The sequence below is a fragment of the Nyctereutes procyonoides genome, unplaced genomic scaffold (genome assembly GCF_905146905.1).
Source record: "Nyctereutes procyonoides isolate TBG_1078 unplaced genomic scaffold, NYPRO_anot_genome, whole genome shotgun sequence".
Taxonomy (NCBI): Eukaryota; Metazoa; Chordata; class Mammalia; order Carnivora; family Canidae; genus Nyctereutes; species Nyctereutes procyonoides.
The window spans coordinates 5,368,916-5,499,794 of NW_026575037.1; the positions used below are offsets into that span (position 1 = coordinate 5,368,916).

General features: G+C 43.9%; 1 protein-coding gene across 5 annotated transcripts; it reads right to left on the reverse strand.

Annotated features, from left to right (window-relative positions):
• Window positions 1-58,590: 58,590 nt before the first annotated feature.
• Window positions 58,591-99,086, reverse strand: SEC16B (SEC16 homolog B, endoplasmic reticulum export factor). 5 transcript variants are annotated; one of them, XM_055319448.1, is made up of 27 exons: window positions 99,000-99,086; window positions 96,666-97,019; window positions 94,582-94,694; window positions 93,752-93,842; window positions 92,924-93,032; window positions 91,080-91,224; window positions 90,267-90,418; window positions 89,838-89,899; window positions 88,231-88,366; window positions 87,530-87,760; window positions 83,001-83,098; window positions 81,031-81,112; window positions 76,722-76,839; window positions 75,405-75,516; window positions 73,500-73,605; window positions 72,070-72,192; window positions 71,134-71,274; window positions 69,298-69,411; window positions 68,212-68,284; window positions 66,246-66,530; window positions 65,356-65,423; window positions 62,444-62,596; window positions 62,165-62,260; window positions 61,711-61,819; window positions 61,496-61,575; window positions 60,303-60,401; window positions 58,591-59,659 (listed from the first exon to the last, which is right to left on the reverse strand). In XM_055319448.1, exons 2-27 carry the CDS (start codon window positions 96,959-96,961, stop codon window positions 59,591-59,593), a joined length of 3,261 nt encoding a protein of 1,086 aa, XP_055175423.1. In that variant the 5' UTR covers window positions 96,962-97,019; window positions 99,000-99,086; the 3' UTR covers window positions 58,591-59,590. The 5 variants fall into 5 exon arrangements, with proteins under 5 accessions (XP_055175423.1, XP_055175421.1, XP_055175422.1 ...); XM_055319446.1 differs by lacking the exon at window positions 99,000-99,086 and adding an exon at window positions 98,882-98,990; XM_055319447.1 differs by lacking the exon at window positions 99,000-99,086 and adding an exon at window positions 98,863-98,988.
• Between the last annotated feature and the right edge of the window lie 31,793 nt (window positions 99,087-130,879).

Here is a 130,879-nt window from a genome sequence, read left to right on the forward strand (position 1 = left end):
TACAGTGAAGTCAATAAATAGAACCTGAAATAGATGAGAGGTGCCTATTTTAAGAGCACAGAGGGGCAGAGGCTCTGACCATGAGGATCAGAAGCCTGGAGCAGTAGGGCCTCTGCACATAGTAGTAATCTCTGCCAGCTGTGCCCTGAGAGTTGCAGAGACTAAAACAATGGCGAGAGCCTCCATGGAGAGCCTGGTGTTGCAGGAAGGTAAGGATAGAAGAGTTAAGTAATTTAGTTCATACAAAATATATCTGATCTGCTTCTCTTTCCTTATCATGTGAAGCTGGGCTGTTTATTGACCCTGCTGGGCCTCAGTGTCTTCATAAGATAGTGTCAATGCCCGAAAATCACTAAATAGTGTTCAGTACATAGAAAGTGCTCAAGAAACACCAACAGTTCCTGATACATAGTTACTGCTTGATAAATGGTAGCTGTCTTGCAGGTGTGTCTGCCTGAAAAGAGTAGAAAAGGGAACTACTCCCTATCCTGGGTTCACAGTGAGCATAGATGAACATCTCTCACTATCATTATAACCCCCATAAAATGCTGCGTGCTATTATGGGTTGAATTGTGTCCCTCAAAAACAATGTGTTGAAGTCTTAACCCCCAGAAAGCGCCTCAGTATGTGATTTTATTTGGAAATAGGATTATGGTAGATATAATAAGTTAAGATAAACTCATACTGTAACAGAGTCCCTAATCCAATATGATTGGGGTGCTTACAAAAAAGGGGAAAATTTGGACACAGACATAGTCATGCATAGAGGGAAGACAATATGAAGAAAATATGAAGACACTGGAAGAAGATAGCCATCAACAAGCCACGGAAAGGAGACTGGAACAGATTCTTCCTTACAGCTCTCAGAAGGAATCAGTCCTCCCAACCACTTGATTTCAGAGTTTTAGCCTCCAGAACTAGGAGGCAATAAATTTCACCCAAGTTATGATACTTTGTTAGGGAAGCCCTAGCAAAATAAATACACATTCCTTAAGAGTAAGAAGTATATATTCCCACCTAGGAATAAATTTAACCAAGGAGGTGAAAGACTTGTACTCTGAAAACTATAAAACACTGGTGAAAGAAATTGAAGATGACACAAACAAATGGAAAGATATTCCACGTTCACAGATTGAAAGAATCAGTATTGTTAACATGTCCATACTACCCAAAGAAATCCACAGAATTAATGCAATCCCTATCAAAATACCAACAACATTTTTCAAAGAACTAGAAGAGATAATCCTAAAATTTGTATGGAACCACAAAAGACCCCTAATAGCCAAAGCAATCTTGAGAAAAAACAAAGCTGGAGATATCACAATCCTAGATTTTTGTAGATCTACTACAAAACTGTAGTAATCAAAATAATATGTTACTGGCACAAAAATAGACACATAGACCAATGGAACAGAACAGACAGCCCAAAAATAAACCTACACCTATATGGCCAATTAATCTATGACAAATAAGGCAAGATTATACAATGGGGAAAAGATAGTCTCTTCAACAAATGGTGCTGGGAAAACTGGACAGCTGCATGCAAAAGAATGAAACTGGGCCATTTTCTTACACCATACAAAAATAAATTCAAAATGGGTTAAGGGCCAAAATATGAGACCTAAAACCATATAACCTCTAAAAGAAAATATAGACAGTAATTTCTTTGACATCAGCCATAGAAACATTTTTCTAGATATATCTCCTCAGGCAAGGGAAACAAAAGCAAAATTAAACTATTGGGAGTACACCAAAGTAAAATACTTTTGCACAGCAAAGGAAACCATCAATAAAATGAAAAAGCAATCTACAGAATGGGAGAAGATATTTGCAAATGATATGTCTGATAAGGGGTTAGTATCCAAAATATACAAAGAACTTCTACAACTCAACACCAGATAATCAAACAATCTGATTTAAAAATGGTCAGAGGAGGGCAGCCCAGGTGGCTCAGTGGTTTAGCACCACCTTCAGCCCAGGGCGTGATCCTGGAGACCCAGGATAGAGTCCCACGTCGGGCTCCCTGCATGGAGCCTACTTCTCCCTCTGTCTCTGCCTCTGCCTCTCTCTCTCTCTCTCTCTCTCTCTCTAATAAATAAATAAAATCTTTAAAAACAAAAGGTCAGAGGACCTGAATAGACATTTTGCCAAAGAAGACATCCAGATGGCAAACAGACACATGAAAAGATGCTCAACATCAGTTATCGTCAGGAAAATGCAAATCAAAACCACAATGAGATATCACGTTACACCTGTTAGAATGGCTAGAATGAAAAAGACAAGAGATAACTATTCTTAGTGAGCATGTGAAGAAAAAGGAACCCTTGTACACTGTTAGTAGAAATGCAAATTGGTGCAGCCACTGTGGAAAACAGTATGGAGTTTTCTCAAAAACTTAAAAATAGAATTACCATATGCAGTATTTCTGCTACTGAATACTCCAAAAGTGAAAACACTAATTTGAAAATATGCATGAACCCCCTATGTTTACAGCAGCATTATTTACAATAACCAAAGCATGGAAGCAACTTAGGTGTCTATCAATAGATGAATGGGTAAACAAGTGGTATATCTATACAACAGTATATTACTCCACCATAAAAAAGAATGAGACCTTGCCATTTGCAACAAGGTGGATGGAGCTAGAGGGTATAATGCTAAGTGAAATAAGTCAGTCAGAGAAAGACAAATACCATATGATTTCACTTCTATGTGGAATTTAAGAAACAAAACAAGTGAACAACAAAGAAAAAAGAGGGATCCCTGGGTGGCACAGCAGTTTGGCGCCTGCCTTTGGCCCAGGGCGCGATCCTGGAGACCCGGGATCGAATCCCACGTCGGGCTCCCAGTGCATGGAGCCTGCTTCTCCCTCTGCCTATGTCTCTGCCTCTCTCTCTCCCTGTGTGACTATCATAAATAAATAAAAATTAAAAAAAAAAACAAGCCCCACGATGGGCATAGATCCTTAAAAAAAAAAAAGAAGAAGATGGGGCTGACAGGGCTGACACCTACATATGGGGATCTGCCACATATGAGACTGGCCATTATCAATCAAGAGGCAGACTTGATGTTGTGATGAATCTTGGAAGCCTCAAACTGTCAGGGAGGCACAGACATGCAGAAAAGGCCTGTGGCCATATCTGTGAGGTGTGCCTAGGAGCAGGTGCTCTCGTCACAATGCGCTAGAATCAAGTACCAGGCCCTGTGAAGGAGGCTGGCAAGAATAAGCAGCATCCTTGTGGGAAGAAAGAGGCCAAGGAGCCAACAGGGTGTGCAAAGACAATCGCAGAATGAGGAAAAGTCTAGAACCCCAGGCCCACAGTCTGAGAGGCCACTGGGGATGTGGGCTCCTACCTGGGAAATGAGGTGACAGTTCAGGGGTCAGCCTGACCCATGGGGGTGCTCAATTCTGAGCCCACTCTCTCAGGGGGAGTACAAATGTGAGGCCTCTTCCAGAAAGGACTGGGAAAGGAAGGGGGATGAGGCAGGCAAAGGAGCCACAGCCATCAGATGGAGAGTGTTCTGGAGTCAGAGGCAGAAGGATAAGATGGAGTAGCAAGAGTTAAGGGTGATAATTCTACAGAGCCAAAGAAGAAGGGAGAAAAAAGGATTTTTGTAATTGAACTATTCTAATTGACTGCTGACTCTACACTGTTCAGATTCACCAGGTAATTGTTCAATCCCCCATTTCATTTCGTCTGTGGTGCTAGAGCGGCAGCCGCTGGTCGGAGGGGGGAGGGCGGCTTTAAGAACTGATTAGGGGAAATCACTCCTTGCAGGCCTTAGGTTATTCTTGTTAAAAATGATGCCAGGAAAATCATAATTAAAATGGGAACATGGTGAATAACAAGTGCCTCTTTCCTTGAATGTGAAATAAATTTTAACAGCTACCTTAGCTAAAGAACCCAACACATTCGACCTTCCAATAAGGGTAAGCAGAGTTTTCTATCAGAGTGAAATAGAAACTATAAATCAAACGTTTCATATCTAAAATCCAAGCTGGCTCCAGTGAGTAAAATTCCACTCTCCAATAGTCTTACACTTTTTTTTTTCTTTCTTTCTTTCTCTCTCTCTCTCTCTCTCTTTTTTTTTTTTTTTCTTTGCACTGGCTGGCTTCTTGACTCAGGAACTATACGGATACTGTTTCTTCATCTTAAATCTGTGAAAGTACCTTCAAGAGCTATAGTCTTGACTACTTGTGACATACTATCCAAGAAAAAAAGGCTGGTCAATAATAAATGCGCCCGTGTGCAAGATTCTATCAAGTGCATATGGTTGAGATGAAATCATCCTCCTCAGGAGGAGAGGGGGAGAGAGAGAATGGGATGGGAATGGAGATGGTTGCAAAAAAGATTCCAGAGAAGGAGGCAGGCAGCAAGAAGCACAGTGTTGGCTCAAAGGCAGTTTAGAGAAGGGTTTGTGTTGATGATCTAATTCTCCTGCTCTGAGTACAATGAAAATTTTCCTTCCCTGAGCTTATGACTTCCCTGGTCTCCTCAAACTCAATAAAGGACTCCAAAGCATCCTACATTGCGGGAGCGTTTACATCCATCAGGAGACGGGCTGCCTGTAGAAACTTCTCGTAGTTTTTCCAGGATGCTGTTTGCAAACCTGAAGAGCGCTCAGAGCTGTGTGACTACTGCTATCTTCGTCCTGTTGAAAATATAAGTGAATCATCCCTCAGCAGTTTGGTTCAGTGCAAGAAGAAATATGCTCCCATGGTCACAGTCACACTCTACAAACTCTTCAGAGGCTCTCACAGCTCTCCAGTGACTCTTTGATCATCCTAATGGGCTTGACAGTGAGAGTCCCAGGGTGCGGTGCAGCTGCTAAGGGGAGCCAGATCTCAGGAGAAATTTGCTGCCTTTGCAAGAGGGAGTGGAGCCTTCTGCTGACCCAGCCCAGCGCCTTCAATGGGACCAGGTCTAGGGCTCCAGATACGTCTGTGCCCCTTCCCCTTCCTTATATCTCCTCCATACCCATACTCCCTCCCCATCCCCATCAGGTACCTAGCCTTAGGCTATGGGAGATCTCAAAAGTTAAAGCAATGAAGTAGTTGAAACTTCAGTGCCTATTCCAATTACTAAAGCTTCCTCCTTCTCTGCAGCCATCCTTGCAGCTCCCTCCCTGCCCCTGTGCTGGGCTGTCTTCAATCCAAGCTCAAAAAGGTCTCTTGGAAATAATCCTAGAAGCCTAAAGGGTAGCCAACACACTTCCACCCTCATGCAGGGAGACCTGAGGTTTACCTCTGGCCCACTGCAGACCAAGGCTTCTGGCAGATGCCACCAGCCTTCCCATCTACAGATGCCTTGCCCAGCGCTTTGCACCCCCAGATCCCATTATAAATGCCTAGGTAGTCTCTGAAAAGAAAAATGCCAACACCCAGGCCCTGCCCCCAGAGATTTTGATTTGATGGTCTGGAATGAGGTCCAGCCTGGCACCCGTGTATTTCAAAAGCTCCCCCAAGTGATTCTAAGCTGCACCCTGGGTGGGCTACCAGATACCACCCCCACCCCTCCTCAAGTCCTCTGGGTCATTCTCTGCAAGCATAGGTGAGTGCTATAAGGGAACTTCTGACAAAGGTGGTCTCGCTTCTTGCTTGTTTTCCTGAATAAATTCTCGGAGGGTAAACAAAGCCAGAATCTGCAGCTCCTGGAGGTCATCCTCAACATACGGACGAGGATATAAACCATCTATTTATTCAGAGTGAGCAAATATTTGTTGAATGCCTGCTACACACTGGACAGACGCACTGCTGGGAGTTGAGGCATGGGCCTATACATCAGTTTCTCCACTTGTTAACCTCTCCTCCTGCCCCTTTGTGTTCGGAAGCCTAGCCTTCTGCTTTGAATTCCTTCTCTCCTTCAACTTACATATATGACACATCAACATAGACACATCTACTACTTATAAATCTTACTGTTCATGCTCACCAATAAAGAGCTAAATCTCCAACATATTTCTGAGGTTCCATGTAATTAGATTATGAGAACCACTACCACCACCACCACCACCCCGCAAAGAGTATGAACACACCTCACACACTGTCCTTTCACAACTTCATCTCCTGATCAAGTTTCTATTACATAGCCTAAGGAGCTAACCAATGTTTAAATACTCAAGAAGCCCTAATAAAAGACTTCTTCTACTCTCTCTGTCCTGTCCTTTCAAGTGTTAAAGTTTTATCAAGCTGTCAGGAAAAACACAATCATGAAACTCCCAACCAGATTTCATAATTCTTGTATATGTGTGAAACCTGAGGGAGAGAAAAGAAAATCTTGCTGCTATAAACACTCTCCTACCTGAGCCTAAGAGACCAAAGATCTAGGACCACAAGAGTGAATGGCCCTCATTACTCACAAGTCACTCTGCCTCCATGCTTCAGCTCTACCTCCCACCTGCTTTCACCATTGTTTCTCATTTCGGTATGTCTACATCTGTCTTCTCCCCTAGACTTCAGCTGACCCACAAGCTGTGACTTATTTTTTACTGTACTACCCGCCCCAAGCGAAGGCATATTACAACAGTTCTCGTGTTTTGCACACTCATGATCTGCCAGGCACTGCCCCACATGCTTTTTGCATGTTACTTAATCTTCAACTCTGTGAGTTTCCTACTTTCTCAATGGCGCACAGAGTTTAAACAGCTTGCTCTCATTTATGCAGGACCCAGGAGACAGAATTCTGATTCAAGCCGAGGCCACTACCTGTAGATCAAACTCTCTTAGCAATTACTATACAACGCCTGGACTTAGACAAAAACAAACAGAACAAAACACCAAAACAGTTATTTCCAAGGTTTTTATGACCTTGAGAAAATTATTAAGCCTCTCTAAGTCTCAGTGTCCTCTTCTAGAAAATGAGAGTAAGAGTAACTCTGAGCTCATGGGGGTTACATGATAATTAAATCAGATGATGCATGTAAAGTGCTTCACACAGTGCCAGGCATCTAGTAAGTACTTGAAAGCTAGATGTGACTGCTGTTATTTGGCACATGGGTTTCTATCCTCAGGAACATCTGGGATTACTCCCCAATCTAAGCAGCATTGCTTCACTGTACAAGCAGTGAACAGTAGTCACGAATTTTCTTAGACCTCTTTGGGATGTAATTCACACACCATGCCATGCACCCATTTAAAGTATACAATGGAGTGGTTTTTAGTATATTCACAGGATTGTACAACCATCATCGCAATCGACTTTAAGACCAATTCTTTTTTAGAACCAATTTAGAACCAAACTTAGAATCACTTCTGGGGGACTCTTCATCACTCAAAATGAAGCTCTGTAACCATTAGCAATTACTCTGTTTTTCCACACTATCTCCCCACCATCCCCTGACAACCATTAATCTATTTTCTCCATATTCTGCATATTTCATGTAAATGAGCTCATGCAATATGTGATATGTGGCCCTTTATGACTGACTTATTTTACTTAACACAATGTTTTCAAGGTTCACCCAAGCTTAGCATGGATCAATACTTCGTTTCTTTTCACCACAAATAATGTTCCACTGTGTCAGTAGACCTCACCTTATTTATCTCTTCATTAACTGATGGATATTGGGGTCACCCCTACTTTTTGGCTATGATGAATGATGCTACTATGAACAACAGTGTACAAGTGTTTGTATGGACGAATGTTTTCATTTCTTGTGAGTATACACTTAGGAGTCAAATTTCTGGGTCAAGAGTTTATCAGAGACACCTGCTCTGTCTACTGTCTTTTAGGGCTCAGGTAGGTGTCCACTTTTGCCATCTTTCACTATGTCAGAAAGGACTTTTCTCTATCCAGACTCTTTAGGGTGAATCTGTCCATGTGTCCCATGGCTGTTCATGGTTCAGGACCGAAGTGCTGTATCTACACAGATACCTCGTAAATCAGGACCAAGTCCAGAGCAGTGACCTACCTCATGAATACAGTTCCCTTTCTGTATAGAACTCAGGATTTTTCCTTGTATATCATTCCATGCTTGTTAAAAATGCAATAGTGTACCTCCCACACTTGAAAATATTTGTTCAAACCTCATTTTCTGTGAAAACTTTAGGTAGGAACTTTGCTTTTTGATTGCTCTTTAATCAGAATTCACCATTTTATTCATCCCCCACTAACAAAAGAGTTGAATAATAAAAAAAAATTTCTGGGCCATGTGGTAAATCTATGTTTAACCTTTGGAGGAACTGCTAGACAATTTTCGAAAGTGAATAGCCACTAATCCTGCTTCCCTTTGAGGTAACTTGGACCAAACCACCAACCTCAACAAGCCTCGATTTTTTCATCTGCAAAATGAGGATATTAACTACCAGATGAGCTATTCTAAGTACAATGCTATCTATTGCCTGATACACCATCAGGTGCTTAACAAAGGGCGAGCACTCCGTTGCCGTGGCAAATGGCTCCCTGCCTGTTCCTCCCTCTCTATTTTGGATTCAAATTGGAAGGCCTGTACCATGCAAGGCTTGAGTACAGCCTGATAGAGGTGTTAGGTAGAGAAAATCAGAGTACAAAGTCACATTACCTTCCTGGACCATGTCACCCATCTCTAAAATAAAGAAAATAAAGAAAGAAAGGAATGACTCTCCATTCAAGTGTGTGTATGTTCTCTTTGCTTCTGGAAACTGGACTTCTGCCCAGAAACCACAACAAGTAAAGAAGAAATCAATAATCCAAGTTTTATATGCTAATGTAATTTGGTGAAAAATGTACTACAATGAGTTCAGTTAAAACAACATTCTCCCGATTGCCAAAATTTCTACAGACCACATCTCCAGAAGGACCTACAAAAACAAGATTCAGCAAAACTGTTGTCCACGTGGGCTTAAGCAAAGCATGGAAGTGTGAGTCCCCAGTCCCATCATGCTGACGGCCTGATTAGCATTTCTGTTTCTGGCAGAAAAGACTGACAGTCCATCAGTCCCAAATAACAATAAGAGAGCTCTGCAAAAAAAGAAGCTCTTCAGTTCTTAGGGGAGTTAGTGTTTTTTCAGGGTAAAAAATATCCCTTGGGCAGATTCACTTCACTGCAGAAGTTGGTTTCAGTTACTTTGCAAAACCTGGGGGGGAAAGAAAAAAAAGAAAAGCAGAAAAAATTGCACGTGCAATATTTCATGTTGTGAGGAATCTTTTTGCTTTGGGGACAATAGACAGGACATTTGGAGAGACTTCTCCTAGCATATGGGAAAATAGAAGGAATTTTATCTTTAGCTGCAAAGATAGTAACAGGACAGACTTGAAGATTCAAGGCAAGTGAGGCTGCCCTATTAACGGGTGTGGGGGTCACACATGAGCTGAATCCGTTGTCCTAGGCTTGCTTCCATGGGTTCCAGCTTCTATCTTCTTCTGCAGTAATGCTAATTATGGGGTGAGAAAAATTAATCTTTTCTTTTTCTAAAGACATTAATCAAACCTATCAAAGAAGCACAAAAAAAATATAAAGCCTTCAGCTGGAGATTGCAAGGAAAGATTTAAGAGAAAAAAAAAATATATAGAATTTGCTTACTATTAGCCATGTGAAAGTTAAGGGGAAACATGATAATTGAGTAAAAGCCACCTAGGATGTTCTTTATGTGTTTTATATACACACACCAAAAAAAAAAAAAAAAAACATGTAAAGCTGAGTATCATAGCCTACTTCTGAGCTCTCAGTTGTCACTGGGTAAAATATATGCCAGATAAATACACTGACAGCTCCTGCAGGTGGTATTACTGTTTTGAGGCTAAATTCTATATGAAGCAGGTGTGGCATAGAGCCCATCAGTTACTGAAGGACTAACCCATCTCATTAGGTGTTGGTGCCTGAGAGCCTGAAAACACTACCAGTGTGAGTGGTGGTGGGGGAAGGAGATGGAATGTCTGATCTTAGAGCCAGAGAATCAGTATAGTGGCCTTGAATGAAATTGAGGTATGGTGGTGGGGGGAGGGGTAGATTTTTTTTTTCCAGGGATATTGCAGCTCAGGATCAAAAGAAGACTTCAGTCTCTAAATCAAAAATGTTCTCTGTGGTCTCCAGGGCTTTGTTTAGGTGGTTCCTTCTGCCCTGCCCCATGCTAGTCTACTCATCTTTGTTCTCTGCACAGACACCACATCCTGTAGCCCAAGTTCCCCGGCTCCCCAAGGCTGAGTTATGTGACACCACCATGTACTTACCCAGCTCCCTATAATCACATCGTAATAGAAACTGCTTACTTCTTCATCTCCCCCACTGGACTGCAAATTCCTAGAAGAAACAGAAAAGGCATATCTTGTTCATGGCATATCCTTAGCACCAGTGCAACATGTATTTAACGGGCCCAATAACCTTGCTGATTTCACTGAAGTCTCTAGCTGAGTGGGAAAAACAGTGCATCTGAACCCAGGAGAGGTTTCAGCTCAACAGCCAAGGTAAACTGGGTCAAGTATTAGGGGACAGACAGGTTCTGGAGAGATGGTTCTAGAGAAAAACATCCCAAGACTTTTACCCTTGTCAATCAATATCCATTGGAGCTTCTTTTTAAGAATCTGTGGCTCCTGAAAGAATGGGTTCAAATTAAGTGATCATCAACTTCATTTAGGCTAATAATACAAAACTAATGGTAACCACAAATGAAAAACCAACGATACATGTGCAAAGGATTAGGAGAGAAGAATCTAAGTATATTACTAAAGAAAACCAGGAAACCATGAAAGAGAGCAAGAGAAGAAAGGATCAGAGAAACACTACAGAAACAACCTCAAAGCAAGTAACAAAATGGTGACAAATATCTATCTATCAATAATTGCTTTGAATGTAAATGGACTCAATGCTCCAGTCAAAAGACATAGGATGACAGAATGGATTAAAAAAAAAAAAAAACAAAGCCCATCTATATGCTGCCTACAGGAGACTCATGTCAGATCTAAAGACACCTGCAGATTAAAAGTAAGGGAATGGAGAAACATTTATCATGCAAATGGAGTCAAAAAACAGCCAGAGTCACCATACTTGTAACAGACAAAATAGACTTTAAAACAAAGACTGTAACAAGAGACAAAGAAAGACACTATATAATAATATAAAGGGGTCTATTCAACAAGAAGATCTAACAATTGTAAATATCTGTGTACCCAGCATGGGAGCACCCAAATACATAAAACAGTTAATAACAAACATAAAGGAACTACTCAGTAGTAACACAATAATAGTAGGGGATTTTAACACCCCACTTACATCAATGAACAGATTATCCAAACAGAAAATCAACAAGGAATGAGTGGTTTTGAATGGCACACTAAACCAAATGGATTTAACAGATACATTCAGAACATTTCATCCTGAAACAGCAGAATACATATTCTTTTCAAATGCACATGCAACATTCTTTAGAATAGATCACAAAACTACTTTTTAGGCCACAAAACAAGTTTCAACAAGTTAAAAAGATCAAAGTCATACCATGCATCTTTTCTGACCACAATGCTGTGAAACTACAAATCAGCCACAAGAAAAAATATGGAAAGAGCACAAATACATGGAGGTTAAATAACATGCTATTAAGCAATGAATGGGTCAACCAGGAAATCCAAGAAGAAATCAAAAGTTACATGGAAACAAATTAAAATGAAAACACAATGATCCGAAACTTTGAGATGCAACAAAAGCAGTCATAAGAGGGAAATACATAGCAATATAGGCCTTACTCAAGAAGAAAAAGTGCAAATCAACAACCTAACTATACCCCAAAATGAGCCAGAAAAGGAAGAACAAACTCCAAACCTGCAGAAGGAAGGAAATATTAAAGATTAGAGTAGAAATAAATGATATGGAAACTAAAAAAAAAAAAAAAATAGAACAGACCAATGAAATCAGGAGCTGGTTCTTTGAAAAAAATCAACAAAATTGATAAATCTCTAGCCAGATCCATCAAGAAAAAAAAAGAAAAAAAGAAAAAAAGAGATAGGACCCAAGAAAAAACAAAATCATAAATGAGAGAACAGAAATAACAACCAATACCACAAAAATACAAACAACTGTAAAAGAACACTATGAAAAATTATATGCCAACAAATTGTACAACCTAGAAGAAATGGATAGGTTCCTAGAAACATATAACCTACCAAAACTTAAACAAGAAGAAATGGAAAATTTGAACAGACTGATTACCAGCAGGGAAATTGAAAAACTACCCCAAACAAAAGTTCAAGACCAGACAGATTCACAGAGGAATCCTACCAAACATTTAAAGAAGAGTTAATACCTATTCTACTCAAACTTTTTCAAAAACCAGAAGAGAAAGGAAAACTTCTAAATTCATTCTATGAGGCCAGCATTACCCTGATACCAAAACCAGATAGACACCACTAAAAAAGAGAACCACAGCCAATATCTCTTTTATCATATCTATGATAACCATAGATGCAAAAATCCTCAACAAAATATTAGCAAACCAAATCCAACAATATGTTAAAAAAATTATTCACCATGATCAAGTGAGATGTATTCCTGGAATGCAAGGGTGGTGCATTATTCACAAATCAATCAGTGTAATGCATCACATCAGTAATAGGAAGATTAAAAATAACATATGATCATTTCAATAGATGCAGAAAAAACATTTGACAAAGTACAACATCCATTCATGATAAAAAAAATAGGTTTAGAGGGAACATACCTCAACATAATAAAAGCCATATATAAAAAACCCACAGTGAACATCATCCTCAGTGGAGAAAAACTGAGAGCTTTTCCCGTAAAGTCAGGAACAAAAGAAGTATTGTTAAAATTGGCACTCTTGCCACTTTTATTCAACATAGTACTGGAAGTCCTATGTCACAGCAATCAGACAACGACAAAAAGCATTCAAACTGGTAAGGAAGAAGCAAAACTCTCTATTTGCAGCTGACATGATACTCTGTATAGAAAACCCTAAAGACTCCACCAAAAGAATACTTACTGATAAATGAATTCAGTAAAGTCACAGGATACAAAATCAATGTACATAAATTGTTTGTATTTCTATATACTAATAATGAAGCAGCAGAAAGAGAAATTAAGAAAACAATCCCATTTACAATTGCACCAAAAATAATAAAATATCTAGGAATAAACTTAACCATAGAAGTGAAAGACCTGTACTCTGAAAACTATAAAATACTGATGAAATAAACTAAAGAAGACACAAAGAAATGGAAAGTCATTCCATGCTCATGATTAGAAGAACAAATATTGTTAAAATGTCTAGACTACCCAAAAATCATCCACAGATTTAACGCAATCTCTACCAAAACACCAACTCCATTTTTCACGGAACTGGAACAATCCTAAAATTTTTCTGAAACCACAGAAGACCCCGAATAGCCAAAGCAATCTTAAAAAAGAAAAATAAAACCAGAAGCATCACAATTTCAGACTTCAAGTGATATTACAGAGCTGTAGTAATCAAAATAGTATGGTCCTGTCACAAAAATAGACACAAAGATCAATAGAACAAAACAGACCCCCAAGAAATAAACCCACAATTAAATGGTCAATTAATCTATGACAAAGGAGGCAAGATTATACAATGGGGAAAAGATAGTCTCTTCAACAAATGATGCTGTGAAAACTGGACAGCTTCATGCAAAAGAATGAAACTGGACCACTTTCTTACACCATACACAAAAATAAACTCAAAATAAATTAAAGATCTAAATGTGAGACATGAAACCATATAATGCCTTGAAGAGAGCACAGGCAGAAAAGTCTCTGACCTTGGTCATAGCAACATTTTTCTAGATATGCCTCCTGAAGAAAGGGAAATGAAAGCAAAATTTTAAATTATTAGGAGTAAATCAAAATAAAAAACTACAGAGGGGCACCTAGGTGGCACAGCCCACTGAGCATTGGACTCTTGGTTTTGGCTCAGGTCGTGATCTCAGAGTTGTGAGATGGAGCCTCACATTTGGTTCCATGCTCAGTGTGGAATCAGCTTGGGATTCTCTGTCCCTCTCTCTTTGCCTCTCCCCACCATGCTCTCTCTCTCAAATAAATAAATAAATCTTAAAAAAAAAAAAAAAAAGCTTCTGCACAGTGAAGTAAACAACAAAACTAAAAGGTAACCTACAGAATGGAAGAAGTCATTTGCAAATAACATCTGTGACAAAAGGTTAGTATCCAAAAAAGACAAAGAACTGATACAACTCTATGAGTACTCGGTATTGTATGGAATTGTTGAATCACTGTATTGTCCACCTAAAACTAAAATAACACTGCATGTTAACTATACTGGAATTAAAACTTAGAAAAAATAACTCAACACCCAAAACACAAATAATCCAATTAAAAATGGGCAGAAGACATGAATGGACATTTTGCCAAAGAAGACATCCAGATGGTCAACAGACACATGAGAAGATGCCATCATCACTCATCATCAGGGAAATGCAAATCAAAACTACAATGAGATATCTATCACCTCACACCTGTCAACATTGGCTAAAATCAACAACACAAAAAACAGCAAGTGTTGGCAAGGATATGGAGAAAGGGGAACCCTCTTGCCCGGTTGGTCAGAATGTAAACTGGCACAGCCACTGTGGAAAACAGTATGGAGGCTCCTCAAAAAAGCTAAAAATAGAAATACCTTACAATCCAGTAACCACACTACTGGGTATTTATGCAAAAAAAACAAAAAAAAACAAAAACACTACTTCAAAGGGATACACGCACACCTATGTTTATTGCAGTATTATTTACAATAGGATGATATGGAAGCAGTCCAAGTGTCCATTGATAGATGAATGGATAGAGAAGATGTGGTACACACACACACACACACACACACACACTGACACACACCACACACTGGAATATTTTTCATCCTTAAAAAGAATGAAATCTTGGCATTTGCAATGACATGGATGGAGCCAGAGTATTATGCTAAGCGAAATAAGCCAGTCAGAAAAAGACAAATACCATGTGGTTTCATTCATATGTGGAATTTAAGAAACAAAACAAATAAGCATGGGGGGGGGAGTGAGATAGAGAGAGAGAGAGAGAGAGAGAGAGAGAGAGAAGTCAAGAACCAGACTCTTAACTATAGAGAACACACTCATGGTTACCAGAGAGGAGGGGATTGGGGGATGGATGAAATAGGTGATGGGGATTAAGGAGGGCACTTATTGAGATGAGCACTGAGTAATGTATAGCTGTTGAATCACTATAGTGTGTACAGCTGAAACTAATATAACACTGTATAATAACCACACTGAAGTTAAAATAAAAACTTAAAATAAGAAAAGAATCTGTCTCTTTCTTCCTCTTAGAGCAAAGAAGCCTCTTAGTTCTTACCTTTAAAAAGTCAAAAGCTCTTTGCAATTGTGAAATGTTAGTAAATAAGACCTTAGAGGGGTGCCTGGGGCCCTTAGAGGGGTGCTTAGAAGGTTAAACATCAGCCTTCAGCTCAGTCATGCTCTCAGGGTCCTGGGATGGAGCTCTGTGTCGGGCTCCCTAATCAGCAGGGAACGTCCTTCTCCTTCTCCCACTGCCATTCCCCCTACTTGTGTGCCAGCTCTCACTCTCTCTCTCAAATAAATAAAATTTTAAAATAAGTAAATAGGAGCTTAGATCCTGAATACAGAGTAGAAGAATGGAGGTAAATAGACCGGAGTTTAAATCCTGATTTTGCTTAATATCTCAGTGCTTTCTTATTGTAGTATAGTTGACACACACAATGTTACATAGTTTCAGTGTGCCTCAGTTTTCTTACCTGCAACATAATGATGATAATAGTAATTTCATCACAGAATTCTTACAATGATTAGATTAAGTGGTGCAAGACAAGTTGGTCACTCCATTCAATGATATTTCTTGGTGATGGATGTGTATGTATGAAGATGTGTTTCAACAACAGGTAAGGGTATGATTCTGACATGTTTACTAAATTCCTATTATGTCAAGCACTATAAAGAGAAACAAGCTGTATTTCCTACCCTGGGGGTGATCATAGTGTACTGGAGTCAACTGATCCAGGACCTGCTGCAGAAGAGATGTTGAGACACTTGCCCAAGGCTCCCATGTGACACAAATGGAACAGAAGTATAGGTCTAGAAATTCCCAGACACTGCTCTTTCCAATGACTTCCATTTCAGGCAAAGAGGAAAGAGTATTTCTTTAGCTCATGCCCCCTCTGTGAAAGGCAAGTAAAAGGAAAAAATAATATGATATCAGATGGTATCTTAGTCCACTCAGGCTGCTATAAGAAAATATCATAGACTGGCTCGTTTATATATAAGACATTTATCTCTCATGCTTCTGGAGGCTGAGAAGTCCAAGATCATGGCACCAACAGATTGAGTATCTAACAGGGACCCACCTTCTAATTCATAGACAGCCATCTTTTCCCAGTGTCCTCATATGGTAGAAAGAATGAGGAATCTCTCTGGGATCTCTTTTTTTTAAGGGCACTGATGCCATTCATGAGGAGTTTACCTTAATGACCCAATCACCTCCCTAAGACCCCATTTCCTAATACCAACTTGGGTGTTGGGATTTCACCATATGAATATTGGGAGAACCAAATATTCAGTCCATAGCAGATGGCAAATGAGGTGTTTCCTAATACGGATGCATTAAGGCTTATTGCAAAAAAAAAAAGAGAGAGAGAGAGAGAGAGAGAGAGAGAAAGGCAAAAAATATGTTCGAGTTTTATCTAACAGTGTTGTCTCATGGGTCACTCCGAGCAGAAAACCATTTTGTACTTTTATCCAAAACAGGAGCTATTTTTCTGCTATAGAAGGAAATGCAGAGAGGCTTCCATTTTTCCTCTTACATTTTAATGACTTCTCTTTCCAAAAAAAAAAAAGCTGCCTGTTGCAAAAACTCTCCATATCTGACAGGGAAAAATTTATGTGTGAAAGGAACAAAATCATTTATTAATATTCTACCTGCCACTTCAACCTGCCACCACCCAAAAGACTAGATCCTGATATCTAGAACATTCTCTGTTTAACAGGTAGAGTAGGGGTAGTTCAGATGTGGGTTGGGGGCAATAGATTACTCTGCATAAGAAAGAGAGCTGTGCAGTGTTCGTAGAGCAGCTTGTACACAGCTGGCAGGAGCCAGGGTAGCCAAAAATGACCCTGTCCTTCAGATACTTGAATCAGCTCTCTGATCACTGAAGGCTACTTTTAATCTCAGAGGTGCAGACAAAATGGTGGGCGGCCATTGTTTTTGTACCTCCCTCCACTGATGCAAGCCTCTCCTCTCCAGCACAAGTGACTTCCAGGGGATTTAAAGGGCTGGCACCCTTCTCTCTCGTCCTTTTATTTTTCTCTCTTTCCAATTTTTGGAGCCAGACATCAAAGACTAAGATATTCAAAAGCAACTGTGTGTATGGGGGTGGGGGGATCAGAAAGTCACTGCACGCACAGGGAAAGATGCAGGATCAGAAAACACCTGAGAATCTCCTAAGTTCACAGCTCAGGCTGGTCCTCAGCAGAGGCAGCTGACAACAATCAAACAAAAATTTAGCAAAAACAAAAACGGGAAACCCTAGGGAAGGAGAGGAATCTGATTTTTTGAGTTACTGTATTATTAGATTTAAAAAAAAAAACCCAAAAAACAAAACAAGAGAGGAAGAGCTATTGAGAAGGGCCTTGAAGAAAGTTACCAATCTAAAATCCTCCTAAAAAAGGGATGCCTTGGTGGCTCAGCCGTTTAGTGCTTGTCTTTGGCCCAGGACGTGATCCTGGAGTCCCTGGATTGAGTCCCACATCGGGCTCCCTGCATGGAGCCTGTTCCTCCCTCTGCCTATGTCTCTGCCTCTCTTTCTCTCTCTGTGTTTTTCATGAATAAATAAATATTTTAAAAAATAAAAATAAAATCCTCCTGATAAAAACATTCTGAGTGTCTACTGGTCTTTGGCATTGACTAGCTGGGTTCACACGTGGTCCTCACTATAAGTCACAGTGCACTCTGAGTCACAAGCTTGGTGTAACTGCTGTGTTTCATTTTTTAACTCAGGAAACAGGCTTGAAAGGTGAAATTATTTCCTGAAGGTGAAACTATGACCTGTAAATGCATTGGTGGAAATTCAGTTTGTACAAAGTTTATGCGTTTAAGGCTGAGCCCAGAGATTGGCAAGATGGGGAAGGAGACCAGAACATTTGATGAGGCACAGGGAGGGGGTGGGAGGAGTTTCAGAGAATACCATGAAGTTAGGAACACCAGGGCATCAGGAGAACTCCTCAGGACAGCAACAGAAGTTGGGAAAGCAGAGGAAGAGAAGAGCCTCCTGGGGGGGAAACAGGGCAGGGAGGAAGGCTGGGCCTCCATCAGAATTTTACAGAAGACCACATGTGGGGAGAGCAAGTGTGACTAGAATCAGAAGTCGTCGGCTTTCATCCTCACTGTGCTACATGCTTGCAAGTCTGACCCTAGTTGGGCAAGTTACTGAATCTCCTCCAGCTCTGGCATCATCTCACCTGCAAAAAGGGCATTATTTGCTTCAGAGCAATGATGAATTATTCTAATTGCAGGTGGCTTGAAAACTGCATGAGCCTCAGGAACATGACCTGTAGTGGAGCTCCTGGATGGTTTCTCAACCACCATCACCACTTTGACGCCCACCATCTACATCTCAAGCTTTATTTGTTCAGGGTCCAATTATTTCAAAATTGTACCTGACCTTTGGAAACTAATATAACACTATATTATAATTCTGTTTGAATAATAAAAAAAATTGTACTTGACCACATTTATTTCCTTCCCTAGCTAAGAGAAATACCATGTAGAGAGCAGACCTCTCACCCACACTGCAGAGCTAATCACCGTGCAACCCTTGTTCTAGTCCCAGTTGTACAAAGTCATTGTCTCCTTTTGACTGGGTTTTCTTATCCTTAAATGAGAGGGTTGGAACCAATGATCCCTAAGGTCCCTTTAGGCTCCAAAGCTGTATGGTCGCTTGGAAGACCCCCTCCTGAGGCTGTCCTGCCAACCCAGTGTTCCAACTCTTTCTCTTGCCCAATTAGCAGCATTTACTCAACTTTTTTTTGTCAGGTATGTGCTTTATTACAGGCATTCTGAGCCAATTCTGCAAATCAGACTTCTTGGAAGACTCAAATGTTTTAACAATCTTCAAACATATGACATCAAATGTGCCATTTTCTCTTCATCCACCAACTTTGTACTTCTATCCAAAAAAAAAAAAAAAAGAAAAAGAAAAAGAAAAAAAAGAAAAGAAAGGAAGAAAAGAGGTACTGAGTCCATCTGGCATGATTTGCTTTGAATAAAAGCCCATCTGCTTATTATTTCTAATTTCATTGTCCTCTAGAATGTTTACAGAAGTTTCTTTCAATATTTATTGCACCGTGTTTCTAATTACTGATCCCAACCATCCACGCAGACTTGGTGGGGTGCCGTGCTAGGATGTAGGTGTCGTTCTCTTTTTCATCTCCCCACTGCTTTACTCTGGGGGCACCATGTGGCCCTCGGCCGTCATCACGCCGCCCTGTTATAATGCTGCAGAGGCGGATTCTGACAATCAGTCCCTTTATCGTGAGTCTCCCTGGGGACTTGTGAAGCCGCCTCTGATGAATTTTTGCCTGCCTCAACACCATTATTGTCACAGGAAGGATGGAGATAATTACCTGGTTTATTATCCTGAGGCTGGTTTCACCTGGGGGCCCCATGATCACTGGGAACAGAAGGCTCATCTCTATCTTCAGGAGTCCTGAATAAATGGATAAAAGATTCACATTTCCTAAATTGTGGTATCTCTGAAAGGCAAAGGATGGTCTCTGCAATGAAAATACTTCCAACTGAATTCTTTTTAAAATACCTCCCCCCTAAAATAACCCCCGATCCAAAATACTGTTTTAAATTAAGCCCTTTTCCTCCCCAAATGAGTTCCCATTTCTGATCTCCCCAGTTCTGTTATGATGCTTTATGTTCTCATCTCATCGCACTATCACCATCATCCCCACACAACCAAGGAAGTCCTCTTACTCCTGTTACTGGCATCTCAGTGCCTTCCCCGTCTTTTCCACTTCATTTCCCACCCAATATCACATTGTCTCCATTCCTGCAGGACCTCCTTCCTGTCTCCTAGTCTCTCCACAGCCCCACCCACCACACACCTGAGTCTGGAATAATCCACATAAAATATGTATTGATTTCATCACTCCCAACTCAGCAATACTGTGTGAGTGCCCCTTGCCTTCAGAATGACATCCCCAAAGCTGCTGATGGGCAGGGTCTCCAGCCCCCCCATCAGCTGGGCATCCCCTGAATCCTCCTTCCTGCCACACAGGGGTACTCTGGGCTCTGAAGTCTCAGCACTTGCTCACACATCGACTTCTCAGGCATGTGGAAAAGCGGAGAAAGAAAAAAAGACAGGATTTGAGGTGATTCCTAGTGCAGAGATGTAGGAGTTAAAAGTTAATTCTACCCTATTTTTGTATGTGGCATGTCATGATGCTCCTGATTCTGATACTCCCCTAGATCCTAGGAAAATGTTTCCACTGTGAAGTCTACTAAATAGGCCACAGCTCTCTCTCAATGATTCAGAAGGAAGTGAAAGAAAGAAAGAAAAAGGAAGGAAGGAAGGAAGGAAGGAAGGAAGGAAGGAAGGAAGGAAGGAAGGAAGGAAGGAAGGAAGGAAGGAAGGAAGGAGGAAGAAGAAAAGAGAGAAGAGAAAACATGATACAGGAAAGGCAGTGAGTATGGGTTAAAAAGAAGGGATTTGGAATTAAGTAGAACTGGACTCAAACTCCACTTAAGCCACTTACTAATGCTTGGCATTAATTGAGGGCATCTACTTAACCTTCCTAAGACTGCCTCCTAATCAGCAAATAGGCCTAATATTGCCTTGCAGTGTTGGTGTGAGAGCTAAAGTCAACACACATGGGGTTTATTTGTTAACCCAAGTGAGGGCTAATAAGAATCCGAATTAAGACCTATACATAGGATTGAAAGGAGTGAAGAAGACATGTCAGAACTATTTAGGAAGTAAGATCATCAGGATGTTGGACTGATTAGGAATAGAAGGCAGAGAAGGCAGAGATGAATGAGTCCCAGATTTCTGTCATGAATGAAAAGTCAAGCTTTGAATTGTAAGTCAGAAATTCTAAGAGTATTGGGATGCCTGGCTGGCTCAGTCAGTGGAGCATGCAATGCTTAATCTCAGGGTTGTAAGTTTGAGCCCCAAGTTGGGTGTAAAGATTATTTAAAAATAAAATCTTTTAAAAACAAGTATTTAGATTGATAGGATTCTCTTTCTGTGCAACATTACAAATAGTTTCAATTTTAAGACAATGCTAAATAGAGGTTTCACCATATCAAATGGATAATAAAGAAAATAATTTCTAGACCCTACAGCCTCAGATGGACAAGTTTTCCAGGTAGCAATAGATCTTGTATTCAATTGAAGTATCTACTACTGAAGTTCAGTCCCCTTGAAATGACAACCTCTACAAAGAAGATCAGATGGAAGGGGTGGAGGATACATCTAGAAGCAAAGACTCTCAGGTCAGTATGGGACAAATGCCTGTGGTCCTGATAGTGGGACACAGAACAACACTGGAGAAGGTGGGCAAGAACTGCTGCGATGTGGCGGTGCTACTGCTAATAAGTACTCAAAACAGAGCAACAAAGGACTACACCTTGGGGCTGATCCTATTTGAAACTCTTCATTAAAATTTTCAGTCACAAAACAGTCCAACATTGAGTTCATTTTCCATCTTGGTCATTCCACATCGTTCACACTTTTTTTTTTGGGGGGGGGGGGGTCAGGCTTTACTAACTAGAACCAGAAAAGTCTACATGAGAAAACAGAAGATGGGGGTTGGAAATGAGTTTTACAGGGAAGGCAAATGTCAGGTTTAGGGATGCAGTCTGCGTTTGTAAGCTATAGGGAGTCACTGAAGGCTTTAGAACAGAGCCATGATGAGACGAAAGCAAATTTTTAAGAACAGTCTAGCAGAGCTGGGCAAAATGAACGGACTTGAAATCCACTCAAATACTGAATTATTGTTGTCATTCTAATTAGACCTTTCACTTTCCCCATTAATTGCATCTTTAAACCCTGGTCCCTCTAAAACCCCTGACAATATTCTTTCCTGAGAGTCCCTAACTCTGTCTCAGTGATTTTCAACCAGAAGAGAGGTACAGGATTTGGAAATCAGTTGGAATTTCTTATTGAGGTAGTTGCTATGTTCACAAGTTGGGGTGGAGAGTGAGGTAGGTAAACTGGGGTTTATTTCCACAGAGGACAGCAATGCCAAGTATCCTCAAGACACTAAGAAGCCATGTACAACAAAGACTTGTCCTGCCCAAAATGCCTGCAGTGCCCTGGGTGAGAAGCATGGTATCTGATTTCTTTTGTTGCCCCTATGTTTGTCTTCCATAAATTTTCTCCTTCTGTCTATCACCAGGCATCCCGCCAGTCGCCTGATTAGCAGGTTAAATGGTCACTCAACTGTCATCGAACTCTTCCCTTTCAGGAGCAACTGGAGCAAAGCCAACATCCATTATTGACCTAGTTCCGCAGTACTTAAGAATTCTACAGTGCTTTGCAATGGTTTCTATTAGCTAATTCTCATGTCAACACATGCATTGAGTTAGTTTTGTTATTCGTGGTTTGCAAGTGGAGAGACTCAAGTACAGAGATTTGAAAACCTGTTCATGTTTCTTACATTTAATTCATAGAACCAAATTGTGGGAAGCTATTTTCAAAGTCGCAATAATTCCCTTATACCTCCAGGACATTCACTCATTCACTTAGTAGGGTGCCACTTGTGACAAAATTTTAATATAAATGTCCCTTGCATTTTGGCATTTAAATACTTTGAAGGCCTAGTGATGAAAAGTGAATCTCCCTCTCCACTGGCTTTCATTATACTGAAGATATATTCAAGGATTTTTTTTAATCTCTCTTAAAAGCTGAATCTTATGGCCACTCCTAAGGGCCTCTCTTTTGAGGTCTGTTACATTTTACTTTGTGTTATTTGGCCCCTTTGGGGGACTGCTGTATATTCCTAACAGATGGGAAGTGTTTTGAGGGTAAACTGTCTTTTTCTCTGTATTTTTTCAGACACTATGATAGTGCCTGGCCTGCAGTAATGACATTAAATATTTGCTGTTGTATTGGTGCTCAAGTTGTTGGCTAATTCCACAGGATAAAAGGTTTTACTTGCTGTGAATCTACTCTTTGGCGGAAAAAAATCCTCACAAAACATTACTGTATTTTGCAATATTCTACCCCTAGGATGCCCCTGTTGCAATTAGTTACCTTGCATCAACACGATCTCTAAGCTCTGGATATTTCTCTTATGATGAAGGAGCCCCTGATGCCATAACTGCCAATTCCCATCATCTTTTTTCCACCCAGAAATGTACTGTGCCAAATATGGCTAATAACTTACCCAGCAGGGGTGTGGTAGATAGACGGTCACAATGGGCAAAGATGATCCCAATTTTCCACTTCTCACTATGTCCTTGACCTTTGCATTGTAACTTTGCCTCTACTCCTCTAAAGATGTAGGGTCTGTTTTCCCATCCTCTTGAGCCAATAAAAAGGAAATCCCTTAAGTTGATAAAAGAGAAAGGAGATCTACCAGAAAATCCAGAGGAAACTTCATACACAATCAATGCAATATTTTCTAATTTTTTTAGTATACTTGACACGCAATATTACATTGTTTCAGGTGTACACCATAATGATTCAACTTCTCTATACATTATGCTCAATCACAAGTGTAGCTTACCATCTGTCAGTGTACAACGCTATTATGATATCATAATCAATGCATTTTAAATGCATTTCTTTTAATACCAGAATGAGATAAAGGTGCTCACTATTACTGCGATTGCTTTCTTTACATAGTTCTCCATGTCTTGGCCAATGCAATGAGACATGAAGATTTTAAGGAAAGAGTAAAACTCTCAATGAATACACAAGAATTTTATAGAGAAAATTTTAGAACCCATTAAATCATACACATTCTGATTAGCGGAGAGAAACTCAATGCTCATGGGTAAGATTATTTAACACTGTGAAGATGTAAATTCTCCCCCCAAATTAATTTATAAATGTAATGGAATCACAAACAAAATTTCAGTAGGATTTTTTAAACATCTCATCAAATTGATTCTCAAATGAGTATGAAAGAGCAAAAGTCCATGAATATTAAAGATAATTTTGAAAATCAAGGGGCAGAAGCCATCAATATCTGTATCCATTTCCTAAGGCTGCTGTTAACAAATTACCATGAACTGGCTCAAAACAAGAAAAACCTATTCTCTCAGCTTTAGAGACTAGAGGTCCAAAATCAAGGTGTTCGCAGAGCCACATTCCCTCTGGAAGCCCAAGGGGAGAATCTATTGCTGGCCTCTTCCAACTTCTGCTAGATTCTTTGGCTTCTTTCAGCATTCTTTGGCTTTCCTTGGCTTAAGGCTGTATCACTCCCATCTCTGCCTCTGTCTTCACATGGCCTTTTCCTTTTTTTTCTTTTTAAAGACTTTATTTATTCATGAGAGACACAGAGAAAGAGAGGCAGAGACACAGGGAGAGGGAGAAGCAGGCTCCATTTGGGGAGTCTGATGTGGGACTCAGTTCCAGGACACCAGGATCATGACCTGAGCCAAAGGCAGATGCTCAACCAATGAGCCACCCAGGTGCCCCAATCACCTCTTTTCGGTAGGTCTACATCTTTCCCTCTTCTGTCTCTTGAAGGATACTTGTCATTGGATTCAGGACCCATCTAGGTAATCCCAGCAAATTTCATCTCAAGATCCTTGATTTTTTTGTATCTGTAAAGGCAAGACCTCAAAAGCACAAGTCATATGGTAAAAAATTTAAAAATTACATTAAAGTTAAGAATCCTTCTTCCTTATAGAATTCCTACCAATATGTGTAGACACTCCCCTGCTCAGAAGGGGAAGCTTAATTCTCCACCCCTTCAGTGTGAGCTGAAACTAGTGATGCACTTGCAAGAATAGAATATGGAAAGGATAAAAAGTTTAACTTTACAATGGAGAAAACTGGCAGACATCACCCAAGTGCTCAAGGTTAACATTTACCAGTGATAAGTCACTTGATATTGTATACCCCTTGATATGTGATAAGAAGCATATTTACTTCTGTGGTGTTCTTCCAAGAAATGCATAACCCCAGTCTAATCATAAGAAAACAGCAGTCAAACCCAAATTGAGAGACATTCTACAAAAGGTTTAACCAGTACTCTTCAAAACTAAGAAGGTCATGAAAAATGGGGAGAGACTTAGAAAATGTCTAAGAGATCAGATCAGAGGAGACTAAGGAGATAAGGCAACTGAACACAATGTGGCATCCCAGATTGGATCCTGGGACAGTAAAAGGACATCAATAAGAAAAAAAAAAAAAAAAACCTGTGAAATCTGCACAAATCCATGGTTTTATTAATAGTATTATACCAATGCTAATTTCCTGGTTTTGACAAATGTGCCAAATTATATAACATGCCTAACATTAGAGGGAGCTTGGTAAAAGGGACATGGGAACTCTCTGTAGTATCTCCACAAGTTTTTGGAAATCTAAAATAATTCTAAAATGAATCATTTGCCATTTACAAAATAATCTCAACAAAAGATATTAGAATTTACTTGTAGCAACTAAAACTTACAGAAATTAGTACCTAAAATATACATAGAAGTCCAATAAATTAATGAAAAGACAAGAAACCCAGTAGTAAAATGGACAAGGAAGGATACAGACAAGTCCTAGAATGGGAAATCCAAATGACTAACAGTATATCAAGGGATGCTCTGTATTATTAATAACCAGAAACATGGTTAATTAAGTCAAAGAAATATATTTATATTAATCAGCTTGGGAAAAAAATTATATTGATGAGAATGTGGGGATAAAGGAAACCCTAGTTCACTCCTGACAGCAGAGGACAGTGGAAGAGCCATCCTGGAGAGCAAGTTGGCAGTGGTACGTGGGATGAAGTGTGCAATTGCCCTATAACCAGTGATCCCACTCTAAGGCTAACACCCTAAGAACACTCACCTAGGGCCATATGGGGGCATACAGAGAAGGATGGTCCTCACAGTGGCGTTAGTGGCAGTAAAGCACTGAGCCAACAATGGGGTTGTAAGCAAAACATGGTAAACACACACTCTAGAAGGTGATATAGCAGAAGAAGTAACCAGAAGCACATTCACCAACATGGATCAACCCTGAAAAATTACACAGAACAGAAACAGTAAAAACAAACAAAACAAAAAAAGCTTATACTAACGTACCATTACATAAATCTAAATATCATACGTGTCAATAGAAAGGACATTCTAAACACATTAGTATGAACGTTTGCTGTACATGAAGTAGACCATAGGCATAGGGATGGGCAGGCAGGAAGGGAATACTGTAATAAATTAACAGGGAGACCATGAACAGGTGAATGCCATGAGCTCTGTAAGATGGTAACTTCAATTCTTTGCATCCAAGGCCCAAATTATAGAGAAAAGGGTAGAGGGCAGTTCTGAGCAAGGACTTGAGATCACCTTTGAGCTAACGGCATGAGTTTCAGTGCATAGATGTGGAAACATCTATATTTTCTGCTCAGCAACCCCCTGATTACAAAATAAGTCATTTCTTAATGTCCAGGTAGGAAGGGCATTGCAGTACTTGGTTTCATTATAATAAGATATACCCCACAGCATAACATGACAGTCGAGAGTAATTCTTTCCAAGACCTTTATAAATCTCCCCAATTCACAAAGAACCACTATATCACATAAGTTCCCTCATAATGTACGTATACAGTGAGTGAAAAACATTGTTTCTTTGAGCAACTGTGGGCAGGGTGTCAGACTCATTCACCAGCCATGTAACCCAACACTACGCTCCAGCATCCCGGCCAGCAAGAGCAATTCTAATTCATGCTTCAACAAAAATACAAATTATAATATATTTTGAACCTGGAGGGTCATTTGCAAATAATGAGAAATGCAAATTTTAAATCAATGAAAGTCCGGGGAGTGCTATACCATGATGACCACTCTGGTGCCCTGGAAGAGTTACTGCTGCTTTTTTAAGTGTTTAATATAATCTCTGAAACAACGGAGGCCGTGAGCAAACCCTGATCATTTTGATTGACCATTTGGCCTGTGGCTCAGACCACCGCAGCATTGCCTCTAAGCAAATCACAGAAGATTGTAATTCTGAAAGAAGCTGTTGATTTCAAAGCTTTTAATGATTCAAATTTTCAATCAGCAGTTTTTTTCCCAGTTCATTACCCACAGACTCTGTGGATCAACCAATGTGTGCAGCCCATCTCCTCCTTAATTCCTCTCGTAATACAATCCTGTCCATCACGTTACCCAGCCCTGGAAAACAAAGCCAAGATATACATGTTAATTTTACCTTCATCTGCTTTGGCAGGATTCCAAAAGCCTGGGAAACAAAGTAAAAAATCCCACCATCTCAGGAAGCTTCTAAAAGGAAGCTGATCAAGCCGTTGATTCCTTAACACAACTGGACTGATGGGAAATTGAACTTGAGCTAGCAGCTCCGGCTGAGACAAATGAGAGATGCATGTGAAAAAAAAAGAAGGGGAGAGGAAAGAATCTTCAACCTCAAGTCCAAATCGTGTCCATCCCACAGTGTCATTCTACCTTGGGAGTCTGGAGATGAAAATGACTTGGCTTTGAAACACATGCAGGCTATTCAGGAAAGCAGCTGACAATTACAAGTATGCAGGGGGACAGGGATAGGTTCCCACTGCGTAAAATTGCATGTTATTGAATTGATTGAGTTGTCATTCAGAAAAGGTGATTTTGGAAATGAAGCTAGCGGAGAAATAAATAAAGTAGAAATTCAGATAAGATTCATTCAAGTCCTGCCACCGGTATCTGTGAAATTAAAGGGTTGCAGCCTGTGAAGTAATATGATTAAACAATGGGGTTGAAGGTCATTCCTCACTACCCTTTTCTATAAATTATCCCATTTTCTCTTTGGTTCAGTGACTGTCACTCAACAGAGTCGCTTGCTCACTGACTCACCTGGAGCTGTGGCCAGCCAGCCTTGGTAATATTAAGTTATATGCGACTGATGAATCACAAAATTCTACCTCTAAAACTGAAACAAAAAAAAAAAAAAAAAAAGGAAAGAAGGAAAAGAAAAAAAGAAATCCCCATGTTGTCTTAAAGGTTTCCTAGAACCCATTTCCCAGCCACCACCTACCCTGACTTCCAGCCTTCTCAGTGTCCCCACCACGCTGCCACATCCCATGATTGACAAAGAACGCGAGATGCGGGGATCCCTGGTCCAGCCTTAGGGCATCTGGAGAGCTAGTCAGTAGTAGCACATAGCATGGTTTCTAAAGGTGGGTGGCAAACTTCTGTCTCATTAGGGTTACCTTGAGAGCCAAGGGAAGTCAACGCCAGATTGTGTCCTCTATGTAGTAGGTGCTCAATAAAAATGAGGCCAGTGAATGAAAGAATTGGCAGTTTCCTGCAATAGCAGGAGTCCGAGGGAATAAGCATCAATCAGTGTTCAATTCTAGCAGATTTGTCCAGAGAATAAAACCCCAGCTGAGGGTGGGAGCAGAAGGAACAGAGCTTAGCTTCCTGGGAAAGTTAACTGACAAGGAAGCGACAAGTTTCCAGGACTTCAGCCAAGGAAACTGGGGGTCAAGTCCCAGCAGGGAATGCGAGCATGGAATGAGATGAACACAGCAAGTGTAGAGGGAGTGTGAGCTCACTGATGGTTAGCTGGTGCCTCGGGTGGGGTCAGCCCAGGAGCCAGGAACAGGGCAGGGAGCACTGCAGGACAGGGGATCTTGGGGGGGGAGGCGGGGTGCCAGCTGAGCTGGACCCAGGAAGACTGCTGAACCAACTCACCCACTCACATCTCCACCTTTCCAAACTGGCTCTCAGGTTGGCCCGCACTTCAATTGTGGACTTCTCCCTGTAAGGTATTTATTTTTTTCCCCCTCGTAAGGTATTTAATGCAAGAGCCTGCTCTAGTGGAAAGATCACAGAGGAGGCACTTCTGCTGTGACCTTCGTGTGCCCTCAGACAAGTCATTTAACTTCTCCAAGTCACAGGTCCCTCCTCATAATTGGGGGCAATGATCCAACTTATTGGAGTGTTGGAGGATAAAGAAGAGTCTGCGTCTGGAAGCGCTCTGTAAAGAATGTAGCTATTTGTGTGTTTCATATTGATTTCAATGTTGAATTTGTCAAACTGAATTTTCTGTAATTATAGAAAGAAAGCGTTGGTTTCAAGAAATTTTAAGCATCAAGCAGGCAAAATGAGTTTTGGAGGTTGCCAGAGAGGCCTTCTCTGGGCCGCTAAAATCAGACTGCAATTGGCATCTACCCGACGCAGCTCCACTTAATCAGACTCTGCTTGGAGCTGTGATCCACAGACACGTATGAAGTACAGTTAAGTATCTGCTGGAGGGCATGTAAATAAAACCTTCACTGAGGTAAACAGTTGTTCAGTTTTACAGCCCATTCACATGTAACCTTTATGCTCCATCGTGATATATGGGTCCGACGCATTTGGAAGTCTTGGAACGTCATTCCATGTGGTGTCCTCTAAGGGACTGGCTGATAAACAGTTATCTACTCACTAGTTTTCAAGGCCCATGAAAACCTTTGCACTGGAATGCTGTCCCTAACTACCCATTAGTGGTCGTGGTGATTCCTGCTAACAGCATGCGAGCCAGTTATCCTGACAGCCTTAGTGGCACAGGGCAGAAGGTTGGGTGGGATGGGGGGGAGGAGCCCATGTTTCCATCATGCTGTCTAAAGCAAAGACCGTGTCTGCCACTGGTGTGTCACATTGTGAGAAAACATGGCGTGCCTGCACTCTTAGCACATGGCCCATGTCACAAATATGAAAAGGTTCCAGAAAAGAACTTGGGTGCTATAAACAGCACCTGTTACTGAATCAAGCGACTGAACCCTCAGTACTCACCTTCTGCTGGTTTCACACCAAAATGACTGTGTTCAGCTGCCTGACACAATCGTAAGGCACAGACAAGAAAGTCGAGTATGTTTGTTTCACTTCCTGCTGACACTGTGAATTCTCCTGTGATGTAAGGCAAGTCTCTACTCCATTCTGGGGGAAGAAGCAGTCCACAGCTTGATAAGGGAATGGATCCAAATTTTACTTGCAAGATTGTTGGTTGGAATCTGCAAAGTATTTTTAATAGAAGTAACATTATAAATAAGAGTCTGAAACTGTTACCATGGTTATCATAATGACAATAGTTCCCAAGTATTGACTGCTTATTACTTGTGAGAAACTATGTTAAGCATTTTCCATGTAATATTCATGAGATACTCACAGCAAGCCCACAACATGAGGCTTACCCTCTCTCTTCATAGCTGAGAATACTAAGGCTCGGAGAGGCTAAGAAACTTGCCTAACATCACAAAGCTGAAGTTTGAAGCCTGTGTTCTTGACCACTCACTCCTCCACAGTCAGTGGAGACCCTTGAGTTCTTCAACTATCCCTATTTCCCAAATTTTAAAATGAACAGTTTGAATTGGACAGTCAGGAAGGTATTTTGCCAGCTCTCTAGGCTAGCCGTCAAAAATCAATGTTAACAATACACAGGTGATTTATGAGAACATGCGTCTTCGCAGAGGACCAAGGGAAAGATGAGAAAGAACATGGAAACCGGGGTAGAGGAAGAAGACAGAGACAGAGGCAAAAAGGGAAAGTCAATGGAAATGGGAGAGACGAGGGCTTCGTGGAAGAGAACATGGGCATATGAAGATATAGGGAAGGGTATTCCAGGCAGTTTGAGCAAAAACGTGGAGAAGAAAGTTAGAGTCTGGAGAACATGAAAAGGATCTGTGGAAGGACGTTGGAGGTGGATGGTGAAAACTTTGAGTGTCAAATCTAGAATGTTGGATTCTATTTCATCTCCTGACCAGTGCCACTTCCCACCTCATGTGGCTCCCATAACGCAAAAATATAATGAATGTTGGAACTGTTGTCAACTGGAAGACAAAAGAAGCAATTGTTGACACCTACAGAGACCAGATTTTTTTTTAAAGGGTGAAATTACTTAAAAGTCATATGTATTTTAAAAATCACTTTTTCCCTTGAAGTAATGAGACAGGTGATTTTTCACATTTTCAAAATACTAATGATAATCTAGCACATTAAATGATTATAAACATACATTATATGTGATCATGGGCCAGGTCTTCTGGTATATTTTTTATTTTGTACGCCATACTCAACATCCTGACAGTGTCTCTGCACTCAGCAGGTCAGTAAGCATTCGCAAATATCCAACCTTATCAGGTAACTGGAGTATTAAGCAGGGAAACTGAGGCAGAAGCCCAATTATGAATTCAGCAGTGTTTAAAAAGACTGCCACCCAGAGCCTCCTCGGGGACTCACAGCTCAGCCCACCACAAAAAAAAATTGAATACTAGGCACTCTTCCTGGCCCAGGAGAGACACACTCAGTGAGGGCCCTGCATACCAGGCACTTGAGAAACTCAGTCTCCTGGCCCTTCTACATGGTCAAAATTAACTCAGGGACCAGTGGAGGAGAGCTGATAGGTAGAGGACATCCATGAGCACTGTGCTAAGAGGCCGATGGGGAAGGAGGAGAGGCAACAGGTACAGGACCAGGGCAGGGACCCCCCCCCAGACAAGACACACATGGTATGGTCTTCACTGGCCCTCTACAGCTGTGTGAGAAGCTTCCTCTCCTACACCTCGTGATCAGAGACAAGACAGGATATTTACTTTAGCTTTGACTTGTTTTAACCTTGTGCCAAGGGAACACATGGTCCCTTGCCAGCCCCAAAAGGACAAGCCCAAATTCTCAGGCTTCATCCCATCCCTGCTGCAGCCATCTCAGACAACTTTTGGTTTTTCAAAAGCAGCACATTCTCTCCACTCCCCTGTGCAGTCTCTTCCCTCTGGGGGGCACACTTTCCCCCCTTATTCCCTTCTCCACCTTCACCTGGCTTATTCAGTTCTGTATTCATCTGCCGGCTTACACAGGACTTCCCCAGGGAAGCCTTCTTCCCTCTGATGAGGCTGGGTATCTTGTTCTGTATAACCCAGAGGACCCATGGCCTCCCCTTTTTTCATAACTCTTAGCACACTCATAATTACTTGTTTGTTGTCCCCCCCCCACCCCGCCAAGACCATGACTTTGTAAAGCAGCAGGGTTGTGTCTGTCTTGTTTCCCACAGTATCCTTTGCATCAAGCACAGGACCAGGCACAGAACAGGTGCTCAGTAAATACCTGAATGAGTGAACACATGAGCCTGGGTCCCGTCTCTCTGGAAGGTCAAGTTCCTGGGAATTTGCATTAGTCTATTGTGAGCTCCTGAGTCTAGGACAGATCCCAAACCACAGCATAGCTGTGATGCCTGGCTTTGCTGCTGGAACATTACAGAAACTCAAAAATGGGGCACAGGAGAAGGGAGAACACAGGATGAGACTCCATCACACCAAGCCCTCCCCTCTGCCCAACCCCAGAAGACCAACTCGAATTTCACCTACTATAGGAAATCCCCTGCCTCCCCCACTACAGGCCCAAATCAGCTTCCTCTTCTCAAGTCCTATAGACCTTAATGGCTGTGCCATTCATGTGGCACTCATCACCTGTCTTTTTATGTCTCTCCCATGAGCTTCTTAAAAGTAGAACCTGTGTCTTCCCTTTCCTTTAATCTCTTGGCTCCTAATTCCCTGCACAAAGTCTGTGCTCGATGTATATGTTCATTGGGAGCTAATGAGAAATTGAATTCATTCCCAAAAAGATTTTTATAAACTCCTTCCCTGGCAGACTTGGAGAAATAGGGTAGATTTGTAGGTGTGTGGGAAAGCCAAGTGAAGGGCTTTCTGGAAACTGAAAGGTGAACTATGTGAGTCCTTCTCCAAGCCTACAGTTCTATGAAAATCAATGTCCTATCAATACTCTAAAAATGAGAAAATGCTCTTTTTGTCTTCCTTTATTTTAGACAAATCCTGGCTTGTCAGATATGCTCAGGTTTCAGAGGGCTCTGTCTGGAACAGTGGGCGGCATTCTCCACTCTAACTTTTCAGTAAACACAGTGAGGAGAAATGAGCAGTCTGCTTGGAAAAGCTGAAGATGGGTTCCTTGTGGCCTAGAAAGGATCAGCAGCACCACAGAGGTGGTCCTGTTGCTTCGTGGATGCAGGCGAGGCTTCCCCAAGGGTCTTTCCCTGAGGTCCTGTCCACACCTACTGGTATGCTGCTCTGGCCCACAGATCATGTGGGAAATGTTGCCTGGCCTTTGCACCACAGCTCCCCCTTAAAGAGCTCTGCAAGGCTTTTCTATGCCTTCCCTCGTGGGCAGAGACAGGAAAGGCCCCCTCAGAGGGACCCCTGGGCGTGCTGCTAATCCATTCACCTGCTTCCATGTCACATTTAATTACTCACTCAATACAGAATTATCTGTACTGCTACTCCAGACTAATGAGATGCTGCGAAGCCTTCCAACTGGGGATTACAAAGTGCAGCGTGTTGCACCAAGGTCGGTTGAGATTGTTCTAAAGCTCTGATTACTACACAATCACCTTCTCTTTAACCTATAAACCTTTATTTCTCATTTTTCCAATGGATAAAATTATAGAATACTTTGGAAGAGGCAAAGGGTGTTGCTTGGTTGTTTGTTTTAACTTGAAAGCCTTAGTGATCAATACCTAAATCCTCAAAGCTCCATTGAAGCAAGCTCTCTCTCATTAATCTCCCAAAGGGGGTAGGCTGACCTTTGCCTCATAAGAGCAAGAAACTACAACCTCTTGATGGCATTTTGCACGGAAGTAACGCAAGGAGTCGGATAGATGTTGTTTGAAGTACCCCTGCAGGCCCACCTCGCTTAACAATCTCAGAGAGCCGGTGCCAATTTTTTATTCCAATTCCTCATGCTGTAGATCTGCCACAGGTGGTAGGACGCTGCATCTTACCCAGAGGAATTTGAGTCTCACCAAATTTGCTGTGCCCACAAAATCAGTCATGGAGAGCCACCCAGATTTTACTAGACATTCCTTACACGTGGGCTGTGGCTGCTTGGCACACGGGGCGGTTGAACAGTTGGAACATGACTGCCCTGGGCACCTGGGGAGCTCAGTCAGTTAAGCATCTGCCTTCAACCCAGGTCGTGATCCTGGGGTGCTGGGATTGGGCCCCACATTGGGCTCCCTGCTCAGTGGGGAGCCTGCTTCTCCCCCTCTCTCTGCCCCTCCTCTCTGCTCATGCTCTCTTTCTCTCAAACATATAAAATCTTAAAAAAAAAAAAAAAAAAAGACTGCCCTAGGGGATCCCTGGGTGGCGCAGCGGTTTAGCGCCTGCCTTTGGCCCAGGGCGCGATCCTGGAGACCCAGGATCGAATCCCACATCAGGCTCCCGGTGCATTGAGCCTGCTTCTCCCTCTGCCTATGTCTCTGCCTCTCTCTCTCTCTCTCACTGTGTGCCTATCATAAATAAATAAAATAAAATAAAAATTAAAAAAAAGACTGCCCTGAATTAAGATGTGTTATAAGCATAAAATGCACCCCATATTTTAAAACTCAGAAGTTTAAAATATGCAAAATATCAGATTAATGATTTTTTTCGATTTGATTGACATATCAAAATGAAACATTTTAGAAATATTGGCTTAAATCAGGGTTTCTCAACCTTAGCACTACTGACCTTTGGGGTCACATCATTCTTTGTTGCGGGGGGCTGTCCTGTGCCTCACAGGAGGCTTAGCTGCATCCTGGTCTTCTCCCCACTAGATGCCATCAGCACCCTCCCAGTTGTTGACAACCAAAAATTTGCCTAATGACATGGTCAAGTGGCATTACTAGATATTAGTAAATGCCCCACGGGAGGATATGTCTTCCCTAGCTGAGAACTACTGGGATAAATATATTAAAATTAATATCCCTTTTCCATTTTACTTTTTAATGTCATTCCTAAGAAACTTAGAATCACACGTGTGGCTTGCATTTGTGGCTTGTGTTGTATTTCTGTTGGACAGTGCCACCCTAGCCTGAGCATCTTGAGAACAAGGCTCTCATCTTTTCATTGCTTCATCACCAATGCTGAGAAAAGCACCCCCCACCCCCGCCACCCAGGGCCTGGCAGTGGCCAGAGGGGCAGGAGAGACCCATGGTGGGTCATAGTTTGGCCCACTGAAGACACCCAGAAAAGAGGAAGGAAATGGGACAAACACCAGAAGGGTGCAGATCAAGCCTACTGGTGGAACAGTACACATCTGTGACAAGTTCTAAAGTTTGAGGACAGGAGAATTCTTAGTAATTATTGTGAAGTCACTGGCTGCCTCAGATGGTGTATATCCCACTCAATAATGGTCACCAGAACCATACACTCTCTTTCAACCAAGAAAAACTTTATAGATGTCAAAAACAGCAGAGAAGAATATATCATTTGGGGGACATAATATCTCCTTTAGAACACAAGCTCTGAAGTCCCCCTGCCATGTTTTTGTTTCCTGGTTTCCAGTTCTGATCCACCTAGTCGGCCTTTCTTTAGCTGTCTTTTCCCACCCTGGGCTCCCCTTCCCACCTAGTTGGACCATGAAGCCCTCAAAAGTCTGCTATTCCTAAGGCACCCAGCATACCCCCCACACCCCACCCCAGACTCCCAACCTATTTGAATATGGCCTCATCTCCCAGCTTGTGAGCCCTTCCCTCTTGCTGTCTCCACCCCTCCCTAAAATCTTTCCCTTCCTGACTCTTGTTCCATTAGACTTTGACAGAGGTACACAACTCATGGCTGACTACAATCACTAGTGCCAGCCATCCCCCATCACCGCTAATAAGGCTCAGCACCCCTGTCACATATCCTACCCCGAGGTCCCCATGGGGGGGAAAAACTGTAACATCATCACTTTAACCATTAAGTTCCCTTTGAGAGAAACAGAGAGCTCCAACTCAAAGTGTCTCAACAAAGAAGAGATAGACAGCGCCAGTTATTTCAGCAACATAGTGACATTATTAAGGACCCAGATGCTTCTTATCTTTCTTGTTTGGTCATTCTCAGAATGTCCACCTTGTCCTTAGGGTTGCTTCCTTCATAGTCCCAAATATCTGCAGTAGTCCCAGGTGCCCCATCCAGAGACAAGGTCCAGAGGTAAAACAGAAGCCACCTCTTCCTTTTGAAGAGTAGGGATAGCTCTCCAGTAAGCCCCGGCAAGCTTCTCACATCTCACTGGTTAGCACCATGTCATGCATCTATACCTGACCGGTGATTGGCAAGGAGAATGGGACAACCATGACTGGCTTACCTGGTAGCACTCAAAGCATGGTCTCCTGACCAGCAGTATCACCATCACGTAATGCAACTTCTATGACCCCAACCAGGCTTACTAAAGCAGAAACTCCAGGGGTAGAGCCCAGCAGTTGGTGTTTTAACAAGCCCTCTGGGTGATTCTGGTACACATTAAAGTTTAGGAACCACTGGCTGAGACCAAGCAAGATTTGCTTCTTCTTAAAGCCCACCTCCCTGGAAACATGTGATCATGATGAAGGAGGGTGTATGTGTAAACAAAATCAGGTTTATTTCACAAAGGAGAAAGGAGTGATAGGAGAGCAGAGCCAATGTTACCTGCTATAATCACCATGGCAATTTTTCCCCCCTTTTGACTGGGAAAGTACCCTTCCTATACAATCAGCTTTAATTGCATGTACTCAGTAACAATTTTATGGGTGGTTCAAAGAATATTCTTGGATATCCTTAGAAAAAATTTCAACTAACTCTATTTCTATTCAATATCCAACAAAACAACAACTCTTTAGCAATGCAAAGTTTTCCTATTATCCACGGGAAAATTCTATAAGGTGGAAAGAGCAGTTGTTACTACATTTTCATTTTACAGATGGGAAAACCCAAGCTCAGAAAAGACAGAGTCACACAGCTAGCAAATTTCAGAGTCAGGATTCACATCATAGACCTTTCGGTTCCAACTCTTTCATTCCTTCCACAATGATACCAAGCTGCCTCCCAAGTAAACATTGGTAGGCAGAAGCAGCTGTGACCTAATGCAACCTATATCAGAGCTCTGCAGGAGGATGGTTTCCTGCAATGAAGTCTTTTAGGGAGAAAGCCAGGCCCGTTTCAGTGACTTTCATCTGTATGGTCACATCTGATGCAAGATGTTAGAATTCCAACTATAAGAAAATCTGACAGCTAGAAGAAATGGCAGATTTCCCCATCACTGTTAATTGTACAGTGGAGAGATTTACATGCTTCTGCCCAAGAAAATGAGCATTTTCATTAATACCATAGATTTGATGAGTGACCTAAAGTTCAGCAAAACAGATGCTGCCTTGATCACATCGAAATTACCTAAGAAGATATTTTTCTCTAGAAAATCCAAAAGATTTGTTATATTTGTTAGCTAGAGATATGGATGATTTTTAAGCCCTAAATTTGAAAAGGCACATACAATACACATTAAAATAAATTTCAACAGTGGCTTTTCAGCTAGGGGACCCAGTCTATCATGTTAGTGAACAGCCATCAAACCAGGAGCTCAATCCCCAAAGATCACATGGGGTTCCCAGGGAAGAGAACTCCAGAAACAGAGCCATCCTGTTTCTCAATCCCAGAGATTACAATCTCTTAGAACTGCTGCCATTCTATGGCCCTGTCAGGAATTCCCTTCAGATCCTGAGACCACTTTTTACTGGAACAATACTGCCTGAGATGGGAATCCTATGACCTCTGTCACAGCCTAGGTCAACCCTATGAGATCCTAAACAGGAATCTGGAGACCTAGGGAGCAGGAAATGCCGTGTATTTGGATATTTCCAAAAGAAAAGGACTTTCACTGAGAAGACATGTAACAGGCTTCAATGGAAAACCTGAATAAATGCCAAGGGTGACACTGTCCTAATGTCCCTCGTCATAGGATCATCCTAGGATTCTCCAAGGGAAATGGTCACCTCCAGATTCTCTGCTCCTGGCCCTGATGCTGATTTTCTTCTTCCTTGTGCAGCCTCAGTTTACCCAAAATAATGGTCTCTGAGCTCTGCAGTTCTATGAATCTGTGACAGGCCAGCTCTCCAGGTCCGAAATTTAGCATCACTCCAACCTGACCTGGCTGAGATCAAATGCACCTGCTCACCAAGATGCTGTCAACAAGGAGAACTTGCTTTTTGATAAAGAAAAAACTCCTGCTCCTGCTCTACTGGGTCCTGACACATCTGCCAGGTCCTGTCCCTGACGGAAGTCAAACATCTTCATGCTGGAACCCAGGTGGAGGAGAGCATTCCGCATCTCGGCCCCGCAGGAGCCCTGGAGTTCAAAGCCCCAGAAAGAGCCCCGCGTAAGCTGGGTTCATGAATGCTTTATCATTGTTCTGCTGAGCAGTTACCCCCCATGCCAGGCAAGTCAGAACAAGCCTTCTAAGCCGTGGTGATGGATGTTTGCAAGAAACCCATGGGAGTTATTAATATTCATGTTCCCGTCACACTTTTGCAAGTAATGGAAGCTTGTTTTCTGTAACACATCATTAGGTGAGGAAGACAAGTGACCTCCTAGAGTTCTGAAGCACAAAGGGTGGTCACCCAAGACCCAGAAGGGACTGAGAGAAAAGCAGACAAGGTGAGAAAGTTGAAGGTGTTAAACTTTCTCATTTTGGAAACTCCCAAAAGACCCTTAAGGTGAATGCAGACCTTCGTAGGCCCCTGCAAAGCAAGCAGTGGTGGGAGGTGGGGCTGTTGGCTGTCTCTCCCCTCTCACAGAGGATACCGGGACTCAGTCTGGGGTGTTCAAGCTTACAGCTTTTGAGAGCACAGAGTGGGGAATCAGAATATCCGGGCTGAGCCATCCTGCCTGCTTTGGAGCACTGGAGGGGCCTGAGACTCAAGATCAAAATAGCGGGGAGTCACGACTGTCAGAATGGGAGCGTTTGCTGAGCTCAGGGGAGACCAGGTCAGCAGCGGCAGGAACAGGAGCGCAGGAGGGTAGAAGCGTCCAGCAACTAAAAGAGCCGGTCAATGGAGATAGGCAGCAGAGCGATGACTACGCCCAGGTCTGCAACACTGCCCACTGCCCCTCCCCACGCCAGGAGCGCCCACTGAATATGGGAGCTGTTTTCACACCCCCATCACACCTCAGACCGCTTCCCACACTGGACTGTTATTAGGCCTATGATCTCTTCCTGCCTCTGTGTCCTCATCTGCAAAATGAGCAAAAGAGCATTACCTCATTTCATTAGAGTTAGAAGAGTTCATACTGCGTACATGAACATGCTTACAATGGCACCTGGCGACAGTACCCTCCCTTAAATGTGACCTATCATCATCATTACTATTCATATTATTTATGTGTCCTTTTTCCTCAGTAGACTGAGTCCTCTGGAATCAGAAACCGTGTCTCTTGTATCTGCTGCCACAAAGCTCAGCACTGAGCTAGGCTCAATAAATACCAAGGGAATGAATGAATCAATCTAGGAATGGTCCACTCCCTAATCCTGCCTTGCTAGGGAAGGCCTCACTCCACCCTCAGGCAGCACAGTCATTGCTTCCTAATTGCATCAAGGTTAATTCACTCAATAGATAATTATTGATCACGTGCCTGGGCCAGGTGCTGTTCTGGGTCCTGAGAATACAGCAGGGGGCAGACATCACAAGACTCCTAGGCCTCGTGAAGCTTGCCTTTTATGGGGAAGACACATAAACACACAAAATAGGTAAAATGTGTGACGTTAGATGAGGATCTGCGCTATGGAGAAAAACTGAATGGTAAGAATGTCAGGGAGCCGGGGTACTCAGTATAAATGGAGTGCCCCCTGAGAGACCTGCCTGAGAGGGGGGTCCTTGCAGTCAGCCAAGGAGGAAGGATGCCAGCCACGAGGATGTCAGGGAACAGCCTTCCAGACAGAGGGAACCAAAGATGCAAAGATCAGTTTCATTGTGCGCTAACTGGTGATGCCCAGATGCTATCACAGTCTTACTAAAATGGAGAGGTCAAGCATCTGAGGGAGTGGCCAAGGTCAGTTTATGGTACCGAGTTTCCCACAAAGGTCAAAGCGCTATCCCATAGCAACAGCCCTTTATTAACTAATTCATGTTTGTAGCATGAAACCAGGTTTCTCAAATCTGATAAGGAAAGGACACTCTGAAATATATGTGTATATAATGCCTAGTGCAATTGCTTTAAATGCTCATTCTTATTATTCCTGTCTTATTCCCTCACCCTCCTCAACTCCCACTCTTCCAAAATGCCACAAAGAAGGGAAAACACTGGAGGAGGTTGTTGTTCTATTGCTACTTGGGAGCATGGATGGGGAGGAGGAAGAAAGGGATCGTTGGACATTAGCATAGATCTTCTGCACCCGACTGTGAGCAGCTCGAGAGGAACCAGTCTCCAAACTCATGATGCTACCCAGGAGAGGACTCGCCACGTAGTACGTATTCAGTAAAAGCCTGATGCAAGAATAAGTGGGAATGACAGCGCAGGACCTAACACATAATGGGGCCCGGTCTCCAGGAGCCCCGCCAGGCTTCCTCGCCAGCAGGAGCTGCTGACTCCCTCCCAGGGAGCCCTGGCCGCCACGGAGCATCCAGGAGCTTAACTCTCCTGCTGCCTGCCGTGTACACTCCCTCAAATGCCACCTGAGGTTTTGGGTGGTGAGTGAGTGGCAGCCCACAGAGGGGGGTTTGGGTGATTTTACTGCAGTTTAGCTTTGTTGGCATTTAGATAAATCATCCCTTTCTGTAATTCTAAACTCTAGCACAGTGTTCTCAGAGAAGATATAAATTATTAAACAAAGGAAAGCAACTCTGGCTTCAGATCAGTTGGCAATTAGCATCACCTAGCACTGAGAAAAGTCCCTTCATGTGGTCCACGTGTCAGCATAAGGAGCTTACAATTTGGCAACCATGCTCAAGTCCTGGCTGATAGTAATCTCAGAGGTGCCTGGAACCTAGAAAAACTAATCAACATTCACCCTGAGTGAAAGAGAAATGAAAACAAAAAAAGAGAGAGAGAAGAATGAAAAAAAAAGAGAAAATCTTGGTATAAGAACAGAGAGAATTTACATTAACTGTCTATTTTCTATGTACCATGTATGATACAGATGTCTCATTTTAATTTTTATTTCATGAGAAAGGTGCTACGGTCTCTGCTTTGCATATGAGGAAACTGCACTTTATCAAAGCTAAGTGACTCACCCCAAGGCACACAGCAGGTGGAGGAGCTGGGAGTTGAACCTCGATCTGCCTCATACTAAGCTGCCTGTCTGAGAAGGTGGCAGGGGACCCCACAAGCAGCCACAAAGTACACCCCAAAAGGCTTGTGGGTCATGAGCAATGACGCCCCAGGAGGAGCTTAAATACAGGCTACCTGGTCTGAATGAGTATATTAGGAAGGAGAGTCTTCACACATCAGTGACATCAGAATTATTTCCACCCCGGGAGAAGGAAAAGATGCTCCTTTATTACAAACTGAGCAAAAGTTCTGAGGTTTTTCAGTTTTTCAGTGTTTTCTGCACTCTGGTCTCCCACTTTAGCATGTATCGTGTTTTCCCTATTAGATTATAACCTTATCTATGTAGGTATAGAGATGGAAATATTTATCTTATATTCCCTTCAATGTTCAAACCAGCCTCATCCTCAACACACCTGCCTCTCCACACCTGCCCCTAGCGCCCTCCCCCCCACCTCCCTACACTTCTGCTTTACCCTCCTCTTCTGCCTCAACACGGGGGGTGGGTCTGAGGCCTGGGGTGGGAGCAGGTGACTTTGTTTAGTCACAGGCTTACCTTTTGTGGTCAGGTTTGGCTACTTTGCAGCTTATCCAAAAGAGATACAACCTAAACTTCCCAACCTACTTTTTTTTTTAATGATTAAAAGTAACTTTTGTAGTTAAAAAAAATTCTTTCCTTTCATACAAATAAGAAATGGAAGTTGCCTTTTTATTGTATAATGTAGAAGATTCTCTTTCAGTGTTTTCCCCTAGCTTGTGAAAGACTTTGTGTAAGACATCTGCTTATATTTTGTATTTTATTTTTAGTAGTAGCTGAAGGTCCTTTAGCTTTTACTCCTCTCTCTCTCTCTCTCTCTCTCTCTCTCTCTCTCTCCCTCTCTCTTTGGTCTACACTATCATTGTCAATATTTGTTGAATGAATATTCTTATGTAAAACATATCATGGAAATAAAAAATTGTAATTGATCCACTTAAATAGGGTTCAAAAAAGACAAGCTTTTAAGCATTGATTTTTGTTTTCTGACTCCAAACTAAATCCCCTCTTGGAATTTAGAAAGTGATAGGAGTTATTGACACTGGAATATGGGGAGGGGGAGGTTGAATTAATCAAATATCAAAACAAAAATCTTCATTTACCTAAGAGTCTCTCTGACCCTGCCAGCTACCTCATACGATGAATGATGATCTCAGAAATTTGGGTGTGTGTGTGGGGGGGTGTGGTTTAAAAAGCTAAATAAAAGAATTAAAAGGACACCATCAGAAAGGCATGTAGGATTCCCAGGTCAGAGTTCTAACTGGTCAGACAAATGTTAACAGGATGGAGGAAGAGCAGAAGCTGCATAGAAAAGACCCTCAAACCACCCAGACAAAAACTATAAATTTGGAACAATAAAAGTCAGAAAAGCAGGGAAGAAAATACTGCTTCAGAGATTCCTAGTAAAACCCTTTTTACCCATCTGGAGAGGCCACACGCACAAACTGATGGGAATGTTCCCAGGCCTCACTAACCTTCCAACAACCACTGCTGCCAACACCTGTGCCCTTGGTCCGAGACCACCTGCTCAGTGCGACACAAGCCAGAGAGTCCAGCTGAGCATCCCAGGACCATCAAAGTTCATATTAGCCAGGTGACTTCTGAGCCTGAGGAAAGAGCCAGCTCAAACATTTCACTTGGGATCATGCCAAAAAGCAGCTGCCCAAATAACAGCCCCATAACCAGCTCCAATAAGATGGTCCCTCTGGATGAGAAGGGTCATTCCTGCTGCCAAGAAATGGGCCGCGTGGCAGTGAGAAATAGTCAAGTAAAAGACACTGATAATGTGATAAAGCCTATATCTTTCTTCCTTGGAAATTTCAAACCTTCTTAGAACAAAGACCTAGCTAGAGATGTCCTCTGGCATAGTTAATCTCTGCCATTCTATAACTCAATTTCATAAAATAACGAGAATGTATCCAACATCCACTATTTGCCCAGCACTGTTTTAAGTATTTAGAAGTATTAACTCATTTAGTGCAAAAAAATTCTATGGTATGAGAAATATCATCACTCCCATTTATGGAATTAACTTATCCAAGGTTAACTTATCCAAGATCACAGAGTTCCAGAGCCTTCATTCCTACCTGCTACGTTATACTACATCTTATCTTAGGATCTCAGAGAAAGCCTGTCAGATTTTTATTTCACTTGCTATTATTGAAACAGAGAAACGTCTCTGTCTTCCCATTGGGAACATGTGTGTGTTCCTGGGGATTTATTCAATTCAGCAGTCTAATGAAATCTTATTGAGAACCTACCAGGAGAAAATCAGGGTTAGATGCAAGGGCAGGCTCCACCCGGTGGTGGGACTCAGGGCTCTCCCCACTGCAGCTCAGTCCCCAGATGTGGAACCTGGTTTTGGACACTACTGAATCATAATGTACAGTGGGATATCTGGTGCAATGAGCAAGAATTCATGGGCTCTTACATCCCTGGCCTGCTCTCTTACCTCCTTATTTAGTTCCTGACCTTATTTCCAGATTGTGTCTTCATACCTGGTTAAGTGTGACAAGTTAAGTGGCACCTGGGTGGCTCAGTATTTGAGCATCTGCTTTTAGCTCAGGTCATGATCCCAGGATCCTGAAATCGAGTCCCGCATCAGGCTCCCCACAGGGAGCCTGCTTTTCTCTCTCTCTCTCTGCCTATGTCTCTGCCTCTCTCTGTGTGTCTCTCATGAATAAATAAGATCTTTTTAAAAAAAAAGTGTGATGAGTTAAACCTCCAGCTTCCTACCAACTCCCCCTTCCCAAGTCTCTAGGGGCATGACTTAGATCAGCTCTGCTTTAGGCTATGTTTCCCCAGACCTTCTCCCTGTTAGATTCAGCTGTCCTGGGCCTCAACTTTCACAGAGAATAATCAAGACTTGAGGGTGGGCCTCAGAGAAAAGAACCTAGGAAGCCAATTTTTCAGTTTTTGAGCTCTTCTGGAGGCAAAGAAGACACTGTGACTCACATATGGTGAAGCCACCTCACCCAGCCATGAGTTCCCCAGGGGGGTTTTGGCCAACACCTGTAGCAGTGAATCAATAGTGTGCTACTGTCTGGTCATGTCCTCCATGCAGATCTACCTCAAAACCAGTAGTGTGAAGAGTGACAGAGAATTCTGGTTTTCAGGATCCCACCCATGTCTACCTCCATCATGGAGACATCCTAGTGATATAAGGATCAATGAACCATGGTCCTTTTCTACTCCCAAGGAACTTATGACCTAGAGGGGATATAGACTTCAATACAAGTAGTCAGATATAAGTAAGCAGAGAATACACTGTCTACCTGAGAACATAGAGGAGGGAATGATGGTTTCAACTAGAGCAATCAGAAGAAGCAATCAGGATTAATAGGATTTTGAAGGCAAGGAAGGGAAGCACACTCCAAGTCAAGGGAACAACAAAAGTAGAAACTATGAAGCATGAAAGGCATAGGGTTTGGAGAATATCAGTAATGGAAGCATTGGTTGTAGAAGTTCAATGAGAGATGAGGCTGAGGGATCCCTGGGTGGCGCAGTGGTTTAGCGCCTGCCTTTGGCCCAGGGCACGATCCTGGAGACCCGGGATCGAGTCCCACATCAGGCTCCCGGTGCATGGAGCCTGCTTCTCCCTCTGCCTATGTCTCTGCCTCTCTCTCTCTTTGTGTGTGACTGTCATAAATAAATAAAAATTAAAAAAAAAGACCTGAGAGATGAGGCTGAAACCAGGTCACAGAAAACCTGAAATGTCATATTAAAAGACTTCATCTTTGTCCTTTGACAAATAAGCAGACATCATAGGTTTTGAGTATTTATTCTCTGAAGACTCTCACCTGCTTCTCCCTTGAACTTGAGATTAACAAATCCAGCTGCATGGACTTGGCACATCCCCACTTGTAATTCCCATACACATCTCAACCTCATATGTCCAAATCAAACTCTTGATCTTTTCCCCGCATCTGTTCTTCCTGTGGTCTTCCTTATTTTCCTGCTGCTAAACCCAAAAACCTTCATTTTACTCCTTTGTTTCTCTCACATCCCATAGCTAACCCATCAGCAATTCTAATAGCTCAACCTTGAAAATATATCCAGAATTCCACCACTTTCCACCACCTCTCTACAGCTATCACCTTCGTCCTACCACCATGATCTTTTGCCTGGTTTGTTGTAAGATTGAGCATCCTGTCTCCCACCTGGAGTCTATTTTCCACCCACCAATCAGAGTGAACCTTGGAAAGTATTAGGTAGGGTCATGTCAGTCATTCCTCTGCTCAAAACCCATCAGGAGTTTTCCTCTCACTTGGAGTAGAGGTCAGTGACGTCCTATGCCACCTGCCTTCATCTGTTTCTCTGAGCTCTTCTCCTATTGCCCCCATCCCTTGCATCACCCCCAGCATGCTGGCTTCTTGACTGCTACTCACACACTAAATATGCTCTACCTCAGGACTCTTACACTTGGCATTTTCTTGGCCTGGATCTTGAGATGAGTGATTATTCTAAATTATCCAGGTGGGCCCAATGTAATCAAATACTCTTTTTTTTAGGAAGGAGACAAAGGGGCAGCCCCGGTGGCTCAGCGGTAGTGCCACCTTCAGCCCAGGGCCTGATCCTGGAGATCTGGGATCGAGTCCATGTTGGGCTCCTTGCATGGAGCCTACTTCTCCCTCTGCCTGTATCTCTGCACACCCCCTCTGTGTCATGAATAAATGAATAAAATCTTAAAAAAAAAAGGAGATGAAGAGAGAGACCTGATAGAGAAGAGGGGAAGGCCATGTAATAATGGAAGCAGAGGCCAGAATGATGTGGTCACAAGCCAAGGAAGCCAGGCAGCCCCCAGAAGCTGGAAGAGGCAAGGAACAGTCTCCTTTCCTCCAGAAGAAACCAGCCCTAACACCTTGATTTTAGCCCCCTGAGATCCATCAGGCTTCTGGCCTCCAGACCTGTAAGATAATAAATTTGTTGGTTTGAGCCACTGAATTTATGGTCATTTCTTACAGCAGCAAGAGGAAACTCGCACAACTGGGGAACCATGAATGTCTGTCACAAGTAGAAAGGACACTGGAAATAGGGATTACCGGCTCTCCTTTTACTCTGAAAATTCTAAGAAACTAAAGGGACTCTAAAAAACAAAATCATTGTAGCCTCTCTGGCTTCTGGCTCCTTCCATGACGAGATGGCAGAGGCAGAGCCCAGCTCTGTGCCAGTCCCTGTCTGCTCGGTTGGGCCTCTTCTGTAGCAGGAGCTTTAGCAAACACTATCTCTAGACCTGACATAGAGCAATCATCTTATTTTTTAAGAGCATTAGCTTCCCTAGCATTTTCTTTCTTTCTTTTTTCCCTGATGGGAGGAGGAGAAAGAGAAGACTTCATGCCCTGAAGTAAAAATAATTACCTTCAGGACTTCAAGACCGCATTCCCACTGCTTATGCCGTTCTGATCAAAGTCACTCATGAATTAAGCACAAACTGTAGCCTTCTATTCACTCTTTCTTTAAATAATCTTTCTGCCTCTCCCCTTTGAGGAAAAAATTTAAAAACTGAAGACCAGCATTAACCATAATGATAATGTTTCACATTTATATTCTCAAAGAGCATTAGCATCATTAGGCAGTTAATGCTTATGACACTTCTCCCTGTGAGGCAGGTCAGTACTGTCACTCCCTCTCAGTGACAGAGATCTGGGGTATATGAGATTCAGCACTCGCTCGTACAGTGTCATCCATCCGTCACAGAGCCAGGGCTGGAAACCAGGTCAACAGAAACTCGCATCTCCATCATGTGTAGGACCACGAGTGGCCAACAGCCTCCAGAAAAGATTGTGTTTTCAAAAAAGAAAAAAAAGTTTCTCAATAACATGATTTGAGTTGTGTGTTCCTAGGCTTTCGGAGAGATAAGAATAATAAACACACAAGAGATGACAGTATAAAAACCAAGTGCTATGCTGTGTGGCATGGACAGTGAGAGCTTTGGGAATTTGGAGAAAGGAGACATGATGTCTCCTGTGTCTGTGTCTGTGCAGAGCTTTCTTTTCCCATAGTTCACACCAACTAGAATCCTCATTGCTCAGAGAGATGCTCTGCATTTGCACAGTCGGGGCTCATATAGGACCCACCTAAAGGCAAAGCAGCAGCTACATCTGCAGCAGAAAAGAATGCATTAGAAATTAGTATCCTGGCCTCTGCTCCTCTGTCATAGTGACTGACCTGGATCTAAGAAATTGCCTGTGGGGCACCTGGGTGTCTCAGTCAGTTAAGCATCTGCTTTTGGCTCAGCTCATGATCTCAGGACCCTGGGATGGAGCCCCACATTGGGCTCCCTGCTCAGCGGGGAGTCTGCTTTGTCCTCTGCCCCTCATGCTCACTCTCTTTTTTTATATGAATAAAAACTTTATTTAAAAAAAAAAAGAAATTGGGGATCCCTGGGTGGCTTAGTGGTTTGGCACCTGCCTTTGGCCCAGGGCGTGATCCTGGAGACCTGGGATCCAGTCCCACATCAAGGCTCCCTGAATGGAGCCTGCTTCTCCCTCTGCCTGTGTCTCTGCCTCTCTCTCTCTCTGTCTCTCATGAATAAATAAATAAAATCTTAAAAAAAAAAAAAAAAGAAAGAAATCTCCTATAGCTTAGTGATGGCATTACTACCAGAATCCTGTGACCCAGCCTGGATCCCTGCTCCAAAGAGAGAAGAGAGATACCTTAGTACTTGACTTGCCTTATCATTTGCTGAAATGACCAATTTTTTTAAGTAGCCCGGCATCTCACTTAAGGCCATGAGATGATTTCAGTGAATATTTTTTTTCAAAGGGACAAAGACAAGTTAAACCAATGGTTCTAGACTTCTGGATTTCACAGAACAATTAAACTTCCCCTCCCCACAACCAAAAAAAAAGTCAGACACTCAGGAACTTTTGGTTTGGGCAAGTAAAGGCATTTTTTTTTAATGCTATTGTCTATTACCATAACTTTATAAAAGAAAGGGCATTTCAATGTCAGATAATGTAGAAAGACCTAATTGCAGAAATGTAACAGAAAATTCATAAAGCTCTATGCAAACGCGCTATGTTGTGCTTGTTTTTCTCATTTCTTTGAAGGCTGGTGAAAACCTTGCACCATTGTGGCCACAGCTCCAAGCCTGTGTTTGGGAATCTCTGCCTTAAGTGCTCCCTACGCCTCCGACAGTTCTTAGAGCTCTCATTTGCCACTTTGCCATTCATATGAAAATACAAGGAAAGCCGTGCTGTCTACTTCTTGAACCACTGTGACCGGTAAACTGTGCCTACAGAGGGTGGGCACTGAGGGGACGCTTCTTTTTTTCTTTTCTTCTCTTTCTTGAAGTACAGTTGGGGAAAACACACTTGCATCTATCTAGCTAGCCACTCATTCATTTCATTCATTCATTCATCATTTATGGATCACCTCCTGAATGCCAGGGTCTTTTAGGAAATGGGGAAGCAAAGAGGAAGTTTCCAGCCCTACTGACACAGACATCATGAAACCAGGAGACAAAGTTGCAAAATGCAGCAACACAGCCAATCCCAGTGCCAGCGCCTCTTCTGGCAGAGTCAAAGATGAGTGGGGTTGGGGGCATGGGGAAGGAGGGACCATGTGCACACGCAGGACCCACCAAAATTCCATTTCCATTGTGCACACCCTGGTAACGAGGCCGACAGCAGGCATCTCTTCAGATAAGGCAGACAATGATACATCCCACTGTTCTAATTCTGGAACCGCTATGCCACCTCATTAATATGTGAAAATGTGTTAAAAAGCTGCTGATAAACAGCTGCACAGAGGCAGAAATAGTGTCTCCCATCACATTTGCAAGCTTTATTGGCTCTCAAACATGGCATGAGAAACGAAGCTTTGCCTGCATGTATAAACTGGGTAATTTGCTGTAATACTCCACTTTATTGGTAGACATTTTTGCCCTATCATGTCTCCCCAACCACAGTTTCAGGACACTTCTGATTTACACAGCTCCGTTAACTGCCTCTTTCTTAGAAAGAACCATCATATCGACGGGTATAGTTGTTTTAAAATTCCAACTTATCAATAAAATGGAAGATTGACTAGCTTTCATGCATTGCACAATTTCTAATAACGGAATTTCTATTCACTCCAAGAGCATTTGATTAAGGAATTAGATGCAAGTTATATATAAATCATCATGAGCCCTGAGTCAACTGAGGCCACGGAAAGTGCATCTCTCAGGCGGGAGGAGTAAACTTCTCATCCCAACCCAGGATGAGACCAGGAGTTAGCAAAGAGGCTGATCTGAAATGTTATAGCCAGAGCAGATTTTCATTTCTCACCACACTGCTCCCCAAGGCCAGGGCGAAAGCCCCAATCGACCTTACCTTGGGGATGGCTCTGCTCCATATTTCTCTAGCTACCCTTCCCACTGGAGGGAAAGTCCCAAGTTCAATTCCAATTACCTCCTTTCCCCACCCTCATCTCTCCTTTCACATGACAGATTGATGGTCTCCTCGGGTGCCTCCCGAATGCACCTGAAATGGAGGGGGGGGGCAGCCACACTGAGCTGGCCCATGTGATTTCCACCGTGTCCCTATTTAGACCAGGCCTGTTCGGGTGATTCTAATCACTGACCTCCCCGCCACCTCCCCCGTCCCACGGAGGAATTACGGCCTATTGGGGACCTTCCTTCTGGATAAATATTAAACTGCCAGCTGGCAGCTGCTCTTTTCCTTCTGGGTTGGGGATTATGTATTTGTGTAATTTTTATATTGTGTTTGTTTTCTTGGCAAATGGCTTACTTCTCATTATTGGGTGACATGGTGGGGAGAGGAAGGATGTAACTCTAGGGGCATGTTCTGCTTGGTAAAAAGCAGATAATAAAAAGGTGGCCTTTTTTTAACGCACAGAGTGCGAAAGTATATAATTTAACTAAACGCAAAGAGCCTTGGATCCTGCAATTATCCAAGCAATATCCAAGCAGTGCTTGGAGCAGGGGAACTCAGAAATGGGATTTTCTTTTTAGAAGAATTTAGGCAATTCTTTTGGCACATACATCTCCTTTCACTTAGCTCTCCTGGGTCCCCTCAGCACCCCCACCCCCGGGGAAAAGAGTAAAAACAGGCTCTGGGTCAGCGTGTCCCACATCTAGAAAATGTGAATGTTTCCTGGCAGTGCCAAGAGTATGGGACCTTAGAATTGCAGATGCAGGAGGATTAAGTTAAAGCCCTTGGTATAAAATCTGACCTAATTAAGATACTACCGGGGCAAAGCATTCCAACAGCAATTACACAGGTTGTAAAGGGGTGAAGTAGCTTTCAAAACCAAGAAATGCTTCTGCCAAAATTATGCACCCCTGAGGATCAAATGAGGATTTGTAAATGCAGGATATCATTTGCCTTGACCTCAGGTGGGGGCACCTTTCTTCCATCAGCTGCCACAAAGGCAGTCTGCCTGGGGGTCTCTGCAAGGGGCGCCAGGCTCCCTCTTCCAAACATCTATCATCTCTCCCGTGGACAGCTTCTCAAAAGCTGCAATGATCCTCTCATTTGTGCCCCTGGCTTCCCCTACAAAACCATTCATTCATTCACAGATTTTTTCTTTTTTACATTTACTATATACTGGGCCCTATCTCAGCTTCTAGAGATTAAGAGATGGATCATATTCAAACAGTAAGGTGACCCCCACACAGCAACCTCTAGGCCAGAAGTCATTTGGGGGTATTTTCTTAAACAGTTTTGAGGTTCTCATGATGGGAAATTATTCATTCAGGTCTATTTTGAATTTTGAGCCCTTATAAGGCATATGCATTATGCAAGGTGCAGGAAATCTAAAGATGAGTAAGTTACTCACCTGTCCCTGAGAAGTCTCAAGCCTAATGGAGAAAATAGACACAAGATAATGAGTAATATCCCTCAGTTGCATATGGAAACGGAGGAACAGAGATTCCCCCTGGCTGAGGCTGGGAACAAGGTTCATTAGTCCTGTTGGGGTTTGCAAAACAGGCACAAGCATCTTAAACTAAGTAAACAAGAGGTAAGGGCCTTGGCTCTGGGGCCAGATGACCTAGGTTCAAATCCCAGCTCCTCCAAGAACTGTGTGATCTCGAGGAAGTTACTAACCTCTGAGGCTCTACTTCCTCCCCTAGGAAGTGAAGCTAAAATCTACCTCTTCGAGTTGTTTTAAGGATTAAAGAAGAGGCACCAAGCACAATGCTTTCCCAGCTCCATCCTTGCTGTGCAACGTTACACACAAGTTATTGGAACTCTGTGCTTCATTTCTACAAAATACCCTCTTCATTGTATGTTAAGAGAATTTAATGAAAAACACACGTAAACTTACACTCTTGTATCAATGCCTAGCATGAAATATTATTATTGATGTTTTTATTATTACAAACACACCCCTAATGCAATAATAAAAAGCTTTCCATTTTATTTTTTAAGATTTTATTTATTTTAGAGGGAGGGAGCGAGTCAGAGAGAGAGAGAGAGAGCACAAGCAGGAGGAGCAGCAGGCAGAGGGAGAGGAAGAAGCAGGCTCCCCTGGAAAGGAGGGAGCCTCATGCGGGACTCCATCTTAGGACCCTGGGATCATGACCTGAGCTGAAGACAGACTGAGCCACCCAGGTGCCCCCAAAAAAGCTTTACATTTTAAATTATGTTTTCATATTCAAAGGAAAAGCTCATCAGCCTGGAAATCAGAACTTTAATTAAAGGGACTTAGGAAAACTGATCCGCCTCTCTGGGCTGGGTCTTTTCGTGATAAAGTTACCTCTTCCAGAACCTTCCCCATCACCTCCCTGGGAGGCAGAATCAGGGTGCCACACACCAACAGCACCTGAGGCAACAATTATCCTGGGATATCCTTGGTCACTTAGCCTCCCAACTCACTTGTGCATTCTGAGAGCTAGTACTTGACTTTCATTTACCTACCCCATGGGAAGTCCTTAATAAATGTTCGTCAGATGGGTGGATCAGAGTTTTCGACTACAAATTTTGGGGACATTGAGAAATTCAATTAACTCATGGCAAGTCACCAGTTTAGCCAGTGGGTTGTGAGCCCAGAACTGAAAGTCTTCCTACGCTTGCTGCAATGCCTTCCCCAAGACTACAACGTCAGCCTCTACAGAGTGTTAAGTCGGGAGTGATTGTTTCCTTCGCAAATAATTCTTTATTTTAGGCGGTGTAACACCAACTACCTTTAAATTGCAAACTACTCTGGTGCATTTAAAAACCAATTTAGCAAATGTCAGCATATCTGTAACTTGTTGGCAATATACCTGTTCCACAAAGTACATGCAGCAGGATCCTGACTCAAGATATTAACTGACATAAGTTACCTGGATAGCAAACAGCATCTGTGGGCTAGGGGAAGGAAGGATAGGAGTTGCTGCCGACTGCTAAGAGAAGAAGCTGAAAACTTACATTAAAAAGTCATGACTTGGGATCCCTGGGTGGCACAGCGGTTTGGCACCTGCCTTTGGCCCAGGGCGCGATCCTGGAGACCCAGGATCGAATCCCACGTCGGGCTCCCAGTGCATGAAGCCTGCTTCTCCCTCTGCCTATGTCTCTGCCTCTCTCTCTCATTCTGTGTGACTATCATAAATAAATAAAAATTTTAAAAAAGAGTTTAAAAAAAAAAATAAAAATAAAATAAAAAGTCATGACTTTTATATCCTTGGTCACTTAGCCTGCGTGGCTCAGTGGTTGAGCAACTGCCTTTTTCTCGGGTTGTGATCCTGGAGTCCTAGGATCGAGTCCTGCATTAGGCTCCCCACAGGGAAGGTGCTTCTCCCTGTGTCTCTGCCTCTCTCTCTGGGTCTCAAATAAATAAATACATAAATACATAAATAACTAAATAAATCTGATGTCTCCTATTTTTTAAAAAAAAGTCATGACTGGGAGGCCCTGCTTAATTCTTTACTTCTTGAGTATTTATTTAAATATCCAAAGAAATGGCAATGAAATTTTGAAGCCCAAAACTCGAATTATTTCTGTTCCAGGACAACAAAGTCTCCTTGTGATCCTAAATTATGATTGTAGAACATAAGAACGGTGAAAAGTTAAATCAAGAAACAGTGATCATCTTTTACATTCCCAAATGGGCTCCTAGAACTCAGAGACAAGTTTTAAAAGTCAAGACTTTAGATTTCCAAGAACCCAGTCTGCAGGAACATAAGAAATTAGCTAACAGTTTCTAGCCAAATGCCTGTATTTATTGACACAGGATCTGTTACATCCTATTCTAGTAAGTGGGACTCCATGGGCATCTACATAGTACCAGTCACATGGATGATGTGTAATGAAGAAACTTCTAAATAATCCTCTCTTGGGAGTAAACAATAATTGTGAAGAAGAGGAAATCAAAGGTGGGGGTGGAGTCTAGGTGAAGAGATAAATTGAGAAGGCATCTTCACGGGATGGTGCCCTGTATATGTCCACATGCAAAATCACACACATGCGCCACCTGGCACCCTTCTCTGCAGAGTTCCCCTGCAATACTCAGTCTTTTCCTGCTTCAGAATCCTGCAAAGGGCAGGAAGAAGCCAGAGGGGACTCTGCGTGGCAGTCTTGGCAAGTCTAAATCAGATTCTCTCTTTCAGATGCCAATGCTCCATGGTCCTTGTGATCACAGTGCACTATTTCTCTTGTTCCTCAGACTTCCTGCACACCTATCCTAAGTGCCGCTTTAAACTTTGGCAAAACAAAAAAAAAAAAAAAAATAACAACTTTGGCTAACAGGGTGCCTGGGTGGCTCAGCCGGTTGGGTGTCTGCTTTTAGCTCAGGTCATGGTCCTGGGGTCAAGCCCCATGTGGGGCACCCTGCTCAACCAGGAGCCTGCTTCTCCCTCTCCTACTCCCCCTACTTGGGGAGCTCGCACGTGCGCGCTCTCTCTCCCTGTCAAATAAATAAATAAAATCTTAAAAAAAAAAAAACACCTAGCTAACAGATTTGCTCTCGTATACACAAGCAGTGAACTGACCTTTGATCTTAGCCTACGAGAGGTGGTACAATTTGAACATATTACATTTAAGCCCCTAAGTTATATCAATAGATGAAACCCCTACATTATTAAGGGATATCAAAGTACTAAGTTCTTTGAACATGTTTTTAAGTATAAAAGTTCTTACATTATGTAGTAATTTCTATGTCTATGTGTCTGTCTCCCTCAGTAGACAATGAGTAGTTTAAGTGTCAAAAGTATTTTGTTGGGAAAGCAGTACAGTGCCTGAAACATCATTCAGTTAATATTTGATGAATAATGGAGCAAATAAATGTATGTATGTGTGTCCAGGGACAATGTGACTAAAAGCCCAGATTCGGAGCACTTGATTCAGACTACCTGGATTCTAACCCCAGTTCCCTCCTTGCCAACTGTGTGCCTTTGGACAAATTGCTTAATTTCTCTGGAGTTTCCAGATTCCCCACCTATCATATGTTACAATAATACTAGACACTTTGGGATCCCTGGATGGCGCAGCGGTTTAGCGCCTGCCTTTGGCCCAGGGCGCGATCCCGGAGACCCGGGATCGAATCCCACGTCGGGCTCCCGGTGCATGGAGCCTGCTTCTCCCTCTGCCTGTGTCTCTGCCTCTCTCTCTCTCTGTGTGACTATCATAAATAAATAAAAATTTAAAAATAGTTCTTTAAAAAAAAATACTAGACACTTTATGGGATCCATACCACAGTACCTGACGCAAAGTACCCAATACTATTACTATTATTGAATTCAGGATGCCTGGCAATTGTAACTACCAGGAAACTCCAAGCTTTTAGGTAGTTATATCCCCAATTTTAGGCAAGAAAACCCCATTTTGTGAACCTTCATTTCATAAGCTCAGACTGAATTTAATGGCCTTCCAGAACGTGAAAGAGCTCTGGGCACAGGTGGTAGGAAGCAGCTGTTCTCTATCTCTGCTGAGGACCAGCCGAGTGTCTTAAAGAGCCACATGAGTGATTTGGGCATAAAGTATTAGGGATGATTTCCTAATGTTCAAGGGTGTGAAAGTCTGGGCTGCCTCAAGGGCAGTCGTGGAATCCCCCTATCTTGGGATTCTTTAAAAATTGGATACTTAATCGGCTCTTAAGATAGATAAAGACCAGGAAAGCACCTCACTTGCAAGGAACAAGCATTAGGTCAGTCCAGTTGGGCTGCTGCTCACCTAGTTCCGGTGAAGAGCTATTACCTGGAGATTCATACAAAAAGGAAGAAAGTACGGAAAGCAGATTCCTCTACTTAGCGAGATTGTAATAAAACATTTTAATACGCTGTTAATCCTCACTCAAAATAACTTCACATCTCATTACGAAACCATTTCTGGAGGACCCCGAAAGGATGATGCCTTGTTCAAGTACTCACGAGAGCCGCCCGCGCTGGGGACCACGTTTAGCGGCCAACTCAGGTGAGTGCCCAGCATCCTACGGTGTGCCGATCATCCTCTTTGCAATTTCCAGCTTACGATGGCAAACAGAAGAGGAGAAAAGTCTCTTCCCTTCCACTCTCCCGGAGAACTTCTGTGAGTGCCCAGACCCTAATTACATACCTATTGTTCTCTTCAAGCAGTAGACTGTTTTGCATATTTCCTCTTGGGAAGAAAATATTCTGATTTTAGTGAAGAGGTGGATGCGGTCTCTTGCTCTCCGTCTTGGTTACCCAGAGGAAGAGAGCAAAGAGGAAAAAAAAGATTTCCAGGGGGAAGAAACGCTTGCAGCCAGAGGCTTTGATCCTGAGCACCCTGAAGCTTGAGTTAAGGCTGAAAGGGGAGGATGTATAGGTGGCTGAGGAAGCTGGGCTGGTTTGCAATTTTACAGCCATATAAGGGGATTAGACGGAAGCCTGGAATGGTGATATGTGATAAAGACACGTAAATGGAATTTAATGGTTTGTTCTCTTCCAAATTACTGAACATTAAGTTTAAGTGTTTTCATATAAATATTAAATTATACGCATATTCCGGGATCTTGAGTTTGCACATCTCACCACTCAGTTTAAGGCAAATGTAGCATCTTTGTTCTCCGTTTCTTCCTCCAAGCTCACACCCCATTGAAGAGGAGGAGAAAACAAACTTGCCAACTGATAATGTCTCAGGCTCTTCTCTTTCAAGCAGTGTCTGTTGGTAAAGGCTTCCCTTAGAGAATTCGGCTTGTTCTCTCTCCCCACATGGCTCCCGGTGGTGGGAAAGCAGGCCTACGGCTGACAGGGCGGGTGGCTGCTCTGGCCCAGCCCTGACCTGGGTCTGCTGGGGCACAACTGGCTCCCCGTGACCCTTAGGGACACTGCGCAGTCATTCCCTGCAGGCATCCACGTACACCAGGCTGCAGGGGGCTAGCAGCTCTGTCTCAGGCCAGGACCATCCCAGAGGCCAAGCTGCCATGACTCTCCAGCCACATTGGAGGTTGCCGGGCCCACTGCTCCTCCAGGCCAGCTGCTCAAGTGGCCTTCCCTGAGGATGAGGGGGACCCCAAGCCCCGTGCTCTCAGGCTCCCCATCCCAGCAGCTCTGCTCACAACCTGCTCTGCTCCCCCCAAGTTTTCACCTTCTAAAGAAAACCAAATGCTTCCTGCTCACAGCTGCACTCACTTTTGTTCACAACTGGCTTTTGCCAGCTGAAGCTGTAAAACGATCAGGACCTTTAGCAAACTCACCACCATCACCACCACTAAAAAAAGCTGATAAACAACCAAGAACTCTGAGTGACCGGTTCATCAGACCTTCCTGCACCCAGCTGAGGGCTGTCTCCTGCCCAAGGAGCAACAGGACTTGTTTTAGCCAACCATATATAGATTAATGGATGTGCCTGACTTTGCAGAGCACGAGCTGTCAATCGAGAATTAGCATAAAAATCATGACCTCCTCCCTTTCTAGTGCATAAAGCCCCCTGAGTTGCCCTCAGAAACATTGTTCACTGCTGCATATCCCTTTGCCTAGGAAGTAACTCAGCTCAGTGCTGACTCTGGTGATGCTTCAGTCACTGATTTTGCAGGAATTATTCCAATGGGGGGAGGAAGTGAGTACCCAGGCATCTGATTCTTTGCCTTCCTCTTTGGTCCTCACTCTCCTCTAAAGAGGTTATTTTTATGGGGTTGACCTTCTCCTGTCATTGTTCCCAGGGGCACTAAGCCACATGACTTAGCATTGGTGGCAGATAGGATGCAGGAAGAGAAAGTAGCTTGGTAATAAGGACACCTATTGAAAAGTAGGGATTTTTTTTTTTTTTTAGATTTATTTATTTAGTAGACAGTGCCTGTGAGCAGAGGGGGGGAACAAAGGGAGGAGAGAGAATCTCAAGCAAACTTCCCACAGAGCACAGAGCCTGATGCACGGCTCAACCATGAGATCATGACCTGAGCCCAAACCAAGAGTCTGACGCTCAACTGACTGAGCCACCCAGGTGCCCCAAGAAGTAGTTTTAAATTACTGTTCCATTACCTATACTGTGAATGAAAGACCCAGAGTTTAATTTGGTAGGCAACAAGGCAGTCTATACTGTACCTATTAGGTTGTTTACTAATAATTTTTTAAGAACACTTGTATATATAGAGGCACCTGGGTGGCTCAGTCAGTGAAGCAGCTGCCTTGGGCTCAGGTCATGATCTCAGGGTCTTGGGATCAAGTCCTGAATTGGGCTCCCTGTCCAGTGGGGAGTCTGCTTCCCCCTCTCCAGCTGCTGCTCCCCCTGCTTGTGCTCCCTTGTGTACTCTCCCTCTCAGATAAATAAAATCTTGAAAGAGAAAGAAAGAAAGAAAGAAAGAAAGAAAGAAAGAAAGAAAGAAAGAAAGAAAGAAAAAAAAAGAAAACCCCTCATCTAGCGGTAGCATGTAGCAGGTGCTTTTCTAAGACTTTGACTAATTCTTGGATGTCCCTATGTGGTAGGGACTATCATACTATCGTAATTAGCATCCTCATTTTATAGTTGAGGGAACTAAACCACAGGACAGTTACATAACCTTGCTCAAGGTTACGAGATGAACTGTGAATCCACTGAGATCCAAGTTGAAACCACTTGGTTCCTCTGAAACTCACACGCTGCCACCATCATGCCACCACTGGATGTCAGCACACCAAATGGCAGGAGCAGCTGTCTTTTAGGGGAAGTAAGGAAACGGCATTTACCGAGGGCCTTCTTGGTCCAAAAAACACTTATGCATACATTTCCTAATTTAATCTGAGAGATGAATAAACTTTTCAGAGAACAGAAAATGCAGTATTTAGTTAATGGAGTGACTGATTTGCATCAGAGGCGCTTTTGTCCATATTTTCTAAATTGAAAAAATAACATTAGAGTAGACTTGGAAGTTAAGAGGATCAGTCCCCAGATTCTCCATTAACAAAGGGCTCTTTCCAGCTGCACGCACCTTATCACACAATGAAACCGTTATTAGAAGCACTTCAGGGAAGAGTGTGTTCAGTGTGCTCTCTCCCTCTGCAAAAATCAGCCAGAGACAAGCATTTGCTATAAAATCATCTGTTTTAATCGCTATCCACATCAGAACTGTAGTACATTAGAGTACAAAACCTGTATGTACAATTACAGATAGAAAAAAATGTTCTTTGTGAGGAGCAATTTGCAGCAAATCTGACAAACAGCAAGAGTCATCCCTATTTTGGGTTTGAAAAGAGAACTGGAAATCTCCAAGATGTCCCCCTCCTCCCTCTGGCTGCACCGACCCTCCAAACATCCATTTGCAAAAGCCTGAGGTAGGAAGGGTGGTATTAACACTATCAGGCACTCCTCCTCCTCTCTTAAGGAAGGGGTGAATTTTTAGGAAACATTTCCCATCATTTATTATACTGATGTTCCATCCATCTGCATCATTAGGTTCGGTAGTTACCATGACAATATGATGCCTACAGCAATCTAACTTGATAGCCAGATGCCAGAATGTGAAAAAATAGGACCAGCTAAGAAAGTGAGAGAAATATAATTAATCTGAAGCACATAAAAATGTGCACAAAACTAGGACCAAGAGGGAAACTGCTGAAATGTCACTGAGGAGGGAGTTCTGACGGGAAGCAATAATCAAGTTTCAGTATATAAACTTTGCTAACTAGAGCCGTGAATTGGTATAGAACTAAGATTGAGGAATGTGTCAACGTTAGTCATGAAAATTGCTCTGGGCACCTCCCCCAAATAATTGCCTGCCACAGAGCCCAGTGGGTTATCATTGATTCCAGCTGAGGGGTTCTTAGGCTTGACTTTCCTGAGGATCTGAGGCTGTCACCCTGAATACTCCCACCATGGCATTCTGCTCCCCTCCAGTCTGCTGTTCTACCCAGCTTTTCCATCCAGCCCATGTAGTACCAGCCATCATTCTGAAGCTAATGTTAAGAGACTGGACTGAGCTGTGTCCTGGAAGACCCTGTCCTAGTAGAGGCAATAGGCCAGCATGACTCTTTTGGGGGGCCCAATATGGCAGAGGGGCTGCAGATCAAGGAAGGAGACCAGCCTGGGATGGGTGACCATTCTCATCATGTCTGGGTTGGATAGCGGCGCTGAGCTAGGCGATTCGGTCGGTTCAGGCTGGTAGCCATGGAGAGCTGGAACAGAACAAATGTTGCATGAAATTTTAGCCCCAAGAAGGACTCCATCTAGGGCTGGCTGGTTGGACTGAGTTAGGGCATCCTGAGTCTAAAACACTCAAGCTGCATTTGGCTTCCTGTGGTGATATTCTAATTATTTACTTTCACCCAACACCTTCACCTCTTAAATATGGCAAAAGAAATTCAATTTTATGAAGAGGAGAGGCCAAATGAGTACATGAGAGCAGTCAGTCTGCCCCAAGTCACTGAAGAGCAGGAAGTTTAGCTTTTCTCAAAGTTTGCAATGATCCCCTCACCCCCAGGATGGAGTGATGGTATCTCCACACCATTGGTACCAACACTTATGTGTCTCTCAAAGACTCAAGACCTGTGAAAGGGCAAGAGTGGTATTAATAATAGTGACATTGAGCATTTTCTGTGTGTGAGGCCCTTCACACACATGCTCCCATTTAATCCTCACACCTACACTTTGAAGTAGCTACTGTCTACCCCACTTTCCAGATGTAGAAACTGAGTCTTACAGACGGTAAGTGATTGCTCGAGAGCCCACATACAGTAAGTGGCAAACTAGGATTGAAACCTTGGATCGCCTTCATCCAAAATTTGTGCTCCTAACCTCTCTCCTTCAGGGATCCCTTACCTGGGGCACCTGAGATGGGTTGTAGAGAGGAACGCTTCCTTTCAAAGGGGTTGGGGGAAGCAGAACACCAGGGTTGAAATAAAGCTCAGAGGAAACAGCCTGTGATGGAAAATAATAGAAAAACCCTATCAATCACCACTTCTGATTCCAGAACATCAAGGGCTTCCCTGAGCGTTAACTTTGGTCAAGGGATGCAGATGAAAAGGGTTTCCTGATAGACCTTGGGGAATTTAAGCAAACAAACATGATTCAAGTGGGCACCGCCAACCCCTGGGTCTGGGGTGGTGATGCAGAGGCAATGCAGAGGCAATGCCTAAAGCTCAGAAGAAGAAAAAGCCACAGTTATATTGGTGGCATCATAAAAAGTAATATCATATTCTCTGGAAGGCCTAAAATACTACAAGAGTGCTCTAACCCAACCATAAGAAAATAAAAATGTTTTCCTGGCAGTCGGCATGAAATCCATACCGTGTGGACAATTCATCAAGAACTTTTTACAGTCCTTGCCAAAGACACTGGTGAACTCTGGGACAGGGAAAGAAGCAATTCTCTAGACTTCACCTGGAGAAGTCATTATGGGCTACATTATGTCTCCTTGAAACTTCCTATGTTGAAATTGTAACCCCAGTATTCCCGAATGTATTTGGAGGTAGCGTCTTTAAGGAGGTGATTAAGGGGGCACCCAGCTGGCTCAATCAGTAGAGCATGTGACTCTTAATCTCGGGGTTGTAAATTCAAGCCCCACACTGGGTGTAAAGATTACTTTAAAATAAAACCTTGAAAAAAATTTTTTAAATAAAGAGGTTATTAAGGTAAAATGAGGTCACTAGGGCCCTCAGTCATTATGACAGGTGTCCTCATAAGAAGAGGAAATTTGGACACAGGCGCACACAGAGGGAAAACCATGTGAAAACCATGGCCATCTATAAGCCAAGGAAAGGGGCCTCAGGAGAAACTAACCCTGCCAACCCCTGCCTCAGACTTCCAGCCTCCAGGGCTGTGAGGAAATAACTTTGTTTAAGCTGTAGTCTGTGACATTTCGTCATGATGGCCCTGGCGGACTACTACAGAAGCTTTCTCCAGTTCCCCATGAGTCCCTCATAGGATGGCACCTCCAGCCCACAATGAATATTCAGTCCTGGCACACACAGGCATCTGGTTGGGCCCCAGGCTCCAGCCTGTGGGCTGCTCACCTCAGGCCCAGACAGGACTCCACTCCCAGTGCCCTCGGCTGCTCCCCCACTGGATGCTGATCCTCCGACTTCACCCTCGCCTAGAAAGCAATGAGTCAGACAGAGCCGTTTCCACTGCTCAGGGCGGAGGAGGCTCCACTTCCAGAAGGCACCCCCAATACCTGAGGAGGAGAGGGAGCCCAGAGACAGCCCAAAGGACATGAGGTTGGTGTTACCTGTGGCCCCAGACAAGGTGCTGGTGCCTGGCAGAGACTGGGGCGCTGGGAGAGAGGTCAGTGAGAGGCCGGGGCCAGCCTCAGGAGGAGAAGATACTCTGGAGGTCTCCTGCATAGTGGAGAAAGACAGGCAGTGTTAGGGGTACTGACTGTTACCAAATGCCAGCTGCCCCTATTCCCACAGTGCCCACAACTGCAGCCTCAACCTCTGACCTTGCTGCTGGGTACTCACCCCGAAACTCCACTTGCCACCCCAAAACTCTAGTGCCACTCTTCTACTCAATAGTCAACTACTGGCCTCCTAAAATTAATATTCTCCATCCTGATTTTTAAGACCCAGCCGGCCTTTGCCGATTGCCAGATGCCAGCTCAGGGCCTCAAAGGTTCTGAGGAAACTTCCTCCAAAGATCCCACAAGTGAGGAAGAGTCCTTGCCCTCACACCCTCATGCTAACCTCAGAGTTGGGACTGTCGGATGAGTCTTCTCCAGAGCTAGATGCGTTGTTGGTGGGCTTTGAGCGAAACCAGCTGAACCAGCCAAACCCTGAGCTCTGGAAGGGAAAGAAGGAGATTTAAGGCCTCCAGGTGTGCTTCTCCCACTGACTAGGAGACAGGCCCACTCCAGTATGATGGTGGAGAGTCAGAGGCCCAGCCAAAGCCCAGATTCCCAACCCTACCCACCCCACCACCATCATTTGGAAAGGGAACAGTGGCAACAGAACGAGACCCTCCACCTTTGTGTTCTCTTTCACATCTCCTAGTTTTCCTTTCTGTGTCGGGTTTTGGGAAGATTTTTTATCTGCCTCATCGGAAGACTCCTCCTCCTCCTCCTTGACTGAAGAAGTGGAACTCTCAGAAGTATTTCGTGATCTGGGAATCAGTGGCTCCTGGAGTTAAAGAAAATAAGAACTAACGTTTTTATGGCACTTGACAGGTTATGAAGGCAAGTCACATGTTCTCTGTCACCAGCCCCACTCAGTTAATCTGTGGGATGGCCTTACAGGATCACATTTTACTGATGAGGAAAGAGGGCTTAGCTCTGCGAAATAATGTGCTGAAGGCCTCAAGACAAGGCCAGAACCCAATCCCAGTCCTTGTGTCATCCCTAATCTGATGGGCTTTTAGGCCAGTGTTACCTCCCCGCGTTAGCATTCCAGAACTGTGCTGAGTCCTGGAGCAGAGGATGTGGAAGGCTCCTGGTGGAGAAGAGGTGGGATAGGAAACACCCCATAGGGATCCACACACCCAACCACCGACCCTAATTCATCCTAGAGCTCATTCCCAGAGAAATTGCTCACGATCAACTGCAAAATGCACCAGTGGGAAGCAAAATATGCCCATGGGCCTTTAGATTTGTGTGTGTGGTAAAATATATATAGCATAAAATTCACCAATTTAACCATCTTTAAGTGTATAATTCAGTGGCATTAGTACATTCACAATGTTATATAACCACCACTAATCTCCATTTCCAGAACATTTAATTGACCTCAACTGAAACTCTCTGCCCACTAAACACTAACTCTTCATTTTTCCTCCTCAGAAACCCCTAGAAATCTCTACTCTTTCTGACCATGAACTTGCCTCTTTTAGGTACCTCCTATATGCAGAATCACATGATATTTGTGTGATGTAAATGTTAGTGTATTTACATTTTATATTTAAAAAAAAAAAAAAAGCATAATCGGTACAACCTTTGGAAAATACTTTCCCCCAAAATTGAAAAAGCTTCAATTTTTGAGTCTAGCACTTAATATGTAGTAAATTCTATTCTAAGCACTTTATGTAGAGTGATTCATTTAATCCTTACAACAGTCCTGTGAGGTGGGTTATTATCATCCTATTTTACATATGAGAAAACTAAGACACAGACGGATTAAACAACCTGTCTGAGGCCACACAGCCAGTACATGGCAGAGCGAGGATCCAAACCTAAGCAGTCGGACTCTCCTTCTAGGAATTTTTCCTGGTTGCATAATTCAAGAAATAGACAAGGCTTGCGCGTCCATCACTAGAACGCCCACCACTGGATTTTATACACGAGGGGAAGGGAAGGGAATTCACAGAGAGAGGAGGAAAGAGAGAAAAGGAAGAGAGACACACTTGAAATGTTTAACCATGTGGGAAGGATGAACGAAACCTGGAGCTCCTCACTGTGGCCTAGGAAGCCCTGTGTGATCCGGCCTCTCTCTACAGCTCTGGCCTTGCTTCTCAGCCCACTCTCCCCACTTTCTACACACAATGGGTCCCTTGCTCTTTGCTCCCTGCACCAAGTCGGTCCCATTCAGGGCCTGTGCTGTTGCTATTCCCTACACCTCGCACGCTCATTCCCCTGGCTCTAGTCTGCCCTCATTCTGGCCTCTGATCAAGGCCTCCCAGGGGTACCTTCCCTGGCCACCCCATCTAAAGTAAAACCTTGCATGCACACAGTTGTTTATTTGCCATCAACTCCACTAAACAGAAGGGCATGAGAACAAGCTTGGTCTGGTTTTTGGGTGTCCCCAGGGATCATGCTGGGGACATTCGTTGTAGGAACTTGGGATTTGTGAATGAATGAATGGATGTATGGATGGATGATGGTGCTTTCACACAATGGATTTTATCTATCAATATTAAAAATCATTTGTGGGGGCACCTGGGTGACTGCTTTCAGTTAAGCATCTGCCTTTGGCTCAGGTCGTAATTCCAGGCTCCTGGGATTGAGCCTCACGTTGCGCTCCCTGCTCAGTAGGGAGCCTGCTTCTTCTCCCTCTGCCTCTGCTCTCTGCCCTCTGCTCGTGTGCTCGCTCGCTCTCACTCTCTCAAATAAAATAAAAAGAATTAATTTGAAAAATAAATGAAATAAAAATTAAAAATAACTAAAAATCATTTATGAATGATATGGAAAACCTCATTTAATAGTGTTAACAAAATGAAATAAAATTTTATATACACATTTAGAAACATGAGTGATATGTGATTATTTATGATGCTTTTTCTTTTTTTTAAGTTTTTTATAACAATAATGTACTACTTTTTCAGTCAGAAAAAAAAAGGAAAGCATGGAAGTTTTTGAGGTCCTGCAGCACCTACTACTTGAGACATGTATACAAAGTGGCCACTATTTATGTGATCAAAGGTATGCAATGCACCCTTCAAGCCAGGCAAAGCTCAAATACCCATTGTTGGCAGAAGGGTGCATCCATTGGGAAGCTAGCTAGCCTGATCTGTGAGACAGAGCCACATCCTCCACGGCCTTCTAGCCTGAGGAGAAAAGACACAGCTGCCATTGATCCTTCTTGAGAAAACAGTGAGGTAAAAATTACAATAAAGACATAAACATCCAGAGTCTCCCATGACAGGGCGGGGCATGGTGGTGCCTGGTGCCAGGCGAGGAGAGGATGTGAGAGGTCTCTAAGGCCCAAAGGAAACTCGGCCTTGCCGCCCCTCACCCCATGGACACTGGCTGGTAGGATTGAATATGAACAAAAACATGGCCCCCCTTCCCACCACCAAGATGTGGCATAGAAAGAAACGAGAAGAAACAAGGTACAGTGTGGAAGGGACAGCTAGAGCCAGGAGGAGGAAGGCTAAGAAGTCTGGGCCACTGGAGAAAGCCTGAAGCATCAGAGTAGGCATTGGCATCCACTGTGCTTTGTCCTCTCACCTGCGGTTTGGAAACGACCTTTTGACCATCAGGATGCTGGAAACTTCCTGGAGATACCATGTTCTCTACTATGACACAAAACACAAACAAACACAGTGATTGGAGCTTGTGCTTTTTCCTTCTACCCTGAGGAAGGAAGGGGACGCAGTCAGCTTTTCTAATCACAAAGTAGCTGGAGGTCCAAGCCCATGATCCCGAGTGGGTCACGTAAAAGCCAAGTCCACATGCACAACCCTCTCGATCCCAGCCACCCCAAGGCATGCTGGTCACCTGATCTCTACTTAGAACCAAGTCCATTCCTTCAGAATCCTGGAAACCAGGGCCACACAGGGATCCTCCTGACCTTCCCCTCCATTTGAGCCTCCTGTCCTGGACAGGACATTATCTTAGAAGGTCTAAGATCTAATCCTCCTGTTTGGTTGCCAGCACTCCCCTGGTATCACTCAGCCCTGCTCATCAGGGCCCTGACATCAAGCCCCTCTGTCTCCCATCACCTCATTTGGGGGCAGGACAGAAGAGTGGGTCTCTGCTAGCAACCCCTGACAGTGAGCTCTCAGGTGCAGTATGACAGCTTCATGTCCCTGTCATTCTCCTTCCTCTCTTCTAGGGACTCTGCATCTGAGAGGAGGGACAGTAACTATTGTTGGCCTTGTTATGCTTTCCCAGTGGAGAGGCAGACCACAAAGGAAGGGAACAATGTCCCTCCGGGGCATGCAAAGTACCAGCCCCAGGGCTGCTGAGTAGTAGGCCCTCCGTGGGGCCCGCACCCACCATTCAGGGCTTATCGGCTCTGACCCCACCTCTCTCTTCTCCTTCCTCCCCTCAAAGCGCGCCCCCCCACCCCACCCCACCCCCGCCCCCAGGTTTCCAGCCTTCCTGACAGCTCTTACCAGGGGGCGGGTGCATCTGCTGGGTTTCCTCCCAGGTTCCTCCTCCAGGAGTTACTACCTCTGCCAGGCTACCACTGGTCCTGGCAACCGAGTAAAGAGGCACTGGGACACCCATCTGCCCCACACTTCCCCCTGCTGGGTGGGAGCCGGGCTGGTAGAGAAAGGGCTGCTGTGGGCTGGGCTGGGTTGGGCCCATCTGCTCCAGTGTTGGCCACAAGGCTGAGCGGTCCCCAAGGGCTTCTGAGTCGCTTGGATGTCCCGAAAGATCATGGTAGAAAGTGCTTTCTGAGGACATAGAGCAAAAGGAGGAACTGAGACCTGCAATGTGGCATCGGAATGGACCCATCACACCAGGACCATTCCTGCCCATGCCCCCTTTGGAAAGAAGTCACAGAGATAGCCCGCTTGATGTGGCTGCCATGAGTGTGATGTAACATCTCTCACTGCTTATGACTTAGAGTTTACAAAATGATTTCCCTCACTACCATGTATGATCTCCAAGCCTTAAACAAGCATATTGGGAGAAGAGATAGTATCACCTCATTTAACACCACACTCTTGCTTTTGGATAAGCTTTCTCCTTTAAAGGATTTCCTGGGACGCCTGGGTGGCTCAGTGGTTGAGCATCTGCTTTTGGCTCAGGTCATGACCCCAGGGTTCTGGTCATCAGGCTCCTTGCAGGCAGCCTGCTTCTCCCTCCTCCTATGTCTCTGCCTCTCTCTCTCTCTCTTTCATGAATAAAAAAATATTTTTAAAAAAGGATTTCCTAACGGATTTGGGTGTCTGAAACATAGAGAGTTTCCAGTGAAAACCTGAATCAGACCACAGACATGATGGGCTTGCTTTTAAAGAGTCGGAGCATCGGCCCTGGAAGCAAGCATGGCTGCATTCCTCCATGTGGCCGATGAGATGGACCGTGGTCTAGACACGGGCCGTGATCGGCCCAAGGTCATGGGGCTGGGGTGCTGCTGACCCACATGCTCAACTGGGTGACAAGAGACATAGCTGCTTCCTAGGAGAAACATCATTCAAAAACTCCCAGCCTGGTTCCCTTCCAGTCCTGACCTTCACAGGTTCCATGACAGAGCAGCAAAGCTGAGAAACAGAAACCAAGGCCTGCCTTCTTTGCCCTCCCCTTGCTCACCAGTGAAGGAAGTGCTAAAGGGTGGGAAAGGGCTAGAAGTAAAGAGATGAAGCCCTGTCCTGACCCCACCAGAGGAGGGGGGTAGCTGGGCACAGAACCATCTGGGGGTAATACTTTCTCCCCAACCCAATGCCCAGAGGGAGCCTGAAGGGAAAGGAGGGATGTGTTGAAAACATCGTGAAATGGGGGAATCCCTGGGTGGCTCAGCGGTTTAGCGCCTGCCTTCAGTCCAGGGTGTGATCCTGGTGACCTGGGATCGGGTCCCGCATCAGGCTCCCTGCATAGAGCCTGCTTCTCCCTCTGCCTGTGTCTCTGCCTCTCTCTCTCTCTGCGTCTCTCATGAATAAATAAATAAAATCTTTAAAAAAAAGAAAAAAGAAAAGAAAACATCGTGAAATGTACGGTGCCTGTGTGTAGCAACTGAATGCTCAAAACTCAAAAAGGATAGCTCAAAATCAATCTTCCGATGTCCCCAACACCTACATGAAGTATGAACAATCCACCATCTGTGGCCTCAAGAAATACATTCAGCTGGGAAGAAGCTACTAGGGCTGGCGAAACCGTGAGATCACAACATGCTACAATGAGTCTGAAAGCCTGAATGTGAGGCAGAAACTCCCATAATGAGGGAACTTCGAAGGGTCAGGATGCCTGATGTGGGCCAGAGCTGTAGGGAGAGAAGGTGCCTGGACCAACCGATCAGATTTATATGGGCAAGGCCGTGCTCCAGGGAGGGCAAGGCGGGTGTTTTCTCATTTCTGTGTCTCGTATATCAGGTCCTGAGGGTCAGCCATTCACACGTCAGGTCATCGGCACAGGTACCTGCTGTTTCTCTGGCTCCCGAAGTGTCTGAGTGAGCAGAATGAGGATCCGCAGCATCTCCTATTACCTTGTGCTATTCAAAATAAAGTAAAATCTCTTTAAGCCACACAAAGAAAAGCAAGAACAGGGAACAATGGTTTAAAAATTAAGCCCAAGGAGCACCTTGGTGGCTCAGTTGGTTAAGTGTTTGCCTTTGGCTCGGGTCATGATCCCAGAATCCTGGGATCGAACCCTGCATTGAGCTCCCTGCTCAGTGGGGAGTCTGCTTCTCCCTCTCCCCCTGCCTATGTGTGCTCTCCCTCTCTCTCTCTCATAAATAAGTAAAAATCTTCAAAAAAAAGAAACTTCAGAGGGAGTGGTGAGGTAGGGGAGCCTCACCTGAATGCCAAGGGCTCTTAGGTGAGGCACAAGAGCAGGAGCCAGGCCTCAGCCCTGCTCAGAGCTGGCAGGGACCAGGAAACCAACGCCATCCATAGTCTCCCCAAGAAAGGGAAAGTGGAAGGGATCAAACTGTGGGGCCCAGGGTCCCATGTGCATGGGGCATGGTGGGAGTAAGGCCACCGGTGCCTTGGAAACCCCACCCTGTCCTGTCTTTAGAGACGGTGGCAGAAAGAGAATGGAGGTAGCCCTGTTCCAATTATGTTACAATTACTGCCAGCAGCTTTTGCACTTGTCAGAACAAAAACGAAAGGCCTGGAAATCTTTTAAGCAATTGCCCTACATTACATGAAAGTGACACAGGTCCACTGTGATCCATTGTTCCTAACAGAGAGATGAAAGCTTTAATGGTCATAAAATGCATCTTCTAGGACCACAGAGAAGGGTGGCAAGGGAGATCGGCAAGTGGGCCCCAGGGCCTCACAGGCAGACACAGGAAACCATTTCCACCAGGGTCAGGGGAGCAGTGGCTGGGAGGCTGAGTGCCATCCCTTCCCAGGTCAACCTGTGCCTCGTGGGTGCAGGGGGACTTCACGGCCCACCACAGGGTTGGGGATTTGCCAAGGTCAGTGCCTGGCTACCGGGTCCTAGGGGAAGCAAAGAGAGAAACAAAGGTCTCAGCCCCTGGCCCGGATCCAGCCCACTCACCGCTAGCTCCTTGCACCGCCTGCGCAGCTTCACCAGCCAGTCTGGCTCCAGGTCCCTGTCTCCACGGCGTCTCTCTACAACCAAGGGGTCTGACAGCTTCAGTTTCTCTGCTAGCTGTGCCAGGTTTCCAGCCGGGTCAGGGGCGAAGGTAAGAAAGGAGACAAGGAGAAAGAGACATGGGGAAAGAGGCAATAAGGGAATAAGAGAAGGACAGTGTTAACTCCTTTGCAAATTAGATTACAAAGGATAATTAATTGACGGGTAGCCAATTCAGCAGTTACCTTCCCAAAATTGCAACATAAATAAGCAATTAATCCATCTTGGTGTTAGATGGTCAATAAGATATATAAGAAGAAACTGTCGTTACCCAGCTTTACGTCCCTGCAACTGTCTGCTCTAACAGTGCTTCCCGAACTTTGGTGCTCCCAGGAACCGCCTGGGCTATTGTTAAAATGCTAATTCTGATCCCAGAATTCTGAGTAGGGCCAAAGAGTCTGCATTTCTTTCTTTCTTTCTTTTTTTTTTTTTTTTTTTTTTTTGCATTTCATTTTTATTTTGTTTTGTTTTGTTTTTTTATTGGAGTTCAATTTGCCAACATATAGCATAACACCCAGTGCTCATCCCATCAAGTGCCACCCAGTCACCCAGTCACCCCCAACCCCCGCCCACCTCCCTTTCCACCACCCCTTGTTCGTTTCCCAGAGTTAGGAGTCTCTCATGTTCTGTCTCCCTCTCTGATTTTTCCCACTCATTTTCTCTCCTTTCCCCTTTTTTCCCTTTCACTGTTTTTTATATTCCCCAAATGAATGAGACCATATAATGTTTGTCCTTCTCCAACTGACTTACTTCACTCAGCATAATACCCTCCAGTTCCATCCACATCGAAGCAAAGGGTGGGTATTTGTCGTTTCTAATGGCTGAGTGATATTCCATTGTCTACATAAACCACATCTTCTTTATCCATTCATCTTTCGATGGGCACCGAGGATCCTTCCACAGTTTGGCTATTGTGGACATTGCTGCTATGCAGTGTGTCCCAGCATTTCACTGCATCTGTATCTTTGGGGTAAGTCTGCATTTCAAACCAGCTTCCAAGGGATGGTCGAGGGACTACTTTGTCTTGCAAGATTCTACTCCATCATTAAGTCCCAAAATTCCCAGGCCCCCTATTCTGGGTCCCTGAGCTCGCTGCAACCGCCGGCCTGCGGGCGGACACTCCAGGGCCAGGGGGCCCAGCACTACACATTGGTTGGCTACAGAATCCAACAGTCATCTAAAGCAAAGCAAAAATTGACAGTAGGCTGCTGTTTTACTCTCCAGCTAATGGATTTTTCTTTAGTTAATTGGAACAACTATTTGCCTGATTGTTTTCTTCCCCAGGAACTAAAAGTTGATTTGTTTTTGTTTTCTTTTTAAAACGTATCCCACATGTGATAAAATATTCCATGCATTTAAAAGCATTTTAATAAGGATCATTTCCTGTTTTAATCACTAAACTATATTTTCTAAGTCCAGAGTTTATAATTAGAGCGGTTCTCCATAACGTGCAGTTTTACTGTCCCAGAAAAGCAGTTGCAAGAACAAGTCTCTGGCAGAGCACACGCCTGGTTTCCAGGCTCCCGATCCCACCACCCTCCGCCCATTGCCTGCTTCTTTGTGTGGTGTCAGGACTCTGCTTATCACACCTGGGCATGCATATGTGGTCAAAGACAGCCATGGGCTCCAATTTTCTAGCATGTTCAAAAGAGATGGGATGCAGAGTCTAAGCTGCTTTACAATAGCTTTCTCTGAACACCGAAGATAAAACACCTGCAGAGAACCCTTTGAGAAACTCACCTTGATGAGTTCCACTAATAGCACAGGGTGATCGCTCTCTTCCTGGCTAAGGAGGGCCGTGCCAATGGCTTCGCAGTAATGCAAGGCCTGGGACACGAGGCCATAATCTGCCAGACGGGAAGCATAAAGGAGCTTATACACCTGTGAAGAGGAACAGGGCCAGTGACTCGTCCACCCAGGCCGGGACAGAAGGAGAGAAATGTAGATAAGACTTCCTGGAAGTCAGCTGACTGCCGGCTTCCGCTAACTCTGCCATCCAAATATCAAGGAGGGCCTCGTGCCATCCTATCTGGGGCATTCTATCTGGCTATGGGCACAATTTCAAATCCAGCCTGCAGGTCCTGCATTGTTGAGAAAGGGATGAGTCACATCAGCGCAGTCTCCGTAGGAGACCCGGTCGCCATGGAAATGCGCAGACAACTTACTTCTTCCCAGGAAGCCCACCCATCTGGAAACCCTGGTGGGTGCGGACCCTAGGACCAGGCACCAGCGGGGGGGACATATTCAAGAAGAAAGGACTCAGGCGCAGGGCCGGCAAGTATTCGCAGAAGCGTGCGTGGCAGAGCAAGACGGAGCATGAGGCTCTGGGAATCAGACAGGTCCAAGGTCAAATCCCAGCTCCACGCTGGTGTGCCACATTGGCCTGGTCACCCCACCTGCCCATGCCTCAATTTCCTCACTATAATATGGGGCTAATAATACGATTTACCCCTGGGTTGTTGTAAAGATTAAATTAGATAAACCACATAAAGGTCTTAGAACAAATGGTACGCAAGAGATGTGAGCCAATACCATGGAATTCCTCTGAGCTGCCGTTCGTTTGCACAATGGGGGTAATGGTGCCCACCTCACGGGATGAGAAACAATCCCCTAAAAACACAAGAGCACAATGCCTGCACCTAAAGCACACTTACTAAAACTCGCTAATCTCCTTACCCTCAGCCCAGAGGTGACTGAAAGGTGGGATGACCAAAGAGATGAGGGAGAGATGAGAAGACTATTCTGGAAGGAGCTGCTCTGGCACGGCTTTGCCGGGGAAGGACAGTCTTCGGTAAGACACTGGAAGAAGATACTAATGGGGTCACTTCCCTTATCATAACTAATTCAGTCATTTTCAAGGTTTGGTTTTGTGCCTTGTGTTGTGGGGTGTGAGTGTGTGTGACTGTATATGTTGTGGGGTGTGAGTGTGTATGTGGGGTGTAGGGTGTGAGTGAGTGTATGTGTTGTGGGCTATGTGTGTTGTGGGGTGTGAGTGTGTGTGACTGTGTTGTGAGATGTGAGTGTGTATATGGGATGTGAGTGTGTATGTTGTGAGGTGTGAATGTGTATGTAATGGGGTGAGTGTGTGTGTTATGGGGTGTGAGTGTGTGACTATGTGTTGTGGGGTGTAAGTGTGTGTGACTATAAGTGTTGTGAAGTGTGAGTGTGTATGTGGTGTGTGGGGTGTGAGTGAGTGTATGTGTTGTGGGCTGTACGTGTGTGTTGTGGGGTATGAGTGTGTATGTGGGGTGTAGGGTGTGAGTGAGTGTATGTGTTGTGGGCTGTGTGTGTTGTGGGGTATGAGTGTGTATGTGGGGTGTAGGGTGTGAGTGAGTGTATGTGTTGTGAGGTGTGTGTGTGTGTGTTGTGGGGTGTGAGTGTGTGTGACTGTGTTGTGAGGTGTGAGTGTGTATGTGGTGTGTGGGGTGTGAGTGTGTGTGTGTGTTGTGGGTATGTGTGTGTGTTGGGGGGTGTGAGTGCGACTATGTGTTGTGGGGTGTGTGTGTGTGTTGTGGGGTGTGAGTGTGTGTGACTATAAGTGTGAGGTGTGAGTGTGTATGTGGGGTGTGGGGTGTGAGTGTGTGTGTTGTGGGGTGTGATTATGTATGTGAGTGTATGTGTTGTGGGTGTGTGTGTGTGTTGTGGGGTGTGAGGGTGTGTGACTGCGTGCTGTGTGGTGTGAGCGTGTGTGTTGCCGCGCACTCCGGAGCAGGCCCTGGAGAAGCCCGAGGGCCGCCCCCGAGGACGAGGACGCAGAGCAGAGACTGGGGCCCCGCGCGCCCCCTGCCGGCCGAAAGCCCTGCGGGGCGGGAAGCAGGGCGAGGGCCGGGGCGTCTCGGGGAGCCCCCGCGGTGCCGAGGGGAGGCAGCAGCGAGCAGGCGCCCGCCCGGCCCGGGGCAAGGGGAGCAGAGCGGGGCCCCAGGGCGCGCGCTTTCCGGGCCTCCAGCAGGGCGGCCGCCTACAGGCAGCCCTCCAGGCTCTAGCACGCCCCGCACCCTGCGCCTGAGCTGCGGGGGCTCCGAGCGCAGGGGACCCGGCCCCGCCCTCCGTGCCAAGGAGCACAGCTGGAAACGCGGCGGCTGCGGGCCTCCCCTGGGTTCCGTTACCTGGAAAGAAGGGATGAAGGATTGGGGGCGGCCCAGCATCTGACAGTACTCGAAGATTTCCGTCCTCTGGATAGCCTCGGTGGTTGCAAATTTCAAAAACTCTTGACTACAACCAGGGAATAATAATAAAAGAAATTGAGGAGGGGGGCGGGGACATCCTGGCGGCGACTCCAGCTGCCCCATCCACGGTGGGGCTTCTGCCCTGGGCTGGTCCGGGGGCCGCCGCCTGGAGAGACACTCGGGCCTCCTCCGGAGTGAATGCTTTGCCTCCTCTCGCTCCACCTCCTTGAGGCTGGGGATGGGACGGACGGTGTCCTGCACCACCCGGGCTGGGGAGCAGGGATGGCAGGAAGGCGGGTTCCTCCACCTTCTTGCGGGAGGGTCCCCTAAGGCAAGCTGCTCCCCCTCCCACCTCGGCGGGGCACTGGGTGCTCCTCTTAAAGATGCTGAGAGCTAACCTAGTGCCCTGAAGGCCTAGACCGCGCACCTGCACGAGGCCACACCTGGCCTGAACAAAAGAGAAGAGGGAGTGATGCGGCACCCCAAGAGCCCCGATAAAGGAAGGCGTGGCCGGGCATGGGGCCAAAAATCAAATGACAGTCCCTGTGCTGGCTGTCCATTCAGCCAAGGAGGAAGCGGGCTGAGCAACTGTGATCCAAGGGGCTGCCAGACCCCTCCACATGCCCCAATAAAAAGCTCCGTCTTTGAAATCAGGGTCACCCCTGGCTACCTCCAGAAATGCCCTTGGTCGATACAAGTATAAGAGGGAGACGGATTAACCCATACACATTTACTGCCGCATTTGGCACAGATGGGATGTGACAAGCCAACTATATGCCATCAAAGGCCTCGATCGGAGAGAGCTGGCGGTAAGACTGTACGTTCCCCAGAGGTAGGCAGCTTGGCACAACAGTTAACAGGCTTCGGTGGGTGGGCGATGGGGTAACTGGGTGAAGGGTACTGGCTGTTATATGCAACTGATGAATCACTGAAATCTGCCTCTGAGACTGATGATGTACTGTATGTTGGCTAGTGGAATTTAAACTAAAAATAAACGAATGAATGAATGAATGAATGTAAGGGCTTCTCAGCCTGACGGTCTGGGTTCCAAGTCCAGTGTGACCTCACGCTAGCTGTGCTATCTTAGGTAAATTATTTAACCTCTCTGTGTCTTGGTTTCCCTCCTATACAAAGAGAAGATTTAAAACATACCTTATTGATAGGGTAACTTTGTATTGATTAAAGGAAATCGTGCAAATAAAATGACTGGCACCATGTAAGAGAGCCTAGGAAATCTTAACTATGACCAGGGTGTGGAGAAGAGAGATCCAAAACATGGAGGACTGCTAGGAAGCAAGCTGGTCTTTTTGTCCATATTATTTACTGCCTATGGGATTATTAAGATCCTTCTGCGTGAAAAGCCTAATGTGATGGCCAGCAAAGAATAAGTAACAGGTGGGACTTGGAGTAGCTTGTGCACTAAGCCAGTGTAGGGGTGTAAGGAGTAAACATAAACTTCTTCCAATTTCCTTGTTCTGCCCGGGCCGACTCTGAGACAGGCCCAGGGCTGCGTAACACAGAGGCAAGCCGCCCTGACTGCTCAGACAAGTCAGAAGAGGTGACCTCTGGTCATGGAGCCAGGGTGCCACCCAGTGGTCAGAGGGGCACAATACACCCCAAAGGCACAGGAGCACAGTTCTGGGGAGCAGGACTGGGCCCCCTGCTGGTGTGATGCAGCACCCACTGGACACCTCCCTGCCCAGACCCCTGCAGAAAAGACCCAGAAGAGGGGAGAAGCTTTAGCTGAAATTCACACAGGAAAATGGAAAACGTGAAACCCAGCAAGGGCTAAACCAGTCCCCTGGAAAACATGCTTCCCACTCCCATCCCCAGAAGACCACGTACCTGTGACTGCTGCCAAGCAAGGCCAGATGGTCAGTCTTCACGGTGTAGTGACCGAAGGGCACGTGAGCCACGAGGTAGCAGAAGTGAGCTGCCTCCACCAGTCCCTTCCCAGCTGCAGGAGGAGGAGAGCCAGCCCCAGTCATGGAGCATGCCGTGTGGGGACCCTCTCTGGGCAGGATGAGAGAGAGATGGCACGGCAGGCTGGGGGTAGGGGGTGCCCAGGGGAAAGTCCTCATGGGAGTCAAGGAGTGGAGGGCTCAGGAGTCAGAGGCCGTAAACCACAACCCCCCTCCCACCCACATTCTTGGCTTCAGACATTCCATTTCGGTTCTCTTTGGCCAGAATAGGTCACTAATTCCTGTTCCCCTCATGTATTTGTGATGAGGAATTTACTAAACATGTTAGTCCCTTCCTGGGAGTGAAAAGGAACAGGTGCATACACCTGAGCAAAGAAGTGGGCCGTGGGGGAGTAGCAGTTTTTAAATTCAGCTTCTTGGGGCACTAATGCTTCTCCTGCAGAAATCAAACATAGGAAACTTTTCCCAGAGCTCACAAAAATCATGATAATTACCCACTGGTTCCCATTTCCAGAATGTTCTCCCATACATTTCCCATGACCTCAAAATTGAATTAAGTACTGGTTACGTTACCCAGCATAGTGCCTGGCACCTAAGAAGGACTAAACAAAACCTACCCCCCTTTCCAATGGTGTCAAGCATCCTGTCAGCCGACTTGGCCCACAAGCCTACGTACTGCTACTTCAGGTTTAACAGAGCAATATGTCGCAAAGTTTATAAAGACTGTCATGATTTCTGGATGTTCTTCCCCTGGACCAAATTTGAGAACCGCTGATCTGGAACATCCAATAGCCCCTAAGTGTTTATAAAGCCACGTTCACTGAGAGAGAACACAAACCACACAATTCCCCCGGGTAGTTCGGGCAAAAATAGGGTTTCCTATCTGTCTGTGCTGGGTCACTGTGCAACCAGCCATAATAGGCGGCGAGGTTCCCCGTGTGTTAACTCCATCTTCAGGGCGATCTGACCAGGGATAGAAAGCCAGCTGCTGAGAGTTGCTTCCTACGGCAGCACAACCTGAATCTCGAATCTCAGGGGTCTGGCCTGCATTGGCCTGCAGCAAAAATGTTGGGAAATGGAGAGGCAAGAAAGATGCTCCTTTCCCTGGAGTTCCCCAAACACGGAGGGCACAGACCCAGGCAGGCCCTGCATAGCGCCTTAAAGCTTCGGGATAGATGTTTAAAGCTGGCCTGGAGATGCCCGAGAGGAGACGAGGGCGGCTGGGCTGGCTTCTGCTTACCCAGGGTGTCCCCCATGGTGATAATCGCACGCTGGTGCAGCTCTGCGTCCCCACCCTGATTGGACAGAATCACAGCCAGGTGAGGCCTCCAGTCTCCCCACTGCTTGTCTCCACAGCACTGAAAGACAACAGGCAAAATGGGAGACAAATGATCACGATAGCACTGGCCAGGATGTAGGTGAAGAAAAGTGGTTGGTCTCCCAGATTGGAGTTCTGGGGATGTGCCCGTGCACTGCCCGCAGTGCTGCCCTTCATTGATTTCAAGATCTCCTTTTAAAGGGTCAGACTCCTGACAGGATGGGTAGGGACACAGACACGTGCTCATAGGGACATCCACAGGAATATCGGGAAACAGGTAAATAAAATGACACTGTTGATCACTTCCTGATTTTCACATTTCTTCCTGGTTGCCCCACCCCGTCCCAACAGCGAGGGACAAAACCCAGAAAAACACAACAAACCCTGATGTTTCGGTGGGAGAAGGGAGACAAGACATCCTTGACTCCTAGGAAGAATCCACATTAGCCCGTTAGGAGTCAGGGGAGCCCTAAGCCCCTTAATAACTTTCCAAATGGCTTGTGTTTTCTGGTTTTACAAAGGCCTTTCACACACATCACCTTAGTTAACTTTCACAACAACCCTAGAAGTCGAGTTCCAATTGCCACCTGAAGAATGAGACAGGCCAGGTGGCCCAGCCCAGCACCCAGACCCCATTCATCTTGTTCCCGGCTGAGGACTATGCCTCCTCCCTCTGGTGACAATGCAGCGGCAGCAGAGCTCCACAAGGGGGCAGTAGGGTGCATACCGAGCCAAAAATACTCCACACAAAGGGTGGGGCTTGGGCCTCCCGGGCCTCCCTTCTCTTGAATATAGGGGGATTTCAGGACAGAAAATATCAATAAAAAAACAATATAACATCACAGAAACAAACAGGCCCTGGATGCAACTGGAGTCCTGCCTCTCTTTAATTTTAAGATTTATTATTTATTTGAGAGAAAGAGAGCAGGTGTGCGCAGGGGTGAGGCATTGTGGGTGGGGGGCAGAGGGAGAAGGAGAATCTCAAGCAGACTCCCTGCTGAACGCAGAGCCCCAAGTGGGGCTGGATCTCATGACCCCAAGAGCATGACCTGAGCCGAAATCAAGAATGGGCAACTCAACTGACTGAGCCACCCAGGCACCCCTTGGAGTCCTGCTTCTCACTAGCTGTGTGACCTTGAGCAAGTTTCTCAAACATTTTTTCCTCATGTCTTAAGTAGAGATCATCATTTCAACCTAACAGGGTTAGTACTGACAATAAAATAAGATAGCTAGGTAAAAGCACATAGCATAGTGCTTCGCACTTAGTTTGCTCTTTATAAATGACACATAGGTGCAAATACACACACACACACACACACACACACACACACACACACACACACAGATGAAAACCCAGCCAAAGGAAAGAGGTGATTTGCAGACCAGCCAGTCCATCTTCCAGTTTGTTACATAGAATGGGTAGAGCAAGAGATTGACAGTAATCACTAAGTTTTGGAAGTCAGAACAATTCATAACTATTTGGTCTTTGTAATTATCCCAAGGAACAAAAGATGCTTTAACCAACTCCACTTAGTGGTTACTCTTTGTTTATCTGGGTGATGCAACATGAATGAGGGGGATGATGATAGTCAATCGCAAGAAGAGCAGTTCTCACTCACTGCACTCTGACCACGAACCATACCTGGTGCTAAATTAAATGTTTCTCCTGTGAACAATCACATGCATTGGGTACTATTATCATCCCCATGTAAGCAGGCCCTTTCTTGCTGGAGCGAAAAGAATGAGCAAAAGAAAAATCCTTGCTGAAAAGAACAAACACTTAGAAGTCATTCTTCTGTCTCTTCCCCCAGGTGATCTGAAAAAACTCACTGTAAAACAGATCTATGGAGAGAAAAAGTGTTCGAGAGACAGCAAATACCTAACTAACTTCAGTGGGTCAAGCATGGTGGTTGATATGTGTTCAGATAGTCTCCCTCCTGTAATTTTCACAATAACTCTATTGGTGAGGCATCAAAATGCCCACAAAGAGGAAAACCTGACATTCTGAGATAGGAAAACCTGACATTCTGAGATTAAGAAGGCCAAGTCCACAGAGCAGTAAGGAGCAGACTCTGGTTTAACCCGTGATAGAAGCTCACATCTGTGTTTTCTGGTTGCCATGCTTTTCCCACTCATTCCAAGTAACTAAAGACTGGCCTTTTACTGGATGCCACGATGTGAGGAAACTCAAACACTAAGATCAAATACTTAGTGTTTGCACTAAGATGTGCATTGGCATATCACCTCTGACTTCTCAGTTTTCTCACCTAAAAGCAGGGAGCATTTAGCTAACTCTACCATCGCAGGGAGACCCAATGGACCATAAATTGATTACATCATTTCCTGCTTCATGACATGATGCAATTTCATAACTGTGCACAGCCATTCAGCTGAATTGTGAGCACTCTTTGTTCCCATATAGCCAGTGGGCTTGACGATGGGGCATGAAACTCATCATTTCTCTTTTCTTTTCTAAGAATTGTCCCCAAGCAAGAAGAACAAAAAAAGCAAAAATGTGGAGTCCATTTTCATTAAAACTAGGTGTCAGCAAAAACTCAACCTCGAAATATAAGAAAAAGCTGCCAAAAGTAGTAGAGATTGAAAAGAGGTGAGTTCAGGAGGAAGCAGAGAGAGAACTCCAGAAGGAGAAGATCCCACAGTCATCTCCGCTGGCCTGGGAAGACTCAAAGCCTACACAGATACCCATTAAACACTCTTTATCATGCAGAAAATGCCAGGTAGCCTGCAGCATGGCCCTGGCCCCTCCCCATCACAAACCTACCACAAACAGCTGGCCCAGGGAAGACTTGACTCCTGTCAAGTAATATGCACAAAATCTGTACAAATTCACTATACAGATAAAAGAAGGGCAGTAACATGAAAAAATAAATGGAAGGTAGAAAGAATACTCACTGGAAAACTGTTACCACAAAACGAATAAAGAAGTATCACCAAACATTTCATCATGAATTTAAGTAAAATAATGAAATAATTTCTTATGAAGCAAGGACCTAAAGCTGAGTTATAAGAGCCCAAGAAAGAGACTGTGGACAACAGGAAGAGGTAAATGTGACCTTCAGAACTCAGGGAAGAAGTGGAAGAAAAGTCAAAGAAATCAAGATGAAAATGGCAACAGCACAAAAATGAAGAGACATTGATGACAAAACAGTAAGCGATACACAGGATGGAAATAAGAAAAGAAGGACAAGAAGAAAGAGAGGGAGGGAAGGAGGAAGGAAAGAAAACAAAAAAGTGTTTTTAATTAAAGAGAAAAAGACATATAATCTGCATTTGTATGTGTACATATTCATAGATATATGAAAGTGTACATACATGGAATTCCTGAAAGAAAACCAGAACATGGAACAAAACAAATATTGAAGATAGATATAATTCAAGAAAACTTTCCTGAACTGCACAATATGAATGTAGATATTAAAAGAGCATGCTTTGTGCCAAGAAAAATGACTGTCCCAGACAGTCAACACTAAGAGACATCCCAGTAAAGTTATTGACTTCAAGGATAAAGAAGGATTCTTTGGGGCAAAAAGATCAAGTCTGTTTTCATAGGAAAACCATCAAACTGGTCTGAGACTTCTGAGTTCTATCCAACTCTAGACAACATGTAAAATCAAATATGTCCAGCTTTGCCTGCTCAGTGCACAGTGGTGGGAAAGAAGGGCAACCTAGCTCCGGGAAGCCTGGGCTCTCTCGCTATCCATGCATGCAAAGCAGGCAGCCGTGCTTTGGAATCAGACAGACCTGAGCCAGTCCTGGCTCCGCTTCTCCAAGCTCTGTGATCTCAGGTCATTTTACACCTTTGCACCTGTTTCCACATCTGCAAAATGGTGATAAGAATTCCTACCTCTGTGCATTAACCGAAACGATATGAAGCAAAGTGCTCAGCACAGGGCCAAGTGCACGATAAGTGATTAACAAACAATTATTATTTATTTTTAGTTTGAAGTCATCACCCTTTGGGACACCTGGGTGGCTCAGTTGGTTGAGAGTCTGACTCCTGATTTCGGGCAGGTCGTGATCTCAGGGTGGTGAGATCGAGCCCTGCATCAGGCTCTGCACTCAGGGGGAGTCTGCTTAAGATTCTCTCTCTCTCTCTCCCCCACCCACCCCCCAAAAAAAGTTTAAAATAAAAATCGCTAAAGTCATCACCTCATTCCCAAGTGCTCCCCACCCTCTAATGCCCTAGGATGCTGGGGTATTGAAGGAGTACCGTGGCTGCTTGGGGGATCCTCCCCGACATGAACTGGAAGAGGGTCTGCAGGGGGTCGTTGGAAGCCAGCGTGCTGGTGAAGCTGCAGAGAGAGAGGTGACCGTTAATGGTGGCCAAGCCAAGAGAGCCTTTTACCTCTTGCCAGTGGGGCAAAACTCCCATACATTTCTATTTGATTTCAGCAGCTTCTTTTGGAACATGGATTTCTCTTTGCTTGTCAGTTGTGCCTCTGCTACATCCCATTTCTGGGGGGCTTGGCAAGATCTTCATTCCACCATACACCCCACATTGAGCTCACTGTTGGGGGTTATTTCCTGATCTTTGGCACTGACACCCTAACTCTGGAGTAACCATTTCTCTAGGCTTTCTTTGTCATGGAAATGATACCCCAACATTTCATAGATCCCTGGAGAACCCCAGCAGTTAACCCAAACCTCCCCTCTGTGGGGCCCCCTGCCCAGCAGATCACCCACTCTGATTTCTACTCCTTTGAAGCAGCCCCCTCGTGCCCTGCCCACAACTCTCAGAGCTGGTTGCTCTGGCTCAAGACGAGCCTGGTTCTGCAGTGCTTTTCCTCACAAGCACTAAATAGCCATTTCCAGTAACCAAAGAGGCGTAGAACAGGGACCAGAAATGATCCTGCTGATGACAAACCGTGGGATATGCTTAACAAGGATATAATAAGCTCTATCGCTGATTTGAGATTTAAGCACACTCAGTAAGAGAGATTTTTCACAATTCACTGGGCCCCATCAAAAATCAATGGCCCAAGGCAAAAAACTATAGCAGAGATGTATGCTCTAACGTGGGGTTGTGGGATGTTCATTTCCAAAACCCAAAGGAAAATCATCCCTCAGAACACGGTCTTTTATTTAATAGCACCCTTGCCTTGGGAGCTCGGAGTGCCTTTCATAATAAAACTCCAGTGCTCCTCACCAGGCTGAGCATAATGAAATGCGCAGAGGCGCTCCTAGTCCTGCGAAGACTGAGGACTGGGGTAGAAAAGAGAATCCATGGACGCCAGGGTGCAGAAGGGGAGTGTGACAGCCTTGAAGGGAGGTGTGATCTTCCCAGCCAACTGCCCGACAGCCAATTTATGGCCAATTTAAACTTGAGTTAAAGCTGAGAGCTTCACAGCTTCACAGCTTCAACCAACACAGGAAGATGAACATTTTGAGGGACTGTCCTTCTCACTGTCTGATCCAAGCCTGCCCCTTACAGGAGGGTCCCCCAGCCCTCCTCACCTCCCCCCTACATCTGTCCCTGCTCTCCCATGGATCTGGCTAAAGTCCAACGGGCTTACTCAGAAACCCTTCTCCAGCGCCCCTACACCCAGCTTCTCCACGTAATCCTTCTTGTTCCAAACCTCTGGCCATGTAGTCAACCTCCCATCCTGTGTCGTCCCGGTCTCGGTATGCCGGCATCTCTGACCAAACATCCCTTCAATCTCATCATGTCCCTCTGCCCTAGATGAAGGCTGCTGCCTCCAATTCCCAGTCCTATGAAACCTGTTCCTAGCACAGCTCCTGTTTCCCCATATCCTTACCTTCCTCTCAGTACCCACATTCCCCACTGCAAGACTAAACAGTAGACAGCTCCTAACTAAGCCCCTGTCAGTTCACCAGAAGGGGTCACCTATTCCCTCACCTATGGAACTATCTAGAATAGCCTCTCCCAAAGAGAACTGCCAGATTGTAGAAACCTATGGAATTTTTGGAAACTCACACTCTGAGAAATATTATTAAAATGTTTATTTAGCAGGCAGGTAGAAAGAATGTGTCTATGTCTAGGTTATAAGAACCTAGAGGAGGGATATCCTACATCTGGGTCAGAAAAGAGAAATTGGAAAGATGCTTGGTGTAGGGGTTTCCCAGAGCATCCTGCATTTCTCCCCACCACCCCCTCCCGTGGGGGTTGGGGGAGAAGTCTCTGCTCCAATGGTCTCCTTTGTCAGCGCCCAGCTCACTCACCCACTCATAACCCAGCTGTAGGTCCTTGGGTCCATCTTGCTGGCAAGGAACAAAGCGTGGCCCCACAAGTGGTTCTTCATGGCCCACTCCAAGGCTTCCTGAAAACAAAAACATGTCACATTCAATACAACGGTGTTTGGGTACTGCTACCCCTGAGCCACAGAGGCTAGGCTCCCAGGGAGACCCAGAGCCTCATCTGTGAGTGGAACAAAAAGCAGGGGGTAAATGGGCTCCAACTGGCACATATTTCTGAGATGTCCCTTCTCCAGCCCTCACTTAATCAAACCCATTATGCTATTAGCTGCCCCTCAAACAGTTTCCAGTTAGCCTTATCTCTTTAGCGGATATCACACGCTGCTTTTATGAACCTAAACACCTCACCCCAAGGACTGAGCCTCAAAATACAGGCAGTAAGATGATATTTGTGGGGGCACAGTTTCTTTTTTGCAACTGTGGCAGATATTGCTAGTTCCCCACCAAAACGTGCTCCCCTTCTTGACCTGCATTTTGCCGCCTCCCTTGCACCTGCAAGTGGCTGAGTTCCAGGCTGTGGAACAGGAATGGAAGTGATGTGTGCCACTTCCACAGTCTGGCTCGTAGAAACCCCTCGCCTAGTCCTCCACACCCTTTTCCCCATCTGGATGGTTGGATTGAAGATGCTCAGATGGTACAGCCTCCTCCATGCTGATTGCTTGAACTACTCCATGGAGGAGAGATGCCCCCCTGTTCCATTCACCTGCCCAGGACTCCCATGTGAATAGAAAGAAGCTGCTACTGTGTTTAGGACAGTATGCATAGTGGTTAACCTGCTCCACCTAATAGTATAACTAATTGCTTGTTAACTATCAAGTGTTTGTTAACTACCAAATTCATATGCCAAATTAATAACACCATTAACTTGGTGAGATCAGTTAGAAGCTGCAAATTTTAACACAGACATACCAGACACACTCACACTCATCTTTTCATTCAATTTTCAGAATTATTTAATAAGAGCTTAATTTATATTTGAGGTTTTGACCTGGTATTAATAATTTCCTTAGTCCTCAAAAATAATGTGATTTCTGGACAGGAAGTCACTAATGAGGTAACTCCACCTCCAGGTGCAAATTTCTTTGATCATCTCAATATCTCCCACACTATCTTATTTCAAGAGAGAGAACAAATTTAAACAACCACCATTAGGAAGTTCAGCCTCACATCTGCTACAAGGAAAAATGACATTGAGTTACTCTTTTCATATGTTTCATATTTCACAACAGTATTTTTAAAGGGAATTACTAATAATTGGTTGGGATTCATGACTTTGTTCAAAAATTTGCATCTCCAAAAATATAATTTAAGAATAAGTGAAGAAATTGAGAAATTACATTGATATTAATCTCACACAGTGCCAGAAACAAGGCACCAATCAAATATTGATAAAGATATGAGAGATATTTTGGTCTCCAGCTCATGAGCCACTCTCAACTCCCAGAATACTCTTTCTATCCCCTGCTCACCTTTGGGTCCAAGGAAACAAGCGGTGTAGGGGATGATTGGAGCCCGAGCTCAGACATCAGGCTGCTTTATTACTCAGTAACTTTCCTCATTTGCAAGTACATAAAACAAGACAGGGCAGCCTGGGTGGCTTGGTGGTTTAGCTGCTGCCTTCAGCCCAGGGTGTGATCCTGAAGACTCAGGATCAGGTCCCATGTAAGGCTCCCTGCATGGAGCCTGCTTCTCCCTCTGCCTATGTCTCTGTCTCTCATGAATAAATAAATAAAAATCTTAAAAAAAAAAAAAAAGAACTTAACCTACAGGGCCTCTATGAAGATAAATGAGATGATACATGTAAGATGGTAAGGAAGTGCCTGATACATAGAAATTATTTTTTAAATATTTGCTTTTGTTATTGTTATGTTATTAGTTAATCTTTCTTAAGGAAAGAGATTATTACTGATTTATCTCTGTGTCCCCCACTGGATCCAATGCCTTAGAAGTAGTGGCTGCACAATAAATGTTTACTGAACAAATAAATCATTGCTGAAATTGTAGGTCCCTACTATTTAGTGAACAGAAGATGGCTATCATATGATCCCATTGATCTTCACTGAGTTTCATGTCTTGTACTCATTCAAAATATAACATCACTGAGGTTCCTGAGTGGCTCAGTAGGTCAAGTGCTTGACTTCAACTCTGATCATAATCTCAAGGTCCTGGGATCAAGCCCCACATTGGGCTCTCCACTCAGTGAGGAGTCTGCTTGTCCCTCTCCCTCTGTCCCTTCCCCACTCGTACTCCCTAAAATAAATAGATAAAATGTTTTAAAAATAAATAAAATATAGCATCACATACAAATAAACTAAGATTAAAGATTCAAATGTAAAGGTGAAGCTACAAAAGTACTTGAACTTTATTTTCAAAATTTAATTTTGAAGTAGGAAAGCCTTTCTAAATATCACCCCAAAAAAGTAGTTTTATAGAGAAAGTCCTTAAAAAGTAAAGAGCTCCTACAAATCAATAAATTGGAGATCAAAAATCCAACAGAAAAATGTAGAAAATCCATGACAAAAAAATTCACAGACTATAAGATATTAGATTTCACTTATAATAAGAGAAATGAAAATAACTACACTAAATTATATTTTTTAACCTCTCAGATTGGCACATATTAAAAGCTTGGAAACACTAAGTTAGTGAGAGTGGAGAAATAGGCACTCTCAAATATTGCTGGTAGAGTAATTGGCACAACCTCTAAAAAGGTAATTTGTCACTATTTCTCAAAATTCCAAGCCATATACCCTTTGACTCAACACTTCCACTTCCAGAAACTATTCTAGAAATCATAGGTATATTCTCTTATACAGCAAAATGACATTGGTTGTTACTACAGTGTTACTTGTAATTGCAAAAGACTGTAAATCATCTATATGTCAATCTATCAAGGCTTAGTTAAATTAATCACATTTATCTTTAGGAATCTATGGAGCTGTAAAAAATAATGAAGGTAGTATTTACATGTTATAAGGAGCAGGGGTCAGGAAAATATAGCCTGAAGACCAAATTCAGCCCACTGCCTATTTTAGTATAGCCCACCAACTAAGGATAACTTTTCCTGTTTTTAAAGGATTGGGGAAAAAAATTTTAAAAAAGAATATTTCATTATACACGAAAATTATATGTAATTCAAAATCTATGTCCATAAATAAAACACAGCCATATCCATTCATTTACATATCATCTGTGGCTGCTTTTACTCAACAATAGCAGAATTAAGCTGTTGCAACAGAGACTCTCTGACCTACAAAACCAAATACATTTACTGTCTGGGCACCTGTCTGGCTCAGTCTGAAGGACATCTGACTCTTGATCTCAGGGTTGTGAGCTCAAGCCCCACATTGGATGTAGAGATTATTTAAATCAATAAAATTTAAAAATCTATATATAATATAATATATAATTTTATAATTTTATATATAAAATATATAATATATTAATATAATATAATATGTAATATATAAAATATAATATATAATATACATAGTATATTACATATACTATGTATATTATATATATCATTGGGTGTAGAGACTACTTAAAATGATACCCAATGATATTTGTATATCAAATCATCACATCATACACACTAAATATCCCAGAATTTTTTCAAATACATCTCAAATAAATTTTTTGAATAAATAATATAAAGATTATTATTGTCTAATTTACATATCAAAAAATAAACAAGGCATCACTTCATCTGTTGAATTGAAGTATTCAATATTGGTAGGCATACATTAGCTATAGCTGGTGGGGACACTATTGGAAACAAACTTTCTGGTAGCTAATTTAGTGCATATGTAAAGTACTTTTACAAGTTTAACCCATAGTTCCATTCTAGGTATTTATCCTAAAAATTAAGAAGATAAGTCAAAGATTTATATAACAAGATGTTCAAAATGTATAATTTATAATGGGTGACAGCATTGTAGATAGCCTATATATTCAAAAACAGTGAATTAGATAAATAAAATATTATAATTCATATAGTGAAACATTTTTTAAATGGTACGTTTTAATGCCATGGGAGTATTACATCATATAATCTTAAGTGAACAAATAGAAATAATTTTATATGTAATTTAATTTTATTTGTAATATATATGCATGGAAAAATGCCAAAAGTAAATATATCAAGATGTTAACAGATGTTATCTTTTTTAAGGATCTATTTATTTGAGAGACAGAGCACGAGTGGGAGGAGGGGCAGAAGGAGAAGCAGACTTTCCACTGAGCAGGGAGCCGGATGCAGGGCTCAATCCCAGGATCCTGAGATCATGACCTGAGCTGAAGGCAGATACTTAACTGACTGAGCCTCCCAGGCGTCCCTAACAGGTGTTATCTTTAAATGGTAAAACGATATAATTTTTTTCTTTGTACCTTTCTGAACGTCTGAAGTGCTATAAAATGGATGAATATTACTCATTATAATTGGGGGTGGGGGCCTGGTTACTTCTTAAAAACAAGCCTGGAGGGGCCACACTTGCCTTCTTCCTTCCGTAGTAGAGCAGTTTAGTGAATTTCTCTACGATCTGTGCAGGTGTCTCCACGCTGGGGGGAACCTCCCCGGTGAGCAGGTTTGGGGTCCCTGAGCTCAGCACAGGCCAATCCTCATCGGTCAGGTTGATGAGGTTAGCCACCGGCGGCTGCCTCTTATACTTCTCCAGCTTCTTGCAGTCTTGCATCAGCAGTTCAGCGATGTCAGACCCCACCATGGACTGAAAGGCAAAGAGGGTCATCCTGAGGGAGAATCCTATTGCCCTCATGGTGGCAGCCCAGGCGCCGATGCACCTGCCTTCTCCGTGAGGAGGCCAACATGCAAACACAAGACCGTCCTTTCTTGAATTGTTGTTACTTCAAACTTCGGCTTCACTCTCGTGATATGTTCTGCCTTCTGGGAGCCACAGAGATGGCCAGAAATACACATACCTTTGTAGGTGTATCATGTGGTTCATACAGTAACCCCAAAACTGCACAATAACCCCAGGCCAATGGAGAAGGACAGGGAAAAGGTTATCAATAGCAAATGGGGTTAACATCTGAGCAACTTTTTCCCTTAGGGACATCTGTTGCTTCTTTGACGTTATCTTTTACAATCATGCCGTAAGCCGAATCTTCTCTATCCAGGGAAGACTTCAATTTCAATGCAGCCTGCACCTGCCCACCTGTCAGAGCCGTAATACTTTACCCCATTCTGCCGACACAGGAGAACCAGCAATTGCCACAGTAGAGCTGAATCTCTGCTCCTTTGTGTCTCTGATTTTTGGCTCTGAGCTGCTTTCTGCTGGCAAAATGTCATGATGTCCACCTTGTGTACATCCTCCCTAAGGAGAGATTTCAGGGAGCAAAGAGTGAAGGGCAGACTCTACCTGCACAGGACCACAGGCTCCTGCATTGTGAGGGTGCTAGCAGAAGTGGGGGGAGGGGCGGGGGCGGGCTGAGAGAGAAGCCTGAGTCTGTAGTTTCCTTGTAGAACAGGAAGGGACCTCAGAGAGTCTCTCGTTCTCCCTCTCCCTTTTATAGATGAAGAAACTGAGGCCCAGGGATGGCATAGGGCAGCACGCCAGAGACTTTGGAGTCAGACGACCATGGGTTTAAATCCAGCCTGCCACTTCTCAGCTTATATAAGGTTCTTATCCCATCTGAACCTCTGCTTTTCCCCCTAAAATAGGGATAATGAAAGAAAAAAAGACCCCACCACCATATAAAAGGAATTAGCAAATGTTATAGTGTATACTAAAGTGCTCAATAAATGGGTAATATTGTTTGCTCCAGGTCATGCAATAAATTAGATCAGCCCCCTAGTGTCCACACCCCCAGCTTGGTGCTCTACCCCACATCCGAATGCCAGCATGAAAGAGATTCAACGCTCTTACTTGAAGAAACTGTCATAATACTATGGGTTTCTCTTGGAGGGGAAAGTTTCAGGATAAGAATAAGTTTGTAGAGTAGCGATGATATACATACAGCTTTCCTACACTTAAAGCAGATGGAGAGGTGTTACATAAAGAGAGCCCTAAGGCTGAGGGAGGACTAACTGATCTGTCCACCATGGGACCTCTACTTAGTAGGATGCTCCGGCCAAGGACCCAGGTCCTCTGACTCCCACCAGGACTCTCTCCAGGGTAGCATGTCCTGAATATCAATCAGAAATGGGACTAGGACATTTTTATGACTTAGAATATTGAATCACTCAACTTGTATGTATGCATGTATGTATACACACACACATATATATAACAAATATGTATTGATGTTTATTATAATAATGTCATTTATTGTTCTCTTCCATTCTTACCAATTAAACAATACTGTTTGCTAAAAAGAAAAAGAAATGGGACTAGGAAATTAAAAGCAATACTAGCTCAATCCTGCAGAGGGCAGACTTGCACACCATCCAGGAACACACACCGCGCTATTTGTCCAGAAAATGGCAAGAATCGTTTTCCCACTCTGATCAGCTTGTCTATAATTTCCCAGGCTGTGCACCACCTTTCTACCAGTATCTATTCAGTACTCAGAATGCAAAAACCTCCTACTCTGTAGCTCCTGCAAAATAGAACTGTTTTCAGATTTTTAATCTTAATTTTTCTTTCTGCCCCTCGACTCTCCAGTTGCTTGTCAAAAGAGATCAGGCCACATTTGTCTCTATCTTGTTGCACAGAGTATACTGCTCCACAGGGGAGAGATATTTTCTTTCAAGGAAGCCAAGAGCAGATCCCCAAAATGCTGATCTGGGCAGGCAGATTTTGTAGATTCAAAAGCCCTCACTTGGCAGCTCTTAAGATAATTTACCTGATCAGGGGTCCTGAGAAAGTCCTCAGCTCTTCTTGCTCCTCAGAATAATTAAGAATAATCTGGAACGAAAAATCAGATTTGGCGTTCGAGACCACGTCCACCCAATGCCCCTGTCAGTGAAGCCCAATATCAGAACCCATGGCTGTGGTCCTGGGATGTGGTTCAGTGCTTTGTGGAGAACACAGGAGGTTTAAAGTGAGTTCTCCGGTTGCTGAAAGTGAGCCAATAGCATCTCAGAAGAAACTTAAATCTAGTATCACTTCTTTGAGAGAAGACTCCTACCCTTTCCTTCACAATACATGCCCCAATCCACGGAGGGCATGGCCCAGTTCCCCACAAGAGCATCCCATTCCCGGAGATGCCCAGGCTCAAGCAAAGCGAAAGAAAGCCAAGTGCCAGCGCTCTGCAACACAGAATCTTGTTTACCTCCATGCTGTGCAGTTCAACTAGGGCCGTCTGTCCATCTCTGGGGGAGCTGGGACTCACATACACCAGCTGACCTCCTGGCCCAAAACTCACAGGCACATGAGGGATGTAGAATTTCATGGGCTCCTTAGGACCTGCTGCCGAGACATTCTCTGACCAATAGACACAGGGGGACCTGTTAGCATTACTGCTACTACTTATCTTTAGAAGTACACCACAGACATGTTTCTACCCAAATTCCACCTGGGCAAAGATAAGACTCTGGGTGGGTGGGGTAATTAAAAGAAGCCTATGCTCCAAGTCAGAGTTAAGCCTCTCAGAATATGTTAAAATATAAGGTAAGGATTCAATGGTTTGGTCCAAATGGTAAGGCACCAGGCCCAGACTCCCCCATGATGGCAAGAGACTGGGGACTCTGGCTCTCATAACCCCAGTACTCATGACATGTGTCCTACATCCAAACAAAACAACCTTGCTTTGTGGCCTGCCTTTGCTTTACCAAACTGACTCTGGTCTTCACTTTCTTCACCTGTTACATTCAAGTATTTCTGGGTGTCTCCTCTCCCAGCCTGACCCTGATGGCTAGAAGCAGTGTTCCCTTCTAAGAATCGCCTATGATGCAATCTCTAGTACAAGAGAAAAGGTAAAAATAGAGCCAAAATGGCTTCTCTGCCCAGGAAACTTGCATAAATAAATGAGGCAGGCAATGATCCACTCTTAGAAGTACAGAGGAAGGGTGACTTTCCAAGAGGTTGCCAACTAGCCCTCTTCTCACCAGACTTAACCAGTTGCTCAGATCACTTCAGTACCCACCAGCCTGAACTGGACTCAAAGCTGCTGGTGCCATGGGGTTGTACAGCTCAGAGGCATCTCCTATATACTGACTGAGCTCGTAGGCGCTGGAGGTGAGGCCAGACTCATGCTGCTGGAGAAGGTTGGACTCGTCGGCCAGTGGTGGCTGGAAGTTAAAGATAATGAAAACACATGGAAAGAATCAGAAGCACTTTCAGACAGATGGACCTCCCATGTGTTCCTTCAAAGCAACAAAATCAAAACTTTCAAATAAATACATCTAATGTGGATGTGTTGCAGGGAACAGAAGTGCGCATTTAATCAACGGATGATGGCCTAGTGAAAAGGGTGTAGGGGATCCCTGGGTGGCTCAGTGGTTTAGTGCCTGCCTGTGGCCCAGGATGTGATCCTGGAGACCCAGAATTGAGTCCCACGTCGGGCTCCCTGCATGGAGCCTGCTTCTCCCTCTGCCTGTGTCTCTGCCTCTCTCTCTCTTTCTCTGTGTCTCTCATGAATAAAGAAATAAAATCATTTAAAAAAAAAAAAGAAAGAAAGAAAGAAAAGGGTGTAGGCACAGAGGACAGGGGACCTGAATTCAAATACCAGCTTTGTTGGGATACCCAGCTGGCTCAGTGAGTAGAGCATGTGACTCTTGATCTTGGGGTTATGAGTTCAAGCATCACTCTAGGTGTAGGGATGACTTAAAAATAAAATAAATCTTCAAATCCCAGCTCTGTCAATACCTGCTGTGACCTTGGAAAAATGATTTAATCTGTCTGAGCTCAGGACTCCCATCTGTAATATAATCATATTCGTCGGGACTCCTGGATGGCTGAGCGGTTAAGCTCTACTTTCAACTCAGGGCGTGATCTTGCAGTTCAGGGATCAAGTTCCACATCAGGCTCCCTGAGAGGAGCCTGCTTCTCCCTCTCCCTCTGCCTATGTTTCTGCCTCTCTCTCTTTGTGTCTGTCATGAATAAATAAATAAAATCTTTGAAAAAATAATCATATTTGTCCTATAGATTTCAAGTACTTACTCATGTAAAAGCCGTTCACCGTTATTTAATGAGCACCTACTATGCTCCAGGCACTGTGCTTTCCCTGGGGACACAGGTGTACAAGAAATTCATGGAACTTATATCCCAGGAGGATGAAACAATAGATGCAAAGCTGTAAAGGGCTGTTCTCATGTCTGGCTGCTGTTCCTATGGACATATGTTACAAAGCATGTGCCCTGCCCTGTTAAGTGTTAGGTATACAGAAGAAAATGTTCTCAAAAAGCAGACAGATCTCATCATGGAAACAAAATTAATATAAGACTGTCGAAAATCAAGAACTTGTCTCAGCAGTATTTTTACCACTTTTCCATAAACCTGAAATTATTCTCAAATTAAAAATTTATTTTAAAAAATTTAAGAACTCCATTTTGTGACCTGGCTGGTATACCCAGTAAGATTTCAGAGGAGAGAGTTGGAAGAGTCAAGAAAGGTTTCAACTCTGCTTTTCAGACCCGAATTGAAAGATTCCAGCAATTCCTCACTCCCTGAATAAGCTAAATTGCCAGTCCCCTGGGGTACTAGTGACAGCCTCTCCTTTTGCTCAGCACCTCGGAGTGACTTGGGTGACACTTCCTGGTCCAGCCAATTTGACAAAAATGCAAAAGGGACAGATCGGGGCCCCAGACCTGTAGATTGAAACAGGAAGGCAGGAAAAGGAGGAGGCTCTGCAGAGAGGGGCAGATGGAACCCCTCAGACTGCTGGTCACCGGAAACCCCCCTCCCAAGGGCCCCCTGCCCTGCCACGGCTTCGGTGTCAGTTGTGATGTACTGTCACAGCCCACCAGCCCCCATGTCACTTCAGATTACCTCATTCTTCTGGGTTCCAGTTAGCAGACTCTCCAGAATCATGTCCCCAGGCCTCTCCTGTCCAGTGTTAGAAGCAGGGCTGTCTTTATAAGGGTTCTGACTCTTGGATCTGAAGCAAAATGACAGGAGCAGATAAAGGGGGTCCTGGGCGAGCCAGCAAAACTGAGCTGCTCTCTCCTGGAGGCTGTTCAGCTGCGAAGCATGGGCAGTGTAGGGTTGGCCTGTGTGCCACAGGGAAAAGCATTATCCTCCCTTTTCTCCCCCAATCTATTGATTCCAGAAAAACAGGAGCTCCTGGGTCCCCTAGCACAGTCACTAGAAGTAACTCCAAAGCCCACAGAGAAGAGATGGTCCCTGCAGCCTTACAGCCTGAACTGACTTGACATCAGAGCAATTGGGTTGGCCAGTTGGTTGTACAAGGTAAAGGCACCAGGCCTAAGGGCACCAGGACAGTGTTTGTGCAAAAGGCTCTTTTCTGCTCTCCTTATCCCAGGGGCTGGGGGGGAGGAGAGACTCCCCAGCCTCAGCCAGGACCAAACTGAATACTTCTGCAAGACCACGTTTGCTCTGAGGCCAACCTAGAATTAAGGCCTTCCTGTAGGGTGGACTTTATACAACCTCAACAGGAACTCAGGTGATCCCAAGTCTGGGAGTCTCCTGTCAATGTTAAGACTCCACTTAAAGCTGGCTTGGGCCACTCTGGGCTACTCCACAACCAGCAGACAGCATTCTAGAGATAGAGACAAGCACTGGGATGCCACAAGACTTGCCCAACTTAATCTGAGTTTGGCCGAGCCATGTTGAGCTGGCCTTTCCTTTCACACTTACAGACTATTCTGGTTTTCATGCTGATGCTCACTGAGGTACTTTTGATCTCGGTGATCTTCCTGCCAGATATAAGGACTCTCTCGCCTTGGCACTGCACCCTCAGAGAAAACAAAATGAAGACAGTCACTTCCTATTCCTAAAAGTTTAGAAAGACAGCCGCCAGCTGTGAAGATGAGTTACTGGAGCACCGTAGGTATAAAAACATATTTGCCAAATTGGATAAAATGAAGAAGTGAGAGCTAATGATGGAAGTGAACAGGATGCCCCTCAGTCCTCCCTGATCCAAGTAGCATGGCTCAGAACAATTGTACAACCATCGGGATCGTGTGTGTGTGTTTTCTGTGTTGAAACAGATTTCCCTTGGCTGGCAGGTCAGAAGCACCAGTAGCATATCCCTAAAGCCCTACTATTGGTAAAGGGTATAAATTCCTGTGAGTGCATATCTGCCACTGTCACGGTCGATGATGGTCAGACTCATCACACCCAATCACACCCTAGACAACTTCATTGGCAAGAATTGCCTTCACTGTTCCTTGGACAGAGACTATAATCTTGGCTATAAGGAGGAGTGGAAGAAAAAACTGTGATTGAAGTGCAAACTGTCCATAAAACTGAAAACTTAATGGTAGATACAGCACTATCACTGACATGTACGAAGAAAAATGATTCCTTTCTATCTCTTCTCCTCAAGACATCTAGCAGTAGTATCTTTGCTGTGGCCTCACATGGCCAAGAAAGAAGCAAGTGAGGGGCTCTATGTCAGCCAAGCATGACAGCCAGGGTGAGGCTCTGAGCACCATCCCAAAAGCTCTTCAGAGATTATTCCGTACCTCTTTCTTCCTGTAGCTGCTGCGGGTGTCTATGGTAGTAATAATGTCCATAAGCATGTTCTTCCCTTAGGGTTGAAGAATGATAGCTTTGATATGGATCCTCAATGCCCGCCCTAAAATACCAAAAAGAAAGCCAGCCAGTCAAGGATGGGTGTGGTAAGGTGAGAAACCAGTGGAGGACTTGACACCTTCATAAGACACAACTGTCACCTCCGTCCAGAACCCGCTTTAAAACTACAGTTTCGGGATCCCTGGGTGGCGCAGCGGTTTGGCGCCTGCCTTTGGCCCAGGGCGCGATCCTGGAGACCCGGGATCGAATCCCACGTCGGGCTCCCGGTGCATGGAGCCTGCTTCTCCCTCCGCCTGTGTCTCTGCCTCTCTCTCTCTCTCTCTCTCTGTGACTATCATAAATTTAAAAAAAAAAAATTTTAAAACTACAGTTTCATTCTAGATCCTATAAACAGAAGATCCAGAATCAGAGCACCGGTAGGGCCATTGTTTCAGTATATGTGCTGCTGAAGCGAGCACAGGGCCTTTGTTTCAGAACAAGCCCTGGGCTGTTGATAGCAACACCATAACCAGTGTCTCATTCCCCTTCCCTGTGATTCCCCTACTCCTCCAATACATCCAACAATACATGATGTTACCTTAGAAAACCCTGCCCTGATTTTTTAAAAAATATTTTTTTTATATTTTTATTTGTTTGAGAAAGCAAGAGAGAGAGTAGAGGGAAGAGAAGAAGGAGAGGGACAAGCAGACTCTGAGCTGAATGTGGAGCCCAATGCTGGGCTTGATCTCACCACCCTGAGACCATGACCTGAGATAAAATCAAGAGTCGGATGTTCAACCAAATGAGCCACCCTGGCGCCCCTACCCTAATATTATCCTAGAATACCCTCTCCTGAAATGATGTGTAGGTACCAAATATGCCATTGTAATTCCCATGCATATTATGTACAGATGGAAGTGAGATAAAGAAGTCACGTTGGACTCTCTTGCATCTGATTGCCTTTATTGCCTCTGTCCTTAACATACCTTACTTCGAGAATTCAACAATACAAAAAGATTGGGGAGAGGAACGTCATATTAGTCTCTTTATCAATTAGTAATTCTTTAGCATCTCATAGGAACCGATGCTTTACCATAACTGTCCTAATTTCAACCCTAAATCTGTAGGCAGGCAAATTATCACCCCACCTGGAAAAGCTGAAGTGGAACGTAGATGACTTCCAATATTTCATAAAATATTAAATCTTCTGCTAACAATTAGAATTCAGGAACAGGAATTCCAGATTCCCCTAGAATTACCTCAGAGACCTCTTTGTTCTGTACTTAGAGACTGCAACGTTCTATCTGCTTTCTCTGTGGTTGATTTCATTTTTTAAAATGTTCCCATGTATTCATCCAACCCATATTTTTTCTGTGTGTCTATTATACCCTAAGCACTGTTGCACACCCTAAGCACTGTTGCACCACCACCAACTGGTGGTGTCTATGCTCACAACACTCAGAATTTTTTAGAGGAGGGCAGCCCTGGTGGTGCAGTGGTTTAGTGCTGCCTAAAGCCTGGGGTGTGATCCTGGGGACCCGGGATCGAGTCCCATGTCGGGCTCCCTGCATGGAGCCTGCTTCTCCCTCTGCCTGTGTCTCTGCCTCTCTGTGTGTGTCTCTCATGAATAAATAAATAAAATCTTAAAAAAAAAAAAAAGAACTTTCTAGAGGAATTCCCAGGACAAACCTTTCCGTAATCTATAAATATTACCTTTTTGCCATCCCAGAGTAAGAAGGGCTCATCTACTGCCTTGAATCCACCATTCTTTCTGCCCGCTGCCCTGGCCCCAACACCCAGTCATAGCCTCTTTAAGAAGCCCCACAAGGGGACAGAGAGGAGGGAAATACTATTGTTGGTCACCTCAATCCAATTTGGGAGAGGAAAGGGTTTATAACTAAGTCAATGTACTAGGGTAGAGAAGGAACTAGAAGAAAAAGAGCAGGAATAAAAGGAAAAGGAAGAAGGAAAGGAACAAGCTACAGAAGCACTTGGGTGAGGTGAGTTGGGTGAATTCCAGCTTCTAGAACCATACCTTGAATACAACTGGCTGGAATAACCACTTTTGTAATAGTCAGCCCCGGACACAGGCTGATGCCTTTCTCCAGGCCTGGACGCATAACGGGGCTGCTGGCGGTCTGTCCTGGGGTCCTGCTGTGGCGGGGGGCTCCTGTGGGGATCTTGCCACTGGTGATACCTCTCTCCATTGTACCAAGAGTGAGGAATGGGCCGATGAATTCTGTCTCTCCGAAGCCCACGGTCTGGATCCTTTGCTGGAGCCGTGGGCCTCCCCTGTGGCTGAGGTGGCCACTGGGGAGCCCAGAATTCCATCCCTGACCCTCAGAATTTCTCTCGTGTTTTTAGTGAGTTGTGTAGCTATTTTATCTTCCTGCAGACAAAAAAAAAAAAAAAATCACCATTTTAGGCCTATCTCCAAACATGATGATTGATTAGTTCTTGTGAAAAAAAGCACCTACGGTCCTCAAAATCTTTTATCTAAAACAAAACACACAGGCACTGTTAATAGAGATATCTGGGGGGAAAATGTCAAGCAGACACATGAAGTAAATAACAGGCTAGACAATTATATTGATGTTGCTTTAAAAATTAAAAAGTATATTTGGAGCAACAATAGATGTGAGAGGCAGGGGAGACACAGAACAATCAGATATAAAGCTCCAAAACACTATCAAAGAATTGCAATTAAATACGTGTTCGTTCATTTATCCCACCAGCAATTATTCACTCAACAATTACTGTGGAGGCGCTCTGCTGTCAGAGAAATAGGTGAACTTAGAGCTATGCCAGAGTTTAAATCCTAACTTAGCTAGTTAATTTTTTCAAGCCTAAATTTCCCTGAGAAACAGAACAGGGATGATAAGGACAAGTTTGCAGGATTACAGTCAGAGTCAGTGATAACTTGCAAAAAAAAGTGCCCAATACACTGCCTGGTATATAGTAATTGCTCAATTTAATGGCAGTTAGTATTATCAGAGACAAGATCAGGGCAGTATGAATGGATGAAGACATTTCCTAAACAAAAAGAAGTTTAAATTGACCTTGAGAGACATCTTTTCTGAATCCTTAAATTATCCTCTTAGAAGAATGAGGCCCTATTATATGGCTATGCCTGCCCATCCTCCAAGGGGATCAAGTTTGGGATTGTTCTCACGGCAAACTAGACAGCCATGCCTCAGTAATCTTCCTGGCTAGAAATTTTAAAATCTGGAAGTCTCTCCCAGTGTCAAATTCATTTTCCCCTCTTATTCTTCAACATGAGAAATGCCTCTGAAGACATGATGCCCTCCAAGTTCCTCTGCCCTGTATCACAGAGGAGCACCTGCATCCAGCTGCCTCCAAAGAGAAAGCACACATCAGACTTTACTGGTGACTTGGGGATTCTCTAATGTCAGGAGAAATACATTAGCTCAGTCAGACCTCATGTTTTTTCTCCCTTGGGAACTGTTTTAGGTTGAAAGATTTTGATAAAATACAGTTAACTTGCTCCCACTCCAGAAACTCCCAGCCTAATATAAAAAAAAACAAAATTGTATCAGAACAAAAGGTCAAAGGGTATATGTTGAAATCAAGATACCACTCTGCTTGAATGCCATGGATCCAGGGTCCACAGCTATGAGCCAAGAGCTGTAAGCAGAACATACGAGAAGAGCAAGGCACAGACGTACCTTCCACCTCAAGATCAATTACAGCTCAGAAAAATTCGTACCTTCCTTCCTGTGTCAGCCCCCTCCCTTGAAAACAGTCAGGTACAATGAAAGCCTTTTCCAGCAAATCCCAGCAAAAGCCAAATGCTCCAACACAGTGAAGGGGGACATCGGTCTTTCCTGAAGGTCCACAAAACTCCTACCTTTCAGATGCAAGAAAGTTCAACAAGAAGAAAGCCTCTTTTGCCTTGTCCCCAGATGTTTTCACTAGACAGCCCTCCTTCAACCACAGAGACACAATACCCTATCTCTCCACTGAAATCACATTATTCTGTCGCTCACATATCAACTCCCATAGGTTAGACCTCAGGTTATAATTAAGGACACCAAATGAAAAGCACCCAAGATTCTCAAAGTGGAGGCATCACATCTACAGCAACAAACCACACTTTCGCATTCACCTAAGTGACCCTCCCCAGCCCCAGCAAGGGTGAAATTGCCTTTCCTAATGTGACAGTACAGCACAGCCAAGAGAAAGAAAGCAAGGGAAATAGCGTCCCCCCACACCTGCTCGGTGGCTTCCCACCTTCTTTCAGCACAGCTTCCTTCCGAGACTGTCTCTCTCCTCTTTGGAGAATGTCAAAGTCCATGTGCCACATCTACCAAGACCTACCTGGCCTTCAGACCTACAGCCAGTTAGTTACCTGTTCAACTGCCCAGCCTCCATGGAGCTGATTCACTAGGGCAAAGTCCAGCCCAACTACCTCCGTCTGGGACAGGCCTGACTTAGCGAATTTGCTCAGAACCTGCTGGAGGCTTGTGCTTCTATTTGCCTGGTCACTGACTGAGCCCGGTTTGCTTGTATCCAAATCCCAGAGCAAACAAGGAACAGAGACAGCAAGAGGAGGAAATCCAGAAAGCCTGAGGCGGCCTGGCCCAGGGAAAGGTGCACCACCTCTGGGGTGTTGACTCAGGGCTCTGTCACTGCTGGCTCTAATGCTCACCCTCTAAAGGAGGAATAAGAGGGGTGCCTAGGTGGCTCAGTCAGTTAAATGTCTGCCTTCGGCTCAGGTCATAATCTCAACAGTCCTGGGATCGAGCCCCACATCAGGCTTCCCGCTCCTTTGGGAGTCGGCTTCTCCCTGTCCCTCTCTCTTCCCCTCCCCCACATGATCTCTCTCTCTCTCTCTCTCTCTCTCTCTCTCTCTCTCAAAAAAAATAAAATCTTTAAAAAAAATAAAAGAAGGGGCAGCCCTGGTGGTGCAGCAGTTTAGCACTGCCTGCAGCCCGGGGTTTGATCCTGGGGACCCTGGATCGAGTCCCACATCGGGCTCCCTGCATGGAGCCTGCTTCTCCCTCTGCCTGTGCCTCTGCCTCTCTCTGTGTGTGTGTCTCTATGAATAAATAAATAACATCTTTAAAATAAATAAATAAATAAAAGAGGAAGACTAATACTTATCTTCTGAGAGTCACTATGAGGATTAGATGTTGGTAAAGTGGCACATGATCTAGAAATATATATGCTCTATAAATAAGTATGATCCTTCCCTTTCAAAAAAGATGAGCTAATTCCACTGGTGGAAGCAGGCAAGCACTCACTGGTGGGTAGTAAACACCTGGTTTGTCTGGTTTGGGGTTTTCTCATTCATATTTCTCTTTGCTGGGGTTCTAGTTGTGGATCAATTGTAGCAACAGACGGAAGGCAAATTTAATGGCCAATATTGAACTGAAGGCACTGAGAAGTTTTCTATTACAAAAAGAAAATCATTGTTCACATTTAAGAAATATATTTCTTCAGGCAAACAGAGAGAAGCTTATGTCCACTTTTGAATTACTGTTTTAAAATTCAGCAAATCATCATGTTATATACCTTAAGTTTATATAGCATTATATTTCAACTATAGCTCAATAAAGTTCTGGAGTTGGGGGGATAAAATTCAGAGTTTGCTCTAAAAAGGCGCAAATCACTTATTTCTTTCAACAAACATTTATGAGGGCCCCTTAAGTGTCAGGGCTTGAGACATATAACTATGAAAGACACAGTCCTTGACTTCAAAGAGCTGGAGCAAATTAACCTCTCATGTTGTTACTACTTGTTCCAGAGAAGACTGCATTAGGTGGGTCTAATGGTCAGAGAAGGTAATGTACCTTAAACTATAAGATTTTGTCTCAGACCCTCAACAGACTCCTAGGGCCTGACAGCTGGGTGTAGAATTCTCTGACCGAGGTTATGGTTTCTTCCCCCTTGTGGTAAGCCATTGGCTGCACTGCCATTTTTAATCCTCTTGAGAAGAGGCAGTAGAAAAGGAGACACACATTACAGCAGGAATCAGAAGAGGGTTGATTATGACAGACCCAGTGGATCACAATAACATTCGTGAAAACCTGACGTAACTCTTGTGGCTTATGACATGATGCCAGTCTTGCCTAAACACGAGCTAGCTACATTACTGGAATGTTAACTCTGGAAGGGACCAGAGTTATTTTAGTGACTTCACTTAACTAATCATAAAACTAATATCCCAAGGAATGAACTGATTTACCTAAGACCACAAAACTAACTGGAAGCTCCGTCAGGATTACAGTGGTATGCTGGAGTTACCTTGCACCGAGCTCTCAAGAGCTGGTTCTTAGACATTCAGGAACTGTGTGATCCAGTAGTTAAACCATCAGTAATCTGGAGTCCACCATGGTGGGAGGATTTACACAGAGACTCTCAAATGCTACAAAGCAAGGAGGTGGTGGTTGATTTCAAAGGGCCATCTTAGCAGCATACTGAGGACAACCCCAAAGTCCTCCTTCCTGATTCAGTGTGCTTTCAACTACAGAATTACCATTCTGTTCCTAGCTTTCATTGCACATTTCTGGTTTAAACATCTAGCCCAGTTATTCCAAATGCTCCTTTTGTGACATCCCCAAGTATCTCTAATTATCTCAAGAGTTATTATGAAACTCTTCAAATGCTCACCAACCAAAATTAATTTTAATTAGCTTTAATTATTTTCTATCAACATATGGCATACAACAGTTATATGGGTCACGGAATGAAATAGATCGTGGTGGGATCTCACTGATGCAAAGGTTTGGGATTTATCGATCTCTGCCTTTCCCGGCCCCACATACCTAAAGTTACTAAATCTTTCAACCTAGCAGCTCAATTCCTCCTGGTTTTTCTAGCCAAATCTGTCCAACTTGACAGTATACATTAGCAACTCATCCCCACCAGGAAGTGAGATAAAATTAGTCCTGTCACCCCAAGTCCTGGTGGCAATACCCTCGCATGATCCCATAGGCTTTCTCATGCTGGAACGGCTACAGTCTTCACATTACCCCCTTCCCCAGGTGTCCTGTCCTCGTGCCTGATTCCTGCTCTTCCTTCCAACTATCCACTGGAATTGGAGCCTGGGCTACTTGCTAATTTATGTGAATTTCCTTTCCTAATCTCTGTTCCCCATCCAAATGCCAGGCCACTGATAGAATTCCTGCTTCACATGGGTATAAGTACCCACCCTGGTTTGACATCTGTGTAATGTAAGTATCATCAGTGCTAATAATGTAGTCAATTTCTCCCCACCGGACTAATGCTGAAGGATATGAACAACCACCTAGATCCAGGTCAGATTTGCTGTGAAGCTGTGAGCACTATGATTTAGTGACTGCTTACTCTTGCAAGGGACAGCCCAGTGGCTGAGACATACCCCAGGCTTGACCCCATTCCTTTACTAAAAGTAAAAATTTAGAAAACAGACTGAGAGGCCCTATGTCAATATGTTAATAGTAATTATTTGTCAAGATCACAGGATTATGGATATTTTATTTCTCTTTTCTTCCTTGTCCATATTTCCTAACTTTCCTACCATTAACATGTTATTTTTAAAGAAAAAAATCAACTAACATTATTTTTAACCAATACTCTATCCAAATGTGTCATTGTCATGTCAGCAAAAATTATGTACCCATATGCAACAATTATGCTAAAATGGGATAGTAACTCCCTAAAGTGTCCAAGATTGGTTAACCATGCTCAGTCTGCTCTTCTGGAAAGAAGATTACAGAAGTCATTCATTCACTAAACAAATGTTTATTAAACATTCACTATAGGGGCACCTTGGGCGGCTTAGTCTGTTAAACATCTGCCTTCAGCTCAGGTCATAATCCTGGGGTCCTGAGATCCCCCAAATTAGGCTCCCTGCTCAGTGGGGAGCCTGCTTCTTCCTCTCTCTCTCTCTCTCTCTGCCTGCTGCTCAACCTGCTTGTGCTCTCTCTCTGTCAAGTAAATAAATAAAATCTTCAAAAAATAAATAAACATCTACTATATGCCCAGTGTTGTCACATGCATGGGAGATAAAGATAAATAACATATAATCATGCTGTATAGAATCTTTCATTCCAGTGGAGCAGTAGACATTCAAACATGGAGGAGAGGGGAGAAATAAAATATACATACAGAGACTCTGTGTGTGTGTGTGTATCATATGTACACATATATGTATTTATGTTTATAAAATAGAATCGATATGAAATGATACTCTGTTAAATGTAGAAAATGAAGAAAGAGAAGTGGAGGACATTCCAAGCTTCCAGGCTGTAGAGAGGGGACCACTCTGCCTTTTTTGAGGAAATAATGATCTTGGAAGAGGAGCCAGTTTGGTGGGGAGACAATGTCTTCTGTGTTTGACTTGCTAACTAAGGGGCCTGTCGGCAAAGGTAAGAAGATCAGGAAGTAGTAGACATTGAGAGTCTAGAGCTCAAGACAGGAGTCTGAGGAGGGAGGCAGGGTGATTGAAGCCACAGGCATGGGTAGTATTGCCTTAAAAATGCTGGGAATTAGAAGACAGGTCCTTGGAAGGAGCTCTGAGGCTTTCCAACATCTTAAAGCTGGATACAGAAGAGGAGGCCATGAAGGAGAATAAGGAGGCACTGGAAAGGTAGGCGGAGAGCCAGGGCTGGATGGTGTCATAGGAGCCAGGTGAGGTGATGGCTTCAAATACAGGAGAGTTGTCAACAATGCCAAACTTCAGGGAAATGTTGAGAAAGCCAACAAGTGGAAATGTTCTCCACATTAGTGAAGTTAACAACCAGGAAATTTGGTGATCATAACACGAACAGTTTCAGTAGAACTATGGCCAAGGGAGTGAGAATTTCGACACAGAAGTCACTTATGCAGAGAATGGAAAGGAAAAGGAGCCTGCCGGGAGAATCCCTCCAGCTAGAAGCCCAGATGTGAAGAACAGGGGCAATCGCTGGGGCTGCCACAGGGCCCTCGGCTTGGAAGAACCGGGTCAGTGCAGACAAGACAAAAGAGAGTTACATGCTGATTCCCGTGGAGATACAGAAAAGAAGCACAGTTCCTGAAGGCACAGATCTCCAAAGAGCCTGGTTAAATGGGATCTGGAGTATAGGAGCACAAAGTGAACCTAGCTAAGAGGAGGAACCCCTCTTCCTTGAGAAAGGGGTAGGGAGGGGGAGATAGGCACAGATGGGGACACACTTATGCATAAAGGCACCAGCTATGGAGAATCCTCTGTTGAACAGACTGCCACGTTCCACTGGCTAGAGAGCAGGGAGCATTTGGTAAGAGTCTTGACTCCTATGTGGAAGGTGGGAGTGGGCTTTCACAGGCATGGGTGCTCAGAGGAAAAAGCAGGCTGGAAATGCAGCTGTTCCTGGACACCTAGATGAGCTTGAAGCTCCGTACGTGCCCTGACCAGCTGTACTTTCTTCCATGGGGCATTTGCAGTGCCCAGCACCGTGCCTGACACATGACACAGGCTCGGTAAACATTTTTCTTACAGATGAGTGGATACCTTAAGTCGACAGCGTTCGATTCTAACCAGTAGTTTTCACATCCTGAGCATAGAACCAAGCATTGAAGTGGAGTTTCTAGAGAAAGGAAAAGAGAATGTTGGAGCAGTAAGTTCAAGGGACTGGCCAGAGAATGGTTAAAGGGCATGTGGGACATAGATGAGACAGAAACAGGTGCAAATTATCTGCTCACCTTGTTAAGCTGAGGTCTCTGCATATACTTAAGAGACACGCTCCAATGGGATGATGGGGAAAAAAAGAATATTAAATCACAATTAAAAAAAAAAAACACCTCCTAGTCACAGTGGGAATGAACGGATGACACCCAACACCTGCATTTCCAAACATATCTGAGACTCTGAGACATTGAGCCTCTTTTCTTCAGCAAGAATCTCCTTTCTCAGAACATGAGAGACTCCTAACTCTGGGAAACGAACAAGGGGTGGTGGAAGGGGAGGTGGCGGGGGGGGGGGGGGGGATGACTGGGTGACGGGCACTAAGGGGGGGCACTTGATGGGATGAGCACTGGGTGTTTTGCTATATGTTGGCAAATTGAACTCCAATAAAAAAAATAATAAAAAATAAAGAATCTCCTGTCTTTGTTTCTGAGAATAAGTCAGAGGGTGAAGGTTTAGTGCAGAGCAGCCTCTGGACTCCAGCAAAGCCACCACTTGGAGTCAGCCTTGGAGATACGGGGCTCGTGGCCTCGGCCAGTCGCTGGCTGCCAAGGCTGTGACCCCTTCCTTCAGGTAAGCCGGGCATCGGGCAAGATGCGGAGCAGCATGTGCCAGTCAGAAGTACCAGTTATCAGGAAGTTTGTGTGCCAGGAAAACATGGTCTGAGGCCCAGAGACAATTAGACTGGCACAGACACCAGAAGCCACCCTGCCAATCCGGGGACTGTTGCTCTCACCACAGCCTTAGAAGTGAAGGTTAGGGCACAAAGCAGATTTCCTACAGGGCCAAAGAACACTGTGTATGAACACTTTGAAATGCCACCCACCTGGCTGCAGGCAAACCTGCCCGTCCTGCATCCGCCTCTGCTGCCAAGAGCTAAGAAGTACATCACTCAAGAAAAAAAAAAGACTCCATTCTTCCCTATCAGCCCTGGGCTGGCAGAGGTAACCCAGCTTCCCCTCACCTTACCCCCCTGCATTTTATCAATGCCCCCAAACCAGGATGAATGGGTGGCAGATGGATGCTGCTGTGACTTCTGACCTCACATCAAGTGCCAACAGGCAGATGTGACTCACACGCCACTAAACAAAACAAAGGGCTGTAATATCCTCAGAGCATCCTCTGAGCCAGCAAGCCTAATAGGACATAAATTCCCTAGAGGAGCAGGACAACTTATTTGGCCCCAAAATAAGTCTACCTGGGAGTGAATCTCAGCTCCAGCTTCACTATCTGCTGGCTGCATGAACTCGGCAAGTTCTATGTTCTATTCTATGTCTTCTTTTCATCATCTGTAAGATGGAGATGATAATAGAAGTGACCTCACAGAGTTAATATAAGGGTATATAATTAGATAAGTACTTCCAAAGTGTTTGGCATATAGTAAATGCTTAATAAATGTTAACTGTCATTTCCCTGGAAACGCTAATACAGTGCCTAAGAACGGTTCTGCACAACTCATCAGTAAGGGATTAACTGAGTATCCATTACTGCTGGGAAATCCACAGGTTCTTCATCCAGGGCTGCCCACTGAGCCAGGAGATCAGGGGAAAATAGAGAAATTATGTCAAATGCCACATAGGACAAAAAGAATGGATTGAGGTGAGATCATCAGAATTAGAAACTTTGATAAAGTACAGCCCTGTGCTTGTCACACCAAAGTACTTGCAGCCCCAGGGACAATGGAGGATGCCACAGGATAAGCACCAATTCTTTTGTATATGCAATCTTAAAATGTATTTTAATTTTAGACACTAATATTGTATGACTGAATATTAAGGACTAAAATTCAAATTTGTATTAATTTTTACTATGAAGTATGAGACTTCAAAGAAATTTCATACTTGCAATGGGACAAATAGACACACACACACTCACATAGTCACACGCATGTACCCTGCACCCCCCAGGTCACCCCTACCATTTGCTGGAAATGTTGAAGAGACTCATTCTGAACAAGAGCAGACGTTCAGACACGTAACTGATGAGCTGGAAAGAAATCTCTAGAAAGCATCGATCCCTGCAGGTGAAGCAGTATCTAAGCCAAGGAGACTTAGGCCAAGTCCTTGCTTGCATTCAGCTCTTTGCATTTACAGACCTGTGCCATTCCAAACTCTCCTGCTGGCTTCAGATTCTCTATTACATAAGACTCTGTAGGGACCCAGGAGCTCAGCAACTCTCTCTCTGTTTACCTGGGGCAGGAAGTGTTGGCTGTCCAGTGAAGGTGGATCCTCAGGCTCCTTACAAAAAGACATCCCAATATTTTAGAGCCAACAAAAAACCCTGATGTATAACACACATGTGTGACTCAAACTCTCGAACTCTTTGAATAGGGGAAAGCAGTCATCATGGCGTTCAGCAGCCTTCTCCTCCCCAGATTACATAGCCCCAGTCCTGTTGATACTTCCTTATAAAATTTCCTCCCCTCAATCATTTTGAGCAGCAAAGGCCCAGGGAAAAGAAAATAGGAACTGAAATTTGTATTTAGTTTTAATTATGCCATTTCCCATGCCATGTGCCTTGGCGGGGTGGGGGGGTAGTATATATGAATCATTTAATATCTAGAAGACCTCCTCATCTTTAAATGAAGTCTAGAAATTACCTCACAGGGCTGTAATGTGGGTGAAATAAAATGATACACAGACAGACACCAGACACCAAAGTGCCTGTTAAATGGGGAAGTGGGTTTTTAAAAAACACACTTTGCCTTTCCTCTTTTTGGTTCCTTACATTCTGTTAAAGGTGTGACAAGCCAAACTCATGAGTATGGTACAGAACAGCAGTGAAGAGTTCAGGCTTGAAAAAAAAAAAAAAAGAGAGTTCAGGCTTGGCGGTCAGAATTGGATCTGAGCCCCAGTACCTCCATGACTAGCCGGGAGACTTCAAGCCAGTTGCTTAACCTCTCAGGAAGAGGGTTCTTATTTGTTAAATGACTGTATAATAATGGATATCCTCACAAGGTTGTTGTAGGATAAATGAGATAATGTACTGTTCATGGTATGTCATAGGTGCTCGATTAATATTTGATGAGTAAATGCATGCATACCTAGGAAAATCACTTAGCACAGCACCTACACATAGCAAGTGTTTGACAAATGCTTATTGCTGACATTGTTGTTTAAGAGAGCATAACAGTAGACTTAGCTTCTGGGCTGTTCAGGGCATATGTTCTTACTGAGCTGAGTGTTCATCATTGCAGTTCCTATCTAGTGTTTAATCCTAGCTGCTCCTTATTATTGGCTTAGAATCTAATCTGAGGTTATTGGTTTCCATTTATTTTGCCATCTCTTTCATCATGGTTATCCATTACATTCATAGCTTGTCTTCCCCAGAGATGCCCATCCTTGGCTCATGGTCTTCACTACCCAGTGGCATCAGTAAAGAGTTTGTCCCTTTGGAGACAATAAAAAGCAAACCAGAAAGGGTAAGAGGTTTCAGCAAACTCACACAGTGTCATTATGTCATCAAGTGGAGGAAAATCAACCACAGGACTTCTGGTCAAAGCTTTGTTCAGAAAAGCACACTGGTTAGGAAGAGCCCTGTGGCACATTTAAGGCAAAAATGCAGTTATTTAAAAATCTATTCCATGAGAATACAATGGTTATAATCTTCAACGCAATCAGTCAAATAGGGTCATTCAATCCGATATATATGTGTGTGTATATATATATTCATAAAAAATAAGAACTCAAAGATTAATTTCTGTATTTTCTCCTTGTCCCATTTGTTAGTCAATAAAGGTGCACAACATTTTGCTGGTTCTCCTCCTCTGCCCACTGTTCTGTGGACAGAAATAGCCTATGCTTATGCAGAGCGTCAGTAAACACATGCATATTTTAGTGGCACTCATATCCCTGTTCTCTCAGTTTGGAATAAGTGACTGCAGATATAGCAAAGATCCCCAGGAGTGCTGTTCTAATGCTGAATTTAGCACATCAGGGCAATTTCCATAGAAGCCACTTACGATGCCAAAAAACAAAGTTTGAACTTCAGTTTCTGGAGGACATTGAAGGGTATGTCAACATGATGGAGAAGTTTCTTTTCTAAGCAGAGATGTCTGCAGGTATCACAAGGGAAATGGCCCAAAGTTCATTATTTTCTGGGAGGATCCCATAAACAAATGTTGGAGACTTTCGGCATGCTGAGTAAATACTTAAATGCCTTTCCCAACATTGCTTCTGTGATGTTGTTTCTGTACAAGCTTCCTGAGAACATTTCCTTTCTCACTAAAGATGCAATACTTTTTATGCCCCATGACATTGACATTATGCCACCATTACCTGGTACTGGTCCAAATGTCCTTTATTGAATGAATGACGTCATTAAGTGAAACTGGGGTATATAGCGTTACCCCAGAGTAAAAAAAAAAATTATTCCCATCATTCAACAAATGATATGTTAGATAAATATTAATCCAGTATCTGTTGTAATAAATTTTTTTCCTATGTAAGCTAACTCTACATAGTTTCTCTAATAAAGCAGAAAGACTAGGGGCACCTGGGTGGCTCAGTGGGTTAAGCATCTGCCTTTGGCTCAGGTTATGATCCCAGCATCCTGGGATCAAGCCCTGTGTGGTCAGGCTCCCCACTCAGGGGGGCATCTGCTTCCTCCTCCCTCTGCTCTTGCACTCTTGCTCACTCTCCCTCTCTCTCCCTCTCTCAAATAAAAAATTAAATCTTAAAAAAAAAGGCAGAAAGACTACACAGAAAGAACCCCCCAAAAAAGTCCTTACTCCTACTTAATAACCAAGAAATGAGTGAGAAACTGACTATATTAGCCTAGAAGGAAGGGAAGGAGAGTAAGAGAGAATGTGTTCCCCACAGAAGGATGGATAGGATAAGGGCTCGGGGGTGAAGGAGGGCCTGTGTATTCAGCATATCATCAGTGGGGTTTATGTGCAGGGTGGCCAGAGGTTAGAATACAAAGAGAAGTTGCTGAAGACTATGCCTGTGTCCCCCCACAATTCACATGTTCACATGTTGAAATCTAATCCCCACTGTGGTAGTATTTGGAGATAGAGCCTATTGGAGATAGGTCGCAGGATGGAGCTCTCTTGAATGGGATTAGAACACTTTTTCTTTTTTAAGATTTTATTTTTTTGATTGAAGGAGAGGGAGAGAGCACAAACAGGAGGAGCTACAAGCAGAGGGAAAGGGAAAAGCAGACTCTCCGCTTAGCAGAGAGCCCCACTCAAGGCTCAATCCTAGGACCCTGGGATCATGACCTGAGCCGAAGGCAGACACTTCACTGACTGAGCCACCCAGGCGCCCCGGGATTAATACTCTTATGAAAGAAGCCCCAGAGAGCTCCCTCACCCCTTTTGCCATGTGAGGACACAGACACAAGGACACAGGTTATCTATGAACCAGGAAGCAGACCTTTACCAAATCTGCCAGCACCTTGATCTTACACTTCCCAGCCTCCTACACTGAGGAATAATTTTCCATTGTTTATAATCCAGCCAGTCTATGGAATTACGTCAGAGCAGCTCGGGCAGCCTCAGACAGCTGTGATAAGAGCTGAGACTGAAGGGATGTCCCAGCTGCCTCAGCCAGCCTCACAGAGCAGACTGTTGCCCCAGCTCTCCCCAACACCTGGATTGTTTGCACACACTAGGGTGAACATTGCTATTTCTGCCCACCCAGCATCCTATCCCCTGGCTTCTGGTAATAAATCATCAGTTTTTCTTTGATGAGCTTCCCTGCCTTCTCTGTTTCTATAGCATGTATGGGACTAACCCCCTCCCTCGTTCTAAGAATCAACACAGAATTCATACCTGGACGGTAACAGTCTCACAGCTCCCTGGCCACAGTGATTCATTTGGCAGTTAGCATGTGTCCAGGGACATGTCCAAGAAGCATCCTCTTCGAACTGACGCTTGGATGACTGAGAAAGAAGTGTGTTTCCCATTGAGTTGACTGAGATAATAGAATACCAACCTGGAGCTGCAGGCAGCCATCTGTCCACAATTCGTTCATTCAACAACAGTTATTGAATAACAATTATGTGCCTCATGCTGTTGTAGGCATTTGGGATACAGAAATAAGACGTAATTCTGTTTCTTAGATTTTCACCACCAACCGGAAAGGCAAATAAAGTAAATTAACCACTTTAATAAAATGTGATAAATGTTACAAATATTAATATATAATCTGAGGACAGCCAGATAAGGCTTCCCAAGGTAGAGATGCTCACTGAACCTTGTTGGATAATCAGCACTTGACAGGGTGAACTGGGACATGGGGATGGTTCCAGAAGAGGAATTCGCAAGTACAAAGGCACAGAGGGAATGTTCAGCTGGGCAAGCTCTGGTGGCCCACCATATTCAATCAGACTAGAGGGTAATTAACACCCATTCAGGGGAATGGGAGAGAAGAGTCCATATGGCCAAGCTGGGAATGAATCATGAAGATCTGGAATTTTTGCTGAATACCATGAGGAGCATTTTTTTTTAATCCCACAAGTTGCCATGTAAAGAACACTCTGGGGAGTGTCAGACTGAAGGCAGGGTGAGCCTTCAAAAGCAGTTGCCAACACCTTCCTCCTTAAGGTCAATGCAAGCCAAACTAAAGTGCTGGCGGAAAGGCAGATGTGAGCAGGCAATAGGCATCAGATTCAAGAGAGAACAAGGAAGCAAAATAAAGGAGATTTAGAGGGTAATTGGATTTACACAGCTCTGGCCTGGTCATGTCCCTGATCAAGACTGAACTGTATTTGACTGGAAGAAGCAGGTGTTGTGTGGAAAGGAAAGTTCAGGTGGCCACAGTAAGTTGAGTTGCCAGCAGGACGATGTACCAGAGATGTCTCAGGCAGTGAATTAGTCGGGAGCTCTTGAGGGAAGCCTGCAGGAACTCAAATTGGTGGCGGGTGGGATTTATTTGTTTATGTGTTGCTTCTTTCCTGAAGATTTCTATGTGCTTTGATTGAGGTGTTATCAGCACACAAGTCATAATTAAAATTATGGATGTGACTGAGATTGTCAAAGAAGAGCACAGACTTTAAAATTTTTTAAAAATAATAATAGCTTAAGGCAAAAGTCAGAGAAAGACAAGTTCATGAGGATTGAGAAGAGGTAAGTTAGAACAGCATCAAGAATGTCAAGAAAAGAGGAATTTAAGAACCAGAACAAGTAAACATAGGGGAAGAGTAGGAAAAATAAAATAAGATAAAAACAGAGAGGAGAGGCGCCTGTATGGCTTAGTGGTCAAGCATCTACGTTTGGCTCACGTCATGATACCCAGGTCCTGGGATTGAATTCCGCATCAGGCTTCCCATACGTCTCCCTCTGCCTATGTCTCTGCCTCTCTCTGTGTCTCTCATGAATAAATAAATAAAATCATTTTAAAAAACAAAACAAAACAGAGAGAGAGGCAAACCATGAGAGACTCTTAACCATAGAGAATAAACTGAGGGTCACTGGAGGGGAGGCAGGGAGGTGAAAGGCTAAATGGTGGATGGGCATTAAGGGCATATGTTATGATGAGCACTGGGTGTTATAGGTAAGTGATGAATCACTAAATTCTACTCCTGAAACTAATACTACAAGATATGTTAACGAACTTGAATTTAAATGAAATCTTGGAAGAAAAAAATAAAAGAAAGTCAAGAAAGGAGAGTGTGTCAAGAAAGAGGAAGAGGTAAAGAGAAAAAATATAGTAAGAGATCAAGTTATATAAGTACTTGAAAGCATCCCCTGGATTCCATAGAGTTGGTGAAATGGGTCTGAAAAGGGATAGGACATAAGGAGAATCCATGAAGGGTTTTCATTGGCTGATTGGTTGGTTGGTTGGTTCGTTGGTTGGTTGGTCGATTGATTGGTTGGTTGACTGATATAAATGGGAGACACTACAGTGGAAATCCAGTTAGAGGAGAGACAGAAGAGATGGGGTAAAAAAGGGAATGAATGACTAATGGACATGGTCCCCCAGGACAAGGGGTATGGAGCTCATAGCCTAAGAGAAGGGATTACTGAGGGGTCAGGAAGTACATTTATGCCATTCAGAAGGGAGAGGGCAGCAAGGGATGCTTGAGTGTCCATGTGGATAATTTTGTGAGCTAGGCTAAGCAAGGCTGATGGAAAAAAATGCATACTAATTATACAAAAGGAATTGATTTTATCCATCATTCTATTAAAAAGTATGTCACTGAAACTCCCACAATTTTCAAAGCCAAAAATTAATAAGCATGATAAGTTTCTTGCACACACTAGGATGAGAGGATGCAGCACTCAGTCACAAATGATGGGTATTTCTATTTTCTCTTTCTTCTTCTTTTTAATGGTTATTTTCTATTCTATTTGAAGCCACAGCCTGGCTTATTTTTTACTCAGTTTAATTTCCTTCAAGCTGCAGACTGAGAGTCACACCTATCTCAAGCAATTTTCATTTTCCTTAGAGTCCGACTTCTGTATCTTGTCCCTTGAAAACTTAGCAGCAGTTGGAAAGGTACTTGTTCTAATCAATAACCATTTGAAAATAGAAACTCAAGATATTTAAGATGAGTCTGTATGCAATTGCTACCTTTAGGACTTCTGTCTTGGAAGCAACCTTTTCTCCTACCAACATCATACTGTCCTTCAAGTTTCTGTTACAGAAAATCACAATCTGGGATCCCTGGGTGGCGCAGTGGTTTAGCGCCTGCCTTTTGGCCCAGGGCGCAATCCTGGAGGCCCAGGATCGAATCCCACGTCGGGCTCCCGGTGCATGGAGCCTGCTTCTCCCTCTGCCTATGTCTCTGCCTCTCTCTCTCTCTCTCTCTCTCTCTCTCTCTGTGTGTGTGTGACTATCATAAATAAACAAAAATTTAAAAAAGATAATATTTAAAAAAAAAAGAAAAAAGAAAATCACAATCTGATGAAGCCTGGTTGGTGATATGTGAGGTATGTTTCATAAAGAAAGTAACTCCCCTCTGCCCCTGCCATACTGCCCCATTCCCAAATGGGATATGGAACAAATTCAAGGCCGTGTGAAAATCTGTTCAGTAAGGGAAAAACTCACACTGGGTGAGGAATCAATTACTGAAGTGGCTATCCTTTCCAACCCATTCATTTTCTAGCACGTAAACCAAAGTGCCCAGAGTGCCGTCTGGTTCATTGGGATCAAGGCCAGGACCCGATTCCAGGTCTCCTGACTCCCCACCTACTGTTCATTCATCCTTTCATAATATCTGCTTCTCCTGCTGGGCAGCAAACTCCACAGGGCCAGGAACCTCTTCCATATTATTCACTTAGGTAGCCCAGCATAGAGGTGACAAGCAAAAATATCTGTTGGTCAGTTAACCACACTCAGGGTGGATCACTACTGGTCATTCATGAGGTGTCACACAGAGCTAAACATCAGAGTAAAAGGTCTTAACAGAAAGAGAAATCACCAACCCATAAACACATGGTTTATGAACTCGGAAACACCAGAGACTCTGGACATGCCTTCCAGGGTGGAAGCCTTGGGAACAGGGGCTGTAGAGCCACCTCTGGCTAAAGGATCCATGCCAGGGTTTCATTTGTCATTAGGTTGGCAGACACCACACCCCAAGTCAGAGCTTGAGAACACAGAAGTTTCCACATTGCCTCCACATCGGCTTTAACTAACCTGAATCCTCCTTAAAATATTTAAGAGGTTCTCTCCTCTCCCCCAGACACTGTAACTGCTGAGGCTCTTTTCATCTTCCCATAATCAAACCTGCCTAAAATTGTTATGTAAGTTGAAATCCCATGGTTCTTTTTGCACATTAGCAACACATGCCATCCCACAGGGGACAGCCCCCACGGCAGTATGCAGGCACTTTAAGGGGTGGGAACGTGGCATCAGCCACAACTGAAGTTTGTTTTGTAAAACAAGACCCTGTGAGATTCTTCATTTTGCTGAAAAACCATGTGCCAGTTTGGTGCCTTTCTACTCTGGTTGAGACCAAATGTTTCTCACCGAATCTGCTAGAAGAGTCTCTGGTGGGAATTGTATTCCCCTTTAGCATTCTTCAGTTTGACTTTGGTTTGGTTAATGGTGAAAATAAGTACTTACATCTCTTGCCCCTAACTCAGGAGCTGCTGCTGCTTCTGCTGCTGCTGCTATATCCCATCATGACTGCTGTTACTCACAGCTGCCAGACACTGTAAACCGTGATGCCACGTCAGCCGCCCAGAACCATTCTGCCTGAGCAGCAGTTTCCCAACGGAATGATTCTCTGTGTGGATCCTGAGGCTGGAAACATGATCTGACCACCATAATGAGAAGGTCTTAATAAAAGAAGCCACTACTTCAGATTAGAGAGAGAGAGAAACCACCACACATACTCCTTTGTGTGTCTGATTATCAGGTTGACTTTATAAACAATCATGACAGCAAGTTAACAACTGACCAAAGAAGTCAGGGTTAGAAAGTGAAAGGGTGAGATTTAGAGACTTTGAATCCGTATGATAGATCTTAGTTCATTAAGAAATCATGAGCTTGGAGTGAGATGAGTTTCATTTCAAAAAAGTAAATTTCAAAAAAAAAAAAAAGTAAATCTCATTTCCAAAAAAATGAGAAAGTGAATGCTCACGAATAGGAAACTGGTTTACTAGATTAGGAGACATTTATGTCTTGGAATATTTGAATATCTAGTAACAAATAATACATTAAGAGTTGAAGCAGTTCACTTGAAGGGGTTTCTATGGCATACTAACCAAGCCAAAAAAAAAAAATATATATATATATATATAAAATATTATCCCATTTGGGGTTATTACAAATTCTCTTTGATGAAAGGGAATATATTATCCCATGTTATATATGCATATATATAATTATATGAGTATGTATCTACATAGACAAAAGTACGAAAGATACATATCAGGCAGTTAAAATACTTCCTCTGATTGAGGGAGAGAATGGGTAAGGGCAATGGATAAGGGCCACAAGTAACTTTTTTAAAGACTTCATGATAAGCAGCCTTGCTTATGTCACTCCTATAAAACTATCTGTATGTGAATGATGTGTGTGCTTAAGGAGAAGTACATGTTAAGTTTAAAAAGTGTTCATTAGATGTCTTCAGGTGCTGGAATGCCCTCTGACTTTAATTTCAGTCTTCATCATTTTATGTATACTTCAATTTTTTAAAGATTTTATTTATTTATTTATTTGAGACAGAGAGAGAGAGAGAGCACACAAAGCGGGAGGAGGAGTGGAGGGAGAAGCAGGCTCCCCGATGAGCAAGGAGCCTGACTCGAGGCTGAATCCCAGGACTCCAGGATCATGACCTGAGCCAAAAGCAGACGCTTAACCCACTAAGTCACCCAGGTGCCCAATGCTTCAATTTTTTTCAAGGAAAAACTTTTCATTTTTATAATCAGAAGAAACAATAAAGCTGTTTCTGTTGTATAAAAACAAATAGTATCTTGCCTGAACTATTATGAGGCTGAACTATTCAGCCCCTGTGCTGAATCTTAAATAGACTTTTTTTTTTCTCTGTGTGTCCCCCAAACACTCAAGAATTCTAAAGATATTCTTGTGCTTCTCTGGAACAGACAAGCCATGCCAAACAGAAATATAAAACACCTTTCTAACCCAGACCTCACACAGCCCTCCTCTCTTTGAGGTTGATGTCAGAGGTGGTGGCTCACTTCCTGACCCTTCTGTGATGTGTAGTGCAGAGGGAATTTCCAGAGCGCACGCACAGAGATATTGCCGAGAGTGCTGTGATCCATACTCTCAGGTGATGTGCATAGGGGTGGCCAGAAATCACTTAGGAACATGCCAGTAGAGAAAAAGAAAGAAGCTGGAATTGACCAACCAATCCCCACATTTCAGTAACAGAGCCAGAAAGTGGGAAAGGAGCATTTATTGATCAGTGACCAAGAAACCAACATATTTTACATAATTAAAACATGGAAAAGGTTGTGATGCATTCACTGTCCACCTTTTCTGAATTAAAATGAAATTAGAATATATGAATATATTTAGATATTAAATTATCTTAATTATGTAAAAAATAACACAGAGCTTTTTTTAACTGGAGAAATCATAGAAAATTCAAGATGTCCCATCACCACAAGGGCTGTGTAGCAAGTAGATATATGGATGAATCAGAAGGCATATATTGTTTGTGTTTATTTATTACCCTGGAACTGGGGAATCTCCTGATTTCAAACTTAAATGAGGAAAGCAAGCGATTTATGTAAAATTGCTGAATTATAGAATTGTCTTAAAAACTTTTTTTATAATTTAGAAGTTTTTATTTTTTAATTTTTTTAAGATTTTATTTATTTATTCATGAGAGACACAGAGAGAGAGAGAGGCAGAGACACAGGCAGAGGGAGAAGCAGGCTCCATGCAGGGAGCCTGACATGGGACTCAATCCCCGGACTCCAGGATCACTCCCTGGGCTAAAGGTGGCACTAAACCTCTGAGCCACCAGGGCTGCCCCAAAAACAACTTTTTATTTATTTTTAAGATTTTATTTATTTATTCATAGAGATGCAGAGAGAGAGAGGCAGAGACACAGGCAGAGGGAGAAGCAGGCTCCATGCAGAGAGCCTGACGTGGGACTCGATCCAGGGTCTCCAGATCATGCTAAACCGCTGCACCACCGGGCCTGCCCAAAAACAACTTTTTAAAAAGAAATGTTCTTTCACTTTCAAATACAAAAATCCACAGTAGAGTCCAAATTTTTTTGATCCTAGAAGGATTTTTAATTCCACCCATCATTTTAGACAGGAAAAGAGTCAGAAAGGTTAAATAACTTGCCCAAGGTCAAATAGAAATTAGGTCTCTGATTCTCAGAGATCATTCCACAACATTATGCCATAAATATTAAGAATAGAGCCTGCCTAACATGACTTGTCACTAGAGAAGACACTCCTAATTACCATATTCTTGCTTCGTATGCAAACAGCACCTCCTTAGATTTATGCAAAGGATAGTTAAATACCAACTGCATTTGCCATCTTGTCTCACAATTTGTTTACTATCTTTTATCTTGATAGTAATCTTTCAACTATATGAAATGAAGGATACATATAGATATCCATAAAAAGCAGAATGTAAATATAAGCCAAATGTGGAATGTCAGTAGTAAATGTTGTAAGAGATCAGGAGAGGGAGAGAAATGTAAGGTAATTTCAAGGAGGGGGGGGTGGGGGATCAGTGCTAAAAGAGATAGATGAGAATATTCAAAATATGAGCTTTCTTACTTGAGAATACTTCTAGTGTTCAGGCTATTATTGCCATATTGGGCCTTAAGTGACACAGGACTCATGACCCTGATCTGAAGGCAATCCTACAGTCTCATTTTCCCCAACTTAAAAAATACACATTTTGAAAATGTGCAAAAAGCATACATCCATATATTCATAAACTTGTGGTTTCCTTGGCTCAGACATCTTGGGTAAATTGGGGAAGTTATATAGACCTATCTGTATGTAAGTAAACAACAGAATAAAAGGTGGAAAAATGCAATGACTATTATGTCCCAAATACATACCTTTTGGGTCTCCTAGGCACATTCTTTCAAATATCAACAGCAGATTGGAGGTATTGGCTCTGACTTTGCTAAACCAAAATTCATGGCAGAAAACCAGTACAAATGTTTCTGCTTGAAAGAACTGTAAGCTCTGTCCCTTAAATTAAATTACTTATATACAGCAGACCAAAAATCTTATGTTTACCCACCACAAGACTGAGCGAAGTGATAGGAAAACATCTTGAACTCCCCAGGAGAGATTATGCAAAAGAGATTTCGAGCAGAGGTAGTATGTCACAACAGTTATGTGCATGGGCTCCAAAGCCACACCATCAAGCTGGGGTCCTGGCTTTGCCACTCTCTAGATCCATTGATGTCAGGGGAATCACTGAATCTCCCTTCCCTGGACCTCAGTTTCTGTATCTGTAAAATGAGGTTAGTAGTAAGTACCTCAGGGGTTGTTGTGAAGAATACAGTTGAACTTTGAGGAACACAGGGGTTAGGGTGCCCACTCCTCAGCCCCCTGTGCAGTTGAAAGTCCACGTATGACTTTTGACCCCTCAAAAACTTAACTACTAATAGCCCACCACTGACCAGAAGCCTTACCAACAACAGTCAATTAACACATATTTTGTATATGTATTACTATACATATTCTTACAATAAAGTCAGCTAGAGAAAGAAAATGTTATTAAGAAAATCATAAAGAAAATACATTTATAGCACTGACCTGTATTTATCCAAAAAAATCTACAGATAAGTGGATTTCAAACTCATGTTGTTCAAGGGTCAACTGCAATTGAATCATTACAGGTAAAGCACTTAGAAAAGTGCTGCAGTCTATGGTTTATAATAATATTAATTATTATTATTATTTAATTATTACTATTATTATTTATTCCATGCACTCTCCCTGCATGCCACTCTCCCTGTATCTCCACTTGTTCACCAACTGAGAGATGCTCCCCTCTTTACAAATAAGAAAATGGAAGCTTAGAGAGAGTGAATAATGCACTCTGTGTCCCACAGCTAGCACTGATCAAACCAGACTCTTTCCACACCCTTCCAAGTCAGTATTCAAATTTATATGACATAGACCCACTCTCTTGTTTATTCATTCACTCATTCATTCATTGAGAGCTTACTGTGTGCCAGGCACCGTACCTCGTGTTGGGGATCTAGACATGAACTCAGCAGATCAGAAGGGAATTGCTTTCAGGGGCCCCTGGCTGGCTCAGTCGGTAGAGTGTGCAACTCGTTATCTTGGGGTCATGAGTTCGAGCCCCATGTTGGGTGTAGAGATTACTTAAAAACAAAATCTTAAAAACAAAAAAACAGAGGTGCCTATTAGGTATCTGCCTTCAGCTCTGGTCATGATCCCAGGATTCTGGGATCGAGCCCCTCATGGGGCTCCCTGCTCACTGAGGAGTCTGTTTCTCCCTCTACTCCCCACTCGTGCTCTCCCTCACTCTCTCTCTCAAATAAGTAAATAAATAAAATCTTAAAACAAACAAACAATAAACAAAGAAGGGAACTGCCTTCATAAAGCCTGTATGCTTGTGAGGGAGACAGAAAAGCAAACAAAAATAAATCTATCATGTAATATCAAAAGATGGTAAGTGCTATGAAGAAAATAAGAATGAGCAGAGGATGGAATGTCAGGGTCAAAGTGGGAGGCTTATTTTAAATAGAAGAGGCAGGGGTACTTCTCTGAGAAGGTGAGATAAATCCAGTGAGGGGTGTTCTAGGACAAGATCTGGGGAAAAGTGTGGAAGGCAGAGAGACAGTAAGTGCAAATGTCTTGAGATAGCAATGAGGTTGGCCTAACAGAGGAGTGCGAAAGTTGGATGCTGGAGGGAGCTGATTTGGAGAGGAAAAGTGTGAAAGAGCCTCTCAAAGAGTAGAGAAGAGAATTAACTGGAGAAATGAGACAGCGTTGCCCGGCAGCACTGTGAATCCACTTGAGCTGTGAGCTCATAAAATTAAGACCAGTAAGCCTGCTGTGCATTTTTCTCCAGCCACATTGGAGATTTGGTGCTTAGATGCAAACACGAGTAGGTGAGTAGTGTGTTAGCAGACCTGGGGGGCTGCCAAGTAAAGGCAGAGAGGGGAAAGAGGAAACGGAGTTGTGCTTACTCCATGGACTCAGGCGGCTGAGGTGGAAGGCAAGGCCTGAGAGCCACGATGCACAGTGACAAGGTATGGGGATGATGGCCTGGTGGACCTAGTGAGACCTAACAATGGCTGGAGTGGGGTTCCAGAGGGAGCCAGCTGCAAGTCAGAAGGCTGCGGCCAGAGAGGGGTGCCAGAAATCGACAAGTACTAGTACTAGTATTAGGACAAGTACACTTATGAGGAACACAGAGCATTACTGAAAGACTAGTTGGCAGAGATGGGAAAGGGCATTGTTGATCACTTGTACCAGTGGTCTCAAACCTGGCCATGTCCTAGAACAACCTAGGGAGCTCCTAAAATACACACAGACATCTGATCCTCTAATTCTTCCTCCACTGGTTGGGAGGTGGGGGTGGCAGTGCCTGAGGTTTTTTAAAAGTTTCCCAAATTATTTTAAAGGGCAGCCAGGGCTGGGGCTCACTGATTTGAGCAGGCCAACCATTACGAGTGAGGACAGAGGAGTGGTGACCAGCATGGACATGAGGCAGCAGGGTCCAGGCTGCACTGGAGGAGTGACCTCACACTGCTGGCTGCCCCAACATGAGGGGCTTATGGAAAATGGATGGCCTGTCCTTCAGAGCTGGTGGGGAGGTTTCAGGGATGAACAATGGTTCAGGAGTGGGCACAAGGAGAAGCAACATCTGCCCTACCATCAGGCCCTGGGACTTTTGAGGGGTATGTCCACATCCTGAGGAGTGAGCCGGGTATCAGTCTGAGCAGAATGGTGAGAGGGACATTCAGAGAAGAGGTTGAGGACATAGTGGGAGGGTGTGGGGGTCAGAGTGTGGGAGATAAAGCCAAATAAGGATCTGTACAGAGCCATGTGGGGAAGGAGGCCCAGGAGTGTTGGATTGAGGGAATCACAAGGGTAATCACAAGATATGATGGGATTGGTAGCAAGGCCTTGTAGGGGAAGATGGGTAATTGTCTTTAATTAAAGCCTCCCTTTTGTATTATATTTAGACTCTTAGGTAGTGTATTAGTTTCCTAAGGCTGCTGTAACAAATTATACCAAACTTGGTGGTTTAAAATAATAGGAATTTATTTTTTCATAGTTCTGAAGTCTGAAATCAAAGTATCATCAGGGCCATGCTCCCTCTGAAGACTCTAGGGGAGAATCTGTCCTTGCCTTTTCCTAGGTTCTGGTGGCCCCCATAAACCCCTGGCAGCCTTTGACTCATGGCTGCATCACCCCAACTTCTGTGCCTGTCTTCAAATGGGCATCCTCTTCTGTGTCCAAGTCTCTCTCTGCTTATAAGAATAGCAATCATTGGGTTAGGGCCATTCTAATCCAGTGTGACTTCTTCTTAACTTGATTACATTTACAGAGACCCTATCTCCAAATAAGGTCATAGTCATGGGTGGCAGCCTGGGTGGCTCAGCAGTTAGCATTGCCTCCAGCCCAGGGTGTGATCCTGGAGATCCAGGATCAAGTCCCACATCAGGCTCCCTGCATGGAGCCTGCTTCTCCCTCTGCCTATGTCTGTCTGTCTGTCTGTCTCTCTCTCTCTCTCTCTCTGTGTGTGTGTCTCTCATGAATAAATAAATAAAATATTTTTTAAAGGGTCATAGTCATGGGTACTGAGGGCTAGGATTTCAACACACCTTTTTGTTGGGGGTACACAACTGAACCACAACCTTTCATGGAGGTGATGTGACAGTTGAGGCAGTGTCCTTACCCAAAGAATACGTGCTCTTGGGGCTGCTATTAAAGCCACTGGCACCTGGGTGACTCAATTGGTTAAGTAGGCAACTCTTGATTTCTGCACAAGCCATGGTCTCAGGGTCATGAGATCGAGCCCTGTATCAGGCTCCACACTCAAGTGGGATGTCTGCTTCAAGATTCTCTCTCCCTCTGCCCCTCCCCCTGCTCACTCGCTCTCTCTACCAAATAAATAACTCTTTAAATGCACTGAGAGCCTGTCACCACAAAAGAGGGCAAGCTATAGGCCTGCTTTAGAGACCTCAATTCCAGGGCAGAAAAAGGGAAGTCTCACCAGGCACACATGTAGCTTGGTGGGCTGTCCTCAACTCTGTCTGAGTGAGAAAACAAAGCTGATTCAGTGGAAACCCATCCTTATAGTGGATAAGCAATTCAAAAAAACTGTGTTTATGGCAGGTCAGCAGTATCCTGAACAAATGAATAGCACACATTTGATGAGAAGCTAAAATTGACAAGATAATGAAAGCCTAAAAGATTTCCCACCATCTCACTATTAGCATTAGGCAGTGAAATTGGAGAGATAAAGACAAAGGAAATAACCTCTGGTATGCTACAGAACCCAAATTTAGTAAGATGGATGATGTATATCAATCAATGATCAAGGACTAAGTACCTATTATTGCAACATTGACACAAGAAAAATAAAACATGTGGCACCATCCTGCAAAGAACCTATCCACCAGTTAAGGATGTGAAAACACTAGAGCCACATATTAAAGACAAGTTCCAGTTAACTGTTAAATTGTATGGCATAGATAGGCTCAGTAATACAGAAATCTCCAAATAGGAGAAATTAATGATTCCAGGGTTACTCAAATCGGGCTTTCTGGAGTTTGATAAGTATTTCCTTGGAATTTGTTTTGTGTACCCCAGGCACTGGGCTGGACCCAAAGTCTTCAATCCTCACTCTCTGAGGCAGTCAGCATCTCAGTTTTCCAGGGAAGAAACCAAGGTCCTCACACGTAAAGCGACTTGCACAAGGTCAGACAGCTTGTGCCAAGTTAGGGACTGAACCCAATCTTTTATCCTCAAGTCCATGGCTTTGTGTACAATGCATTGAAAGGTGAGTAGAGTTTGGATTGGCAAGGAAAAACAAGGAGAGCGTTTTATGTGTGGGAAATAGGATGAATATTTTATTATTACATTTGGCTAATTGGCTCCTGAGAGCCAGCCTGTATCCCCAGATGATGAGCTGCTGTCATTCCTCCAGCTCTTAAAATATCTGGGGCAGTGAGAAGAGGATCACAAGGTCTCCTTATGGTTATTTTTAACTTAAAAATAACCTTTAAAGAAAAGGAGAGGATAAAAATGAAAAAAAAAAGTATCAGAAATTTTACAAGCTGAAGTCAAAAGGGAGCTGTTCAATGGGAACAGCTAGGTTATAGCCCCTGACTTCGAAGCTGCAGGGAGGCGTCCCTGGTGGGTGGAACGGTGAGAACGGTGGCCTGGAATCTACATCAGAAAGTAAACCCGAGACAGGAGCAAAGACTGAAGGCAGAAGATGTACAGGTGCTGGTGCTACTTCCCCAGACCTGCCTTCAAAAAAGACTTTGCCCTTGATTCTTTTTCAAAGAAGTAGTGGAGAAAGAGATTCAATGCACCTCGTCCAGCTTCTACCACAAGTTTTTGCATATTTCAGGACAAAAGGAAAGCAATTATCCTCTGTAATGTGAAAGTGGCACCGATTGACATGTGAATGATGCTCTTATGAGAAATAAAAATATTCTGGGTATTGCTTTATGTTTTTTGAGACAAATGAGCCATAATATAAACCCCCTGCACAGCTTTCACATCGACTCAAAGACACAAGGAATGAAGAAACCCTAAGTGCCAGCAAATATGTCTCCCAGGACCTCAAAGTGAGAGGTTCCTGCAAAGCATCCCACTGTGTCACGTGCCCAAAGCAGCATGTAAGAGTACTGAGAAGGGCACTTTCCTACCCGGGGTCCCAGGCAGGGAGGAAAGTGTCAGATAAAGGTCCTGAGACTAAGGAACTTATTTGCTAGTTGCATCTATGTATAAACCAAGACCCTGATCATAGCAAATGTTCACTAAATGCTGAACATCGTTGGAGGCTAAGACTAACAGATACCATGCAATGAGACAACGATGCAAATCCACGGCTCTCTAAGGCTACATTGCGTGCTATGGGAGTTTCTATGAGAACAAGATGAAAATGAGCTGGTTTCACAGAGTAAATGAGCCTTCAGTGGGGGTCCTGAATGGATATAACTTGCATGGAAAGGGAATGACGGGAGCTTGGTGCAAAGAAATTCATTTCTTTGGGTGCTGTGTACGTGCACCAGACACACATGAGCAAAGCCCATCCTGGTCCCCACATTCACGGAGCTCATCATCTAACAGTCCATCTCCTTAGAGGAGAGGACTGATAGATCATGACAAAGGCCGCTGTTTATTTAGGGCCCATGATGTGCCAGGCTCTTGACTAAGTGCTTCACAAATATAACCTCATTTGACCTCACTGCAACTCAAGGATAGAGGGGTTACCATTACCATCATTTTGTGGACTGGAAGCTGAGCCCGCACAGCTAATTAGTGCTGAGGCCAAAATTCAAATCCAGGGCTGTCTTGGCTGTGGGCCTTTCTCCTTCCACTAGGACTTACAGGAAATGAGGTCAGGAGAGGTTGTATGGTGGAGTGCTTGGAAGCCAGGCAAAGTAGTTCATATTTGCCGAGAAGTTATTTGATGGGGCGCCTGGATGGCTCAGATGCCTAAAGCGTCTGCCTTTGGCTCAGGTCACAGTCCCAGGGTCCTGGGATCAAGCCCCACATCGGGCTCCCTGCCTAGCAGGGAGTCTGCTCCCCCCTCTCTCTCTGCTTCTGTCCCCTCCTTCTGCTGCTCCCCTTGCTTGTGTGCTCTCTCTGTCTCTCTCTCTCTCTCTCTCTCAAATAAATAAATAAAATCTTTTTTAAAAAAGAAGGTTATTTGTTATCAGTTCTCTCTTCCTGCTGTTCCTGGATCTCCTCTGCCAAAGTCAGATTCCCTAGGGATACACATGAGATCCAGAGGACCCTCCAGGCAAGACACACTCTCCCTCCAGCTCTCCATTGGCTTTCCGGCAGAGCCAACTGCAATGGCCGTCTTGAAAGGAAATTTCAGAATCGTTACTTTTCTCTCTCCCTTAAATTCTAAACCTATAGATGCTATTTAAAAAACAGTCCTCATGGTTTTTCTCACTCGGCCCTGTACTCATCTTTTTTAGTTTTCCTAAGATCTGCAAGAACCCTCGAAGTCACCCAGAGACTGGAACACCCCAGGGTTTTTGTTTGTTCTCAATTCTTTTTTAAGATTTCATTGTTTAATCTCTACACCCAACATGGGGCTCAAACTCACAACCCCGAGACCAAGAGTCACATACTCTACCAACTGAGCCAGGCAGGAACACCCCAGTTTTTAGGTGGCATCTTACTACCCAAAACATCCAAAGGAGAAAGACGCTTAAAGTTCTCCTTACCTATTATTTGTCGTTACTTCTCCACCTTCAGAGAGGAAAAGGGGGTGAAAGAAGAGCAATCTGCCCACTGTCCCCTTCCCTCAAGGACGAGGGATTGTCCCTGCCCTCTGAGTTCTTCCTTTCTGAGCTGGGAAACACTGCTCCCTAATGAGGCCCGATTCAGGAAGGACAAGGTGAAGGGCAACCCACCTAAAGGAAATGGAATTGGCAATGCAACAATAAAAGTGGAAATTCTCATGCCCATATGAATATGTTTACCAACTATAAAACACTTTCACAGACATCCCTTCAGCTGAATCTCTCACAATAGTTAGGCAGGTTTCAATGTTGATATTACCTTTTTTTTTTCTTTTTGCAGATTAGGAAACTGAGGTACAAAAAAAAAAGAAGAAGAAGAAGAAGAAGAAGTGACTCCCTAGGGTCAGAGAGGTAAGACTTGCAGCCAGGCCAGCTGAGCTCCAATTCTATGCTCTATCCTCTCTGGCACATCCACTCAGGAATCTTGATCTGGACAAGGACGCTAGATGGGTACAGGAAAACTTCATGGCCATGCTCTATGGTGCCATCCTCCAAGATCAGGGAGATTTACCCAGTTGTTTTTTTTTTTTTTTTAAGATTTCATTTATTTATTTGAGAGAGAGGGCAGGAGCAGAGGGAGAGGGAGAAGCAGGCTCCCCACTGAGCAGAGAAACCAACTCAGGATTCCATCCTGAGACCATGACCTGAGCTGAAGGAAGATGCTTAACCAACTGAGCCACCCAGGCGCCGCCCAAATTGTTTTAATTTCATTTTATAATCTCCTATGAATCCATCTTCCAATACACATCTTTCTCTTATGTTTGATTTTGATCCTAGCAATCTTTAAGAGTAGTAAGTTCATATGTGTACTATTCCTATGTAACAAAGTGCTATTTTTACTTTGCCCTAAAACTATTTCTTTAAAATGATAAAGTTGTCCCTAGCTCTGGGGTTTAATAAGTTCATATTTTTATACTATGATTTTCATTATTTTAAAATTTTCAATCATCTTCCCCTCTCAGCCTGTGTCTTTCCAGAATGAAGAGCCCTAATTCTTTTATCATCCCTCACAAAAGAACACTTTCTACCCTCTGGATCAATTTAGGTGTCCTTCTCTAGACCTTGTCTGCTTCTGTATGTCTTTGAGGTACATCAGATCATCGGGCGTGCATCACTTCGTCCATTATTCTATATAAAAGAGCACAATGACTTCAGCTAAAATAGAGTGTAGAAATATTTGAGAGATGCTTTTAAAAAATCAAACCATTCCTTTGCTCCATGTCAGCCCAACAAATGCTGAAAAAAGATACATTTTGCTTCAATTCTGAAATGAATTTGAACACACAGGTATCAGACAACCTCCCAATCTGTTAGGAGAACGACAATTCACAAAGTGCTTTCGCATACATGATCTTATTTGACCATCACATGAACCATGCAAGGTAGAAAAAACATATCATGATCTTCATTTTTGACATGATAAGATTGTAAAGATGAGTCTAGCACAAAGTCAAACCGCTGGAATTAGAGCCTAAGTCACTGGTCCTCCATTGAGAGAATGATGCTTTATCCACTGTGCAAGACAGCCTTCCTGATAACCTCTTGTGATTTATGTTAAATCACCAAACTATCCCTCTCAAACTAACTCTCTTTCAGTGGTCCACCATGCAGTCACAAAATACTCTACAGTCCTGGGATCCCTGGGTGGTGCAGCGGTTTGGTGCCTGCCTTTGGCCCAGGGCATGATCCTGGAGACCCGGGATCGAATCCCACGTCAGCCTCCCGGTGCATGGAGCCTGCTTCTCCCTCTGCCTTGTGTCTCTGCCTCTCTCTCTCTCTCTCTCTCTCTCTCTCTCTCTCTCTCTGTGTGTGTGACTATCATAAATAAATAAAAATTAAAAAAAAAAACTCTACGGTCCTACTGAGAGGAATGATGTTTGCGGTTGGTCTGGACCCTCTTCCCTTCTCTCTGCATGCTGCCTCTACAATCTAATCACAGGCACCAATAGTACCTCCATGCAAATGACACCCAAATTTGTATCTGAGAGGCCACACCTCTCTTCCGAGCACTGAGCAGGTACATAAAATTGCATAGTTGACATCTGGATGTGTCAGTATGTACAAAACCTCATCTTCTGACCTTATCACATCCCCTGCCACTGCCAAAACCCAATTCTCTTCTGATGTTTTTCCTCTCAAATACCTATCTGGGAAGCTAGGAATCATCTTGACATTTCCTCTCTCTGTCCTCCACCAATCCTGTCTATATCCAATCTAATACCAAGTTCTTCCACTTTTACCTTCTGCAGAGCTCTCTATCCTTCCATTTCTTTCCTTCCCCTCACCAGCACCTTAGTCCCAGATAGCCTCCTCTTCCATTTGGACTTTTATGGATTCCTAGCTGGTCTGTTCCTCTCCAATACTCTCTCCCCACCATAGCCAGGAGGATTCTTCCAAAATGCTGTGTTGGTCATGACACTCCTACCCCACCCCTGCTTAGAGCACTTCATGGCATCACATTTTTTTAAGGTCAGGGCACAAACCCATAACTGGCTCACAGGTCTCTGCCCTATCTGGGCCTGCCGGCAGCCTCATCTCATAACACCAGCTTCCTTTTCTCCCATTCCAGCCCCACTCCCCTTCTGTCTGCCCCTCTCACTCACAGGCTTTCATTTGCCACATGGCTGGCCCTACAAGATTCTTCCCTGCCTACCTAAATTCCTAGAATTAAATGTTCTAGAAGCCTCCATCTTCAAACAGTCTCAAGGGTTTTTCCTCAGAGAAACCTTTCTTGACCTCCTTGAGTTACATTCCCTCATTATACTTTATAGGGCACTAATTTGACATGACTTTGTGGTTTTAATTAATGTCTGTCTCCTCTACTAGATTTGTAAACTTCTGTTCACCATCATATATGCCCTGTGCTGTGCTAAGCTTGGCACAAAGAGGCACAACCATGTTTATTACATCAAGGTGAGTAAATGAATAAGACCACTAAGGAAATGGTTGCATAAATATACATCCTCATTATGGAACACTAAGCAGCTGTTAAAAAGAATGAGACATCTGGGCAGCCCCGGTAGTACAGTGGTTCAGTGCCACCTGCAGTCCAGGGTGTGAGCCTGAGACCTGAGATCGAGTCCCACATCAATCTCCCTGCATGGAGCCTGCTTCTCCCTTTGCCTGTGTCTCTGCCTCTCTCTCTCTCTCTATCTCTCTCTCTCTGTGTCTCTAATAAATAAATAAAATCTTAAAAAAAAAAAGGAATGAGACATCTATATTTACTAATATGGAATGACGTTCATGACATATTACTGACTAAAAGCAGTACATTACACAACACTGTGCATACTATGATCAGTTAATTTTTAAATCTATGTATGCCTTTATTTTAAAAACAACAGGGGCATCTGCGTGGCTCAGCCAGTTGAGCATCTGCCTTCAGCTCAGGTCATGATCCCAGGGTCCTGGGATCGAGTCCCACATTGGTCTCCCTGCTCAGCGGGGGCCTGTTTCTCCCTTTCCCTCTGCCCCTCCTCCCTGCTCATACTCTCTCTCTTTCCAATTAATTAATTAATTAAAACAAGAAACCTCTGGGCGCACCTAGGTGGCACTTAGTCAACTAAGAGCATCTGCCTCTTAGTTTCGACTCAGGTCATGATTTCAGGGTCATGAAATCGAGCCCCACATCAGGCTCCACATTCAGTGTGAAGTCTATTTGGTATTCTCTCTCCTTCTCATGCTGCCCCTCCCTATCCCACACTTGAGCTCTCGCTCTCTCAAATAAATAGATAAATAAATTCTAAAAAGAAAAAAACTACCTCTGTATGTATGCATAGGTGTGTATGTGTTTAAAGGGCCTGCAAGACCAGTGGGAAACTGCTATAAGAGAGTGAGAATAAGACAAGCTAGAGAAAAACAGAATAATTTCTATTCATAAACTGCTTGCTGCTTTGACATTTTTCATGTCATGATTTTAACAATACCACTTTTAAAAATGAGACAATTCACTAAAGTTTAGGAAATGGTTTCTAGTTACAGCAAAAAATAATAATAAAAACAATAATAATCACTTTGTATGGGATTCCTCAATAATAGCAAAGTTCCAGAAGCCAGCATACTTGCAGAACAGAGCTTCAATCCAGCAATAAGCTGTGGCAAAGATGCCAAAGGAAGAGAATAATGAGACATGCCAGCATTTGTTTGCTTAATTTGCTTCCCTTCACATGACTTTCATAAACAATAAATATTTTGAAAAATCACTGCTTAGTGGTTCACTTAAACAATCTGAGAAACAAAGTAAGTGAAAGAAATAAGAGTGTACATTTTCCTGAGTTTAATTTTTTGGTTGAATACAAGTGGTTATGTGAGGACACCTTTATTTCTCTTCACTTGCTAAATAACAAATCTTTTTGGTCTTTGCCATAGCTCCAAAGACAAGATAGCTTCCTAAAGCAACAACCTATGTGGCGTTAGGAGCAAGAGCAAATATACTGGCAATGTATAGACAAGATGAATCCATGGCTAATAGCACAAAACCTCACTCGGGTTGTTGAGAGAAGTGCTTGCAGGTGGACAAACCCACAGTTAGTGAAAAAGAAGAGGTAGGTGCGTGGGAGTGATTTCTCCAGCAGCCAGCCTGCAAGGAAGAGCTGGGGAGTCTGTGAATATAGAATAAGTGCTGTCACTTGGAGCCGCATTGATTCTTTTTTCAGACTAATGGCTCAGATGGTGGAAAAACCAAACGATGACTAAAATATGAGTCAAATGCTTTCAAATCAAATCATTCCAATGAAGCAGGAATATGGCAAGCAGAGAGCAGGTCATTAGAGGTTCTAACCAATACTTGTTAAACCCGATGAAATTCACTCACCTTAATGACTGCCTCTTTCAATCTAAGTCATTTTGACATTAGTGGGCTGAGGACAATCGATCTTTATTGCTAGTGACACCAACTGATCAGCTCTGAACAGAGGGAAAGGTAGCTCCTGGCTGTGCTTGTGCACTTGTCCCAATCCTGATTTGTCTCCCTTTTCTCCTGGGGTCTGTCCAGCATGTCTTCAATTATCCCAAAGGACGTCAGGAAATTTTAGAATTGGCCTCAGAGTTGGTGTCTCGATATTTTTGAAACACAACTTTCATTTAAATACAAAATAGCTCATTTTAAGAAGAAGTAAGGTTGGGGGGAAGCATAAGGAGAGGCTTACCATTAAATGGAACCTCAGGGCACACAGCTCCCAGAAGGTGTGGAAGAGGCGCAGCATGGGCTCTGACCCTCACAGAAGTACCACATGGCCCACAAGAGACCCAAGGGGGTTTTCCCCTCTCCCTCCTTCTGCTACTTTCTGAGTTTCAAATTCTTTCCCCAAATGTTCACTCCTTATTTTACAATTCAATTCTTCCAGAAGCTTTTTTGGTGAGATCCTGAGAAGACAGGTGTTTCCAAATGGCCTGAGATACTTCTCAGAAAACAAAGCCTCTTACCACATTTATTGGAATAAAACGTCATGAAGAATAAGTAAAAGTATCTTATCCCTGTAGTGGTGTCAGGTATCTCTTTTATCACCATCCCACCACTCTTGTTTTTTGGGAATATCACTCACAGAGTAGGAGTAGTAGAGAACAAAGTTTGGCATCAACAAATGTAGAGGGCTTCACCCCACAGACCAGAGACTGTGAGCAGAGACTGGAGCTTATTTCAGCCTAAGCTGGACACTCTATTCACACTCTCTGTTCTCTTCCCTGAATGTATTCATTTAGGTGTGACAGTAATATGTTGT

Bases quoted from the DNA above. Each gene is read 5' to 3' on its own strand.
- SEC16B (XM_055319448.1), bottom strand. From the start codon at position 96,961: ATGGAATTCTGGGCTCCCCAGTGGCCACCTCAGCCACAGGGGAGGCCC. The intron at 66,531-68,211 runs GTACCTGTGCCG...CTATGTCCTCAG, and splicing joins GGGAGCCAGAGAAACAGCAG to AAAGCACTTTCTACCATGAT. The intron at 65,424-66,245 runs GTAAGAGCTGTC...TTTGTGTCATAG, and splicing joins GCAGATGCACCCGCCCCCTG to TAGAGAACATGGTATCTCCA.